The sequence below is a fragment of the Dasypus novemcinctus genome, chromosome 13, assembly GCF_030445035.2.
Source record: "Dasypus novemcinctus isolate mDasNov1 chromosome 13, mDasNov1.1.hap2, whole genome shotgun sequence".
Lineage (NCBI taxonomy): Eukaryota > Metazoa > Chordata > Mammalia > Cingulata > Dasypodidae > Dasypus > Dasypus novemcinctus.
In genome coordinates, this window is record NC_080685.1 from 49993702 (window position 1) to 50114899 (window position 121198).

Sequence of the window (121198 nt, forward strand, 5' to 3'; positions counted from 1 at the left end):
GTAGCTGAGAATCTTCATGCAGCTTCTAGAGCAGATCTGGAAATAGCAGGTGCTCAGGGAAGAGGTAAAATCTGAATCTTTAACTACTTCACAGGTTAGTCCTATTCCCTGGCAGGCAAGGGTTGTCCAGCCTTCAGTAGGATGGGAAAGCACTGGTATATTTCACCAGAAGGGAAGGAGAACTCAGCAGGCAGGGGGTGGGAGCAAGTTGGGCAGATGGGAGATGTTGAGTAGTCCATCTAAGGCTGGACTGGTCCTGAGAAAAGCTGGAATGCAAATGAAACTATGAGACAGAATCTGCTCCAGGGGGCAATCTACAGAGAGCTGATTGGCAGAGGGTGGACAGAGAGCCAATTTATGGGAAGATCTCTTAATCCAATCCTCAAAAGTCCCTGAGGTGGACCCCATCTCATTCTGAGGACAGCAGACTTGCAATTGTAGTGTAAATCTGTGTATGTTTTTGTAAGGAGATGACTCTGTAAGGTACTTAAGTTTTGGAAGGATGTCTTCCAAACTGTCAAATGGTTCTCTTTAGGTGTTTTTTGTTTGTTTGTTAATTCTAATTGAATGTTATTTGAAAAACATTCAGTGTGCCTTTCTTCCTAGAGAAGAGATACTTACCAAGAAATGCAGCAAAGCCAGAGAGATGGTCTCAGATTCTGATTACAATTCAGTCCAAGCCCTTCTTCCCAACACCGACTACCCCATGGCACCCCCAGCCCCACCTCCTTCTCCAGCTGAGGATTCCACAAGCAATTAAACATGAAAAACATCAGTCCTTTTGAAGTGAAGCCTTACATAAAACTCCAGAAAACAGTTTCAGTGAAGTGCTCGGGAGTTTTCTTCGAAGACGGTCATGGAAGATCTTTGTTCTTTCTTTCCTGTTTTTCTTCTATAGAAACCACTGTTGAGCCTTGTTCATCCTTACTAATGTATTTAGAGTAATTTTTGGTTTTTTTCACCATCTGTGTATATATTTGATCTTTAATTTATGCTATGCTGTAGAACGCTTACCAAGGGCAGTTGTTAATAAATTAAAAACATATATATATATATATATATCAGGACTCATTATTAAATCTGAGCAGAGTCAGGGCCTCTGTAAGTCTACAAATCTGATTCCTAGAGAACCCTGAGGTATCTGGATTTTCAAAGCTCAGCCTGGGACACTACAGTTTTATAGCCCTTTAATACTCATTTGAGCTGCATCCCCATGCCCTGTGTTGGTCCAGGGTGGTTGAATTTTACATTTTTGGACAATGTTTTCAAAATTTACTCTTTGGAGATTAAAGTGGTTTTCAAACTCTGACAGAAGAGCCCTAACAGAGAAAGCAGTCTAGTGTGGCATGACCTGGGTGGGAAGAAGTCCATTTCTTGGGTCATCTGCTTAGGCCCCTCACCAGACCCCAAGGGCACTTCTGAGGACCTCTAGGGCTCCTCTGAAGAGATTGAATGCTTTGGAAACATAATAATTAAAATACTTACTTTAATTGCATCCATTTCTTCATAGAGTTCTTGTGGGTGCTTTCTCCAGGCCTGGCCTTAAAAAGGTGTTCCAGCCCCTTCACCAGAGAGTTGATGGGCTGTGCCACTGGTGTGGAAGTTAGGTTCCTTTCATGTAGTTTTTTGTAGCTGCATGGGACAGGGAGGACCATGCACTGGACACCTATTATCACCACCTTGATGCTTAACATATATCACATCACCTAATTCTCAGATGAGGGAACAGACCTGTATTGTCCAATAGGATAGCCACTAGTTAGAGGTGGGTACTTAAATTTAAATGTAGATTCATTAAAACGGAAAACTGTTCCTCAGTTGCTTTAACCACATTTCAAATGCTCAGTAGATACCCGTGGCTAGTGGCTACCATTTGGATAGCACAGATATAGAATAAGACCATCACTGCAGAAAGTGCTGGATGGTGCTGGACTAGAGGTTAAGTCATTGTTCAAGGTCGCGTGGCCAGGGAAGGATAGAATCGAGGAGAAAGTGTAGGAAGGACCCATTCTTGAAGTAGTTGTCTTTTCAGCTTTGTGTCTGAGCAAATTCCAGTGTGGTGTTAGTTCATTTGTTCAGTAAATATTGCTAAGTACCTTGCATGTGTGCAGGGCACAATTTTAGGGATATATCATTGAGCAGAAGAGTCCCTGCCCTCATGTAGTTTACATTCCAGTGGGGCAGGACTGATAAATTTTAAAACTGAATTATATTGTATGTCAGGAGGCAATAAGTATAATTGGAAAAGAAAATTTAAAATAATAAAAACAAGATAAAGGAGATTAGAAGTGCTAGATGAAGCATCCAGGTGGGTTGCAGTTTTAAATAGGGTGGTCTGGGGAGGCCTCATTAAGGAGGAGACATTTAAGCAGAGACTTGAAGATGATGATAGAGTGAGTTATCTAGACATCCGAGCAGAGGAGAGAGCCAGGGAAAAGGCCTTCAGTCAAAAGTCGGCCTGCTGTATTGAGGGAGAGCAGGGAGGCTATGAGGTTTGACTGGGATGGAACAAGTCAAAGAACATTCATAGAAGATGAAGCCACAGTGGTAGGAAGAAAGGGAAGATCATGTGGGGCCTTGTAAGGACTTCGACTTTGAGAAAAGAAGCCATGGAGGGGTTTCAGAAGAGGAGAGGCATGGTCTAGCTTATATTTTTAGGGGATCCCTCTGGCCACTGTGTGGAGAACAGGCTGCATGGGACAGGGGCAGAAGCAGTTCAGAGGTTTTTGTAGTAATCCAGGGAAAAGATGATGGTCATTTAGACCATCATACCAGCAGTGGAGGTGGTGACAAATGTCAGGTTCTGGATATACACATTTGAAGATGGAGCCAACAGGATTTGCAGATAGATTGGATGTGGGATATGAGAGACAGGGGTAAAGGATGACTCCAAAGTTTGATGTGAGCAACTGAAAGGATAGTTTCCATCAGCTTCAAAAAGAGCAGATTTGGTGGGTTCTTGGAGGATGTGGTGGGGAAACTCCATAATCCTTTTTTTGTTGTTGCTAGTTTAATATGCCTAGTAGACACCTAAATGGAGATGTCGAGTAAGCAACCGAATATATGAATCTGGAGCTCAGGAGTATTGTCTGACCTGAAGAAGTACACTCGGGGTCATCAGCATATAAATGGTATTTAAAGCCGTGATACTTGGTGAGATCACCAGAGGAATGAGAAGATAGAGAGGAGGCCTAAACTGAGCCCTCAAGTACTCCAGGCTTAAGCAGTTGGGGCTAAATGGAGAAACCAGCAAAGGTAATTGAGAAGAAACAATCTAATGTCCTGGTAGCTAAATGAAGAGTTTCCTTCCTCCCTCTGTACCCCTTCTTTCAGCCTCTTCCTCCATCCCAAATCAGCACCAGTACCTAATGAAAGGAAAGGAGCCATGGGAAGGGCTGTGTAGCAGGATTCTGCTCACCCGTGTGTGTCCTGTGACACACTCATCTCACCACCCAAACGTGTCCCCTCTCTACTCTTCATTCAAGAAGCTGAAGGTGTTTGAAAGAGTGAAGGAATTCATGCATTCCATCTTCTGGGCTTTCTACTTTAAGAGTCTCCTGTCAGTGGGAGAGAGTGTTGACACTTAGTGGAGAGACATTTTGAGGTCTCCACCAAGGTTTTGCCACTCATCCTCTCCCTATTCACTTAGGGTATGCATTGCTCAATGAGGATTGACTCTCGAGGGAAAAAAGTTAAATTCTTGGCTTTGCTTACCAAAGTATATTCTTTAGAATTCATGGTCGGAAAAAAAGTCTTTAAAGCTGGGACTTTGACTTTCAAGACCTGGGTTCTTGGAAATCAAAAGCCTGAGCCCTGGTCCCATGATCAATAGTCTGACAAGATAATAGATAAAAGGCTAGGCTATGCTATCCCTGCAATCTGAATAAAGTCTATAGAGGCAAGAGAACTTGAGAGAAAAAAAGAAAGCATAGATGACAGAGAGTCACTAACCGGCCTTTGCATCCCAGATAGTTTGAGGAATGTGAAAGCAGAGAAAGTTTGTGCTCCTTTCCAGGTTCAGCCTATATAGGAGGCAAACATCCAAGAGAAGTGGTCCTGCGCTACCGGGGGCAGCAGCAGAAGAGCCACAGGTGCCCAGAGATGGGTCTAGGAAGAGAGAGCCCGAGCACCCTGAGTTTCTTATGGTGCAGGTGGCCTCCTGAAATGGTCCTCATGGGATCCAGAACAGACTAGGAGAAAGCACACTTGGTGGGTCTAGCCCAGAACATGAAGGACACCAGGCTTTGGAACTGGAGATAGAGACATGCATGTCAGCCACAGATGCTGGGACCTGCACTGATAACAAAAACCAGGAGTGACAAAAAATGTACACAGAAAAATGGACCCCTACTGGACTCCTACCCCACTGTGCCAGAATGCCACCCGAGTCCCCTCGCCTGCACTCCTCCAAAACACAGATGCCACCTCAGGGAGAATGGGGAAAAAGGGAAAAAAACCTGAATTGACTGATAACACCCTGCTGGGACAGGGCCCAAGCTGAATTGGCAAAATTAAGTATTATAACATTCAGTACCCTGGCAGCTCATTTACAGAAAAGTAAGTTCAGCTATAGAAAAATAATATAACATTTCCTCTCCTAATGTGAAAGCCATGAAAGTTATACCTGTGAATTTCATACCCATACCCATATCCATGACATGGCTTATGAAATTCAGACCATTAACAGCAGATAAGACCCAAAGTAGAGCTAGGGTGAGGAGAGGGTGAGCTGGGAGAAGATGGAAATGTTCAGAAAGGGTCGAGAGTACCAGGAGATGGGGTGGGAAGGTGTGTGGATTCCACTGTCACCCTGGGTGATACCTCACAACCAGATACACACACACACACACACACACACAAACATATACTCACACATCTTTATCATCCTGCAATCACATTGCCCAAGCCAAAGGATTCTCTGTTGGTTGGAATCTGCACTCTTCTTTTAACCTTCTCTTATAAGTAGCCCACCAAGTTCAAGGAGGAGAATGTGTCATAAGATGATTTTATTTCACAGGGTAAAGGGTTATGTAATACCCAACCAGACTACTTGAAGCAATAGAAGCCAGCTGTAGTAAATACCCCTTAAGTCTGTCCAGTGCTGGTCATAAAAACTGTTTCTCTTCCTTCAGAAGTGCTGCTTTTTATTTTGGCTACAGTAACTGTACAACAAGCAAGTGCAGGGGATAGCCCTGGACTCCACATGGGGCAACCTGTTTTTCCCAAATACTTCTCCAAATGTATCCTCTTCAACCAGTGAGGGCCATTTATTAAAAACCTTGTGGTTTTTATCAAGAAACCACCATGCATTATAGCTTTTGTTCAAAGTCACCCGAAAACTTAAACTATTTCTATAAAACATCCCTTTAAAACCCAGTGGAAGGAAAGCACATCTACTATAATATGAAATTGCCTAAATCCCCAGGTCACTATTCCAGCGCAGTCAGACAAAGTGGCAATGCACATTCTTGTGGACTAATGAAAGCTTGGAAAGCAGAGACAAGTAGCGTGGGCTTTGGATGGCTGGCCCTTCCTTCAGCCTGCTCCCCTGAACATCATCTCCCTCTGCCCTTCTTGGTATATATCGGAGACTGTTCACATCTTGGAGAGCCTAATGTCATAGGTGACCATGTTGAAGTTGTCCCAGCCGAAGAGCTTCTTCTCCAGGGGATTGTAGTCCAGCATACTGCTATACCTGTAGCGGTTCTTGAACGGAATGGTCAGGGCTTTGCTGCTGCCTGTGCCTGTGTCATAAGCAAAGTTGACAGTCGCATCAGCAGATGAGTAGCTGCTGATAGTGTACAAGGTGCCACAGATGATGAAGGCATTGGCCACCGACTGCTTGCGGATGTTAGTCTCCCAGGTTCGCTCAAGCTCTAGATTCTCTGGGTTCAGTCTGGAAAGGACAATGGCACCTTTGGCCTCCTTGGTGCTGTAGATGACCCAGAGGCCCGTCTCATCCACAGCTAAGTCAATGTCTGTGTATCCGCCCCAAGAATACGGGAACTGCCCCCGGTAGCCAGCTCCAGGGATGTCCTTCTCAGCCTTCACTGTCTCGGTATTCAGCTCGTACCTGACCACCGCCCTTGAGTTGGACCGCTGGAAATAGAGGCTCCCCTTGTACACCACCGCGCCCGTGCTTTCCAGCGACGTGGGCAGCACGTGAACCTTGGAAGGGTAGCCGTGCACAAATTGGCTGGGGTGGTCGTACTCGAAAACTTGGCGGACATCTGTGCCAACTGTGTCAACTCTCCATGTTGTCTCCCGAGTGTGGGGGTAGGTGGGCTCCGGGTCTCGCATCCACACGCCGTACTTGCCAGTGATTGCCTCCGCTGTTCTCAGAGTGACAGGCTCTCCTACCCAAACCAGTTCTCCACAGCCTGGATAATGAGGGAAGAAAGAACATTTATCCATAATCTTTCCAACTCCTGAGAGTGACCATGTGGAGGTGGAAGCACCACAGAGCAAGGGCCTTAGAGACCGTCTGGGTTTAACTCTGGGCTGTGACTTTCAATAAGTGACTTCACCCTCTAAGCCTCTTCCTCACTTGTAAAAGGAGGGTAATGGCATCTGGAGAAGTAGAGCTGTTGTTAAGTAGTATATATTGATTATACATGTAAAGTATTTAGTATGGAGCAAATGCCTAGTAAATGTTGCTCAATAACTGATATGACTCAGACTTCACGGGATCAGTTGTAAGAACGAAGTCTGTGCAGGAGACTTAACTATGTTTGTGATATTCTACTTCAGCGGGCAGTGAACTTAATGACTGCTCTTTGTATTACTCTCCATGGCTATTATGCCTGATTTAATTAATGACTTAAAAAATAAGAAAGAGTGCTCGCTTCGGCAGCACATATACTAAAATTGGAACGATACAGAGAAGATTAGCATGGCCCCTGCGCAAGGATGACACGCAAATTCGTGAAGCGTTCTATATTTTTGATAGCCAGATCCTGAGCCTCAACAGACTCCAGCACCTACAATCTGATTTATTGGACTTACCACACTCAGCTAAGATGGAGGTGAAGAAGGACAACCACCACACCATGGAGCCTAGAGTGATTACAACTGAAAATGGGAGGATTGCATCCAGCATCCAGGTGGAATCTGAGCCTCCTCTTGACATAGAGGTGCAATGGACACAACCAATCCAGTGTCCACATAGAAGAGGTGGCATTGGATTGGGAAAAGTGGACATAATGGACAAAGGGTATGGGGAAAGGCAGGAAGAGATGAGAGGTGGAGGCGTCTTCGGGACATGGAGCTGCCCTGGATGGTGCTTCAGAGGTAATCACCGGACATTGTAAATCCTCACAGGGCCTACATGATGGAATAGAGGAGAGTATGGGCCATGATGTGAACCAATGTATATGAGGTGCAGAGGTGCCCAAAGATGTACTTACCAAATCCAATGGATGTGTCATGATGATGGGAACGAGTGTTGTTGGGGGGGGGGGGAGAGGGGGGGTGGGGGGGTGGGGTTGAATGGGACCTCACATATATATTTTTAATGTAATATTATTACAAAGTCAATAAAAAATAAAAAAATTAAAAAAAAAAATAAGAAAGAAAAAAATCAATTCATCATAAGAATAATCTCTATAAAACAAAGTGTCTCCAACCCTGATCAATGAGTGGCATAGTTCAAGCATCATGAGATAAAACATGAATATCATTTTTTAAAATATTTAATGAAGAGATGATTGGAGACTTAGATTTAACTGAATCACAAAAATCGCTGTGCTTTAATGGGTCCCTTCGATTTCCTCACAGAAAGTAGAGACTCCGTTGCACACAGCCCAGAGAATCATATTTTGAATAGTTCATAACCCTACCCCATCCCTACGCATGCCCTTTAGTGCTAGCAATAATTGTCAATTACACGGAGAGTCAGTTTCTGAAAACCACAATCTTAGCCTTAAGGTCAGGCTGTCAGGCAACACTCTGAAAAAGGGTAAATTGTACTTTCTATTAAGAACCCAAAGTTCAGAAAGGATAGCCTTAGTAGCAGACTACACGGAGATTGGCCCTGAGATAAAGCTAGGCACTGCTGAAAAATGTAATTCTCAGGTGTACTTAATCCCATGGAACAGTCAAAGAGATGAAATAAACACATCCCTCATTTCCCTCCCTGCCCAGCCCAGCGCAGCCCAAATGGGAGTGATAAAATACAGGACTTCCTGCCAGCCTGCCCTGGAAGGGCACAGAGAGGAGGGTCTGTCCCATTCCCCCTCCCCTGCCTCTGCTCCCGGGGGAGTTCGTTCTTGCCCGGGGGTGGGCTGACCAACCGTGAACTCAGAACTACACATGATCAGCCCCTGTGGCATGAAAGGGAAGGCATCTCCCGTCCTACCCGCATCTCCCTCTTCACTGCTGGGATGACTGGATGGACTCTCCTTCAAGATTCGGGGAGCAGAAACCTCAGTTAATTCTGACTTCAGTTCCTGGAAGTCCAAATTCTCCAAATTCCACTTAGACGCTGAAAAAAAAAATCAATAAAATGGTACTGTCAAGAGAAATAGTCTGAAGATTGCTTTAGTGATGATGGCATTGAAATAGGTTTCCAAAGATATGATGTCTGAGATTTGTTTTAAGATGCTGGGGAGGGGAGGAAAGAGAGGCATAGATAAAGTAAGATGGGGCTGTGCTGATAACTGTTGGAGCTGGGTGAGCGTCTGCTGGAGTTTGTTTTGCTCTCTCTACTTCTGTGAATGTTTGAAAACTGCCATAATAAAAAGCTGAAAATAATTAATTGCATATTAGCCTGCCTAACATAGAGTAGGGTATTCAAAATAAGCTAAAATAAGCTTTTACACAATTAAAATAATTCTCACTAACAGAGCAGGCATAGCTCAGTGGTTGAGTGCCTGCTTCGCACAAACGAGGTCCCAGGTTCAATCTCCTGTACCGTCTAAAAATAATAATAATAAATTCTCACTAGATGGTATGATTTTAGTGATATGGGAAAGTCTGAAATTCAACAATTAACAATTCTCTACTTAAAGTTGCTTTTTCATTCCCTTTGTCATAATGCAAATATTTCTGTCAGAAGTAACAGATTAAGCTTCTGTTGGTTAGTTGAAATACTCTAAGTCCCTTTTCGAGACCAAGTTTGTATAAGGAAGAGAGGGAGGGTTCAAGATTCCTACAGGAATTTAGAGGAGGTCTTGAGCCATGGGCTAGGAAAAGGGGGGCAGGCTGAGAGCCGTATGTGCAGGGGACATTAGGTCGTTATGGTGTGTCACACCTCATGTACTTCTGCATAGGTTTATGGTCAAAAAACAGCCCCTGAATACAAGGCCAAAGCCACAGCCACGAGGAGCAGGCTTGGCCTTTTCTCTGCTGAGCTTCTCAGTCATTCTCTGCCCTGTCAGTGACTGACGGCTCACACCCCAGGATTCTCAGGTGTCCAGGACAAGCGGGAGATAAGTGCGCGCAACGCATGAGGCTGTGCCCCAACAGAGCCAAGAGGAGGTCAGGAAGATTCTCTGTTTTTAGTGTTTGTTTGCACAACTCCCCTAAATTTACACCCCAGGCACAGAGGATTCTAGTGGACAACTCCTAATCCTTCCAGATATACCACATTTCATCAGTCTTAAGCCACACGTTCTTTTATATTTTCCCATCTCTGGAATCGAGGTGCCCTCTTACAGTTGCCGCAGTTTAGCTCTGATGAATTACAGCATGAGAAAAGTTTTCTCCCTGAAAGGAGTGGAAAACACTCAGCTAAGAAGTTCTCAGGCTGGGGCTGGGCCTTGGGGCTGGGGGCTGGCTTTTGTTCCAGCAGGGCAGCTGATCCCAGCTCAGCCCTCACTCAAGTTCCCTCTCCTGATCCCACCTGCATCCTCTCTGTCCCCTGCCTTTGTGCGGCTACAGCTGTTAACCTAGCCCCGCTAACGTGAATGCTCTGGGGTGGGAGCGCCCTCCCAGCTTCTGAGCTATCCCGCAGTAGGCCAGGTGAGTGCAGGCCGTTAAGACCCTTAGGCCAAAATGGGAGGCCAACTGGAGGACATCTTGGATCTGTGCTTCCTACTCAGGAGGGAATTGGGAAGCGCCCCCACTGTGCAGCAAGTTGCTACAACAGTGCTTTGTGGGAACACAGGCTCCTGGACACAACCAACTTTCAGCAAATGACCTCTTTATTACTTGCACAGCATAAAGGGTCCAGAAGGGCATATAACCTCTGTTATTTACACAGCACAAAGGTCCAAAAGAGCAAGGGAAAGAAGTCTCATCACCGCCCATCTCCCAGTGCAGTCAAAAACTGCTCCAGGTCCAGGTTATGGATGGCAGCTCGGCATGCCCTATTTTGAGTCAGAGAAGGGAGACCAACCTATACTGTTTGATGTGGTATTTCTCCACCCTAAAGTGAGGGGGCCCTGCCACTGAGAATCCTTACCCTGACTGGCTTCTGGGGCTGCTTGTTCTTAATTTCTGGGTTTAAGGTCTGGCTGGGCTTTTTCATTAGACTTAACATTTCCCCCTTGCAGACAGTGGCACACCATAGAAAAGTGGGGGTAGCTGAAGACGGAAGGATGGCCTTTTAGTGAGAAGGCCAGAGGGTGGCTGTTTGGTATGTGTTTGTGACTTTTACAAGAAAAGGAGGTAGGGGAACCTCTCTGGAGCCCTCAGAGGTACAGCGAGCCCAGTATTAGTAGCTGGAGATAAAAGGTGAATAAAATGTGATTGGTCCATGTTGGAAACTGAGGCACAGTGGCTTCTAAAGGAGAGACGTGCTATCTCCATGCTGGTGCTGTCTCCAGGACTTCGCTTGCAACCTAAGGAATGCAGTGATTGGGAGTTCAGGGCAAATGGGCTGAAGCTGTTAGAGGCTGAAAGAAAAGATGAGCTCATACCTTTTGTAAAGAATAGAACACTTAGACTTTGTACCTTGAGATAAGATTTTTTTAAATTCCTTAGACTATAGTTAATGCTGATAGTTAATACGTGTTGCTCCTTAATGTCACCGTATGCTATGTAAATGCTAATGTTTATGTTTAATGGCACGTAGGCTGCTGTGGACCTGCTTGTAGACACATACATTGGGGTATATAAAGAGCCCCTTGTAAACAATAAAGTTGTCTGATGAGCTTGAGGCTTCATTGTTCTCGGAACCCCTGATCCCAATCTCTCTTTTGTCTTTCATTCCCGATACCCTTCGGGGTCGCTCGACTCCGACTGGGACTCCGACTCGGACTGGGACAGGTCCATGCCCTTGAGGAATTGGTAATCTGGCAAAGTCCCCTTGTCCTAGGAGTAACAAGGGTTTGTTTTAGGCTGTGTGTTGGAAACCAGGTTCTTAGATAATTCAAATGGCTCCAAGAAAGTCCAGGAACATTTGTGTTTCCCTGAACCTCCTCTCCCTGCCTGAAGAACTGTGGAGGTGATAAAACTCTGCACTTCATTCTAGGAAGTGTACCTTGGCCTAGGAGGGTACCCAAGGCAGAGGCCCACGCCCTGGCTCAGAGGTATGTTTCTAGACCAACCCTGGGGATGCACCAACAGCTTCCCTCCTCTCCCAGACTAGCAACCCACCCAAAAGAGGAACTGGGCTGCATGCAGAGGGACAGGATGCTTGAGGTTTCCTGTTCTCTTGTGCTACAGGAAAAAGGTAAAAGTGAGTACACTCCCTTCCTGTACAAGGGATGGCAGAGCTGTTGGTAACCATGCCTGCCTTCTAAAACCCTGGCCTTCATCCCCTCTGTCTTTGCTTCTCCCATTGCCGACACTTTTCTCTTAGGCCTAAGAGACCTCTGCCTATCAGGAACAACCTGGCAAGCCTTACCTGCCCAACCTCTCACTCTAAGCAGAGGTTCTGGTAAATTCCAGCCAGTGTAATTGCTCAAAATCATGTCATTAAGCAAGCTCGCTGAGTTTAGCTGTTTTCCTTTCATTTGCATCTCTCCTTGGACTCTTGCAATCTACTCCTCAAGATAATTCAACTTCTTTTTTTTGTTTAAATTTATTCTCACTATCCTGGGGTTGTATTAGGCAATGTGAAGTTGAGAGAAATACTGCAGTGGCAGACAAAAAGTCTGTGGAATTTCCCCACCCACCTCCAGCTCCCAGCCCTTTAGCCTGGGGCCCCACAAGTGTCACACAGAGTCGCTGTGAGCCACCCCTCCCCTTCACCCAGCTTCTTCCTCTCTGCATCTGATACAATTTATTTTATTCTGTGAGAATAGCTAGGATGGTTATATAATGTAGTGATTGAGAAAAGATGTGTATTGAGAAAAGTAGAGGTACACGTTTGCAAGTAAGCGAGAAGAAATTTAAGAAAAGAACTACCCCCTTTTAGCTACAAGGTATGAAAGAGAGAAAACAGGCATTTTCACAGGGGGGATGGCAACTAAGCACTGAGAGACAGCTTCTTCATGGAAGGAGCTGATTAACAGGCATTTACAGCGCTTTCCACATTGCAAAGCATTTTCATATAATTTATTTATGTTATCTGGTGCTGTCAAAGTCAGAATCTAGAATATAGGTCACCAGGGAAGGGGTGGAGGTAGGGAATGGGAAATTTAAGACTTAAAATGTACAGGGTTCCTATTTGGAGTGATGGAAATGTTTTGGTAATGGATGGTGGTGATGGTAGCACAACATTGAGAATATTATTAACAGCACTGAAATATACATGTGAATGTGATTAAAAGGGGAAATGTTAGATTGTATATATTGTAACCAAATAAAAAAATGTTTAAAAATCCATGAAAATGGGAAACGGATAGGGCATCCGCCTACCACATGGGAGGTTCAAGGTTCAAACCCCGGGCCTCCTTGACCCGTGTGCATCTGGCCCATGCGCAGTGCTGATGCGTGCAAGGAGTGCCCTGCCATGCAGGGGTGTCCCCCACGTAGGGGAGCCCCACGCACAAGGAGTGCACCCCGTAAGGAGAGCTGCCCAGCGCGAAAGAAAGTGCAGCCTGCCCAGGAATGGTGCCGCCCACAGGGAGAGCTGACACAAAATGACTCAACAAAAAAGAAACACAGATAACTGGTGTGCTGATAAGGATAGAAGCGGTCACAGAAGAACATACAGCGAATGGACACAGAATGGGAGTGGGGGGGTGGGAGGGGTGGAGAGAGAAACAAAAAATAAATCTAAAAAAAAAAATCCATGAAACTACACTACAGTGAAAACCAAGTTAAACCATGGACTGCAGTCAATATACAATTATAAAAATGTGCTATCATCAGTTGTAACAAATGTTCCACACCAATGCAAAATGTTAAAAATAAGGGGTATATGGGAATCCTGTATTTTATGCATGATTGTTCTGTAAACCCACAGCTTCTTTAATAATGAAAAAAAAAGTTACAGAGGAAAAAAGATTTTAGGAGTGCAGTGGGCACCTAATAAAAATGAATTATTGCTACCACTTGTTAAGTGGATGTGGCTCAAGTGCCTGCCACCCATGTGGGAGGTACTGGTTTGATTCCCCTGCCTCCTAAAAACAAAACAAACGACAAGCAAAGAAGTGAAAAAAAACAACTCAGGGTAGCTGATGTGGCATGGTGGTTGAGCGCTGGCTTCCCACATACAAGGTTTCAGGTTCAATCTCCACTTAGGCATATAAAAAATTTTTTTTTAATTAAAAAAATTGTTTTTTTAAATTAAAAAGAGCCAGGCATGATGCTAACCGCTTGGTATTCATTCTCTTCCTCATAACAGTCTTGAATGTGAACGTTATTGTCCTCATTTTGTAAATGAGGAAACTGAGGCTGAGGTTAAGTAATTTCCAAAGTCCCATAGTTAGTAAGTGGTGGGGCTAGGGCTTGAACCCATTCTGCCAAGACAATAGTAGCTGTGAACCTTCGCTATCAGTTATCAATTTATTGCCTCTCAAACTCCGAATGCACCATTCAATACATGCTGTGATAAACAAGGTGTTTCTCCTTTAAAGTGAGCTCGGTGCTGAGCTGTCTCTCAGTAGGGGGCGCGGTAGAGACACTGCCGTGTCCCCGGGCGGATCCTCCGCGTGCGCGGGTGAGGGCGGGCGACGTGGAGCGCCCCCTCAGCCCCAGTCTAGAACGCGCTTCCTCTGTGTCCCTGCAGCCTGGGCCGGGTGATGGCTTTTCCACAGCTCTCTGAACACGGAAACCAGAGACCCCGCTTGCAACCTTGGTGCTCTGAATACCGCCTGCCTGCTCGTCCTCCTGGACTCTGCGAGACCCTTGCGGCGCTCTGCAGGGCGCCCACCCCGCCCACGCCATCGAATGCGGGTGGTCTGCTTCCCGCCCGCACGAGGGTGACCTTTTGCCACTCCAAAGCAGCAATGCCCGGCCCAACCAGCAAATTTCCCTGCTATATGATGAGCTGCGCCTCTCGTTCCCGGATGAGGGCTTAACCCCTTACACTGTTGCTGTTCTTTGAGTACTCCCCATCAGCCTCTAGGGTACCATATGGAGTTTTATATCTTATAGTTAAGTTTTCATCATAGTGAATAATCCTTTACTTTAAACTTCTCCTGCTTAACCTACTGTGTGGTTTCCATCTCCTCATTGGACCCAGACTGCTGCCGGAGGCTTTGCAAGAGTCTCAGAAGATTATTCAACCCTATGCAGAGTGACCCACTCTCAAAGCCAAGCTCCCTGCTCCCAGGCAGTCCACCCAGTGATCCCCATCTTCCCACCAGCTTCCCACCAGCACTCCCTCCCCCAAAAGGAACCCAGCACAGGGTTCTGGCAGATGCTGAGTTCCAGGCTCCACCAACGCCCTCAGGGCTCTAGCAGGAGGTCGTTCAGCTCTCCCACTTTCTCCCCTCAAGCTCCTGGGACCTGGCCTCCTATGCTTTCTTTGGAGTAAACAAGAACTACATTAAAACACAAGGTCAGGGAATGGCTTCCAGAATGCCTGAAGGGCCAGTTCTCAGTTGGCAGGCAGGATGGTTGGATTAGGAGCCTGACACCTTCACAGCTGGAAGCATCTGGATGGTCAGGCTCTCAGAATAGAGTTGTCTGGCCTGAGGACTGAAGTCTGTGGGAGAGGACACAATACTGGCAGGCAGGGAAGCCTGCAAACTTGCCTGCTTTCTGATGAGCTGGGCCTCACCTTCCCAGGAGAGCTCTAAATGCCTTCCGCCGTTGTGGCGAAGAACTTGGACTGGGCCAGAAGTCGAAGCTTCTTAGTTCAGCCCTGTCATTTATCAGCTGTGACTTTGAGCAAGGTACTGAACTTCTCAGAGCCTCAGAATAATTAGCTGCACAAACTTACAAGGTTGTTTTGAGGATTATGTAAGAAACTAAATGAAAAGGTCCACAATAAAGATATGTCAAAAATTTCTCTTGAATGTTTCAAAATCAATCACATTTCATTCTGAGTGTGGAGAAAACCAAAAAGAGATCATGAAGGGAAACGGACTTTTGCCCAGTGGTTAGGGCGTCCGTCTACCATATGGGAGGTCCGCGGTTCAAACCCCGGGCCTCCTTGACCCGTGTGGAGCTAGCCCATGCGCAGTGCTGATGCACGCAAGGAGTGCCGTGCCACGCAAGGGTGTCCCCCGCGTGGGGGAGCCCCACGCGCAAGGAGTGTGCCCGTGAGGAAAGCCGCCCAGCGTGAAAAGAAAGAGCAGCCTGCCCAGGAATGGTGCCGCCCACACTTCCGGTGCCGCTGACGACAACAGAAGCGGACAAAGAAATAAGACGCAGCAAATAGACACCAAGAACAGACAAACGGGGGGGGGGGGGGGGGGGATTAAATAAATAAATAAATCTTTAAAAAAAAAAGAGATCATGAAAATACTGGTTATTGTATCAAGCAGTTAAAATTTTTAGGACTTTTATTTTCCTTTTTTTTCCTACTAAAATTCAGTCATCTCCTGTGTGGTGAGGGGGCCCACGCTCAGTGCTGCCATGCACAAGGAGTGCCATGCCATGCAGGGGCGCCTCCGCATAGGAGTGCCCCACGTGCAAGGAGTGCACCCTGCAAGGAGAGCCACCCTGCATGGAAAAAAGCACAGCTGGCCCAGGAGTGGCGCCACACACGTGGAGACCTGACACAGCAAGGTGAGGCAACAAAAAAAGAGATGCAGTTTCCCAGTGCTGCCTGATAATGCAAGCAGACTCAGAACACAGCGAAAGGACACAGAGAGCAGACAACGAGGGCGGGGAAGGGGAGAGAAATAAATAAAATAAATCTCAAAAAAAAAATTGGCAGGGGACTTGGCCCAGTGGTTAGAGCATCAGTCTACCGCATGGGAGGTCCACGGTTCAAACCCTGGGCCTCATTGACCCGTGTGCATCTGGCCCATGCGCAGTGCTGATACGCACGCAAGGAGTGCCATGCCACGCAGGGGTATCCCCCATGTAGGGGAGCCCCACATGCAAGGAGTGCGCCCCGTAAGGAGAGCCACCCAGCGCGAAAGAAAGTGCAGCCTGCCTAAGAATGGTGCCGCACACACGGAGAGCTGACACAACAAGATAACACAACGAAAAGAAACACAGATTCCGTGCTGCTGACGACAACAGAAGCGGACAAAGAAGACGCAGCAAAAAGACACAGAAAACAGACAACTGGGGTGGGGAGGAAGTGGAGAGAAAAAATAAATAAATCTTAAAAAAATAATTCAGTCATCATATGGTTTAAAGGTTCATGTGTGTTACAAAAGTCTGGAAATTCTCTGCATGTTCTCCCCTAGCTCCCTTATCTCTACTTTATAGACTCACATTCTAGAGAGCTTAACATAGAAAATGAATTTATTAACTCAGTAACATGCCTTTTTATATATTGGCAATTGACATTGTAATGATTTTTGTAGTCATTTTCTGTCATTGCCTGAAAAGTTAGGTCAATAGTACATAAATAAAGAGAATGAAGGAAAAGAAGAATGCTGACAACATGAGCAAGTTGTCACAAAGACTCTAGGGAAGTGAAGATTAGCTCACAGGCTATTCTGAGTGTGGTCCAATATAAACTGTCCTTAGAAGCAATGTGTATTATAGTAACATTAGCTATGTATTGATATTTTGATTATTGAATGACTTGCTAAAAAAATAGTCCTTTGTGGTTATAATCCATTTACAGGTTGGCCCCATGCCAGGCACTGTGCCAGAATGCTCCCCGTGTTACTTCTAATATGCACAATAACCAGTCCTCTTGGGGAGGTTATCTCCCTGTTCAGTAGATGAGGAAATGAATCTGCAGCACTTGAGGTGGACACCTTGGCTCCCAACCTCACATCCTGGCCACCCACCTTTCTCCAGGTGGCAACCTGCCTCACACAGGTGTTCCTGCTGGCACCTGGCTCAACTGCCCTGCCCGGTGTCTCTGACCTGCAGTGTGGGAAGTCTGCAAGACCAGCTTGGCACCCACATCTGTCTACTGTGGAAGTGTGATATACCCCATGGGGTAACCCTTGGCTGACAGGTATTGGACCCACAGATAAATGCTCCCCTCTTCTGCCCACATTCTCTGTAGCTCCTCAGAGGTTCTTGGTGAGATCAAGTTTCCATTGCCCACTGTGGTGACCAACTTGAAAATGCCCTCTCTCCCCTTACTGGCTTGTACTCTTTCCCTGTCTCACTTCCCCTGTTCCCCACTTCTCTTCCCTGAGTCCCATCCCATATAAACTACCTCCATACAAGTCGTTGTCCCAGGCCCTGCCCTCCGGAGGACCAGACCACTGCAGAGGCTAACTAAAAGGTAAAGCGGGGCTTCTCTTGTGACATTGACAACTAATCCTAATTTATCTTTTGGTAAACTGCATTTTTCTAATCTGGGCTTATTTGAAAGGTTAATGGACAATATTTCACTATACTTACTATATACAAATGATTTATAAAATTTTATGTATAAATAAATTTAATTATTTTAACAAAGTATATTAAATATTCGATATAATTTAATATATATATAATATATATTATGTGTGTGTGTGATTTCCATGATTCTGAGGAGATCTTTTTCTGTCTAATAATTACATGGTAAAGAAAGTGGTAGTGACAATTTGAATTGTAGGGGGATAAGAAAAGGTACACTTTCTCAGGTCTTACCTTTGTTCACTCAGCTTCACTAAGCCCTCACCTGCCTCACCACCAACACCTCAGTATTGGCACCCCTACACAAAAACACCCACACTTTTCCAGTTCCCCAAAATACTACTTTGCCCCTTAATCTAGGATCCTGAAGATGACTTTTGTTCCAAGTATTTCTTTCCCCAACATTTAAGTGTACTTTTCTAAACGTAACATGTCTTTCAACTTTATGTTCATCTTTATGTTCAGTAAACTAGAGGACAGCTTGGAGTTCTGGAACTTCAGGTAGAGATACCTGAATTCTTGTCCTGCTTTGCTGCTAACTGGCTAGGTGGCTGTGGACAAGTTCAGTATTCTCTCTGGGCCTCAGTCTTCACATCTGGAAAAATGAGCCTGTGGCACCAGATGCTTACTAGGTCCCTTTCCAGTTCTACATTCTTGTACTAATATAATTTCCTGCACATGAAAAAATCCACTACTAGAAAATAACTTTCATGTTTGGAGTTCATTATAATAGGATTTTACCCTTATTTAAAAAGTGGAGCAACTGAAAAGGGCAATAAAATAAAATAAAATTAGAGAACATGCCCAATGAATTCCCAACACTTGTTAAATGACCGCAAGACAATAAAAAAAGATAAACACCACTTCTGTTTTCACACATACACATACACACATGCATGGGTTTTTGTTGAGAATGTAACTTCATTCAGTTAACAGTCTGAAATAATGAATGCCGTATAACAGTCCTAATAATAATGCTTTCATTTGTCCTCAGAGACTTAAGTTCAAGTCGTAGTTCTACAACTAACCAGTTGTTCAACCTTGGGCCCCTTAGCATCATCAGACTTCACTTTCCTTAATTGTAAAATTCAGAATTGAATCTCTTCCAAACCTAATACAGGATTTAAAAATACTTTATAATTTTACTTCATTTGAACCCCATAAAAATAATTATGCACAGCAGGAATTTTCAATGCCATTATACAGGTAAGAAACTAAAGTGCAGAGGGCTAAATGGCTTGCCCAAAGTCACACTCAGACATCGACTTTTAGGTTTTCTAGCTTCACATCTATGTAGCTCTTGCTTTCATGTAGAAAGTTTATGTGTGTGTATGTGTGCACATATGCGTGTCAGGTAACACACACATATATATAACATAAAATTTCCCATTTTAACCATTTTTAAGTATACAGTTCATTAGTACTAATAAAATCCATGTTATAAACATAATGTATATTATACAACATTTTTCATCACCCCAAAGATAAACTCTATTAAGTAGTACCAACCCCCACTTTACCCCTACTTCCTCCAACCCCTTGTAACCTGTAATCTACTTTTTATCTCTATAATTCTACTTATCTAGATAATTCAAACAAGTAGAATCATACAATATTTGTCCTTTGTGTCTGGTTTATTTTACTCAACATAATGATTTCAAGGTTTTCCATGCTGTCGCACATATCAGAACTTCCTTCCTTTTAATGACTGAATAATATTCCATTGTATGTATTTAACCACATTTTGTTTATCCATTCAATTGTTGGTGGATACCTGGTTCCTTCTATCTTTCAGCAGTTGTGAATAATGCCTCTGGGAACATTGATGTGCAAATATCTGTTAGAGTCTGTGCTTTCAAATCTTTTGGACATATACATAGGAATGAAATTGCTAGGTAATTAATTCTATGTTTAACTTTTTGAGGAATGAGGAATTTTATTTGTAAAAGTTTCAGTGTTGAAAGAATAGTATAATACTCCCATGTATGGTTCCCCTAGATTGTTAATATTTTGCCACACTCACTTAAGCTTTCTTTCTCTTACTCTTCATGTATTTATAGTCCTTGCTGAACCATTTGAAAGTAAATTGTAGACATCATGGTACCTGACCCTAAGTACTTGTAGCAGTTTGGCATTGTTTATGAATTCAACAATATTTATTGGTTTATGTTTGTAAACTTATCTGTCAAAGGTATCACTTTTAGTTAGTTAAATTATGATTAAGACTTTGTTTGGACCATGTTGGTAGAGTGTTGAGTCCCCTTCCCTTGGTGGGCATGAACTCACAGAGAAAGAACATGGCAAAGGACAGATTTGGGAATTTTGAGCTGGAGCCTGGGAAGTAAACACACAGGAGAAGAACACAGAGGAACAGAGACATGGCAGAAATCCCAGGGAGAGAGACAGAGCCATTCACCTGATAGTCTACAGTTGGCCTTGTGGAGATGTTGCAGCAAAGCCAGGAGTTCAGAACCACAGAAGAAACCCAAGATGGCACTCAGAGAGGGGGAGGAACTGATTTATCATGCGCAGGCCCAGAGGAAAGAAAAAACCTCCAAATTCTGAGCCGCATTTTTCAGGTTTCATAGGTTTAAGTAGGATTTTATATGGGATCAGCATGTTTTCCCTTATTAGCTAACGCATTACTAGGCGAAATTTTGCAGGTAGGGTTACAGAAGCAGAAGGCAGGTGCAAGGTTGCGGGCTGATTTACAGAAGCAGGGGCCAGGGTGGTTTGTTAGATTACAAAAGTGGGGGGGGAGGGTGGGAGGGGGTGGGGGGGCAGGAGTCCTTGGTTTGATATTCTCCTACAAGGCCATGTTCTTACAGGCTGATTTACAGAAGCAGGGGCAGGAGTGGCTTCTTAGATATTTTTTTCTGCCAAGTTTTGCTTTTTATTTCTCAACAATTCCCTCCTTTAATGTCCTTAGTATTTTACAAAACACACGTATGTTATTAAGATTAGTATTTTTTTAAACTACATTCCAGTTTTTGGGAGTTGTAGTTGTTAGTTCATTCCCAAACCATAATCCAAGCAGTTTGAAGAGAAGCAGGAATTACAGGGAATAGGAGTTTATCTAGCCAGTTGATGGCAATTCTCAGTGGCTCCAGGCAATTCCGATTATCAAGGGACAGTCAGGTACAGGGGGAATTGTTCAGTCATCTTGTTTTTTGTTGGAGTGTGCCCTTTTAACTCTAGTGTGATGAATCCAAGGGGCAATACCTGAAACTTTGAGAGCAGTGGGGGTTAACAAGGGTAACAGGATGTGGGCCAGTCCAGGCAGAGGGGCTTTGTTTTTAGTTTTTTGGTTTTTTTTTTACCCAAACTAGGTCTCCGGGTAAGTGTGGGTATACTGGGTGGCCTAATAGGATGGGATCCCAAGACAGGACAGTTTTGTGAATTTGGGTTAGGGTTTTTCCTAACTGCTGGAGGGTAGAATCCTGGCCAGTTTTTCCTAGGAGCCTGAGATTTCCCCTGAAGGTTTGAATAATTAGGGGTGGTTGTTTAAACAGAATTTTAAAAGGTGAATAGCCTGAGGGTACAGGAATGCATCTGACTTTAAGGAGGGCTAATGGGAGCAGATCTACCCAAGGGAGGTCAGTTTTTTGGTCTTTTTTTTTTTTTTTTTTTACAGAACTTGGCTAGGGTGGTTTTGAGGGTTTGATTTAAGTGTCTTACTTTCCCTGAGCTCTGGAGCCTATATGCTGTGTGGAGCTCTCACTTAATTCCTAACATTTTGCTAGCTCTTGGATGATGGCTGCCACGAAAGCTGGGCCATTGTTGCTGCCTATGGATAAAGGAATCCCGTGCCAGGGAATTATTTTTCAGAGCAAAGCTTTAGTTACTTCTCTTGCTTTTTTCAGTGCAGGTGGTAAAGGCTTTTACCCAGCCCAAGAAGGTGTACATTATTACTGATAAGTACCTATATCCTCAACTTGGTTTTATTTTTGTAAAGTCCCTTGTTAAGTTTTCAAAAGGGGCAGTTCCTGTGTGTTGGGTGCCGGCCGGGCCTGGGGACCTGGGGGGTTTGTTTTTAGGGCAGGTCTGGCATCATCTCTCTATTCATGGTGGTGCAGAGTGAGGTCATCCGGGCAACGTCGTAATATTTTCTGAGCAGGGCTCTTAAAGCAGTCTTTTCCCAGTGGGTGAGCTGGTGGTATTGTTGAACAGGGGTGTAGTAGGCCCCTTTGGGATGAAGACTTGGCTATCTGGGAGTAGCCAGTTTTCCTCTGGGTTTGGTGCATTTTTCTTTCTTTGCTCACTTCTGTTTCTCCCAGGTGTAGTTTAGTTTTTTAATGCGTTGCCCTAGAAGGGACAGGTGAGGCGCTGGCAGCAGGGCCTGTAGTTTGAGGGCTTTTTGGCTGCCTGTTGAGCTGCTTCATTGGTTAGTATATTTTTGGTAACTGTATCTATTTTCTTTTGATGTTCCAGATAGTAGATGATGGTGATTCTGCTTGGCTTCCAGACTGCCTCTAGTAGTTGAAAGACTTTTTCTTTTTTTTTAGTTTTTTAAATTTTCCCCCTGCAATTAGAAGTCCCCTCTCCTTATAAATTGTTTCATGGATATGCATAGTAGCGAATGCATATTTAGAGTTAGGGTAAATGTTTACTGTTTGCCGGGTGGCCAGTTTTGGGACTCGAATTAGTGCCCAGAGTTTTGCTTGCTGTGCAGATTACCCTTTAGGTAGGGGAGCTGCTTTTATTACTTGTTTAGCTGTAGTGACTGTGTATTTAGCAAGCCTCTTTTTATTTCTGATAAAACTGCCACCATTTGTGAATAGGGTTTGATCTGGCAAGGAAGTGGCCTGTTCTGGAGGTTGGGGTGGCTGGTATTTACTTTTTTTTGTTATTTCTGCGAAGGTATGTTCGTTCAGAAGGTATGTTCAGGAGTTCCTCTTTTGGTCAGCAGGAAAGTGGCAGGATTTAGGAAAAGAGGTGGGGGAGTTTTTGAAGTTCTGTGGGAGCTGAGTCCAAGTTAACTGAGTCTTTTATTGAGTTTGGGATTCTCCCATTTAAAAGCAGATAGAGGCTGGCTCTGGGGAGCTACCTGCAAGCAGGAAAAAAAGCATCCTTTAAATTCAGACACGTAAACCAGGCAGCCCCAGGCAGTTCTAGCAGCAGTGGGGAGTTTCAGGGTGAAGTATATCCTCCTTTTCTTTTCTTTTTTTAAAGATTTATTTATTTATTTCTCTCTCTCCACCCCCTCCACCCGCCCTGGTTGTCTGTTCTCTGTGTCTATTTGCTGCGTTGTCTTCTTTGTCCTTTTGTTGTTGTCAGCAGCTCGGCAATCTGTGTCTCTTTTTGTTGCATCATCTTGTTGTGTCAGCTCTCCGTGTGTGCAGCGCCATTCTTGGGCAGGCTGCACTTTCTTTCGCACTGGGCGGCTCTCCTTATGGGTGCACTCCTTGTGCGTGGGGCTCCCCTACGCGGGGGATGCCCCTGCGTGGTGGCACGGCACCCCTTGCCCGCATCAGCACTGCGCATGGGCCAGCTGCACACGGGTCAAGGAGGCCTGGGGTTTGAGGCGCGGACCTCCCATGTGGTAGATGGGCGCCCTAACCACTGGGCCAAGTCTGCTTCCCTATCCCCCTTTTCGAGGTGGCCTTTCTCAATTGGTTGGGTCAGGACTTTTAAGGCTGCTGCTAACAGGGAGACCTGCTGTTTCATTCTCTTTTTTGCTTCCCTCTCAGCAGTTTTGTCCTGATTGAGGAATACTTCGTTTGTGGCTTGGAGGAGCTGGGAGATGTTTATCTCAGTGAACCCGTTTTTTGAAGTTTTTGTTTGATGTCTGGTGTCGCCTGGGCGATGAAAGCTGCGTTGACCATTCTCGGGTTCCTGGGGCTTCTGGGTTGAACGGGGTGTAAATCTTGAAGGTTTTGCAGAGTCGTTTAATAAAAATTTTTCGGAGGTTTTTCAGGTTTTTGAGTGACAGAGGCTGTTTTGGACATGTTTGTGAGTCGCCTTGCTCTTTCCTTACTCCTCTGAGGAGGGCTTTTCAATACCGCTGAAGGGCAGCCTGCCCCTGTTCTGTGTTAAAGTCCCAGGCTGCTTGAGCTTCTGGTGCTGCCTCTCGGGCCCATTCCTCTGGCTCTAAGACACCTGCAGGGGCCTGTTTTCGCAACCACTTTCTGGCATCTATGAGGATTCGGCATTTTTTTTCCATATTGAACAGGGTTAGGATGAATTGGCAGCAGTTATTCCAAGTGAGGCGGGTGGGTTTGGAAAATGAACTTTGTGAGGTCAGTAAGAGCCTGAGGTTCTTCTGAATATGAAGGGGTGTGGTGCTTCCAGTTTAAGAGATCTGCAGTTGTGAAAGGCTGATAAAACAGGGTTGGCCTCCCGGGTTGGACTGTTCCATCGGCACTGATCTGAGCTGGACCCTGTGTTTCACAGAGGGGCATCTGAGCACAGGTTGCACTTACCGAGGTGGTTGTTTTTTGTTTTTTTTTGCCAAAGGGATTTCAGGATCTCCCTTGGGGGGGGGGGGGGGCGGGGCTGACGGGCCTAGGGAGACTGAAGGTAGAGGAGTTTCTAGATTTGCCAGTGGAGGCTCCAGGGCAGGGAAATGTCCTAAAATGGATGGAACATACAGTGGAGGTAGTGGGTTTTCTTCCGGAGATTTTTGTAGAATAATAGCTTTTCGAGATCTGGCCACTTGAGTTACTAGGACCCTGCTCTGACCCTTCCTTTCAACACAGAATCGAACCTAAGGGGGCACGGTTTGGGCAATTTCTAACCAGGAATTGATGTAGGGAAACTGATCAGGGTGGCCGGGGGTCCCAGTGACTGCCTGCCAAACTGTACGAACCTTGGCCACCTCTAGGGTTCCCTCTGAGGGCCAGTCAACACCAAACATGGGCCGCTCCACTTTGCATAGGGTTCGGAGAGTTCCGGGGGACATACAGACACCATAGTCCCTGGAAAAGCCCTTCTTGAAGTTTTTTTTAAACACACAATTTAAGACTGTGAGTTTGGATTGTGATGATCCCATCCCTGAACTGGTGTCGCAGGACAAACAAAGGCAGGGAGCCTTCCATGAGGCCACTCAGATGCCCGCCTGTCCATGTCTCTCACAAGAACTTAGGCTCGTCTTAGCTAAGGCATCTGTGTAGAGTCCAGATTAGCCATTATGCCATATGACGTAGCTGCAGAGTGCAGGCTGGGGCCCACTCAGACTCCTTAGCACAGGTGGTGGAGCCACAGACTGTATCAGCAGAGGCAAACCTCCACTGTCCCCATTCATTCACTCAATCATGCAGATGTTTCACAGTCCCACCCAAGGGACTACCCTGTCCTGGAATCTCTTGAGATTTTGGGAAGTGATCAGTCTCCACTTCCATCGGGAGACAGGTCTGACTGAGACTCAAAACCCCAGGGCCTTACCTTGCTGGCGTCCACCGATGTTGTTCAATCTACCTCTCCACTGAGTCAGGCCGGGTGGGAGGATGCGGCCCACAGGGATCCTTCCCTGAAGGAGGCCCTGTCAAGGGGACAGGTGGCGCCACCTCGTTTGTGTGTAGAGATCTCTGTCAGCTGCACCCACCAGTCCCAAACCTGAGGCTCAAGAGGCCACTGCGGTTGGGTTTCCCAGTCCGGGAACCACATGTTGCAGCAAAGCCAGGAGTTCTGAACCACAGAAGAAACCCAAGACGGTACTTAGAAAGGTGGAGGAACAGATTTACTATGTGCAGGCCCAGAGGAGAGTAAATCTCCAAATTCTGAGCCCTGTTTTTCAGTTTTCATAGGTTTATATAGGATTTTATGTGGGATCAGCATGACTTTTGCTTATTGGCTAACGCATTGCTAGGCAAAATTTTGCAAGTGGGGTTATAGAAGCAGAAGGGAGGTGCAAGATCACGGGCTGATTTATGGATGCGGGGGGGCCGGAGTGGTTTGTTGATTACAGAAGTGGGGGGTGAGGGGCAGGATTCCTTCATTTGATATTCTCCTGCAAGGCCATGTTCTCAGGGGCTGATTTACAGAAGCAGGAGCAACAGTCGCTCGTTAGATTTTTTTTTCTGCAAGGTTATGCTTTTTATTTCTCAACAAAGAGAGCACAGCATCTGAGCCCAGAGAGAAACAGAGTCCCAGGAAGAGAGGAACCCAAGAAGCCTGAACTCTTGGCAGATGAAGGCAGCCATTTTGCCACAACACATGGCAATAGACTTTGGTGAGGGAAATAACTTATGGTTTATGACCAGGTAACTGTAAGCTTCTAACCCAAATAAATACCCTTTATAAAAGCCAACAGATTTCTGGTATTTTGCATCAGCATCCCTTTGGCTGCCTAATATAGTACTTGAGCATGTTTCTCCTAAGAACAAGGATATTCTCCTACATAACTTTACTACATTAAGTCCCATTATTGCACTCAAGAAGTTGACCATTAATACAGTAATATAATCTAGTAAGCAGTCCATATTCAAATTTTCTCAGTTATCCCACATATGTCCCTTGTACCTTTTCTCCTCTGATGCAGGAGCCAATCCAGGATCAAGCAGTGCTTACAGTTAGCAGGTTTCTTTAGTCTCCTTTAATATAGAATAGGCTTTTCCTTTTTGCTTTTCTTTCTTGGCGTCAACATTTTTGAAGAGTCTGGGCTAATTGTCACAATCTGGACACCAAACAGTGAATATTTGGGAGCACAGCTTCCACAGAAAATGACACATTGCTGTCTTCCCAACTGCTGGGAGGAGAATACCCCGCCCCCTCTCCCGCACAGGCACAGCCTCATCTTCAAGCAAGCAGGAACCAGGATGAACAGAAGGGCATCTGTTAGAAAAAGCCACCCTAGGACATTGGCGACTTAAAGCAGAGGTTCTCAAATGGAACAAAGAGTTGGCAACTTCCCAAAACAAGATATTGAGGGAAGTGACAAAGAAGCTTCAGGACCTGTGTCCCAAAGAAGCTTTGAGCAGCCAGTAAAAACTGTCAGAAACACCTTTCTTAAAGCTCCAGGAAACAGTTAAGGACTGCAGTAACAGGGCAAGCACGAAATCAAGAACAGGTTACTTTAAAGCAGTAGGATTTCATGGAGCCTTGGCTGGCTACCCTCTCCATCCCTCACTGGCTCTCCCAGAGCCAGCTTGTGCTCCCGGTACAGATCCCCAGTCCAGTTGCGGAGTGAACAGAGTGACTTTCGTGCCCACACTGGTAGCATGGATGCCTGGTCCAGTCTGTCTGGTAGTGGCCCAAGGGAACTGCTGTGCCAGAACTTGGCCTGTGTGTGCCAGAACTTGTCCCACAGAACACTGGGGGAGAGCAGTCAAGGTGCTGCCTGGGGCCAGGGATTCAGTGCAGTGCCCAGGACTGTGAGAAAAAGGGGGAAAGGGGATATTCCTGTCTGCTTAAATGGGGAGATTTCTATGCCCAATACAAGACACATGTGCAGAAAGGATGGAGGAGGCCCCTATACTTTGGCCTGAATCTATTCATTAAATTTATTATATGAATAAGCCCTGAAGGAGAGCACTCTCACAGGTCAATCCTCAAAGACTGCGAAAGGTATTTTCTTTTATCCTTTGTTGTTGTTGTTGTTAGTTCCTGGCATCCAAAGAAAGGGTTGGCACAATATTAGCTGGGTACATGGTAAAGGAACAGATGCCTCAGAGCCTAAATTCCTGTGATAACCCATTAAAATATCAAAATTTCCAGGTTTAAACAAAAGATTTTAAAACATACAAAGAAACAAGAGCAATGGCCTAGGCAATGGAGAAGTTAAAGCATTAGAAATCATCAGTGAGGAGGTTCAGATCTGCAACATTCCAGACAAAGATTATTTTTTAATGGTCCAAAATATACTCACAGAGCTAAAGGAAAACACGGGAAAAGAACTAAAGGAAATCAGGATAATGATAGAAGAACACAGAGACCATCAATAAAGGGAAGGACATTATGAAAAAGGACCAAACAGAGGTGAAGACCACAGTGTGAGAAATTAAAACAGCAGACTGGAACTGGCAAAAGGAAGAACCACAGAACCTGAAGATAAGACGATTGAAATCATCTAAGGAACAGAAAGATAAAGAAAGAAGTGAACAGAGTCTGAGGAACTTGTAAGACACCAACAAATATACCAATATATACACTATGTGAGACCCCAAAGGAGAAGGAAGAGAAAAAAAGGCAAAGAGAATATTCAAAGAAATGATGGCTGAAAACTTAAGGCGATTACATAAGTGAATATCCTTGTTCATAGGAAATGTACTTGGAGGTATTGTATGTTCAAGGAGTATGATGTGTGCAACCTCCTCTCAAGTGTTTAGAAGATTAGATAGATAGATAGATAGATAGATAGATAGATAGATAGATAGATAGATAGATAGATAGATAGATAGGCAAATGTTAAAATTAGTGGATCTTAGTATCTAGGGATTGGGGTAGCAGTATGTTGGAGTTCTCTGTATGGGGTTTGTATTATTTTTTCAACTGTCCTGTAAGTTTGAAATAATTTCAAAATAAAAAATTAAAACAAACCAAACAAAATCCTACCATCTATTATAGTCATTTCCTAAATAGAGCACATTTTAATACCAAAGGGTTAGAATAACAATCTCTGAACAAAGATTCGAAAGAAAAACAGTGGCAACTTTATACTGATGACATACCTATACCTGTCCTATCCCTATACCAGTACCTATACCGATACCTACTTATACCTATACCTATACCATACCTATATCTATTCTCATATACCTCGCCCAGTCATTTTCTCAGTTTGCTATGGACTGTGAAAATATTGTCACAGACAGCCACAAGAACTCAGAACCACGAACCTCAACAAAGCCATTATTAGCTAAATTAGTAATAATATATGGAAGATTACTACTAATAATACGGCCCTGGTCTCCTTAATTCATCTGCCCTGTGCTAGATATTCAGTCTCTGGGGAAAAGGAGAGAGCAGTAAGGGCGGCCTGGGCTACCCATAACTGGTCACCATGAACTGTCACTGCTGACCTCAGGGGCCCTCGTCTCCACATTCCTACCATTCCTGGAGCCTGGTGGCACGTCCTGAGGGGCATCTCGGGCCTGGAGACACTGGCCCCTTCGCAGTCTTGCTGCCTCCTCACTGCTGCTTTCCAACCTCCTGGCCAGGTCCTCGTTCTCTTGCCCCAGTTGCCTCTTCTCTTCCTCCAGAACAGACTTGTCTCGGAGGAGGTTGCCATAGGCTGCCTCCAGCTCCCTGGTTTGTGTTTCCAGCTGGTCCCGTTCCCTCCTCAGGGTGTCCAGCTCCCTCTGCAGCCCCTCCTCGGCCTCCCGAGGCCCAGCAGGCTGAGCCACGTCCAGCCGGTGGAGGAGGCTCTCCAGGGAGCTGAGCCTGGCCTTGGTGGACTCCAGGTCTGCGCGCTGGACGCTGCTGTCTCTCTGCAGGTCCTGGATGGCTGACATGGCCTGGCCCTGCTCGGGGCAGCTGGACTCACTGGGGCTGGCCACACTGAAGGTGTACTGGCATCGGCCACTCCGGTCGTTGGCCTTCTGGAGCTGGGCTGTCCTGGCCCCCGTGCCATACACAAGGCAGGCCAGAAACAGCAGCTGAGTGGCTGGCATCTCGGTCCCGCAGTTGCAGCAACGTGCACAGGAGCTCTCAGCTCTTTGGCTGGCTCTGCTATGCTGCGGGGATTCTGGGTGAGCGGCCCCGGCAGCTCCTGCCTGAGCTCCAGAGAGGTTTATATACACAGGCAATGCGTGGGGGGAGACGAAGTGGCCACGTGAGGCAAGGCAGGGCCAGGCTCAGGGGGGTTGTTTTCACACTGCCAACAAGGTTCTTACAAAAACAGCCTTCAAAAGTCTGTTTTTAATTTCTTCTAAAAAATAATTAATGTTCCACTATACACACCCCACGCCCCCATCATAGTCCCACTATCCCCACCCTGTTTTGCCCGCACACACTCACACATGCCCAGTGTGACTCCTGATATGCCGAATGCAATGAGGATTTATTTCTAATTTTTATTTCCATTCCCTCAGGAAACTTTGTGGAGAACCTGCTCTGTGCCAGGCACTGTGCTAGGAAGCAGGAATACAGCCAGGGCTCGGGCACGGGCCTGTCCCTCTAGCAGTAACAGAGACAAATCAGAGTCCAGTCAGAACATAAGGACAGCAGTCCCACCCTACTCCAGGTGGCAGCTTTCCTGGAGAAACGATTTAAAGCAGAATTCTTCCCTCTCTCTTAGCTTTAAAACCAGTGTGGGTGTACCTTTGGGAGAACTTCCAATTCCAGTCTTGCATTTTGGGCACTAACGTCAGTGTCAGCCTTTAGACCAGTTCTGACCCTCTGTGTGTGTATGTGTGTGTGCACACGCTTGTGCACTATGGACACAACTGATGAAACCTGTGAAACCCTCCTCAGAAAGATGTTTTTAAATGTAGAGGAGAAGTAAGATTATGAAGGAAATAAATGATATTGAAATACAATTATCAAAATATTTTTTTAAAATTCAAAATACACATGTGCTTCTTTACTAGCACATCAAAAACAAAATTTAGCAGGGGGCTCTGATTTCAAAGTAGTATTGAGTGTAAACTATTTTTCAGGATATTGAGAGAAATTGTAGTGAATATGAAAGGTTTTTATTTCTACTGCTAGTGATCAAGTACTGTGACAGGGTTTTAGTTACATCCATTAAGGAAGGAAATGCTAACTTTAAATGTTAGTTAGAAGCTGGTGAAAATAAAGATGTAATTTTTTTCCCATCCAAATTCATGGGTTTTTTGGACCCTAGGTTAAGAATTCCTGCTTTGGATTAACAAACCAGAAAGCAAACACAAAACAACAAACACAAAACAACAATATACTATCAGTTGTACCAGCATTTGAAGGAGATTCATGCAAGTAAGTACATGTGTGGTAACCTCATCCATAAAATGTTTGCATTTGAGCATTTATGTTTTGTCTGATACAAATAACATCTTCAATACTTGTGAAGTAAATAGTTCAGATGGCTCTGGCAGACTCACCTTAAGATTGGGGAAAACACATTTTGCTCGAAAGATTCTCTTTCTTATTTGGTAGGTTTGAAAGCTAGACATTTATGAATTGGCATCTGTTTATATCTGACTAAAGGGTACCATTCTCAGTTCCTGAATCAGGTGGTAGACATCATTGAAATGAGTTCCCCAAAACAAACCTTATACTCAGTAAGAAGTAAGTTCAAATCTGTTTGATTTTACTCTTAGGGATGTTTGCTTTCTCTTAAAAGAACTTAGCTAAATTCAGTGTAGCCAATTCCATGGAATAAGGCATTTCTGATAAATGGAAAAGTAAGTGTTTTTATTGCATTCAATTTACTTTGTGACTTGCTCAAGATTACTCTGCTGGTAATGGAAGAGCATTGGACTACAAGTCAGAACTCCTCATATCCCTCAATCAATTTTCTCTCAATAACACACTGCCTTGTATAAGGAACATGTACTCTGTGATGCCTGTGGCTTTTCCAGTCAGTTCCCATCATTTTTAAATGAACCTTTGTCTTTCCCACCTATCGTCTCTTCCCCTCTTTTTCTTCTTCCTGCCTGAGCTGCAGGCCAGGCAGTGGCCTCAGCAGTCAATGTTGAGCTGGGTGGGTGCCCATCAAGGGTGACCGGTTTAACAGTCCCTGTTAAATTTCTTCTCCCCGGAGTCCAACCTAAGCTATTGCATTCCCCCTTCCTTTGCTGACCTGCTGTCACTAGCCTCACTACACCTCGGCTGCTTGAGCTCTGCCCACTGCCCTCTCATCCTCTCCCTCTGAAATGGGTTCTCAGAGAAGTGTTCATAGAACCCTAGAGCCAGAAGAGCAACAACAGATGAGAGGCCCAGGGAGGGAGAGGGACTTGCCCAGGGTCACACAACCTGTCAGTGGCAGAGACAGAAGGAAAACTGAGGTCTCCCCATACCAGAGGTTTTCTACCCTCTTGCATGAGTCAAGTCCACCAAAGTGCCCAGGAGTTGGCCAGAATATATTAGAGACTCCAGTCACTTCTTCCACTAATTGAAGCTCTAGGAAATGAGCTAGTTTCCTATACCGCCATTAAATAAAGACCTGCAGTGAAGGAAAACTCATGCACACCCATGAGCTTTAACACCTGATTATACGAAAATGCGTCGTTTCATGAAATAGATTTATTCTCAACACAGACAAAAAGGCTCACTGGAAGAAACAGGAAACTCCCAGACCCATGCATAGCAATAAATATCTGGCCTGCATCAGCCTGCCCTTTTCACCTTCCTGCTTTCACCATCCCCTCAGCGCCAGCGTCCCTGCTGCCTGCCGTCCCCACCTCCTGGCGCGGGGTTCCCTTTCCCTCTGAGGAAACACTGTCCACTCCAGATTCTCAGACTTTGTTCCATCTCCATTTCCTTTCTGGGGACTGGAGCCAGGGTGTCTTCAGCCCAGATGCACCAAGCAGCCTGGAAGAGGCTCACGGGGTGTGCTTCAGGCCAACTGCTGCGCGCTCCGTGTTGTTCCAGCAGGTGTGGAAGGTGAGAGGTGCTGGCCTGGGGGCCTCCAGCGCAGAAGGGAGGCAGCAGGGGCACTAGGACCGGGCCGTGTTAGGGAGCATCGTGCACAATTGTTCCAGGTGTGTTTATTTTCATCCTCTTAGCTCTGGATTTAAGGTGCTTGACTACTGGTTTTTCTTCTGTGGTTCTTCATGAGAACCTGTGATCTCCATGAAGCGGGGCTGTGACAGCTTTGCTCGCCATTTTGTCCCCAGGGTCTGGCACATATAAGTGCTTGTATTAGTCAGCTAAAGGGGTGCTGATGCAAAGTACCAGAACTCCGTTGGCTTTTATAAAGGGTATTTATTTGGGGGTAGAAGCTTACAGCCATAGGCCCTAAAGAGTCCAGCGCAAAGTACCATAAGAGGTACTTGCTCACTGAAAGTCTGTTGCCACAGGTTGACCCAAGATGGCGGGCGATGTCTGCGAGGGTTCAGCCTTCCTCTTACTTCCTAAGACTCCATGGGTCCAGCTCCTTCTGGTCTCAGCTTTACACTGGCATAGGGTTTGTCTCTCTTCCTCTGTGTTCTTCATCTTTGTGTGTCTAATTCCATGTGAAACTATGTTTTATCAGCCCACCAAGGGGGCTTGAACTCAGTGCTGAGTCACACTCTAATGGCGTGGTTGAATCAAAGCCCCAATCTTATAATTTAATTAGACATTTCCACGGAATCTAATACAATCAAAGGGTTATCAAGCCCAGAGGAACAGACTGGTTTACAAACATAGCCTCTCTTTCTGGAATTCGTAATCTCAAACTGCCACAGTGCTCACCTACCCCTCTCACCTTTCCCCTCTTGCTTGATTGTGAGCAGTCCAGTGGGGAAGGGGAGGGGATGGAGGTGGGGAGATGTTAGATCTAATGAAAAGGCCTGACTACACCTTGAACCAGAAACCAGGAACAAGCAATTTCAGCTGTGTATCAAGGTAGGAACTGTCACAGGATGGGTGCCCCACCCTCCCGGGAAGGCTTAAATACATGTGACTCTCATCTTCGATGCGAAGCAGATGTGCAGAGCTACCATTCGCCAATGCTGCCCTGAGCAGTTGTCCTCCCCGGGGGACTGACCACAATGGGAGCTCTTCCCCAGCTCTTTTGGGTTTTCTGTGCTATATAATTAATAAAGCCATCATTTGCTGAAAGTTTCTGTTGTGTCTGAGGCTGCGTGTGTACCTTAACACACTGAGGTCTCCCTGCATGTATGTGGGAGCTGCCAAACTCAGAGCTCAGCAGGAGAGCAAAGTTCATCCACGTGACCCAACAGCACAACACCTTGGTCTGCTAACCCTGAGGATGTATTCCCATCCAGTCCGAGTGGAAGGGTCAACACACCTGCTTCCCACCCCACCCCCACCCTCATTCCCCCTCCCCAGGCTCCTACCTGAGAGCGTCTTGCTGCTTCTGTAAGGAAAGAGTTAAGTTTAGTTTTCAGGGAAAGGTGAAGCCAAGGCCAACTTTGCAGTTGGAGGAAGGAGAGAAAAGGGTTCTATGGGCTTTGGTGCCAAAAATGTGAAAAGTGGCATCAAAGCCAGGGCGGGGCCAAAGAGAGGGTGGGGCCAATGATGAGAAGAGGCACCAAGTTTGAAAAGCAGTTCCAGGAGTGAAAATGGAGCCTATGGCGGGAATGTAGGAAATGGGACCGGCAACTCAGAGTGGGAACCCATGTAAGTTAACTAGACTTCTCTGATAGGCTGTAACCCCTATCAGTGGGGAAGAGAGGAAGGACGTGGGTGTTAGGCTTAGGGTGTAAATGTTGTTGTTTCTTGTTTGGCATGCCTGCCATTTTATCCAGGTTGCACACCAGTTCTTCCAAGATTGTTAATAAAGTTCTTTTCTCCTCTATAATCGGGTGAGCCTTTGTTCTCTTACAGGTGCAGCTTTCTTTCTAACACTCCTGAATGGTGGAACGTTGCCTACTATCTCCTCCCTTGTGTCACCTGGAAGCCTTGGGAATCTCGCTAGGGCAGGGGATCTTAACCTTTTTTGTTCCATGGACCCCTTTGCCAGTCAGGTAGAAATCACGGGCCCCTTAATAAGTCCACACTATACCATGTATTATTTAATAAATATATCACATCTGCACCAAAATGTCCCCACGAGAATGTTTTTTTGAATTTCAATTCAAGCTCTCAGACCCCTTGTTAAGAACCCCTGCCCTAGTGCCTTCTTGGAGAATGCAAGCCAGGCATTGACTGCGTCAGTGATCTGAACCCAGCTGCCCAGAACTCTATCCCCTCATCGTTCAAACTAACACTTGCACCTTTTTCTTTTCTTTTTTTTTAAAGATTTATTTATTTATTTATTTATTTATTTATTTATTTCTCTCCCCTCACCCCCACCCCAGTTGTCTGCTCTCTGTGTCCATTCGCTGCGTCTTCTTTGTCCACTTCTGTTGTCAGTGGCTCGGGAATCTGTGTTTCTTTTTCTTGCATCATCTTGTTGCGTCAGCTCTCCGTGTGTGCAGCGCCATTCCTGGGCAGGCTGCACTCTCCTCGCGCTGGGCGGCTCTCCCCACGGGGCGCACTCCCTGCGCATGGGGCTCCCCTATGCGGGGGACACCCCTGCGTGGCAGGGCACTCCTTGCGCACATCAGCACTGCGCATGGGCCAGCTCCATACCGGCCAAGGAGGCCCAGGGTTTGAACTGCAGACCTCCCATGTGGTAGACGGTCGCCCTAACCCCTGGGCCAAGTCTGCCACCATCTTTTCCTTTTTTTAAAAGACAATGTTTTCACTTTAATGTAATGCTACTATCTTAATTGATTGCATGCTAGAGTTTGCAGTTGTAGGAATCAAGTTGTGTGGGGTAGTTGGGGACTTCCTATCTCATTCACAGCCAGGATTATACTAAAACATTCTTGGCCATTTGCAGTTAAGCCCTCTTGGGAGGGAAGAGAGGGTTTGGGTATAACAAGCAGTGTCAGAGTCAATGGATTTTCCTCCCTCCAATTTTTGGTTGCTGGAAAAGAACAAAAGGAAGTGACTGGCAGAAGAATGCAAAGAATCAGTTTCCCAGGTGCTTACAAGGTGTGCTGACATTTTTCACCGCCTTCATTATGTGTACCTTTGGGGAACATGTCCTCTCATAAAAATTAAAAAAAGGATTTCAAGAGAAGATATGAATGGGAGATATGTATTTCTATTTTCATACTATAACATTATAAATATTAAAATTAATATGACCAGAAAACAAATTCTCATTTACATTTTCCTGCATACTCTGGGTGAGGCTTGCATTTGTGGTCATTACCACGGAAGCACTGGAACAACTTTTGGAGACCAGTCCTCCTGGGTGGCATGATGGAAGATGCAGCATCAGGAATAGTGATGTAATCAGCATTATGTAAACAGTATCAAGGACAACCGAGGCAAGAAGGTCTATATTGTTCCAAGAGCCATGGCATTGTGAGTGATGATCATGTTGCTGCTTTTTTTTCTCATAGTGGGATATGAAGGTCATGAGGAACAGTGTATTGGGTGATAAGGAACATGGAGGAATGGTTCCTGGACCTGAACAGGAAGAGAAGTTGCCTGGGCACTATAAAGAATCTTCATTTGCACTGATTGGACAATAAACAAATATATGAGTACCTCTTCTCTACCCAGTATTCTAAATCTTCATTAATAAATCATTAAGCCTTACATTGGCCCATGAGTTGTTTTTTTTTTAAGATTTATTTATTTATTTATTTATTTATTTATTTCTCTCCCCTTCCCCCCCCCACCCTGGTTGTCTGTTCTCTGTGTCTATTTGCTGCGTCTTCTTTGTCCGCTTCTGTTGTCGTCAGCAGCATGGGAATCTGTGTTTCTTTTTGTTGCGTCATCTTGTTGTGTCAGCTCTCCGTGTGTGCAGCACCATTCGTGGGCAGGCTGCACTTTCTTTGGCGCTGGCAGCTCTCCTTACAGGGCGCACTCCTTGCGCATGGGGCTCCCCTATGCGGGGGACACCCCTGCGGCACTCCTTGTGTGCATCAGCACTGCGCATGGGCCAGCTCCACACGGGTCAAGGAGGCCCGGGGTTTGAACCACGGACCTCCCATGTGGTAGACGGACGCCCTAACCGCTGAGGCCCATGAGTTTTGTAACAGGTTGTTAAAAATCCAATTGTTTATATAGGTAGGAGTACTGTTGTATATATATATATAAAACAAATATATATATTTGTCCGAGGCACTGCACACTCTAGGGATAGCTCTGCTCTTGGTTCTGCCTGAGATATCTAGGGATCATGGGAAAGGGCATGGAGACAATAATCTGTTGATAGAATGAATGTTTCCTCCTTAGACAGTCACTGCTATACAGAGAATCCAGACAATGGCACCAGATAATTCTTTGCCTTTCATTCTAGTGCCCTTCAGTTCACAAGTCTAGAATCTGGAGTCAGAGTTAAAGAGGAAATATTACCTCACACACACACCTTCTTAACACTATCTGAGAAAACTTCTTTCACCTGATTCCCTTGGATGGGAGGGACTCTCCCTACTGCCTCCATCACTTTTCCTCTGTTCCCATGCAGCATTTATCTTGGTTTCATTGTCATTCATTTCTGCCCCCATTTCCAGAATGCTATATGACCAGAACCCATTGTTTAGAATTCATTCAATAATTCTAAACAATACTGGGTTGTACAAGGTCAAGAATAATTTCTTTATAAAACAACTACCATTTATTGAGCCCCAATTATACACTTTACATATGTTTTCTATAATCCTTTCAACCACTCTACTAGATTGTTAATATCTCCTCCAAGTTACTGCTAAGGAAATTCAGTTTCTAGTCTCAGATAAGGACACGGTCGATAAGAATGAGGGCTGAGATGTAAACAGAACCATTTCCCAGGATCTCGGCTCTCTGAGTGATTGGTGAGTTCTTCCTTATTGTACGACAGAAGTTAAGTAAGCTTACCAGTAGACAATACCTCAGCGTGACATGTAGTATTATAGAGAGGGATTTCATTACTGGAATATTTTCACCTATTCATTTCCTTTCTGAGTTCTTTTTTCCACAGAGAACAGAAAATCTCTACCCTACAGAGCAGTTAAATCCATGTAACAGATTTCAGTAAGACTGACTCAACGGGTTTTAATGAAGACAGCATTACAATATATTTTATTTTTAAAGATGGAACTGTGATTTCCCACCAGCAAAATTAAGTGATGTGAGGACGCCAAGACGGTGGATGCACATGCTCAAAGTCGGTGATTTGGCTGTAAGTGAGAACAGTTTGTCCTTTGAAAAATCCAACTCTGGTAAGTTCTGCCCAATGCATTCTCAGGGAAAAACATAGTCCCTAAAGGAAGAGTTATCTTCTCTGAGACTTTTGGCCTGTGTATAAGTCATTATCTGCCTCTTGGATCATTTCTCTTCTTCCCCCAAAACTGTTCCAGCTCGTTCTAAACCTATTCCTCATCCCAAGTTCCCTACAACCATTAAAGGTACTATCTTCCTCTTTCTCAGAGAACCAGTTCCTGCTGACTTTTCTCTCTTTTGCCCTCGTGTGGAATCAGTTGCCAAGTTCTGATATGTCTACCTTCGAAATGTCTCCCAGCATTCATTACCTCAAGCATACCTCTCTCCTCAGCTCTGATCTCTACCTCTTTCCAGCCATCCATGCACTGCTGCTAGGCTGATCTGCCCTACTCCTTACTGTCATCTTGTCAGTTGCCTGCTCAAACACCTACCGTGTGGATCTCAATTGTTTAAAAAAATAGACCCTTACCCTGGGTTTGAAGTCGGAAGACCTAGGTTTGAGTCAGAGCTTTGCCACTTTGGTAAGCTGGAGGACCATAGGCATTTTACTTAACTTCTCTGAATCTCATTTTTCCTATACACAAGTGGGGTCAATAATTACCTTACTGTCTACCCCATAGGATTGTTATCAGGCCCAAATGAGAAGATGCATGCAAAATCACTATTAAAATGAGAAGTGTCTTGAGATACTCATCACCACGGCCACCAATAAATAACTAAAGGCTTGGGAAGGGATAGTAAGATGCTCTGCATACTTCCTTGACTCCAGACAAACCCATCTTCCTCAGGCTGCTCTCTAGTTTCTCACTCTTCCCTAGCCAGTCCCTTCCCATTCTTCAGAGTTAAGTTCAGTCTTTTTTCAATGAACCCTGTTCAGAGGATTCCACTTATGCACACCCCTCTTTTTTCTTACACATGATGGCAAATAGATTCCAAATTGTTTTGTTTTTTTAAAGATTTATTTATTTATTTAATTCCCCCCCCCCCCCCCCAGTTGTCTGTTCTCTGTGTCTATTTGCTGCGTCTTGTTTCTTTGTCTGCTTCTGTTGTCCTCAGCGGCTGGGGAAGTGTGGGCGGCTCCATTCCTGGGCAGGCTGCACTTTCTTTCGCGCTGGGCTGCTCTCCTTACGGGGCGCACTCCTTGCACGTGGGGTTCCCCTACGTGGGGACACCCCTGCGTGGCAGGGCACTCCTTGCGCGCATCAGCACTGCGCATGGGCCAGCTCCACACGGGTCAAGGAAGGCCCGGGGTTTGAACCGCAGACCTCTCATGTGGTAGATGGATGCCCTAACCACTGGGCCAAGTCCGTTTCCCCCAAATTGTTTTGAATCATTTGCTATGCATTAGTCTTATCACCTCACCATATTGCAAGTTATTTATTTACTTTATATCTTAGATAATTAGTACTTAACCATGTACAGAGTGTCTGCCATGCACCAGGCAAGTATTTTGTTGTGTACTTTATATTCTCTTTTTATAACCTCACTGCAGTTCTGCAAGGCAGATATTTTCATCCCCCACTTATGGCTGAGGAAGCTGAGGTTCAGAGAGCACAAATAATTTCTCCAGGGTCACACACCTAGAAAGTTGTGGAGCCAGGATTGGGAGAGATGAATCTCTGGTTGCTAACCTCGTGCTCTCCTGCAATGCTCTGTGCTTGCCTTGCCCCTGTGCGTGACCCTAGGCTGTGGTCAGGGGTATTACTGAAACCTTAGGCATTGACTTATGGTATGTGTATGCTGCCAAAGTGCACAATATGAACAGAGAAAAATAAAGGGGAAAAGGAATAAAAGGTAATATCTAAGGATTATTACTTTTTTAAAGATGGAAAAATAACTTGTGTTTATATGCTAAAGGGAAGGCGCCAACAGAGAGGAGGAGGTGCCCAATATAATGATAATAAGAGCTGACATTTATAGAGCACACCCCTGTGCCAGGAACCATGCTAAGCACTTTACCAGGATTGCCTCACTAACCTTCCATAACAGGCTTATAAAGTAGGCACTATTATTATTACTATAATAGTTTACAGATGAGAAAAGTGAAGCTCTGTCTAAAATCACACAATGAGTGGGGCTTTAAATGCTGAACTGCGGTGCCTGGGAAGACATAGATAGACTGGTTTCCCGGGATGGAAGCCAAACTTCTGTTTAATTGTATTGCTTATGGTACCCTCAGGATAGGTAAATACATATCCCCATTTTAAAAAGTGAGAAAACTGAGACTCATTGGTTAGTGACTAGCTCAAAGTTGTCATCTTTTCACTTTCCACTCAGTCATGAATTATGATAAATGTGGGGCTCTGCATCCTGAAGTGATTATGAACCTTTGTTCCCAACACTTCTCATCCAACGAATTAGAATGAGAATGCCTATCTAAGGAATGCGATGCCCCTGGGAGCATTAGCTTCGGATTGTTTGAGCCACCATTCTAAAGTGGCTTGACTCAACTGCTGTGGACTGGCAAGAGTATCTTCACTTTTGACAGTAGAACTCTTAGTTCCACTTCTAATGATACAAACATGGTACTGTTTATAATACCCTCGAATAAGGAAACCCTAAATAAGGAAACTGAATTTTTGCATTTAAAAAAATATATATATAATGTTCAGTATATTTTGATGTAGGCATATATAGTTCTGAAAATAACCAATCAGTAGTACATAATTCAAAAACATTGAAAGAGTACAAAGGAAATAAGATATACATTCTTAATGAATGAGAACCTTGGAGAAAAAAAGAAATCCCAAGTAGAAACATAGTCAGCATGTTAGTACTTTTTGTATTTAATTGACCAGAAAATAGTGTCTGAAATCTATATGTTGGTTCCCATTTTCACAAAGCACTATCACATACACTTAACAACTGGTATATCAATTAGTACTGCTTTCATCTACAAGTAACAGAAAACCTGACTTAAACAGATAGAGGTTGTTTTTCTCATTTAACAAGTAGTCTGGAGGTAGCATTCTGGGACTGGTGTGGTTGTCCAACACTGTCATCAAGGACCCAGGCTTCTTCAGTCTTCCACTTCTCCATCCTTACTATGTTGGCCTCTCATCCTCAGGTAAACCACCCCATGGTTGCAGGACAGTGGCGCCAGTCATCACATCTGTGTCAAGGCTCTAAGAAGGAAGAAGGGAAGAGGCAGGCACCAGGGACCTCCTTGTTTTTATTAGAAAATTAAAGGCTTTCCCAACAGATCTTTCATTGGCCCAAACTGTGTCACTTTGCCACCCTAGCTGCAAATGAGAGTGGGAAAGCAATTATTTAGCCTTTCCTGTTTATAGTAGAGGTGAGCAAGAGAGAAGGGGATTAGGCACTGAGGTCCAGTTAACCAACCAATATTGTGGGTACCAAAGTATTTTTTTCATCTCCATTTGATGGATGATAAAAACAGTACACATAATGATCACTTAGTCACAAAGTGACAAAACTAGGGTGCAAATCCAGGTCCCCCAATTCTAGCACCCATGGTATATCCACTATACTACTCTTCTCTCTAAATCCTGCCACAGAAGCATATATGTGAAGGAAAGGACAACTCTCATTCCTAGCAATGGTGGAATATACTCAACTGTTCACTTTTTAAAAAACTTTTTCTTGTAGTAACATATATATAACTCAAAATTTCCCATTTTAACCACTTCCAGGTATATAATTCACTAGTATTAATTACATTCACAATATTGTGCTACCATCACCAATATTCATTACCCCAACTTTTTTTTTTATCACTTCAAACAGAAACTTTGCACCCATTGAGCAATAACTCCCTTTTCCCTGCACTTCCCCCACTCCAATCCTGGTAACCTGTAATAATCTACTATACAACTCCATGAGATTTGCAAATCATTTTTTTAAGCCAGTAATTCTATATGAATGCCATATCTTTGTCATTATTGTTTAACGAAAAAAATTATTATTCCTTTTTTATAAATAGTGTGTAAAGACTAAGCTCTATAGATATGATTGAAATTTCACAGGAAATAGAATAGTCAGAAATAAAGCTACAGAACAATAATATTTACAATGTTTTTCTAAATGAAATAAGTAAATCGTAAGTCTATATACATAAAATGACCATAAATCTATAAATACATATTTATATATAAAAACTAAATATAAATATAACAAAATGTTCATAGTGATTATATTTAAGCAAAGAGAATACATGTCATTTTTATTTTCATCTTTGTATTTTCTGTAATACAATTTTTAAAGGTCAAGTTTATTGATGTATAATTTACATACAGGGAAGCGGACTTGGCCCCATGGATAGGGCGTCCGCCTGCCACATAGGATGTCTGCAGTTCAAACCCCGGGCCTCCTTGACCCGTGTGGAGCTGGCCCATGCGCAGTGCTGATGTGCGCAAGGAGTGCCCTGCCACGCAGGGGTGTCGCCCGCATAGGGGAGCCCCACATGCAAGGAGTGCATCCAGTAAGGAGAGCTGCCCAGCACGAAAGAAAGTGCAGCCTGCCCAAGAATGGCACCACATACATGGAGAGCTGACACAACAAGATGATGCAACAAAAAGAAGCACAGATAACTGGTGCCACTGATAAGGATAGAAGAGGTCCCAGAAAAACTCACAGCAAATGGACACAGACAGCAGACAACTGGTGGGGGGGGAGGAGGGAAAGAAATAAATAATAAATCTTTTAAAGAAATTTATATACAGTAAAATTTATCCTTTTTAGGTGTGTGAGTTGGCAAATATATATACATATATCTATTTCTTTAAATCTTACTCTAAATATTTATTTGTATTAAGCAAATTAATTCATTAGGGGGAAGTTGGAAAGATTTTGAAACATACTTATGATTATTTCAATCACATCTGGAGCAAACTTACAATTAGGAGCGATTGCCAATACAAGGATCCAATAGTTGCTTGGTAATATCAACTACAATTGCAAGCAGAATGCCTAAAGGAAATCATAAGTCTCTTTAAAGATGACATACTTTCAATTAACACAGTACAAGTATCTCATGAAAACTTTCTTTTAGGAAAACTATAAACTACTGGTGAATGGGCAAAGTCAAGAGCTACTAATGACTAGACAGGATGAGGGCAAGAGATTATCTGTTTACAAAAATAAAACTTGGCTGCTTTTGAAAGTCATCAAGCAACAATCGCCCTCAATGAGTCTTATAATGTAAGGAAGGAAGAAATCATTCCAAATTTTAAAAGTAGATTGGTAAGAGTTTTTAGCTGCATGCTTCTGGGAAAGCTATTTTCTTTCCTCTCTTCCCCTTCCTTAAATAGGGCATATTGTTCAGAATTCAAAATCTGCTGGCCAAGTTTCTAGGGTAAACAAGACTTCGTGGTTCTAGAATGAGCCCTGTTTTGAAAGCTGATTTTGTTTGGAAATAAGGTGAAGGGAAAGGAAGAGAAGTTCTTAAATGAATGGAATGTGAACATTAAAAAATGAGATCCAAAATGCCTGGCTTTTGTTCCTGGCACTTTAGGCACATATAATACTAAGCCAGTTTGGCTAAATCCACAGTTGGCTGTGGACCTGAAGAAAGCTCAAGTGGGAAAGCCATTAACAAGTAAGAATCAGGCTATGCTACAGAGATGACTTTTAGAAGACAACCTAAGTTTTGGTTTTTTATGTGAAAAGGATAACATAAATATTGTGGGAAACATACTTTTTAGGAAAGCCAGAAAATAAAACCTGACACTACTTGAAGGAAAGGTACAGAATAAGGAAAATGTCCCATTGAATAAATTAGGTAAAAGAATATGAAGTTAAGTATCAGAAATGAAAAAAACAAAAACCTAAGGAAATGGTTGGCTTTTGTGGGGAGGGGGCTGGTGTTTTTTGGTGTGAAATAGAGGCTTTCAAAACTGTTCTTTTAAATCTGCCTTTGCAGTGCCGAAGAAGCGCCTCAACTCCAGGAAAGTAAGATGAGCAATACAGAGTTTCTCTTTAAAGCACAGTGAACAGATTGAGTTCGGTGATTGCTAGCAAGGTTGAAGGTTAAAGGGGGAAAGTTTCAAAACAAATGTGTTCCCAGTTGTTTTTCTTTTAATAAAAGAATCCGTTGTTCACCGAGCCAGTAACATTTTTTTCCATTGAGAAAATTTTATTTTTTATAATACCAAAGAACTATTTTTGTACTCTCTACTTTGTAGGCATAAAAAAGTACTATGACTTGTAGTTGTTTTTAAATGCTTTGAAACATAGTTCTGATGATTATAGGAAGGTGTGAAAATTAATGCTGTATTAAAATTGTATAATTTGATGTAAAAGAGTTAACCCTAACCTGTTTTTCCTAATGGAGCTTTGATTCCAAACACTGTAAAAGATGAGTTTATCTCAGGGTTTATGAACCATCAACATTTTGGGCCAGTTAATTCTTTGCTGTGGGGACTGTGCATTGTAGGATGTTTAGCAGCATCTCTGACCTGCACCGACTAGTTCCCAGTAGCCCTTCCCCTCCTTCCTCCTATATGTCAACCCACAACGTCTCCAGATATTGACAAATGTCCCAGGTCAAAACTGGTTTTTATTAATAGTGTTGATTTAAATTATTTAAGATTCACTTTCTTACTATAGTGGAAAGAAAATAAGCTTGTTTATGGGATTAATATCCTCAACAATAGAGTTTGACAAAATTACCAGTGTTGTGATATTGCATATATACTACATAGCACTGTGCCTGTCAGTGCTTAAATATTTAGAAACACCAGAGAGGATAACGATGACTATGAAGGCGAGTAAAAGAAGGGCGGGAAGGGAGAGAAAGAAAAAGGAGGGAAAAAAGGAAAGGGAGAAGATGATGAGGACAGGGCATTCCGTTATACTTTCTTTGCTGGAAATTTGTCAAATCGGTTGCACTCTAATTCCAACTTTACACCAAGTCAGAACTTGTGAACAGGAAAGAGACTAGGAAAGTGGAACAGTCAGGTGGGGGTAAAAGATGTGATGGGGTGTTTTAGGCACTTATTGATTTTGTTACAATTATCTGTAAGACTTAATTCCTTTACACACAGGGCACTTCCTGGTGCCAATTGATATTTACTTGGCTTTTAAACAACAATAACAATAACACAACCACCTGACCAGTAGGATTTCTTTCTGGAACAGATTTAGAGAAAGTAGACGTTACACTATTTACAGATTCAGTAAAGCTTTGCACTTCCTCACATTACATTCAGATTCACTGAGACTCGCACCTATTTTGAAGTAGAGTCAACAAAGTAGAGTCAACATTTAATGCCGAGCCCTCAAAAAAATCTGAATTGTGTGCACTTTTGTTAATAATCATGCAGTGAATCCTAACAAGGATCTTGTGAGGTAAATGTTGTCCTACGCATTTTATAGAGAGGATATGAGCCTCAGAAAAGGCAACATTAGGATGCCTCACATTATCCTAGCATCTGAACACAGTTCTCTTCCACAGGCTCATGGCTCTTTCTGCAAAACCGTAGCTGCCTTCGATGAACTCGTGCTTAAAACTGAACACAGGCAAATCACGCAGCTCCTGAGTGACTGCAGGTGGCATATTTTCTCCTCACACCTCTCTCATCTTTCTTTTCGCTTTTCCTCTATTCTCTTCAATTCCTTAGGCCTGTCAGTAAGCCTACTGTGTGCTTATCTGGCTAAAGGGAACCAGAGTTACAGTGGTTGTTGTAGAGTTCCATTTTGGATCAGACTGCTGCAATAAGAGGTACAGCCACTCAGAAAGTTCTAATATAGACAATTTGTCTGGGTTTGTACCAGTCCACAGACAGAAAGAGGGATCATCAGGGGTGGCAACAGAACATTGCCCTGTGGCCAGGCTGATATTTAGCCGGTGGGTATGAGCTGCACTGATTTTAAATTTTGTAAATACTGCCTTCCCTTTGGTAAATAGGGGCTGCCCTGAGCCAACTGAGTGTCCCCTGCCCTGGCCCTCTTTCATTCCTCCCCACTGTACTGACTGTTAAATATTTTGAATATCTCCCTGCTTAGGGCTAGTGCTGTTTTACTGCTTTTAGTTAATGTTTTAGTCTGTTGGGCTGCCAAAAGCAGATACTATAACATGGATTGTCTTTTGATAGTGGGAATTTATTAGTGCACAAGCTTATACTTTTGAGGCTCAGAAAAAATTGTCCAAATCAAGGCATTATCAGGCAATAGTTTCTCCCCAAAGACCAGCTGCCTATGGTCCTGGACTCCTGTCACATGGCAAGGCTCATGGTCTCTCCCTTCTCTTTCTGGTTGTGTTGTTTTCAGCTTCTTGCTTCCAGTGGCTCTTTCTCTTTCTCTCCATATTCATCCTAGTTATAGAGGACAGGTCAATGCTTTAATTGAAGTAACTTAATCAAAAGGGCCTACTTACTATCATGGATTCACACCCACAAGAATGGATTGCATTAAGAACGTGATTTTTCTGGGGGTACATACAGTTCCAAACCATCATGGCTAATGACTGAGTTCTATAAAGAAATATATTTCATTGATATTGCAAGTCACACCAAAGTGGGTGGAATATTAAGAGACAAATCTGCCAATCATGTGGGGTAAATGGCTAGTAACAAATGGGATGAGATTTAAGAAGGGGTGAGTTAGAAATATGATAGTGATTTCTCTGCATCTTGACATTGATGATAACCATCCCTGCTTCTCATTCTTGTTCCAAAGATGAGAAAAGAGAGAGGAGAAATGAAAAAGAGGAAGCCTGAAAGAGGAGAGGAGAGTGCCTAGAGTAGGTATTTAATAAATTACTTGTTGATCCAATAAATAAGTGAATAAATGACTGAGTGACAAGTAGAAGTACCACATCAGGACAACTGTTTTTGTGAGAATTAAATAAAACAAAATTAATCAATGCAACAAATGTGAAATACTTGCTTGTCGGGTTTGGACCAGGATACAAAGCTGAATCAAATGTGGTCCTACCAACCCAAAACTATCAACTAATTTAGAAGTGAAACATAACGCTGAGATATTAGAAATGCACACAGCAAGAAACTGAGCCAGAGAAAAGTCTTGTATTTAAAAAGATGATATAAAAGGTAATGAGCAGGGAAGCAGATGTGGTTCGAGCAATTGGGCTCCCACCTACCATGTGGGAGGTACCTGATTCTGTGCCTGGTGCCACCTGGAGAAGACAGTGGAGTGGTGCAATGGGCAAGCATGGCAAGCTGATATCACAAGATGAAAAAAGAGACATAGGAAGAAAATCATGGTGAGAGACACAGCAGAGCAGAGGGCAGAAGTTCCCAGCACCTCCTGGAGAGGACAGCGAGCTGGCATGACGGGCAGGCACAGTGAGCTGACATGGCAAGATGATGCAACAGAAGACACAGTGGGGAAACGGACTTGGCCCAGTGGTTAGGGCATCCGTCTACCACATGGGAGGTCTGCAGTTCAAACCCCGGACCTCCTTGACCCGTGTGGAGCTGGCCCATGCGCAGTGCTGATGTGCGCAAGGAGTGCCCTACCACTCCGGGGTGTCCCCCTCGTGGGGGAGCCCCACGCGCAGGGAGTGTGCCCCCTAGGGAGAGCCGCCCAGCGTGAAAGAAAGTGCAGCCTGCCCAGGAATGGCGCCGCCCACACTTCCCGTGCGGCTGACGACAACAGACAACAGAAGCGGACAAAGAAACAAGACCCAGGGAATGGGCACAGAGAACAGACAACCAGGGGAGCGGAGCGGGGCGGGGGATTAAATAAATAAATAAATCTTTAAAAAAAAAAAGAAGACACAGGGAAGAGATACATAATGAGCGACACAACAAAAAAGCAGGGAGCAGAGGTGGCTCAAGTGATTAGATGCCTCCCTCCCACATCAGCGGTCCAGGGTTCAGCTCCTGATGCCTCCGAGGGAGACGGGGATGAACAGACACAGCAAGTGCAAAGCAGTGAAGGAGTGGAGAGAAATAAATAAAATAAATCTTTAAAAAAATGACAACAAGCAGAGAATAAATCAGCCACAGAGAACAAGTAGTAAAAAAAAAAAAAGTTAACATGATACCGATATTAACAGAAACAGAACCACCAAGCTTTGTGATAATTCTCCCAGTATAGTCTATGTTACTAAAAATGTACTACTGAACCCCATGGGGGACCCCATGCTTTAAGGCAGATGTGGAGAACTTGTAAATGCTCCAAGAAAATTGCTGATGAACAGGGCCTGCTTCAAGGACTTGCAACAAGAGAAGTCACACCAGGCCATACTCTAAGAATTTGATGAAAGTTCTGCTGTCCCTGTCTTGAATTTCTTGATAATTTTATATTGTAACTCAGGTTTTGTAAGGCCAGTGAGACAGAGGAGCTGTGTGGTGCCTTGCTGTACGTTTGCACATATAGCATTCATGGCTGCTTCCTGGCTTCCCTATCACACTTCACTCTTGTACTCACCAAACATCCCATGCATCATGGGTGTACAGAATTCCGGGCTCATGTTCCGTATCAAAGCATCTTCAATCATGAAAACCAGGTGTTGACAGCTCCAAGAAGGCCAAGCTTTGTATTAGAACCAGAACTTACTTCAAACACAGAAAGAACACAGAGAGAAGGTTTCTAAGAAAGAATGATGATTTAGGAACCCGATCATATCCTTCTTACTCTGTTATTTCCCTGTGTTAGCCAATTGCTTATGCTGAAAATGACAACATAGAAGGAAAGGGAAAAATAGGGCAACCCCTAGTTCCTTATCTTTTAAGTCCTTATTTACTCAGCAGTAAGGCAAAGGTAGAGAGTGTTGGTAAGAATATGCACAAATCAAGAAGTGAAATGAGTGCTCGCTTTTCAGCACATATACTAAAAATTGGAATGATACAGAGAAGATTAGCATGGCCCCTACGCAAGGATGACATGCAAATTCGTGAAGCATTCCATATTTTTCAGGACCCCAGAAACAGCCCAAGTAGATACAACCCCAGGTACTGGTTCTTCTGAGGGCTATGGAGACCCACAGACATATGGTCATGGCAGATAGCTCTGGAGCTCAGTACCATGTCAGTGGGCCCTACTTTGGAATTTGTGTTCCTGAGTGTGATGAAGTTGGACTCAGATGTGAACTTTCTACACATGCCTCTTCTGTCACTTTTAATGAATCTCTGGTTGGTGCTAGCATTGGTCAATACTCAGGAGACTTGAATCTCTGGACTGTCCATGTGCCAGCTGGGCCCTCTGCCTCAGCAGAGTTGTGACTCCTACTCTCTGGTTCATTGGACTTAACCCAGGTCAGCTAACAGGGAGGTGATGATGGTCAACCACCATACCAGGGAACTGACAATGCCTACAACTGCAAGCAGGAGAATTGCATCCATCATCCATGTGGAATCTAAGCCCCCTCTCGATACAGAAGTGGAGTGGACATCATCATCCCAGGTCCCACAGAATGGAGGAATAAAATATGGATTAGAGTGGACTTACCAATATTCTACTATAAAACTTTTGTGACTACTAATAGAAGAAATTGTACCATTGACAGGGAGAAAGTGGCCACAGTAGTTGCTGAGGGCAGGGAGTGGGAAGAAGAGATGTGATGAGCGGACATTTTGGGGGCTTTGGAGTTGTCCCAAATGATATTGCAGGGTCAGATGCTGGACATTATATATCCTGCCATAACCCACTGAATGTACTGGGGGAGAGTGTGAACTACAGAGTAAACTATTATCCACGTGGTGCAGCAGTACTCCAAAATGTGTTCGCTGAGTACGATGAGTGTGCCACAATGATGGAGGAGGTTGTTGGTGTGGGAGGAGTGGGGTGGGGGGATGGGAGGTATACAGAAACTCTTATGTTTTTTATAATGTAAACTTTTTTGTGATGTATATATCTTCAAAAATATACAATTTGCAAAAATGGTTGGGGTGGGGGAGTGAGGTGTGGGTTATATGGGAACCTTATGTTTTTTTTAATGTAACCTTCTAATTTAAAAAATAAAATAAAAAAAAGGAGTGAAATGAAAACAGTTTTGTGCAGCATTTTCACTGTTCTAGTAAAGATGAAATACAAATGCATCTATAAATCACAGAGTATGAATTGTGTAACCTTGGTGGTTCTACACACAAATGTTCTTATATTTACATTTAAATTGGCATTGTACAATGTAAAGATGAATGGTAAAATTCATTTGAACAGTTTAAAATTTCAATTTCTCTCATTATGATAATTATCCCTATTAGGCTTTATAACTAAAAAATATTTTTAATGGAAAAAAGCTTTATATATTAGTCCTCTAACAGCACTTTTCCAGTTTTTTGAGAAAGGTATTTTGCTTTGTGCCTGCAAATTATGTAGCCAGCCCTGCTGATGAGAAAGTAGAAACAATGACTGATGGTTAATTTCACGCTCAACTTGGCTAAGTTATGGTGTCCAGTTATTTGGTTAAACACTGGCCTACTTGTTACTTTGAAGGTATTTCATAGATAGGATTTGCATCTACAATCAGTTAATTGCATCTACAACCAACAAGAGATTGCCCTCAACAATGTGGGTAATCTCATTTAATCAGCTGAAGGTCCTACAAGTAAGAACTGAGGTTTCAGAGGTTGTGGCAATTTGAGATTATTCATGAATCCCCAAAACACAAAGATTATGTTTATAAACTAATCAATTCCTCTGGATGTGATACCTTTTGATTGTATTAAATTCAAAGGTATCATGTTTGCTTAATAAAATCAGTTTAGGACTTTTGATTCAACCACATTAGTGGGGCATGACTCAGATTGAGTCCTTGCCCCATTGGTATGGACACTCACTCAAAAAGACACATGGGAAGTGAGAGAGTTCTGTCATGTTTGATCCTGGGGCCCCAGGGAGAGATGAGCCATTCGCCTGATAGTAGAAGAGAACAGAGCAGCTGGGCAGCTGAGAAAGCCCAGAAAGAAACTAGCCCTATGCCAGAGAGTGATATAGGAAGCACTGAGAGACCAGGCAGAGATCACCCACCATCTTGCTTCAACGTGTGGCAGCTAACTTTGGTGAAAAAGTACCTCTTACGATAATTTGAGCTGGACTTTCCACAGCCTTGGGACTGTCATTTTTTACCCCAAATAAATACCCTTTATAAAAGCCAACAGATTTCTGGTACTTTGCATCAGCACCACTTTGGCTGATGAATAGAGAGGTCAAAAGAATTTCTGTCTCAATTTCAACACTGGCTCATGCCAGAATTTCCAACTAGCCAGCTTCCCCTGGGGAATTTGAACTAAGAACTTCAATAACACTTTTATTGACGTTTCCAGCCTATGGGTCTGTCCTACGTAGTTCAGACTTTCCAGCCTCCATGGTCATATAAACTAATTCCTTAGATTTCTTTATATATATATATATATATATATATAATATTATATTATTAATGTGAATTAAATAGTGAAATATTAATATAGTAAATATACACATGGATATATACATATTATGTTGCTTCTGTTTTCTCTGGACAACCCTAATACAACAAGAAAGCCAACTACATAGTAATTTAATAGTCTGAGTTTATAATGTTTCTTTATAAGAAGATATTGACCACTTGTTTTCCATCTCTACTGACTATGGAATCAATGTGATTCAATGAAAGTTTTAGAGATTTATTTATAAAGGAAAAGCACCTTAGTGCAAGGTGATGCCATGATGTAAAAGACCCAGTAATTAGTTTCATATTGAAGCCTTGGATTCCAGCTTCAGCTCTGTCACATATCACCTATGTTGTGGTGGGGAAAAAGTGAAACCTCTCTCTGAGTCTTGACTCCAGAGGGATTATGGGTCTGGCGGACAGGCAGATCCAGAGATGGGCAAACATTGTCTCATAAGGCACTTGACTCATGTAAGGCTTTCAAGCAAGTGGGGGTGAAGAAGAAAATGAGTTTTATCTTTCAAAGAAGGTAATCTGGTCACTTCTGCAGGCCCAGATCCAGGAAATCTGGGGATGCAAGATTCTCGAGTTCATCTATGAAGATATTCCCATCTCAAGTCTCAAAGTTCCTTCCTTTCCTACCAGACCCCAGCTTTGACATAAAAGACTTGCCTAGGCTAAGAATTCAGCCTTCTCTGAAGTTCTACCACTCTTACAGTTAAGTCTTCAGCTCTCTATGCCCTTCGGCTTCATAAAATGAGAGTCTCTTTAAATATGTCCAAGGAGATTCTCTAATTCTCACAGTCATGATTGATTACCCTGCACCTGTCATTTTCTTTTTTCAAAGTTATATGGTGTTCAGCAGTAGCAACCCCATTCCAAAGTTTTTATAATGACTATATTCACTGTTCCTATAAAATGCCAGAAATATTACATTCATTTATGCATCCTTTTCTACCTATATTCTGTCCCATCTGTAGTGGCATGAAAGAAATTATGGGGAAACTGATGTGGCTCAAGCGATGGGGCTCTCAGCTACCATATGGAGGGTCCCGGGTTTGATTCCCAGGGCCTCCTGGTGAAAAGCAAGCTGGCCCGCATGGTGTGGAGAGCTGGTGCAACAATATGACACAACAAAAAGAGACACAGGAGAGACAGTGAGAGACACAACAAACCAGGGAGCTGGGGACACTGGGCAATGAGTGCCTCTCTCCCACGTCAGAAGATCTTGGGACCGGTTCCCAGCGCCTTCTAAAGAGAAGACAAGAAGAGAAGACAAGCAGACACAGAAGAAAGTACAGCGAATGGACTTGGAGTGCAAGCGGTGAGGTGGGGGGCGGGAATAAATAAATAAATCCTTTTTTAAAAGATGTTTGGAGCCTCATCTTGCCCAGCTTTAGTCATAAATGCCCCTGCTGAGCGATCACCCTGGCTAGTCCTGCCCTGGTATAAGTAGCAGGGCTAGGCCTGTCCTGGGTGTCACCATAAGTACCAGGGCCTATACCTCCATATGGCTTGGATAATAGGTGCTGCCCTCAGCTTCTCCAAATGGACCTTGCTGCTTCTGCTTTTGTATTGTGTAGTTGAAAGCTGCCAATCCCCAGCATCCATGGGAAAGCCCTACCCTCTCTGGGTCACAATAAAAGGCAAAAGCCCAGAAACCACACCTTTTTCTTCTCCTTCCCTCCTCTATGGACCCTTGCAGGAGCCTAGGTAAGGTAATCCTTGGACCCCTCTGCCACCCTCATTTTCCCATCTCCCCCTCTAGGCCCTTTAATCTAACAAAGCTGCCATACCTGCATTCTTGGCTGGCTGGCAGGCTGGCTATTTGTGTTTGTACCTCATAACCCAAAGAACTTCCACATCATATCTGAAATACGACCTAACCAGAGATTGTCTTAGCAACTACACTGCTATTGCATGCCAGGGACTATCAATATCAATTCTTTACTACCACCAACGATGAGATCTTTACTGCTCCAATTCCAGAATCCCATCCTTAGAGTGCTTCCTAAGACCACCCCTCGTACCACCTATCTTAGGTTGGATTCCTTAGAAGCAGATTCTGCTACAGGGATTCAGGCACATGTGATTTGCTGGGGGAATGCTCTTCAGGAGGAAACCTCTGAGGGATCAAGGGAAGCAGGATAAGGAAGGGGATGTGGCTTAGCGAGGATGTGGTCTCAGGTAAGGTCTAGCCTTGGCCAGATCCAAAGGGGTGTGTGCATCCTTTGAAGCCTAAATCACAACATAGACTTGTCCCATCTGAGGCAAAGGGCCAGCCTTTTAGATCCCAATTTCAGTTGATCATTGGCTCCCAGGTACCTATAAGGGTGGGGTATAATCTCCAAGGGGAAGGGGCTTCCTTTAGCTGAGGGCAATTCTCGGAAGAAACTGAGAATGAGCCATTAGCAGCCAAAATTCACAATAGCTAGGGGATAGGATCCGGACATCAAACGCACTTTCTACCCTGCTTTTAGGAGGGTGACCCATATGGACTGTGTTACTGGACTTCCTTGCCCTGCAGCTTCTAGTTGGGTTCTAACAAAGGAAAACAACACCCAGTCATGTGGATAAAGAATGAGGTCAGGGTGTTTATTCTCTTGGCTCTCTCTCCCTGTAAATTCACCTGCTCTACAGTGATCTTACAGCTGGCTGCATCCTTTGATCAAAAGCCAAGATAGGCCTCTCCACCAGACCTTATCCTTCTAAGCTTAGGTAACCTCTCCATTTTTCCATCCCTTCAGGTGTCAGTGTTGCATTATCCCTGGTAGTTTCTTTGTTTATCTTTTTATTAAACTCTCCTTGAATTCTGTTGAGTGTGCTGTGTTTTGTAGGGATTCTGACTTATCTAAGTTTTGATTCATGTGACTCTTGCCACCCTGGCAACAACTGATTGGACCAAGGAAGGTAAAAAGTTTAATTTTTACTATAAGTACAATGAGAATCTACCCAAGGCTTTTAAATAGAAGAGTGAAACGATCTGATTTTCTTGATTTCTCTCTTAGCTTTCTGCACTATGTAAATTTTCCAGTCTTTTTAAAAAAGAGGCAAGGATATTGTATCTTCCAAACTCTCATATTTCTAAGAATATTGTGTGTGTGTTGGGGTAGAGTGAGGGGAGGGAACTCTTAAGTACATAATTGGCTTGGTATAAAATTCTTGAGTCAAAACTTCTTCCAAAACTCTGAAGATGCTGTTCTAGTGTTCTAGAACTTAATGTTACAGAGAAGGCTAAGGCAAGCCTAATTTTTGCTTCCTTATAGCAAAAATTGTTTCCTGACAATCCTTACTTATTTAACCTACTTCCCATTTAGCTGATTTGTCTTTACAGTTCATTTGTTTCTTTATCTCACCCTTTTTTCTACTTATATATTTTTTTGAATTTTGGAGCTGATATCTTGTATCCTGTTGCAGATGCAGAGGTACTCTAAAATCTCATTTAATTCCTGCAGTACACTGTCTTCACAACTATGGTCTTCCTTTCCATCTTCAAGATTACTGACTCACTCATTCAACCATTATTTGAGCAAAGATATGAGCATGAGCTGATGGGAACTGGGGAAGAGAGGATTGTGTTATTTATATTTATTTGTTCATTCATTCATTCGGAGGCACCATAGATTGAACCCATGACCTTGAACATGGGAAGCAGGCGCTTAACCCCTGAGCTACACATCCTCTCCCCAGTGAGAGTTGGCTTTTTCATTTTGTTTCAGGAACTATATCTGCTCCCATTTTTGTTTGTAAGTGAAAAATACAAAACAAAACAGTATTTTGTATGCTGCTGGGAATGATCCTGGAGGATGTTCTTTCCCTTGTTGCTATAGTGTTATTCAGAGGGCCCATGTAATGATTTTTCACACCCTGAGATCTAGCCTGGTTACTCAATAAGTAGGGTGGGTGCACAGCTGTACAATTAGCTATTAGTCAAAACCCATTTTTTATGCCAACAGCTGAAAAGCAGGGTGATGTTCACTGATCCAGGGCAGTTTTTAGTGTTTAATAGGCATTTACTAAGAGTGACTCTACTGGACTTGGATGGGATCTGACCTTTCCACCTGGTTCTCACACACACCGAATGGTCGGATTATATTATTCTCAGAATGTACTTACCCACGTGCTTTCCCATCTCCATTCCTTGCTATTGCATGCTATTTGTGGAGATTATGTATCTCAGGGTACGATGTGCCCCCAAAACCATCTCTCTCCTACACTTTTTCTGGGTATTGAAAAGATAGTTTAGCACGTGGGAGGAAAAGGGTTGGAGAGAATGAACACTATTCTGGTTGCCTCTAAAAGCAGCACTCATGCAGTGGAGGGATAGTGCTAGGTTTTCTGACTTGGACATATGAATTTGATCCATAAGCCAAGGTATAAATACCGAGAAAAGAGAAATTCACCTTCCTCTCTTCCAAGCACTGAGTTAAAGCATGAGTATTCCACCAATTGTTTTTTCCACAACTGAGACTCCATGATTATACAGTTAGAAATTCCTCCCAGATTCTGTCAATAGGTTGTATATCAGGTATAGTTCAAGGCATAGTCTTAAAAAGAATACCTTTCTTCCTCCTACCCTACCCCCTCCCCTGGTGTCTCTGTACTTTGAGAAATTGGAATGGATTAAGTCAGGGACTATTAGCCAGATGTTATTTTAAATAAACTATGCTTTGAAGTTAAGGCAACAGGTAACACATATTGAATAAGCCAAAGTGCTCAATTTTTGTTTTCTATGAAATAGTTTATTTTACTGTTTACTATAGAGGGGCTACAAATACATATCTGATATGAACACAAATGACTAAACTTTGAAACACTGGTAAAATGGTTATGAAGAATAGTGAAGCTAGATAACAGGGCACATATCATTTATAACATTTGTTAATCTCCTACCATACATCTTAAAACATTAAAGGCACTTATCAAAATGGTTAAATAAAGTAATGTGGCATTTCAAATAATAACATGTACCCAAGGCATAAAACAAAGTGCTTTAATTTTCTTATGGTTTGACTTTTGACATTTTACTGACCAAAATCTCTGCTGATTTACATAATTTACTTTGTAGCCTTAAAATATTATATAGATCATTTGATTTCAAGAGCTCTTCAAATACAAAGAACCTAATGGAAAATATTTTTATCATCAATTAGTATAAAAGAGCACTCCTATGTCCAGCTAAAGGCTAAAGGCTCTACTATTTGTTAGGTTAATCATGTCACCTCTTAGGTGACCTCTACAGAAGTCAATGCCCACTTATATGCTAGCACACTGCTGTCTTTGTGATTTCCTAGGCACATTCATTCTTTAAACATTCATTCAACACACATTTATCTAGCATCTCCCCATGGATAGCACTGTGCTGGGTGCTGGGAAGACACAAAAACATGTGTGGCCCTTGCTTTCATAAGCTTACATTTATCCTGTTCTGTGTTCCTTTCCAATCCTATGGACTTGTTCAAAGCAGCTTAGAATAAAACAATCAGAATAAAAGAGTCTGAAGTCTGTCATCACTTATTCTACTTGATTTCCAGAAAAAGTCAGAGCGAAACTAACATCATCAAGAATGCTAAATCCTGCTTCAGGCTAAGGAATGGTGCCATGAGAGTGGACTGAGAAGTTAGGCACCTTTCACCTCTTTAGGAACCACAGTGTCTTTTTATTACTTTGTAGTAATTTCCTGTGCAAATATGAGCACTGCACTGCATTCTAAAATGTATGGGTGCTTTTTGACTGAGTCATGTTCTCACTCCCATCCACTGGAAAAGAAAATAGAATCCAGTCTCGTTTCCACGTGAAAGCACAGAATCAGACTAATAGGACAGAACAGTGCATTATCCTTAGTTAGTAATTCTCTGAGTTAGGGACATCTAACAGCATTAGTTCTCAACATGAAAGAATACTGTCCCGCATATTTTCTAATCACAGTGTTCATACAGATGTAGATGCAGACTCAGTGTGGGCAAGAAATATGAAAGATTATTTAACAAATTGAAGAATATATGGGCAATGAGAGATTTCAATTTCTTTTTATTCTTGCCTCTTTGGTCTGTACATGTATAATCATTTTCATTATACCCACATGCTACAGAGAATTGAATGATGCCTAGTTTTGCTATCAAAAATGCTGAAAGTTATAATTTTCTATAGGCATGTACTAGCACAGAAAGACTATAATAATTGGCAAGTTACAGGAGAGCTAACACAAAGTTTCTATATCTGATGTGTACTAATTATCTTTCTTCCATTTCAGATAATGTTCCATTTTCAAAATGGAACTTTCCTTTAATCAAGAAATCCCTCTGTTTATAAAATCTGAGGACAATTTCCAGTGCGTTTTGTCAGGACAGAGGAGCCAAAAGACCCTAGGTATTACTGAGTTATAATCAGAAGGAGGGGTTCATTAATCAGTATTATAATCATAAAATCACTACAGGGTAAAAGGCTTCTGTAATTAAACATAAGACACAAGAACTAGTTTCAGGCATTATGATAATAAAATGACCTGATTTCACTGGATATCAACTAGTATTTGCAAAGCTACTTCAATTTTTCTGTTGCTCTTCATTGTTGTTAAATAATGATAGGTTTGACGGAGGTAAAACTTCATTTTTCAAGTGCAGGATGATCTGAACTGAATGAAAAAAAGAATGATTAAGGGAGGGAAAGAAGGTAGGCCTGGCTTCAATTTTAACAACAAATATTTTTTCTTCTAAGAAGGCTCATGCCTGCAAGGTTACCACAGTAAAGTCGTAAACATGCCAGCCATTTTAAGGGTTTCGGGATTCATCAAGACCAGGAAAGATAAAATGATAAACTGTCTCACCACTACTACAAAGTTCTAGCAAAGTGACATGCCTGCCACCAGTATTCTCAGCAGCAGTATATTTAAATACAAAGAGAACTACATATATACAATAGTGTTATATTAATACTTCCTTTATTTTTATGGCTAAAATTTGTAAGGTAAATTTGAAATTTCCTTTACTTCTTAAATAATTATTTCTTTAAAAGTGACATACTTTTTTTAATGCAAAGAAACACTGGAAATGTGGATTCTGGCTGAAACGGTTTTTGAGAAATATTCTTTATCTTCACTAATATATCACGGAGAGACCTGATTTCCACATCAACTAATAGAAATTAACCACATTTAAGTTTAGTTCTAATCCTAAATAAAGGACATACATACATACATACATTAGGATTGCTTCTAACCTCTCAGTTACACATTTCTGATGTTCAATTTTAGCTAATGAAATTCTAAAAATGCTCATTTTCCTGGGCTTTAATCCTATATTGTTGAAGGATTTATTAGCTGCCAGAATGTTGTTTGTATTAATTGACACTACCAAGTGAAGAGGTCAGTCATTTTTTAATGCTCTTAGAAAACTATAAAATTTAGTGATATTTAGATTTTCATGATCTGCAAGTGTCTTAAGTATCTCTTAATTTGCTTTCTCCCTTAACATTTCTTCCCATTCTAAACAAAACATTCTTGACTCTACTAATCTGGTAGAATTAAAAATAAAAAACAGATATTTATATTTCATATATTTTGAATTAAAAATGACCAAAGAAATAAAACCTAGACAGGAACATTTCTTTTCCTATTTAAATACTGCTATTTTCTACTAACCTCATTTCAAATTTAGAGAGTTATACATATTCTCAAGATGTCCATGTACACAAGTTTCTGCAGAATTTCCAATTTCATTATAAAGTTTCCTCCCCACATACTGTAGTGGTCTATGTATTTATCACGCTGACTTGCTTAAACAACATAAGGAGGTTGACGCATTTTAAAGTTAAGCTCATAACACATCTTAACAGATAAAGAGAGAGGCTAAGATTAATGGGACACCTAGCATTTGGTTACTTACCCACTGATTGCCCTGTACATAGATTACCTAGGCTCCTAACTTAAAAAAAAAATTCCCTATATATTCACTTTTTATTGATTTTGTTAATGTTTCAGAGTTCCTACACTGCCAAAACCATGCCTGGGAATTCAAAGAAAGAAATGGTACAATGGGCAGCCTCATCTACCTACCACACAGTATATTAAAACTTGATTCATGTGGTGGACTTGGCCCAGTGGTTAGGGCGTCTGTCTACCGCATGGGAGGTCCGTGGTTCAGACCCCAGGCCTCCTTGACCTGTGTGGAGCTGGCCCATGCGCAGTGCTGATGTGTGCAAGGAGTGCCGTGCCACGCAGGGGTGTCCCCCGCATAGGGGAGCCCCATGCGCAAGGAGTGCACCCTGTAAGGAGAGCCACCCAGCGCAAAAGAAAGTGCAGCCTGCTTAAGAATGGCACCGCTCACACGGAGAGCTGACACAACAAGATGACACAACAAAAAGAAACACAGATTCCTGTGCCACTGACACAACAGAAGTGGACAAAGAAGACGCAGCAAATAGACACAAAGAACAGACAACTGGGGTGAAGGGGAGGAGAGAGAAATAAATAAATAAATCTTTAAAAAAAAACAAAAAACTTGATTCATGTGCATTTTGAATATTTCACAGTCTTTTAAAAAGTTGTAACAAGAGTTGGAATTTTAAATCTGCAGCAGGTCTTCAGATTTTCAGTACAATATGTCATCAAATAACATTTTCACACATGCATATAAGTTCATTCCTCAAAAACATAATAGACTCCTGACTTTTTATCCCTCATTAGTGTTGACTGAGTTGATACTTTATAGTACAATATGCATCTTCCAGAGGATGATCAAGAGAGGACAAAGGTATCACATTCTAACCAGGTGAGTCTGCTACTTTTAGCAATTCTGGTAAAAGGGCTAGTTGAAGTTAAAGAGGAAAGCTATTAATTAAAATAAAGTTAGGGAATAAGTTACCTTGGATTTCATTTACTCACATTATGACCGGTCCCTCCTTATTGGAGGCTAATAGAAAACAGTCTGGATCATTATTTGTAGCTATATATGGGTCATTTTCAAACACTTCAGTGACATTCCTCATTAATTTCATCATCTCCAGTTTATAGTATGATGTCATACTATACTTTTCACACTGTTCATATTTCCCACTTCAATAGTCCAAATGCTAAAAAAATTACTATATATTTCCTTATACAGTCAAAATAGATTTACTGGAGTGTTTTTAATTATAGTGGAAGGCAACAATACATTTACAACATTTAGCTTTCGTTACACATATAAACACGTGGAAATTGCTTGCAGAGTAATTGTAAAGTAAGAAGAATGATACCCTTGCAAATACTGACTGAATAGTTGTATATCTCTTTTAGCATAAGGATTTGGTGTTTTATATAGGTCCCTAAGCCCAAACCCAATCCCCCACCCTGAAGCAATAATTCAAATCCTTAAGCCATTAAAATAATAGTGTGACTATTATTTAACTATATACAGTGTTTAACTATATACACAAATAATGAATTGGCAAGTATCTAGTTTCAAATTAGATCCTTGGAATATGGTAAAATAGAGGCTGGTTATTTTTGCCTTAAACATAAATTATTAAAATCACATTTTGTTCAAAGGGAAGAAGATAATTAGACATTCTCAAGTTCCAATTTGAAGTATTACTTGCCTCTTAATTTCTTGAAAAAGAAGTTTTGAAAGTTATATACATAGGTTTCATTTAAATTATGCAGCAATTTATTATTATTATTGTCTCAGATCTTGTTTAATGAAGATCTCCATCATCAAATTAAGTACGGTATTTCACAACTATAAGAACTGCAAGAGAAAAAAATAAAAAAGGAATATATATTAAAGTCAGATTCACATACTATGTTAGAAGTAACATTCCTAAACATATCTGTGTCACTATTGGAAATGGATAGTAAGGAATGAACTTTTATCTGAGATATTAAATAACTTAAATGGGAAAGGAGAAGCAAAAATATCACAAAACAACCTAAATATCCAGCAGTAATATTTTGATCAAATAAATTATGGCATAACCATAACATATAGCTGATAAAAATAATATTGTAAAAATATTTTTAAAATGGGAAAATATCCACAATATGCTTATTAGAAAGTATATATATGAGCTGATTTTTCTGTTTGAAAAAAATGTTTATATATTCATAGGAAAAGACTAGGAATATATACAATGGTAATATTAATAGTAGCTATCTCTGTATAGTAAGATTATAGTTTATTTTTTCTACTTTCTACTATTCCATGTTTTCCAAATTGCCCACCATAAATATATAATCTTTGTACAAAATTTTTTTTCCTGTTTAGAAAGAGAATAGTATCACTGAATTCTTCAAATTCTATTTTGAAACATTTTCTTATCTTCATAAAATCACTGAAAACACAGATAAAGAGTGCTTGGAGGAAAGGAGATATTTAAAATTATCTGACCTTAAAAAAAAGATATTAAGGAAAAAAGGAGGGGCAGGGGTTATGCTGTATTGACTGAAATTAAACTAAAAAAAAAAAAAAAAGGAACAAAAACAAAAAAATAACTTCAGCACATGGAGAAAATTTATGGACTTTTTATTTATTTAAGCATATATTTTGAGATGCAAGTTGCCATACCTGAAAGTTAGTAAAAAATAAAAAAATAGATTGTGGTCCTGAGGAAAACAGTAGCCAGATTTGACCTTGGGCAAATCATTTAACCCAGATTTTTGTTTTTGGTAGGGAGAGAGTAGAGGGGAGATTCGGGTAGGAAAGTCCCTTTAAGAGTCTGATGAAAGATACAGACTCTCCCCATAAAAATGTATATGTGCACTTTACATAAAATTTTACATACAACTTAGGAGCATTTTCAGAAATCCATGATTCCAGGGTAAAATTTCCTGACTCAGGTTAGAAGCCATTATTTTATCCTGACAGTTATACTAGGTCAACTGAAAATAAATTTAAAAGGGAATTAAAATGAACTCCAAAACAAATGATATCACCCAAAAGAAGTAATCCAGTTAATACTTACTGATAATCACTAGCAAAAGGATAACAGCAACCAAAGCCATGATGGCTTTTATCTACAACACACAAAAAAGGCATAAGAAAGACAAAAGTGTTTGACTTGTTAATAAAGTTAAGACTATCTATTGTGATATTTATCACATTATATTAAGTCAACTCTAAACAGGCATATTCTTTGGAAAGTTTTCAATTTTCTCATATGACCCTCTTGACTATTTTACATCTTTTAAAGAATAATCAGAGTTTTCCAAATTTGAGGTTTTTTGTTAGCTGGATTTTACTGTTCAGGGCTATATTGTAAACAGTAACAACTTAAGCCTTCATGGGCCTGGACTTTTAGTCTGATTTTTCAGGTTTATTTCTAATATGAGACCATGAAAGGTATGTGATATAAGGCAGCATTTTTGTAACACTTATTTTCAAAGTAGATGAGAATTCTGCAGGCTTTTTCCCCCCTTCCATTCTTCTTGGCATTTTCAGATCCAGTTTGAAGAAAATAATTTAGATTCTTCACAGATAACCTCATTTAATAAGTAGTAACTTGCCTAAGAACATTCTATGTGTAACTTTCAGAGCTGAGAGGAAAAACTTTAAGATTAGTCCTTGGTCAGCCACGTAGTTTTTAAGCTCATGTTATCTCTTTCTATATATAAAATTATCCTACTCATCATTTAAATGTAGAAATTATAAACTGATTTGATTTTTTTGGTGTGAATTCAAGTTAAAGCCTGTGTTCAATCATTTTCACAGCTAACTGATTAAAGATGGTATAATAATTTAGTTATTATCAACATTTTAAACATTCTGATGAGTATCACAAACAGCAACCAGAAATAGCTAATAAATGTTTCTAATACAGAACTACTAGTGACATTTAAGTAGAATTTACAAAAGCTTTGCAATCTAGACCCCAGTGTATATTAAAATTATTAATTATGATAACCAAAAAAATGTAGAAATAGACTAAGACCAGATGAAGACAGGGGCTATATTTTCAGTAGGTGTCTGTGACCATATTATACCTACTAAAGTAACTTAATTTTTTTTTAACTTGAAACATTTTTAATTTGGAATTTTACAGTTTTTCAACATTACCTAAAACCCATTACTTTGCCCTGTTAATGTGTACTAAGCTTAAGATTTAAAGATTTATATAGAAATATCAATATCAATTTAAAAATACCTCAAAGATTAGAGTTTTCTTCTCTGGGTTTCTAATATTTCCAGTAAAGCTCTCTTCTTCCAAATGGCATAGGAAAACATTTAAGAGCCTCAGAACTTACTAAATACTTGAAAGGTGTTAAGGATTCTCCCTTCCCAGTCTACCCCAATCACTGGGTAATTTTATGTATTTATTTTTAAAGTCAGGTTTATTTAGGTCTACTTCATATAAAATAAAATTCACTCTTTTAAAAAATAGTTCAATGAGTTTTGACAAATAAATACAATTGTCACCATCATCATCCACAATTAAGATGTTAGAGAACATTTCTATCATTCCAAAAAGTTCCCTCATGCTCCTTGGTAGTCAATCTCTATTCTCCCTCTCCCACCCTTAGCCACTGCCAACCCCTGATCTATTTTCTGTCCCTGTATCCCTTATCTTAAAACACTTCCTAAATCATGATTATGGAAGTCAATCCAGAAAATGGGGTAGCAACCCCAGATGAGTGGTTACGTAAGGTACTAATGAGGTGCAATGAGATTGAAAAAAGATAAATAGTAGGAAAAACAATAGCAAACGGAAAATACTTGCTACTCTACATGATCTTTGTTAAGTTAGAGAATAACATTTTTTTATATACAGTCTGCTATTAATAGTTCCCAAAGGTCCTTAGGGTGGATACTGAAACTTTAAAAATGTAATTCAATGTTTTGGGGTTTTTTTTTCTCCTTAAAGCATATTATTGTGCTGATCTGAGCTCCATAAAATACAAAATGAAAATATTTAGATATGGTTAAAAAAAGTCTAGGTAAAATTGTATATTATATGATGATCTATTTTGTGGCTATGTGAATGAGGTGGTGGGGGGGTTAGGGATATGAATGGCTCATGGATTTATCTTCCAAAACAGTCTATAGAATAGAAAGTTTGAATATTAAATATTCTAGACTAGGCAGCAATGAAACTTGTTTTTACCCCCTTAGTGTTACTTCTAAAATAAGATAAAAATGGTACACAGTCAGAAATAAGTGAATGAAAGAATTTCCTGAAAGAAATGTTTAGTATATAGAAAAGACAGGTTTAGAAAGTTACTGCTAAACTTGAAAATGAGATTAATAACATTGATTCCATGTCTAAGATTTTTAACAAAGTCAAAAATGATGGACAGAATTAGGAGGAAAAACAAAGGATTTGCTTCACATGACACGAAACTTGCCATAAAAGCTTGAAATAAACATTTTTCATTTAATGATTGGTAGTCATATTTGATTCAACAGGTAAATTTGTTTCTATAAAATGTTTTTGCAGGAGTATATACATACAGAATCTCTAATATACATAGAGATTCTCATTTTTTTCCTTGTTAAAAATTTCTTTAAGTCGAATAGACCATTGTCTAGAATGACGAAGAATAGTAGGATTTTATTTTTTCTTAATTCCAGTCATCAGAACAGATTCTGACACAAAATCTGCTTTTCTTTTTTCCCCTTGAAACAGAAAATTATATTTTCCCTAGCTTCCATTTTATTTTTTAAAATATTGCTATGTTTAATGCTATGAATTTCTCCAAAAAATACTACTAATAAATAAATTTTAAGACTATTTATACTTGTTACAGGATATTAAATCTAGAGGTAAAGTTATGAATAAAATGGGAGTTACTTTCTATGAAATCATTTATGGAAACACACCTTTTTAGGCAATGCTTGATTCCTCTCATTATTGCTGTCCCAACAGTAATTAATAATATAATTCAACAAGTATTTACTCAGTTCCTACCATGCCCCAAGTTCAGTAGGTATAACAATAAGCAAGACAGTTGAGTCTTGTTCTCACAGAGTTTACAATCTAGAGGCCTTTGTAATCCCTTTGAGATGCTAATCAATGTATCCAATATATTTTGATTTACTTACTTTGCATCCACGCCACCACATTTGCCTTCGAAGCTGTTTGGATCTGTTGCTAAAAGCTGTTGCATTATCCGATAAGCTTTCTATATCACATAGAGGATGGAGAGAAGGATTAAACGACATAACAGGATTCTTTTATCTAGTCACACAAAGACAAGAAAACATTAAATTCTACTTCTGTAAACTCATTCTCTTTTAAGCATGAAAACAATATCCTTCCTTTCCTCTACCCACAAAACTCACGCACTCTATTGTAAAAGAACTTTGTTGGAGGTCAGTTTTCCTAATCCATTTTGATTATAAAAATAAGAGAAATCTTTTCAGGGTCTCACTGCTTTTCAATAAACTTATAACTTCTGTTAAGGAAATACTCTTTAAAAATTCAAATACTTGGCACATCCATTGAAAAAAATTTACATGTGGAAAAGTTTACATTCTTAGAAGATGCCAAAAATAAACTGATTTTGAAGCAAAACAATACGAATTTTTAAAATGGTTAAACAAGTTTTTGGTTAACAAGTCTGGCACATTTTTTTTCTCAAGGAGGTACTGGGGATTGAACCTGGGACCTCATATATGTGAAGCAGGACTCAACCACTGAGCTACACCTGCTTCTGGCAAATATTAATTACTCATGTATTTAACCATTCACCATTCAAACAATTTGAGTACCTAATATGTGCCAGGAACTTTCACTGGTACAAAAACTGACATTTGTCAGGTGTCAGTCTTTGTACCTGTAACAGTTACTAAGTTCCCAGAGAAAGCATAAAATATAATTAGCAGATAAGTTTGAAATAAATATTGGAAAAATAGTAATGAGACCTCTGCTCCTTGAGATCACAAGAACCACAAAGCATATCAACATAATAGGAAATAAGGAAAAAAAATAACCAAAGATTATTTTCTACTCTAACTATTCAACTGCGAATTTTTAAATTCTCCATTCTCAACTGTACAATTAAAGAAATAATATAATAATAATGATTCAAAGTAAAGGAAGTTAAAACTAAAACAATGAAATCATAAATTTAAGAACCAAATATCAATTTCCTAAGCCAAGATTTCTAAACTTTGGTTAGACAAGTCAGAGGAGAAATAAAATACCAAAAACACAGATTAATACTATCACAAAATACATAGAGTATGTGTACCTGATTTGTCCTGTAGTTCATCTAGTCTCTCCCCTCTTTCAATTACCTTTGTAATATTTTCTTGCATGACATCAATAACTTCATCCACCTGATTCTGAACACTAATTTGAAAAAAAGTTTAAAATTATTTATTCCTCTTTTGAAAATATTTACAATTTTTGAAACTTTCATTAGACACAATAGAGAACAGCAAATATTTGGAGAATTATTCAAATATAAAATCTTTAAGCTTAAGGTTTTGTGGCAGTGTTCCTCCATTTGTAGGCACATGTACTCTGGCAATTAAAGAAAATATGATATAAATAAAGGTAATATTTAACTTATTTTTAGCTCTGCTTCTGACTACAAATGTAACCAACCCATAAGCAAATTAAATGTGCTATTAATGCTCAGTAACTGTAGAAGTTAGTCAAACACTTTGACTCTAAATAATGAGTTTCATTTTCTTTTCAATATGCTGTTGAGACATCACAAAGACAAAGATATAATCTACTTTTGCTATGTATAACATACACTAAGGCTAACAAAGGCATTTGCCTAGGTATGTTAGGAACTTTTTTTTTAAAATAATATTTTTCATTTTATTAAAAGGAACTTATGAAAAATATTCTGTTTCCAAAATGGAAATGTAAGGCCTGCTCTAGGAGACACTGATAAACAATGGGTATAACTCCTCACTGATCATCAGCTTTCCTTTACATAAAAACAGGGTTTAAGACAACTGGGAACATATGAGACTATCTTGAAACAAATACCAAAAAGGAAATTTTTTGCTATTTTTCAAGATGGAAATATGATTTCCTCCTTTACTTTAGCTATAGGGCCTATTCTGACCCAATTGCAGACTGTTCAGTGAAGATTTAATCTAAACTAAAACATTCAGTAATTTGTTTTCAGTTACCTCCTCTCACTTGGGAGTCACCTCTAGAGTATACAAATAGAAATATTTGTTTTAAGTGTCTACTTGTCCTCTGCTGCTTTAACTATGAGACAAATAATTACTTCATAAAATAAATTATGGAAATGAAATATTTAAAAGGAAAATAAAGTGAACTCATGGTTCCCATAAACTAAAAAATGCTTAACATATATTGGATTACTACTAATTATATAATTTATATAAGTAGTTGCCTTCTACCCAACCTCCATCTCCCAAACTCACTCAGTGAATCTGGGGCTGAGGAATGGACATAGGTAATTTTGAAAACGAGTTCTGATTCTAGTATATCATCCTTTTCCTATCACATCTTCAAAAAGTTTGCTTTAAAGAAATGAAGGCCCATTTTAGACATGGGTGGTGGGTTCAGAAAAAGTACTCTCAGATTCAAGTAGCAATTACTATATCTAATGAAAGTCACCTCCCTTCCATGTTAAAAAGCCTTATGTATAGCCTTATACAGACCATAGCTTCCCAGAGTTCTGAGCCTTCCATACATTATATCACTGAAAGATAGAAGACTGAAGCACAACCTAACTAGGACATACAGAATTAATTCTCTTTTGCCTAAACAGATCTGACATGGCCCCCAAATTCAGATGATGTCTTTCTGAAACTCCTAATCACCTAAACAAAAAGGCAAAGATTTTCATCCTAGATGAGAAGAAATGGCAGAAATACTTAAATAACTAATCACTTCACTTAACAAAAACAAAAAAATTATGAGCACCTACTTTGCCCTGTTCTGGGTACTGGAAAACAAAAGAGACAATAATTCCAGTTGTTGGGAGTGGATGTGGCTCAGGCAGTTGGGCACCCACCTCCCATATGGGAGGTGGTGGGTTCAGTTCCCAGTGCCTCCTGAAGAAGACAAACAAGTGGCCATTGAGCAAAAAAAACAACAATCAGACAATGAGCAAAAACAATGAGCAGACAATGAAGAAAAATGAGCAGACAACAAGCAAGACAATGAGCAAACAATGAGCAGACAGCAAGCAAAATCAAAATGAGCAGGAAGTGGATGTGGCTCAAGCAGTTGGGCACCAGCCTTCCACGTGGGAGGTCCTGGGTTCAGTTCCTGGTGCCTCCTAAAGAAGAATCAAGTAGACAAGGAGCAAAACAACAAGCAGACAATGAGCAAAAACAAGCAAACAGATGAGAAGCCATGGGGGGTGGGGGCGCAGAGAAATAAATCCTTACATTTTTAGCCAAATGATTTAAAAAAAAATTCAATTGTTAGGGAGCTTATGTTCAAACAAACCATGAATGCACTGCATTAAGCATTAAAGCTGTGAAACAGCCTGTCTCTATCCCATTATTCTATTCTCTTTATAGCATACAACACTAAGTGAAAGTATGTATTATTTACTGATATGCTTGTTTTCTGCCTTCCCCACTAGAATTTAAGGTTCAAGAATGCAAGGATCCTGTCTGTGGGCAGAGCAGGCATTCAATACATATTTGTTGAATTTAGCAAATAATTTGTGTAAGTCCTGCCTACCACACCCAGTTATCCCGGAAGGAGGTATAAGGCAGTGGGTACAAAGGCCTTCGTTGTAAAACAGAAGTAGAGCTATTATTTATCAAGGATTAATCTTGAAATTCCCTGGTCATTATTTTTCACCATATGTAAGAGATGATAAAAGCCTAAATTAAGGCAGCAGAGTTAGGACAGAAAGGATGAAATGTACTATAGCTCCTCACATACAATCAGATTACAGCTAATCTGGATATTAATACACCTATACTATACAAGTTAAAAAATAAAAATGAAAAAAAATTGAGAAAATAGTTATGGTCCCAGAATCCCTATAACAAAAGACTCCATGGATATAGGCAGATTAATTGGAAAAGAGCCCTTAAAATTCTTACTAGAGTATCATAAACTTTTCTTCTTGCATGAATATGGAAAGATTAGGCAGTGCTCTAGAGGTATTACCTCACTAACATGGCACACATGTACTGTTAACTGCATGTAGTAAAATATAGAATACTATGGCAGATGGAAACCTCCCAACGTTGTTTTCAATGCTAACTGATTAACGAATTCTTGTTACTTTCTCCTTCATATCCACTGGTTAACACCCTTAAAGCAACTATTGTACAACCTTTATTTGATGACAGGTTATCTCATGATTGTGGTTTTGTAGTACAAACCATGCACGAAACACAAAGTTTTTTTAAAGATTTATTTTCCCCTCCCCCACCCCCGCCCTACTGTTTCTGCTGTCTGCGTCCATTTGCTGTGTGATCTTCTGTATCTATTTCTCTTTTTGTCTTCTCATCTTTCTCTTCCAGGATTCAGAGGGATTCAATCCTGGGGACCTCTGATGTGGAGGTTCCCTGTCAATTGCACCACTTCAGTTCCTGGTCTCTGCTGCGCTTCACTTTGACTCTCCCCTTCACCTCTCTTCTTTGTTGTGTCATCATCCTGCTGCATGATTCACTTGCACAGGTACTGGCTCACCATGTGGGCACTTGGTTTGCTGCGTGGGCATTCAGCTCACCGCACAGGCACTGGCTCGCCACATAGACACTCACATGGGCTTGCCATGCGGGCATTTGGCTCCTGCACAGGCACTCATGTGGGCACTTGGCTCCCCATGTGGGCAGTTGGCTCACCATGTAGGAACTCAGCTCGCCACGTGGGCTCTCGGCTCGCCATGCATACATGCTCTCTTCTTTTTTTTTCACCAGGAGGCCCCAGGGATTGAACCCGGGTCCTCCCATATTGTAGGCGGAAGCCCTATCATCTGAGCCACATCCGCTTTCTGAAATTAATTTTTTAAAAGATTTTATTATTTTTTATTAATTTTTCTCCCCTCCCCTGCCCCTCCCCCCCCATTGTCTGCTCTCTGTGTCCATTCGCTGTGTACTCTTCTGTGTCCGCTTGGATTCTTGTCAGTGGCACCAGGAATCTGTGTCTCTTTTTGTTGCGTCATCTTGCTGCGTTAGCTCTCCATGTGCAATTTTTTCATGCTTGGTGGCTCTCCTTGCGGGGGCGCACTCCTTGCATGTGGGGCTCCCTGATGCAGGGGATACCCCTGCGTGGCATGGCACTCTTCTTGTGCGCATCAGCACTGCATGTGGGTCAGCTCCACACGGGTCAGGTGGCCTGGGGTTTGAACCCTGGACCTCCCATGTAATAGGCGGATGCTCTATCTGTTGAGCCAAATCCGCTTCCCCCTGAAATTAATTTTTTATAACAAGTGATAGTATACTTCCCCATGATCCTTAACATTTTCACAGCTATTTATTCTCTGCTTATTTATATTTTACATTGGCCTTATCCCCATTATTACACTGAAAATGCCTTAAAAGTAGAAACTGTCCTACTCATATTTCTATTTCCCAAGTAATGTAAAACGTATCTGGTCCAACAAATATTTTCAAAATTTTCAAAAAACATTTATTGAGGACTTCCTTGTGTTGGGTATTATGCTATTCATCTAGGACACTGATACAGAGGTTACGAGCTCTACCTTTAGAAAGATTAGAAAGCTGTTACCCAGGATGACACTACCACTTGTTACCTGGAACAATGGAAGGAAGCCCCCAGTCATGTAGTCAAGATGAATTCAGCCTGCATCAGGAATGGCACTGAGACACCAGAGCTGAATTTTGAGGAATCAGGAGTGAACTGGGCAGAGAAAAGGCACTAGTGGATAACGGGAAAGTTCTGGGCTAAGGGAGTACATGTAAGAGGAGGGCATATCAAGAACTAAGTGATCAAGATGGTTTACTTGAGTAGAGAAAAGGGTAGAGGACTCCTAGGTTTATAATTTGAACTGAAGAGTTGAGGATGATATCTATTTACATAAACAGAAAATTAAGGACTCAAAGGAAGAGCAGGTTTGGGAAGGAAGAGTAGAGATATACATCATAGACACGTGAAAGAAAATGACAAAGGAAAAGGTAAAAATATGCAGAGAGAAAAAGATATTGTCAACATTGTTTTAAATCCTTCCTAGAGTCTGAAAGCACTTGTGTTCCTGAAATCTCTCTTTTCTAATTGTCAAGAAGGGATCTGCATGGTGTAGTGTTGAGAGTCAGAGTAATCAAACAGACTTGGGTTTGTAATCCAGCTTTATCATACACTATGGAGCCTCATATTTTCTCACTTTAAAAATGAAGGTAATTATCTCACTTGTGAGAATTAAATGTGATAGCATTTTTCAAGTCTAAGTCTAACACTTAACACATGGTTAATCAATGTCAGTGCTCTTTCATTAGGTGAAAAAAAAGGCATGCTCTGCAACACTCACTCCTGCCTCATTTTATAAAGAAAATATTTATTTGAATAGCTAACATCACCATCTTGTGGCCTTTTAATGTACTACTGCCAAAAGAAGTTTTAAAGTCATGTGCAACTTTTGAAACTATGTTACATCAGAGAACGTTCCATGGGGGTCTAATTAAGATGACTGGACCTAGGCTATGGTTAGGGGATTCCCTACTCTTGGCAGATAATGTATGCAATTAACCAGAGAGGTACTTACAATGCTATTCAATTAATTTAAAAGCAAAGGAAACATTACAAAGAGAATCATACATTGCATGAACAGCCATAAGAGATTTTTGAGTTACGATTCAGGTTGTTTCCCATTTGCTAGTCAGTCATGTGAATATTTAAAATCTTTCCAAGTTAAGGGTGCTAGGCAACAGACTTAATTTAGCACATCTATAAAATGCTACAGACCACATCAGAGTACTCATTTTTATAATATTCTAAAGCTGCACTGTCCAATACAGTAGCCACTAGCCACATTTCAAGTGCTCAAGAGCCACATGTGGCTAGCGACTATGGTACTGGACAGCACAGTTTATACAATATTTTCCATCATCACAGAAAGTTCTATTGATCAGCACTGTTTTAATGTATACTTAAACAGGGTGGTAAACACATGAGATAGCAAAAAAAGATCAGATTGTCAAGTCAGACTCCCACAATTCAGGGATCTTATCCAGTGCCAAACTTTAGAAATAATTTCAAAGATACAACTACTCAGACACACAAGTCTGAGACCTCCGACACAGCTTCTTGGATCCCTTCTTGCCACACAGAATGTACTCTGATCCAGGTTACCATATAAGGAAGGCCTCTAAGAAACGTGCAATTATAAGTGCTTCATTTCCTTTTTATATTCAGATAGTTACATAGCTTATGGACCATTTTCCAGGAAGCTATCCTCCATAAATCCATAAATTACAGGTTTGTTTTAACATAAACAGTCCTAGATAAGCAGCTACAGCCTGCTAAAAGCATTCCACAGATAAAGATTTTCCCACTAGAAACTCATATAAAAGAGTAATTGAATCAACTGGGATATATCTACAAAATGGAGTACTGAGTAGCTATAAAAAAAGAGGTGAGGGAGTGGATGTGGCTCAAGTGGTTGAGTGCCTGCTTCCCACACGGGAGTTCCTAGGTTTGGTGCCTGGTGCCTTCTAAAAACAAAACAGACCAAACAATAAGCAAACAAACAAACAAAAACAACTAGGAGAGGCTGTGCGGTTCAGTGGTTAGGTGCCGGCTTCCTACATACCAGGTCCTGGGTTCAATCCCCAGCCCCATTATGTCAAAAAAAAAAAAAAAAAAAGAGAGATGAGATTTTTGCACTGTCCGTTAAGTCTGAAATTATTTAAAGAGAGAGAGGAGAAAATAACAATTGTTGGCAAGGATATGGAGAAATTGGAACTCTCATGCTTTGTTGTCAGAATATTAACTGGTACAGCTTCTGTGGAAAGTAATATAGCAGTTCCTCAAAAAGTTAAACACGGAATTACCATATGACCTAGCAATTCCACTTCTAAGTATCTACACAAAAGAACTGAAAACAGAGACTCAAATAGATACTTGTACACCAGTGTTCACAGCAATTTTATTCACAATAGACAAAAGGTAGAAACAACTCTAGAGTCTAACAACAGATGAATGGATACACAAAATGTGGTATAAACAATGGAATATCATTCAGCCATAAAAAGGAATCAAGTTATTTATTTATTGTTATTATTGTCTTTTTTAAAAAGATAAATAGATCGCACAAAACATTACATTAAAAAAATAAGAGGTTAGGAATTAAGTCTTGATACATGCTACAACATGAACAAATCTTAAAAACATTATCCTAAGTGAAATGAGCCAGACACGAAAGGATAAGCATTGTATGATTCCACTTACATGAAATTTCTAGAATAGGCAAACTCACAGATAAAGAATAGATTAGAGGTTACCAGGAACTGGGGGGAGTGGGAAGTTATTGATTCGTGGGCACAGAGTTTCTGTTTGGGATAACGGAAAAGTTTTGATAATGGATAATGGTAATGATAGCTGTACAACATTATGGATGTAATTAATGCCACTGTACACCTAAAAATTGTTAAAATGTAAAGTTTTATGTTATATATATGTTACTACAATTTTTTTAAAAAAGCAGGGGCAGGGGGAGGATGAAGAAGATCTCTATGAACTGATGTGAAATGACTTCCAGGATATATTGTTAAATAAAAAGAGAAGAGTGGGGAAGAAGAAAAAAAACTGCAGTAATTCTACTTTTTATATAAGAAAGAAGAGAAAATAAGAAAAAATACAGTCTCCATTCATGTGAAAAGAAAGGATTAGTCAACTAGTGAGATGGGTTACCTTCAAGCGGTGGATGGAAATGGTATAAAAGACAGATGAGCAGGCGGATGGCACTTCTTTGAATGTACCTTGGGGACTATATTAATATTTCACATATTCATAACAAGAAAATAAATAAAATCAATAATTATTGGGGAATAAATTAACCAAACCATATTTCAAATGAATAACATAAGTACATTGATGGGGGTGGGGGGAGATGAACTCAAATTTTGATCACACTATTTAGCCCTCAGACTAAAGCCAAAATAGACTCAAACAAATATTGAATTCCCATTAGTATTCTTTTTGGCAAAGGCATGGGTTAGCAATTCTGAAATTTTCTATATATTTCTGAGCAAACAAATATAGTGTGGAGGTGGAAGACGGATTTGGTTAGCAGGACAAATATGAGAACGTTCTCTCATGAACTATAACAAATACATAATATAGGGTGTTAATAATCAGTTAAGCTGAGGGAAAATACACCAAATAAGATATGAGCTATAGTTAGTAGTAATATTTTGAGGATGCTGTTTCATAATTTGTATCAGAAGTTTCGCAACGATGCAAGGTGTTGGCAGTGGGGTGATGTATGGATGATATGCATATTTGCTCTGTAAGTTTACAACGTTTCATATACACTTATTATTTATGCATGTTCATGCATGAATGACATACTTCAAAAAAATTTTAAGAAAAACAGTGTAGATAATGTGGACCAGGTTTCTCACTGTTAAAGAAGGGAATTACAAATATGGAAAAAGGGAAGGAAAGAATGAATCTTGAGATTTTTAATTTATTCAGAGAAATAAGGAAATGGATGTATGTGAATATATGTATATACGCCTATACATACATCTATTTCCTAGTTCTGACTACTGACGGGGCCTAGAAACAATGACACTCCAGTAGAAATGAGCACATCTAGTGTCCAGATACTGATTTCTAACTACCATTCTCCACTAAAAGGAACAATGCCCCCTTGAAGAACTGAGCAGGAAATACACTTGGATAAGCCTGAAAAATCTTTTATTAGAAGGAAGTGCCCAAAGAATGATGGGGACATGTCAACAAGACACATAAACCAATGTGAATGCCTCTCCCTGGATAAATTTGGGACAAAATGACATAAAAATAAATAAAAATGAAGAATTACAATCCTTCAGCGCCCCTTTACAATAAGAAATTGAGGGGCAAAAAAAGTGGCAGAACTGAGGGCTCTGACCCAAAAGCCCATTTAACTAGTAATGTTAAACGTTTTTGGTTTTGTTTTTCCAAAATGACTTACAATGTATAGGATGAGAGGGAAGCGGATGTGGTTCAACTGATAGAGCATCCGCCTACCATATAGGAGGTCCAGGGTTCAAAACCCAGGGCCTCCTGGCCCATGTGATGAGCTGGCCCACGCACAGTGCTGCCACGCGCAAGAAGTGCCGTGCCACGTAGGGATGCCCCACACGCACGCGAGAGATGCCCCTCGTGGAAAAATGCAGCCCGCCCAGGAGTGGCACTGCACACACGGAGAACTGATACAGCAAGATGATACAACAAAAAGAGACACAGATTCCTGGTGCAGCCTGAAGAATACAAGTGGACACAGAAGAAGACACAGTGAATGGACACAGAGAGCAGACAAAGCGGGGGGGAGTGGAGGGGAGAGAAATAAATAATTTTTAAAAATTGTGTAGGATGAGAATAAATATACTTCTTGGAGTACTCTAAATGACAAATACATAGTTATGATATATTGCTAAGGGTTAACAAAACTCTTCCTCCTTTTTGGAGAAGGTAACTTGGAGAACTGCTACAGGTGCAATGTCATTTTCTAGACAATACTACTTCAAGTAAAGGACCCCTCATTGATAAACTGCATCTGGACTGCAAGTGAACTATAAAAAGTCAAAACTTTGACCCCTAGAAGCTCCTCATTGGTTTCTCTAGAGAATGAGGGGTCTAACAAGTGTGAAGCACACAAGGCAAGGTCAAGGCTGCCTTGACCTTGATTTGGCTGGTAAAGATACAAGCCATTTTTAGATTCAGTCAGTTTATGACTTATGCGTACAGTGAAAAGGAGAGTAGTCAAAGGTACCAGTTCCTCAGGTCCTTGTCCCACACACCAAAATGGCCATCAAAACAAACACAGCCAAATGACTGCAACATGAGTTATGGGATACACCATTGCTAAGGAGCCAATTCTATACTGCAAACAAGCAGTTTTGTAGTCTATAACTATAGCGTTTAGAAAACCTCATACCCCAGTAGAAGCTGGATATAAGAAACTGTCTAATGATAGCTTCTCAGGAAGATGGGACCTGAGGGGAGATGAACTCAAGACAGATCCTCACAAGCCACCCATTCCCTTGTGTTCTATGGAGGATCACAAGACATTTGGCCAAGACACAGATTACCTGTGGTTCACCCTTTGTCTGTGTGACCTAGGTGGATATATGCAAAGTTACCAGGGCATTATGGTGGAGCCATTCCTCTACACTGAGCCCAGGTAACTCCTATTCTCACCCACATTCTCTTGTTCTCTTACACATAAGCTGCCACTGGAGATCAGGTCTCCATGATGATACCTGTTTCATCCTGCTGACATGCTTTATTTCCTGCCTTGCATTCTTCTGTAAAGCTAAGTGAGCCTAGTGCTGGGTATGGCTTATTGGGTCTTCTGACTATGATTTTCCAGGGGAACCCCAGAACCACTACTAGTTGTATAGAGGTCATTGCAAAACATCTATGTTATTAAGTGCTAGGCACACACATGCACAAATGAAATACGTATTTGTATACATTAAATTACCACAATAACTTTTAGGACAGTAAGGGATTACTAAATAAGTATTGTGGTTCTCATTCTTGAGTGAAGGCCTGCCAGATATGTTTAGAAGGTCAGTCATCAAAACACACAAATAAAATCGTGTTGACACAACCTCATGAATGCTCATCTAACCAGGGCATAACTTGCCAGTGTGCCCCAGATGATAGAGAACAATTTGCCAAATAATTTGCCCAAGCACAAATTGTGGCTATTAATTTAGTACCTTAAATTGCTAACAATGGTGAGTTTCTTTTATTCAAGTGTGTCATCACTATTTTATAACATTTCCATACTTCTTATTTCTTAATTGTTGTGTACGATGATACACAGCACTATTGCTTTGTTTGAGTTGATTGGCCACGAATTATTGTTGATCACAGATTAATCACATAAAAATGCCAAACATCATTTTTTGGGTAATAGTGCAAATGTCTCAGAAATATTGATGGAATAACAATTAAAATCCTTATTGGTTCATCTGTACTTCTGAATTTCAACACTGCAAAATATAGTATGAACTTGTTATTTTTTATTTGGTGAGTGTGGCAGTTTGACATGGTTATGAATTCCAAAAATAGATACTGGATTATGTTTGTAATCTGTTCTGTACCTGGGTGTGATTAAGTTATGATCAGGGCTTTGATTGGGCCACGTCATTAGGGCACTGAGTACCTACCAGTTGGTGGGTGGGGACTCACAGATAAAAGGCATGGCAAAGGACAGAGTTGAAGGTTCTTAATATTGGAGTTTTGAAGTTGGAGTTTGATGCTCAAGTCTTAAGCTGGAGTCCCCGGGAAAGAGACAGAGCTGTTCCCCTGATAGTCTACAGCTGTCCTTATGGAAAGAGGCAAAGCCTAGAGAGCCTACAGTCTACAGCTGACCTTGTGGAGAAAACAGAGGAGCTGAGCCCAGAGGAACCCAGGAAGCCTGAACCCTCCCAGACATTAGCAGCCATCTTGCTACAACACATGAAAACAGACTTTGGTGAGGAAAGAAATGTAGGCTTTATGGCCTGGTATCTGTAAGCTCCTACCCCAAATAAATACCCTCTATGAAAACCAACCAATTTCTGGTATTTTGCATCAGCACCCCTTTTGGCTGACTAATACAGTGAGCAGTGAGTAAACCTCAAGTCCAAGAATCCTCCAATTTGCAACATTCTACCACCCACTTTTTTCTCATGCAATCATTTAACATGTAATACTAAAGGCCTACTATATGCCAGGCACTGTGCTAAGCACTGAGCACACAATAATTGAAAATACAGACAGGTTCATTCCCCCATGGATCCTGCAACCCAGAAGATTCTCATCCTGCTGTCTATCTGGTTACTCTGTGTGGTAGGAGGAATTCTAAGATGGACCCTGTATTTATGCCTTTGTGTCATCCTCTCCTGTATAGGCAGGACCTGTATCTTGCTTCTAAGCAACAAAATAAAGCAAAGGTTTGGGATATGACTCCTGTAATTATGTCATGTTATTCGGCAAAGAAGAAGGGGTTCTGCAGATGCAATTATGATCCTTAATCAGTTGTACTTTGAGTAATCAAAAGGGAGATTTTCCTAGGTGGGCCTACTCTAATCAAGTAAGCCCTTTAAAAGAGGGCTTAGGTCTTTCCCCAGACCAGAGACAGGAAGCAGCAGAGACTCTATTTCCTACTTGCCATGAGTTTTCAAGTTGCAAGGAGATGAAGCTTGTCAATAACCATGTTAACTCTGTCATGCGCCTCAGATGACACCTCAGCTGATATTCTGAGTGCAGCCTTGTGAAACCCTGTGCAGAGGACCTACCTAAGCCATTCCCAAACTCATGACCCATGGAAATTGTAAAATAAGAAATGTGTTGTTTTAAGCCACTAAATTTGTGGTAAGTTATTATGCAGCAACAGAAAACTAATACACTGTCTAGAACTCCAATTAATTTGTTGGCACCTTGTTTCTGGATCTTGGAATCCATTAGCTAGGATTAGGCTAAGTATGGACATATTTTCTCACACTAACTGCTATCTGACTCAAGCGACTACTAAAGTCCAAATACTTGACCAATAACTAGATACATTATTATAATATTCTTCTCATTCATGTGTTGACTATTTCCAGAATCAGGATAGCAACTATTATCCCTCTTTAGATCCTGAACCTGGGTTATTCTGTTTGCCTTTTAAAGTTGTTCTTTAAGCTTGGTCAGTTGGCTCGGTGTCCTTCCTTCAACCTTTGCTCAACCTAATGCATGATTCACTGCTCTGTCCATTCTTTCTTCCTTCCTGCCAGGACTCATAAGCTTACCAAAATTAGAAGCATTCAATACAGTCTATAACCCATCATCTACCACGAATAATATATAGTCAAAATTTTAAACTAAAAATTAATTAGCCATAAAAGTTAGACCAACATATGGATTAGAATAAGTAAAATATATGAAAAAATTCTGGAAGCTCATAAAAAATATATTATAATTCAAAGAACTAAATCTAGTATATTACTTTTATTCTAGCTCAGAAAATGGGAATCAAAACTGTAGATTTAAAACCAAAATAGATCTTCAGATTATATTGGATCAATGGATTTGACATAAGGTAATCAAGTTGAAAAAAATTAAAAAACAAAACCGGAATTGCATTTCCTTAGCTATAATTCAGAATTGGCTTTGCAAAAATTTTAAAAATTGAGCTTTTATAACCCAGTCATAATAGTCAACATCAGGGCTCAGCAAATTTTTCTGGAAAGGGCCAGTTAATATTTTAGGTTTTGTGGACCATAATGTCTCTGCTGCAACTACTCAACTATGCCATTGTAGCTCACAGCAGCCATAGACACTACGCAGTCAAGTGGGGATTGCTGTGTTCCAATAAAACTTTATTTACAAAAACAGGCAATTGCCAGATTTGGTGAACTAGCCATAGGTTGCCAAAACTGGTCAACACAGAAATATAATAATCATTTAAGCAAATGAGTATCTCAAGAACTTACTGCTTAATTTTATCATTTCTAGGTCCAAATCTTGGTCCAGATGGTCCCCTCCTGAAAAAAGAACACCAATGATGGCATTAAACAACCAAACAAAAACAAAAACAGAAAACACTCATACAATCAAGTTGGATTCTAAACATGGATCAGTCATTTCTCAGAAGAAAACACAATTTTACTGGTATTGCTAGAATGAAATGACATGAAATCACATCTAGACTTAATTAACACTATTAACTTAATTCTTATGAATGCTATAACTTTCAGAGAAATAAGCATTTATATAATTATTAATTATGCACAGGATGTTCTAATCAATCAACTTTGCCATACCATAACCACTAAACTACCAGGGAACATAAATAGTTTTATGATCAACTAAAAGTGCAATTCACCTTAAACTTAGGCTATGATGAAATGCTGATTGGCAGGGGATGTATAAAGAGAAAAAAATAATTCAAATCATTAGTAAATGTACATGTTTTTCGATTTCTTATCTTAAACTGAATAATATAGCACAGGGGAAATACAAGCATCAACAAAAATAACAATATTTCTCAAGTTATTATCTCCTTATTACAGTCAGAGTTACATCACCTTAACCAGTAATATTTTAATATTCTGGGCATGATAACTTTTGGATATTTAAGTAATTACAATTTGCCTGAAGATAAAGAATAAGGTGTGAACCACAAAACAGAAAATAGGTCCTTAAAAATTCAGACATATAGAAATTTCTAAATGAGGTAAAGAGAACAGGAAACTATTGAGATAAACACATTAATGAGAAAAAAGTCAAATTGTCTACTGTTACTTATTTAATGTATTTTTTCTCTGTTTCATTTAAAAATCCTTTTAATATTCTGATAGCTTTAGCTGTGAAAAAGGCATGACAAGAATATCGGTTTCTTGAGATATTATTCTTTATGTCTTGTTGGATGCCCTCAGGCTCTTTACCTGAGTATTATGCTATAGTATTTAGTACTACCCTATCCCCAAATACACAAACCAAAAATTTACTTACTACATGACAACAAATCCCAAACTCTAGTCTTACTGCATGTTAATTCCTGCGAGTTGAACAAGGATCTTTGGCACAGCATACCAATTAATATCTTTTAATACTTGTCATTTTTAAAAGTATACTTTCCTGTAGTAAAACTTCCTAAAAACATCCATTTCTGTAAAAAAAATATGTTTCTGTATGTGAAGCTCTGAAAAATATACATGTCTTTCTGGAGAATAAAGAATCCCAGCTTGAGGGCTGGCATAAGAGACTCTGACTACAAAAGGACTTATTTTTGCCTTAATACCTTTGAGTGTTATTCCTTTAAATTTGTGCTATTTAAGTCTTTAAAGTGCTAATTAAGTCTTCTCTGGACAAGTATGCCATTCCAAAACAAGTTATACATTGAAACTGATAGAAAATTAATACTTTGAACCCAAGGTCAACCTAAGAACTAGGTAAGAACTTTAAAGAACATCAAATTTAACAGGGAAAAACTCAATGCTTTCCCCTAACATCAAGAATCAGACAAGGATGTCCTCTCTTACTACTTCTATTCAGCACTGTAGTGGATGTTCTAGTCAGTGCAATAGACATGCAGTTTGGATAGGAGGAAGTAAAACAGTCTTTATTTGTAAAACATAACTGTGCAGAAATCCAATGTAATCTATAAAAATTCGATTTCTATATAAAAGTAATGAATTATAGTTAAATGCTGTTTTAGTGGCATCATAAAATATGAAATACTTAAGCATAAATTTAACAAAAATAATGTACAAGATCTAGACATGGAAAACTATAAAATATTGTTGAGAATGAAGATGGTAGAGTAGGAAATTTCAGGGCTCTGTTCACTTAACCAAAAGAAGCTTTGAACAACCAGTAAGAACAGGCAGACATATCTTTCTCAAAGCTCCAGAAAACAGTTAAAGGACTGCAGAAGGAAGGCAAGCACTGAAGCAACAAAAAGGCTACCTAAGAGTAGGATCTCATGGTGCCCTGGCTGGCCTCTTCTCCAACTCTCAATTGGTTGGCATGAAGCTGGTCCATGCTTTTATGTGGATCCCTGGTCCCAGTTCTGGAGGGAGCAGAGTAATCCTCATGTACATACTGGGAGCGTGTATGTCTGGTTCAATCTGTCTGGTGGTGGCCTGAGAGATTCACTGTCTCAGAACATGTCCTGTGTGAAGAAGGCAGTTCAAAAAGGTCTTCTACAGAATGCTATGGGAGAGAAGTCAAGTGGCTGCCTGGGGCAAGGGACTGCTGGCTGTAGATCATACAGTGCAGTACCTGGGACCACAAGAAAAATGTTTCCTAGGGAAGAGGGGACATTCCTATCTGCTTAAAAGGGGGAATTCCTATGGCCACATGTGCAAGACAAGATACATGCACAAAAAGGACTAAGGAGGGCCCTGCAATTTGGCCTGGAACTATTCTCTGATCTCATTATATGGATAAAATCTACAGAAAGCACTCACAGGTCTATCTGCAAATGTGTTTCCTTTTTTTCCCTTGTAAAAAAAAAAATTTGTGGTTATTGTTAGCACTAGGATTCAAAGAAAGCTCTGTTAAACTAGCTGGATAAAAGCTAAGGAACAGATGCTCCAGAGTCTAAATTCCAGAGATAATATATTAAAATATCAATGTGTCCAGGTTTCAACAAAAAAATTACAAAACATACAAAGAATCAGGAAGGATTGGCACAGGCAAAGGAGAAAATTAAAGAATTAGAAATCATCAATAAGGAGGACCAGACATGAGACATACTAGACAAAGACTTTTTTAAAAAGTTCCTAAATATGCTCAAAGAGAAGAAAACATGGACAAAGAACTAAAGGAAATCAGGAAAATGATAGAGGGGCACAAAAAGAATATAAATAGGGATGGGAATTATGAAAAAGAACCACACGGAGCTGAAGACCACAGTAACAGAAATTAAAAATTCCCTGGATGGGTTCAACAGCAGTTTGGAGCTGGCAGAAGAAAAAAAATTCAGTGAAATGGATGGCAAGATAATTGAAATTATCCAGCCTGAAGACCAGAAAGAGAAGACAATGAAGAACAGTGAACTGAGACTGAGGAACTTGTGGGATCCCATCAAGCATACCAATATATGCACTGTGGGAGTCCCCAAAGGAGAAGAAACAGAGAAAGGAGCAGAGAGAATAGTCAAAGACATAATGGCTGAATACTTCACAAATTTAAGAAAAGCCATGAATATACATATCCAAGATGCTCAAAGAACTTCAATCAGGATAAACCCAAACAGATCCACATCAAACCATGTTATAATCAAACTGCTGAATGCCAAAGATAATGAGAGAATTTTGAAAGATTAAGAGAGAAGCAATATGTATGTCAAGGGATCCTCAATAAGATTAAGTGGCTGATTTCTCATTAGAAATCATGGAGGCAAGAAGACATTGGGACAACATATTTATAGTCCTGAAAGCAAAAAGATGCCAACCAAGAATTCTGTATCTTTCACAAATGAGGGAGGGATTAAGATATTTCCAGATAAACAAAAATTGAGGGATTATGTCACCACTAGAATGACCCTATAAGAAATGCTAAGCAGAATTTTGCAGGTCGAAAGGAAAGGATACTGGACAATTGACTGAAGGCATGTGAAGAAATAAAGATCTCTGGTAAAGATAACTGCATGGGTAAATATAAATGATAGTACTATTGTATTCTTGTAGTTCTACTTTTTACTTCCTATAAGAGCTAAAAGGCAAATGCATAAAATGTAATGATAAATCACTGATTTAAGACACATAATGTATAAACGTGTAACTTGTGACAAAAAGTATATAAAGGTGTGGGGACAAAAGGGTATAGGAGCATAGTATATGTATATTAAAGTTGGGATCAAAATAAATGAGACTGTTATAGATTTAGGATGTTAAATTTAAGCCCCATGGTAACCACAAAGAAAATATGAGAATATGCAAATTCATAGAGACAAAAAATAGAGCACAGGTTACCTCTTGGTGGGGGCAGGGGCAATGTGGAGTTAATGCAAAATGGGTGTAACAGTTATGTCTAGAGTCAAGGGAAAGTTCTATTAATGGATGGTGGGGAGGATAGTGCAACATTGTGAATGCGATTAATCTTACTGCTTGGGAGGTGATGGAATGGAAGATTCATGTTGCATATATGTTTCCACAATTAAAAAAGAGATAATGGCAATTAAATGCAATATATAATACTAGATGGAATCTAAGAATGGAGGAGAAAAGGCTCAAAAGAACATTACTGGAACATAAAAAATTGGAATATAGAATGCAAGTTTTATATCAATGTTAAATTTCTTGAACTTTATAATGGCACTTGATTTAAGTTGATTACATAAATGAATATCTTTGTTCATAGGAAATATACATGGAATTATTATGTGTTCAAGGAGTATATTATGCTCTGAAATGTTCAGAAAATATATAAATAAAATGGTGTGGCAAAGGTAGCAAAATGTTAAAATTGGTGGATCTAGGTATCTGTGGATTGGGGCAGTGTATGTTGGAGTTCTCTGTATGAGGTTTACATTACTTTTCTAACTATCTTGTAAGGTTGACATTATTTTAAGATAAAAATTTTTAAAAAGCATTGTTGAAAGTGGCACAAGAAAACTTTTAGAGTGATGATTATGCTCATTACCTTGATTATGGTGATGATTTCTTGGGTACCTACATAAATAAAAATTCACACTGTACAGTTTAAATATATGCAATTTATTACATGTCAATTACATCTCAATAAAGGTGAAAAGAAATACACTTACAGAAAAAAGTCCTCCTCTTCATCTGAATCATCTTCCAAAAGATTTCTCTGTCAAAAACAGAAACAGATTTGGGATTTCAGATACAGAGGAATCACAAACTGTTAGGTAGGAGTAAAAAACAACTCTTATTCTATTGAGATTGCTTAACTTCAAGCTTCTAGACAAAGGAAACATAATCATACTGCCTTGGAGCTTTTCATATGCTACACGGGAAGTCCAAGATGGAACTACATTTACAAATTTTCCAAAGAGGCTTATAATTCTAAAATCCTGTAACTGACCAGGGAGCTTGTTGGCAAAGGAAAATTGTAGTTTGCAGAGTCCAACCCCAGTATCAGAGAGAAGAGTACAGAATGGTAGCTATATGAGTCAGCTTATATAAAGAGTATTTATTTGGGGTAGGAGCTTACAGTCACCAGGGAGTCCCTCTCTTCCCAGGACTTGCTTCTTTCCAGGCTCAGGGTTCTTCTCTTCCTGGGGCTTGCTTCTCTTTCCTCACAACCAAGTTCCTCTGCGTGCTTCCTTTCTGGGGCTCCAGCTCAAGACTCCAGCATCAAAACCTTCAACTCTGTCCTTTGCCATGTCTTTTATCTGTGAGTCCCCACTTAACACCCTACTGATGTGGTCCCATGAAAACCCTAATCATAATTTTAATCACACCCAGGTACAGACCTGCTTAGAAACATAATCCAATATCTTTTTTTGGAATTCATAACTATATCATACCGCTATACTCCACCCTCTAAATTCCAAAAAGACATCACAATATTAAAAAGAAAACAAACCTCAATTCAGTAACAATGCAAGTACTAAATCATATCACAATCAATTTAAATAAATACAGTTTGTCTTGGGGCAAAGTTCTGTCTGCTATAGACCTCTGAAATTTACAAAACAATTCATCTACTTCCAGTATACAAATGGACAAAGGATAAACATTTTCATTACAATAAGGAGAAATTGGGAGGGAAACAGGATTCAGGGGTCCTCTGTATTTCAGTAAACCTGTAGGGCATGCTTCATTAGATGTCAAAGTCTGAGAGTCATTTCTTTTCCTTGGTGCCTAATGGGAACCCACCCTTTCCACAGGCTGCCCAAAGGCCATTTTCTTGGTTCCACCCTTATCAAGCACCTGGGTGTCGACCAAGCTCCAGACCACCAAGTTCCAGACCACCGAGAGCACTGGGGTGATTGCCACACTTTACCCAGTCTTCGGGTTAGAGACTTAAACCCTCTAGTACAGTGAGGTAAAGGCAACATCCTTCCTAACCTTTGGCATACAGGCTCCATCCTCTCAGAGCAACAAGTTGCCTACCTGGCCTTCCCTAATCCATGGGGGACAGGTGTACCCCTCTCACGCCTATGTGGTGCTGACCTTAACCACTCTAATCCTTGAGGAATGTGCTCCACCCTCTCTGTACCCTGGAGTAGCAAAACTCTCCCCAAACATTGGGTGGGAACATCCACTCTCTTCAACTGCTGGGGCAAACTCACCCTCTCTGTACACATGGATGGGGTTCCTCTCAGCCCAAGGTGATGTCTTAATTCCAGACCCCAGCTTCCATGGTTTTCCTCTTGAAGTTATTTCCCATTCAATTTCTCCTTTCCATGTCCCTTTTATTCCAGGCTGACAGTGCTTTTGTTCATGCAGCTCTCTCAAAATGTCTGTTGGTATAGCATGCAGGAAGCAGGGGCCCAAGCCACCAGACGGTAAGACTTTCCACAAGTCTTTCCTAGATAACTGCACCTTCAACCCTGATTTACAAATACCAAGTTTAGTTAAGTCATCAAATGGGGCATCATCTTCTGGGGGCTTGATTTCCAGGGGTTTGGAATTTCCTGTATCAGTTTCTGGTTTCTTTGTGCCCAATAATTCCGTTCTCAGCTTATGTTGCTCATCTAGCATTTTACTATTAACTGAAAGAAGAAGTTAGCTGCATTCTCTGAGTCTACTTTGGAAAGTTCTTCAGCTAAATGCCCAAGCTCATCATTTTGAATTTCTTCCTCCCATAAAACTCTAGGAGTTAATCTTGCTAAAAACTCTCTGTGACTTTAAAACAAGGATCGCATTTCCTCCAGTTTCCAACAACAGTTTCATCATTTACTTCTAAGGCACCATAAAAAATCTCTTTAGCATCCATATTGCTATCAACCATCTCTTCAAAGCCATCTAGTCCTCTTCCATCAAGCATTTCACAAGTCTTCCAAAAAAATTACCCCTTACCAATTTATAAAACCATTCCAGCATTTTGGTAATTGCAAAAGCACTACCCCACTCCCAGTACCAAATTCTGTATTAGTCAGCCAAAAGGGTGCTGATGCAAAATACCCGAAGTCTGTTGGCTTTTATAAAGGGTATTTATTTTGGGTAGGAGCTTACAGATACCAAGGGGTTCCTCTCTTCCCGGGGTTTGCTTCTGTCTGGGTTTAGGGTTCCTCTCTCCCCAGGGCTTGCTTCTCTTTCCTCACAACCAAGCTCCTCTGTGTACTTACTTCCCAGGGCTCCAGCTCAAGACTCCAGCATCAAAACCTTCAATTCTGTCCTTTGCCATGTCTTTTCTCTGTGAGTGCCCACCCACCAGTAGGTGGAGACTCTACACCCTACTAATGTGGCCCAATCAAAGTCCTAATCATAATCTAATCACGCCCAGGTACAAACCTGCTTACAAACATAATCCAATATCTATTTTTGGAATTCATAACTATACCAAACTGCTACAGTAGCTTTGAAGCTGAGAAGCAAGGACTTAATAATTGGCACAGTTCAACTCAGTCACTCAGCATCCACAAACAGTTTTCTATGCAAAAACAAAAGCAACTATACTTTTGCCTTATATGCTGTTAACTCTCTACCTTAAAATGAAGGCACAATCTTCCTCTCCCAAAAACGAGATTATACAAAATCCCAAAAGGAGGTTAAAGAAGAACAAAACACAGGCTTTTTCAAACACACAAGAAAAAACAGCACCTGCCACAGGCATAATAATGGCATCCATGAACATACAACCTTGCATGGCAAAACGGACTTTGTAGATACGATTAAGTTAAAGGATCTTAAAATAGTGTTTACACAGGTAGACACAATGCAATTACAAAGGTACTTTGGAAGAGGGAGGCAGGAGTGTGAAAGAGAGATTTGAAGATGTTAAGCCATTGGCTTTGAAGCTAGAGGAAGGGGCATGCACCAAGGAATGCAGAGAGTCTCCACAAGCTGGGAAAGGCAAGCGACAGGTTCTCCCGTAGAGTCTCCAGAAGGACACAGCCTCCCAACACCTTAATTTTAGTCCTGTAAAAACCATTTTGTACTTCTGACCACCAGAACTGTAAAATAATAAAGTCATGTTGCATAAAGGCACAAAGTTTGTGGTACTTTGTTGTAGCAGAAATAGGAGATGAATATACTCATGAACCTCTTCTGAGAAAATTACTCAAGGAATTACACAAGCCAAAAATAAAATAAAGTTAGAACAAAGATATTAAGACAGAGAATCCTACTATCAATAAATCTAGTAAAATGTATGGTAAAATCTCAGTGGATGGTGATAATGTGATGGTGAGCTATAATTATGACTATTGAAAAATAAAAAGGCATAACATAAGGAAAAGTTTAGAAAGAGCCTAAACTTTCCAATAAAATCAGGAGCTGGAAGTGGGTGAAGTAAGAAATAAAAGCACAGTAACACACATATGTCAGTAGAAAATGGTGGGGACTAGGGCTAGAACAAAGAATTAAAACACTGGAAGGGGCATAATTTTTGGTATGTTGGCAGATAATATAAATTTAAACATATAATTTAAATGTTACTGTTAAAATATAAAGTTTTCCATAATAATAAAAAAAGAAAGTAGAATTTATAAATTGCCTAGTGGTAAGGGGAATGGAGACAGATAAGAAAAAATAATCAATCTAGCAAAGGAAGGATAAGAAAAAAAGAGGAACAATGCAAGAAATATAATAAACATCATTATATCCATGTATAATAATTAACATATAACACATAATAAAGAAAAAAGGATGAATTCAGTATACATTTATTTAATAAATTTTTGAGCACCATATATGTGCTAGGCACAGTTCTATGTACCTTTGAACAAGACAGACAGGGTTTCAGTTCTCAGAGAAAAATATCTGACAGTGACAAACATTATACAGAGAATTAAAACAGCGATGGGATAGAAAGTGATGCGGTGGCTACATGAGATTAGTATGCATGGAAAATCACTCTGAAGATGTGAAGTTTAAACTGAGATCCACATGATTACAAGTAACAGGACTAGCTAATGTAGAAAACGCCCCAATATATTAATTATCCCAATAAATGCGAATGTTTTGAATGCCTCTATTTAAAAACAAAAACTCAATGATTAAGGTTTTTAAAAATTCAGCCATATCTGTTTAAAAGAAATTCACCTAACACAAACATCAAGTTAAGAATGAAAAAATAGGATAGAGAAGCTACATTGGGCAAATTCTAACAAAAACAACATTAGAGTTATGAACATTAATATAAAGAGAAATTTCGAAACAAAATTTTTAGGAAAAAGTACTAACAATCAAATAAAATCCACAATCCACCAAAGAGACTTAATAGCAACAAACATTTATATACCAACTAACATAGCTTCGGAAATGCATAAAGCTAAGGCTGCTTAAAATACAAGGAGAAATGGATATATCCAAAGTCATAAGGAAGATTTTAACATACCTGTCAGAGATGGACAAACAAAGAAGACAAAAAAGAAGTATACAGAAATTTGTACCTAAACAGCAAATTTTATTTCTAAGCAACCAAGAAATGGATAAGGTGCTAAGAAATTTTAATAAATTCTCAAACACAGAAATTAAAAGGCCACATTCTCTGTCCATCAGGCAATGAAAAGTAAAACAAATAATAAAAGAAAATCTAAAACACTCTTCTAATTAATTCTTGTGTTAAAATGGTAATGAAAATTGAACAGTCTTTTTAGAAATGAATGATACTGGAAACATTACAGAAAAAAGTCTGTAGGATATGGCCACAGCAGTCCTTAAGGAAAGTGCAACTTTAAATGTATATATTTATAAAAACACAAAGAACCAAAATACATGAAATAAGCATTTCACTTTTAAGATGGGGAAGCTCTTCCTAAGCAAAACACAAACCCAGAAGCCTTTAAGAAAGATTCAATTATTTGATTAGATAAAAATTTAAAACTGGAAGAACCTAAGATACCATAAATATTAAAAGGCAAGAAACAGATTAGGAAAAAACCTTCAACATTTAGTTAGAAAAAAGGACTAATATCTATATTATATAAAGTGCTTGGAGAAATTAGTAAAAAAGGAGACAGTATAGAAAAACAGTCAAAGGATAATAGGACTAGACAATTCTCAATAGGAAAAGAAATGCCCAATGACCATGAGAAAAGATGTTCCAAATCAATAATAATCAGGGAAATGCATTAATTGATCACTTGAACAAATATTTCTTGAATGAAATTCTAGCAGAAAATAATCATGACAACTATCGTTCAGTTTATTTGACTTGCTAGAGGATGATCATACTAAAGATAAGGTGTGCTTATTATTTTACACTGAGGAATATACCATGAAAACCAATGCCTTTCCACCTATTCAAACAACAAACATGGGAGCTAGGGATACAATGTCAAAGGAGATGGAAAACAATGAGTTGCCACTTCACACCCACTGAGAGGGCTGTAATTTTAAAAATGAATAATTACAAGTATTGGTGAGGATGTGGAGAAACTGAAACCCTCATACATCACTGGTGGGAATATAAAATGGTACAGCCACTCTGGAAAACAGCCTAGCAGTTCCTCCAAAGGTTAAACATAGAGTTACCATATGATCCAGCAATTCCACTCCTAGGTATATACCCAAGAGAAATGGAAATATGTCTACATAAAAACTTATATATAGTGTTCATAGCAGCAATGTCTTAATAGCCAAAAAGTAGAAATAACCCAAATGTTCATCAACAGATAAATGGATTAATAAAATATTGGATATCCATACAATGGTATATTTATTATTTGTCAATAGAAAAGAAGGAAGTGCTGAGTCGTACAACATGGATAAACCTTGAAAACATTATGCTAAGTGAAAGAAACTAGTCATAAAAGACCACATGTTATATGATTTTATTTATACAAAATATCAGAATAGACAAATTATATATCTGTGGTTGCCTAGGGCTGAGGGGATGAGAGAATGGAGGATAACCACTGTAGCAGTTTGATATAGTTATGAATTCCAAAATAGGTATTGGATTATGTTTGTAATAGGGTCTGTACCTGAGTGTGATTAAGTTATGATTAGGAAATGTGGCCAGTCTCGAAGCCAAACTCAGCATGTAAATGCAATGCCTTCCCCCCAGCGTGGGACATGACACCCGGGGATGAGCCTCCCTGGCAACGAGGGACCACTATCAACTACCAACTGATGATGCAACTGGAAAATGACCTTATACGGAAGGTTCAATGCGGATCAGCAGAATATCCATGTCTACATAAAATAACATGACTTTAAAATGCTGTTTGACCTAAAGTAAGGGGGAAATGGAAAGGAGAAATGAGTTTATATGGCTACGAGTTTCTAAAAAAGAGTCTGGAGGCTGGCAGAAGGTTTGCCCTCATGCACAACTGAGCAGAGTCAGAGAGACGGATAAAGCAGATACAACCCCCAGATATTGGTTCCTTTGAGGGCTAAAGAGACCCATGGGAGTTATGGTCATGGCTGATGGGGTTAACTACCAGGGCAGATGGCCCCTCTTTGGAAATGGTGTTTATGTGTGATGAATCTGGACTCAGATGGGATCTCCCTTCATAAGACTTTCATGCTAATGTGCTGGAGGTGCAGTTAATGTTGGGGTTTAAGATATATTTAGGGGATTTGAATCTCTGGACTGACAATGTGATAGCCAGATCCTGAGCCTCAACAGACTCCAGCACCTACAATCTGATTTATTGGACTTACCACACTCAGCTAAGATGGAGGTGAAGAAGGACAACCACCACACCATGGAGCCTAGAGTGATTACAACTGAAAATGGGAGGATTGCATCCAGCATCCAGGTGGAATCTGAGCCTCCTCTTGACATAAAGGTGCAATGGACACAACCAATCCAGTGTCCACATAGAAGAGGTGGCATTGGATTGGGAAAAGTGGACATAATGGACAAAGGGTATGGGGAAAGGCAGGAAGAGATGAGAGGTGGAGGCGTCTTTGGGACATGGAGCTGCCCTGGATGGTGCTTCAGAGGTAATCACTGGACATTGTAAATCCTCACAGGGCTACATGATGGAATAGAGGAGAGTATAGGCCATGATGTGAACCAATGTATATGAGGTGCAGAGGTGCCCAAAGATGTACTTACCAAATCCAATGGATGTGTCATGATGATGGGAACGAGTGTTGTTGGGGGGGGGGGAGAGGGGGGGTGGGGGGGTGGGGTTGAATGGGACCTCACATATATATTTTTAATGTAATATTATTACAAAGTCAATAAAAAATAAAAAAATTAAAAAAAAAAAAAAAAGTTATGATTAGGGCTTTGACAGGGCCACATCATTAGGGTATTGAGTCCCCACCCCTTGGTGGGTACAGACTCACAGATAAAAGACATGGCAAAGGACAGAGCTGAGGGTTTTTGATGTTGGAGTTTTGATGTTGGAGGTTGAGCTGAAGTCTTAAGCTGGAGCCCCAGGAAGTCAGCACACAGAGGAAAGAGAAGCAAGCCCTGAGCAGAGAGGATCTGAGCTAGGAGAACAACACAGAGGAATAGAGATGGCTCCTTAGACAAGGCAGAAACCCCAGGGATAGAGACAGAGCCATTCACCTGGTAATCTACAGCTGACCTTGTGGAGGAAACAGAGAAGCTGAGTCCAGAGGAACCCAGGAAACCTGAACCCTCACAGATGTTGGCAGCCATCTTGTTCCAACACATGGAAATAGACCTTGGTGAGGAAAGTAACTTATGCTTTATGGTCTGGTAACTGTAAGCTCCTACCCCAAATAAATACCCTTTATAAAAGCCAACAGAGTTCTGGTATTTTGCAATAGCACCCCTTTGGCTGACTAATACACCCACTAAAGGGTATAGGGTTTCCTTCTGAGGTGATAAATTGTCCTGAAATGTATTGTGGTAATGGTTGCACAACTCTGTCAACATACTATAAAACAATGAATTGTATACTTTAAATGGGTGAACTGTAGGATATGAGAATTATATCTCAATAAAGGTGTTACAAAAAATATACATAATAAGAAAAAGGAACAATATTTTAAATTTTTAAAGTAATTTACAGATTTTTAGAGCCAAACAGTTACCAAGCTTCATAATCTGGTAATACCCAAAAGGAAATTTCTATTTAAATAGCCAATTTTGAACAGTTCTGGTGTTTAACATTCTATTTTTCAATAACTTATAGTTATAACCAGCCCGTCATGTAAATAGAAAGTGTCACAGTTGCAGACTACATAGAACTAAGACTGTAAATATTATATTTTTAAGTACAAAAAAGCTTATTTTTTTGGTTCCATACCTACATTTTGTGTTGAAGGATTTGACTTAGGGATGGGCTATCTCAGCATCTCATTCATAGTCAAGTTTCATGAATGGACCCATGACCCAACAAAGTCAGTGATATATAATTAGACTTTCTGGGATCTTTGACTATTTTTGGTGGACTTGAAATGGTGAGGATATAAATGTACAGCCTCCAAGGGCTACCAGAGATAACTTGAAAATAAAGCTGACCTGGTAAAAGACTGAAATGGTAGATGGCTGCTTTAAGACCCTGAAAGAAATGCCACCTGAAGTTGATATCCTTTAGATCTTTTTAGTTAAGTGAGCCATTAAAATCCTATTTTTTTAAAAAGCCAATTTAAGCAGGCTTGGCCCAGTGGATAGGGCGTCCGCCTACCATATGGGAGGTCTGTGGTTCAAACCCCGGGTCTCCTTGACCTGTGTGGAGCTGGCCCACGCACAGTGCTGATGTGCACAAGGAGTACCGTGCCATGCAGGGGTGTCCCCACATAGGGGAGCCCCACGCACAAGGAGTGTGCCCCGTAAGGAGAGCCGCCCAGCGCGAAAGAAAGTGCAGCCTGCCCAAGAATGGCACCACACACACGGAGAGCTGACACAACAAGATAACGCAACAAAATGAAACACAGACAGCCATGCCACTGACAACAACAGAAGTGGACAAGAACACGCAGCAAATGAACACAGAGAACAGACAACTGGGCGGGGGGGGGGGGGAAGGGAGAGAAATAAATAAAATAAATCTTAAAAAAAAAAAAGATTTCCCATTAAAAAAAATAATACTAGCTAATTTTACTAATGGTAAAATTCCACTAATTGGGTTTATTAAAGTTAAAGTCCTGAATTCCACTGTTTAAAAATGAACATTTTCAAATGTCTCTCCGTTTGAAAAGAACCAGATGGATTTTAAATCTGGAAATCAAAGAACATGGAAGTATCATATGGATGAATTCCTTCCATAATATTGGTCATAATCTATGCTACGAGATATTGGGAATAGGGCTTTTTACTTCTGCTAATTGTTGCAAAGGTAATATGCCTTTTGATGAGGACAACCATTAAAACTGGAAAAAATAAAAAAAGAAAATGAAGACACTGAAATGTTAACAAAACAGGGAAGAATTACTGGGCCAAGACCTCGGAGAAAGTACTCAAGAGAGGTAGTGTCTAGAATTTACCATTCTGGAAGAGGCAACTAAGAAGCTGAGCAATGCTTCTGAAAGCACTTATAGGGAGGGATAAATGTTCAGGCATTGCCAAAGAGAGGGGTCATGGTAAACTCCTTACAATTTGTTTTGGGGCCTTGTACCCTATGAGGAAGAGTGAACTGGAAATAAAACATCTCTCACATGAATTCATCTCAGCTGGGAGGTATCTCAATAGCTCTGGAAAAAAATCCATCATCTCTGGAGGAAAATAACATGCTAGGCCAGAAATTATTTGTACAATATTTAAAAGCAATGACTCGGGGGCGGACTTGGCCCAGTGGTTAGGGTGTCCGTCTACCACATGGGAGGTCCGCGGTTCAAACCCTGGGCCTCCTTGACCCATGTGGAGCTGGCCCATGCGCAGTGCTGATGCGCGCAAGGAGTGCCGTGCCACGCAGGGTGTCCCCGCGTAGGGGAGCCCCACCGCAAGGAGTGCGCCCAGTAAGGAGGGCCGCCCAGCGCCAAAGAAAGTGCAGCCTGCCTAAGAATGGGGCTGCCCACATGGAGAAATGATACAACAAGATGATGCAGCAAAAAGAAACACAGATTCCCTGCCGCTGACAACAGAAGCGGACAAAGACTGACGCAGCAAATAGACACAGAGAACAGACAACCGGGGTGGGGGCGGGAAGGGGAGAGAAATAAATAAATCTTACAAATAAAATAAAATAAAATAAAAGCAATGACTGGCATATAATCAAAGATCAGAAGACAAAAGAAAACATGGATGAGAACCATTGGGCAGTTGAGGATGGGTGGGATAAAGAAAACAAAAAGCAACCAATAGTCTCCAGATTTTAGAAGTCCATAGACTTTAAAAGAATTATGCTTACTATTTCAAGGACCTAAAAGATGGAATATCTTAACAGACAATAGATATTATGTAAATAACAGAGATATCTGAAAAAAATCAAACATTCTAGAATGGAAAAATTCAGCTATTGAAATGAAGAGCTCTGTGGAAAGATTTATAGCAGATTACACCAGCTAAAGTGGGAATTAGTGAAATAAAAGATAGGTTATAAGAAATAAAATGACGTGTGGAGAGAAAAAACAATGTAAAATACAAACAAAAAGGATGAGAAACAGAAGGCATAGTAAAAAATTCTAACATACATTTAATTGGAATTCCAAAGAGATATATGGAAAAGGGAGCAGAAGCAACATTTGTTAAAACTGAGGCTATCCCCAAGCTTACAAATAGCATAAATTCACAGGTGCAAGAAATCCTAAGAAGAATAAATTATGAGAAATCTACTGAGAAACATAAGGAAAACTGAAAAGAAAAAAAAAAAGAAATTAAGTGACAAGTAGCCAGAAATACTGTATAGATTATGTTCAAAAAAGCAATGATTACATTAATATCTAACTTCTTGACAGAAATAAAGGAAGCTAAACGACAACTGGAAAAAAAAAAGCTTTTTTTAAAAAAATTAGTAGCATTTAGTCCATTAAAAAAAAAATAAACCCTAGAAAGAATTAGAACAAGAAGACGACAGATGTTTATCATACTGTACTCACTCATACATACTTCTAAATCATAAGATTTAGATAGAGTGGATAATATGAGATTCTGAGATTTTGCAAAATGGAGCACAAAGAACAATGTCAAGTAGACCACAATCTCTGTAAGGGCAGAGACCACATCTTTCAGTTCTTCGCAAAGTGCCTATCACAGAGTAGGCAGTCAATAAAAATTTGTTGAATGTGTGAGTAAATGAATAGTAAGAAGATAGGGAGTGAGGAAAAAAAAATAAAAAGAAATAAGAAACTCTAATTCTTCCTTTAATAAATATTTACTGAGTATTTAATACTAAAAAAAACCAACTATATACCAACATCCATATCAAATGTCTAATTCTAAAATGCTGCATAATTTTTATATCTATACATACTTGTATAGAGTACTTCTGGAATAAAACAGAAATTGAAGCATTATATAAAAAATAATCTAGACTCTGAGGCAATTATAGGTCCAGAATCCCTTATGTGTAATTCCAAAATTTAAGAAGTTTTAAAAACCGGGAGTTTTTGTAAGTCTGGTGCTAAAACTCAGTTGAAAGAACAACTAACCTGAATTGATATTAGCTAACTTATTTATATACTATATTCATGTACTTAGTTAGAATAACCATACTTTTCACTAGAAATATTAATGTGTTTGAGGAAAGGTACTACCTCAGGCCCCAAAAGGGCTGTTACATAATATGTACTTAACTACTCTTCTAAAATCTGCAAAATTCTGAATTCTTACATTGATATACATTGATTCCAACGATCTGAATAAGAGATTGTATATTTGTATAAAATTCCCTCTGAAAGATCAGAATCTATAATGTTTTAGTAGATGATGGGAGAAGAATTCAGTTGAGTCACCTAATCTAAGTAACATACTTTTAAATATGTTTATCAAAAAAAAAACCAAAAAGGATTAATATATAGCTGTAAACTTTAGATTTTTTCTTAAATAAATTATTTGCAAAAGGCTGAAAACATATTTTGACTCTTTGTTTTTTAAAACTTAAAGTTCTAAACTTACCCTTTCACTTTTCACAGAACCAGTAACATCATCATCATTGAGGTGGCGCTTGAATTTCGGAGGCATATTTTTTACTCACAAATTATTCTTTTACTTTCCAGAGGCGTAAGTATTCACCACCTTAAAGAGAAAATGAATTTTATTTAGATTTGAGACTTTCAGGTATAAGCCAAAATACTTAAAACGGCTGACAAGGTCCTGTATGATGGGGTCTTCATCTACTTTTCTGACTTTAACTGCTCTCCTCTCACTTGCTCCACTCTGATGACTCTGGCCTCCTTGCTATGCCTCAGAATACAAGAAATAGTTAAAATCATGAGAAAATGGATGTAACTGACCTAAGAGAACAAATGGAGGAAATGAGTAACATAAGGTTCTTATAAAAAGAGCAGACAGTACAGGAGAAAGGTAAAACAGGAGATAGTCTCTGAAAATGAAACATTATAATGACTTAAGATTCTAATCTGGAGTAAGAAAACACCATAACACTACTTAGTTCTCTCACTTTAGGGTAGTTTTTTAAACAATGATTTGGTTTCCTCAACTGTAAAATGGCGCACAGAGTTGGGATGGTCAAATCAGATAATACATACGAAAACAATTTGTAGAAAACTCTAACATTCCATTTAAGGTATAGTACTAGGTTAAGTCTGGAAGGCACTGGGCTAAACAAAGTTTAACTATAGAACTTTTCACAACCTTTTACATGCTAATATGCATTGTGACTTTCCAGGAAATTTACTGAAAAAAAATTTACTGGAAATTGTGACTTTCCAGGAAATTTACTGGAGAAAAAGCAGTTCTTAGGCAAATATGAAATTTTAGTATCTCGGACTAGAAGTTGGATGAAAAATGAGTATAGCTAACATTTACTACTTCCCTATAAAACTACCAAGTAGCCTTTTTTCCCATTCTACAAGAAGAAATGCCTCTAAGCTCTTTAAATTAGGTGCAGTTACACATCAGTTTGTTATTTAATGTTATACACTAAAAAGGAATAAAAAAGAACCGGGTCCAATTTTATAAACCAATTTAAAGTAATATTTTAAATCAGCTTCCTGTCAAAATAAATTGACACAGGCACTTCTCTTTGATAAAACACTAAGAAATGCTTCTGAACTTAACCACTTGAAACAACAACCAAAATCTTGCTACCTCAGTAACAACTCTACAGTTCTTCATTCCACAATATATTATATACATCTGGCACATTTTGTCATAGTTTGATTTCAGAATTCATTCGCAGAGCAATGTTAACAGAATACATGGAAGAGATACCAAAGAACTTGAGCTTTCCTTTTATGTACATCTATATTTTACGTATATTTTAAATCCGACAATGGATCTGACTCAATAGCCACAAATAGGTAGACTGACATAACATCTTTATGAAATACAGAGTAAAGTTACAAACTGAATGAACAAACCCCATTTCAGCTTCAAAATTGAAGGATCAACCTCATAAACGCAAGAAAGCACTGTATGATTAACAGAAAAGCCATTAGCACAGCAACAGGGCAGATTAATTAGCTACACTTGAACCACCTGGTAATTGATGATCTCTGTACCAAATAGCTAGTAGAAATGAGCCATGTTCAAAATTCAGACTTGCACATATCCTGCCTAAGATTTCTCCTGCCAAAAAATTCATGTGAATTCAGGTTTTTGTGTCTAGGTATAGAGGTAAACAAGACAGCGTTCATTATATATTTCAACACCGGAGGTGGAACAACACTACACAATTTACTCAAAGTGTTACATCACTGTATGCTTCTTATGCTATTATCATACGTTTAAAATTTCACGTATGTATTTCCTGAAGAGTACGTTCTCTATTCAATAGCTTTACAAGTAATAAACTTCTAACCTGTTGTTTAATAAATGTTGGCTTCTTTTTTGCTTTATGCAAAACCCCTATGTATCTCATGAATCGGGGCAGAGGCTTTCCTTTTTCCAGCCACTATTCCCTTTCTGCATCCTCTTCCTCTTTCATCAGCAATCTTGCCTGGTGCAATTTCGCGGAAATAAAGTGACATGGATGGACACAGCCTGGAGATGTTATTCACAAAACCTGTCAAAGTGTAATCATTCGCCCCACCTCCGGGTCATTATAGAGGCAGCAGAGTTGGCGCTCTTACTCCGGAGCCCTTAAACAATAAACAAATCCATCCTCTACAGCAAGCAGCTCCGTTCACCCTCATTTCCCATCTGTCGCACCAGACCATGCCCCTGACATCTGCTCCTAACTCTGGCCCTTCCTGCCCCACGATATCCACCCACATTCCTGCCTGCCTCCCACTTCTCCCAGACCTTCCCTATCCCCGGCACTGCTCTCTTCCCATTCCCCAAATCTTCCTTCCACTCAACCGCCCCCTCATCGCACACACCAGTCTTTGCCATCCTTTCTCACGACACCCTCGGTCACAGTCCCTAAGCACCTCCTCCGCTGCCCCGGCCCCAATCTATTCCCACCCGGGACTCCATCCTCAGCGCTCCGCGGCCCAACGCCCTGACAGACCCGGACGTTGAGGGGCGACCAGGCAGGGCGTCGCCTCCATTTCCTCCCTGCTGACTTCGGCCCCTCTCATCGGGGCCCGGCAGGCGCCAGTACCTGCGGCTCCCAGGGAGCTCCGGGCTGCTTTTCAGTGCGGACAACGCTGGGCGAACAGGACGAGGTGCTTGAAACCCTGAATGAAGGCGGGGAAAGGGAGCCTGCAGGCGCAAAACCCGCGTCGGTAGCTCTGCCACAGCTGCGCCCCCGGTTCATCGAGCCGATTGGCGCTCCGCGGCCTGGCGCCCGGCGGAGGGGCGGGGCCCGGGCCGTGGGGATCGTCGAGGGAGTCGATACCGCCCTCCTCTTCCCTAGGTAAGAGCTTGTGACCAAAGCGAATTTAGAATCGGATTCCCAGGGATGTGTGTGGTGCTTTAAGAGAAGAACAGGTTCTGGAGGCTTAGCCGGGATTGGTCGTGTGTGGAGGGCGGTTTGGAGAGGTGTGGAAGCTCTCGGCCTGAGGAGTCACGCGGGGCGCCGAGGGGCGTGGTCGTGACTGGGGTTGATGAGGTGTTCTGGGGTGATGAGGCAGTGCGCGGTCCGGCCCTGGGCAAAGGAAGCCGAGGAGAAAGAGAAAGGCTAGCAGTCCAAGGACCCGTTGTGGATAGTTTAGCCTTTTCTGAAAGTAAATCCGTTTGACCCCCTATTCGTAGAATCAGATTTACACCTGGAGAAAGATGTTAAGGTTCATTAATCCAGTTTCTTCATTTTAGACATAAGGCATCTCCCGTCCAGAGGGGAGACTTACTTGAGGTCACACAACTAATATGGACAGATTTGGGAGTAGGACCCAGTTTCCTTCCCCTGTATCCCTACGTTTAACCTTAAATAACTAGTTCCAGACAGACACTGGACCCCTTCGCGTTTCAGGTTTCAGGTGGGAAACCATCTCTGCTTGGCCATTTCACTGTTCTACTCACTTCCTAACTAATTTTTTTTGTTATACATAAGCTTCCAAGCCTATAATCGCTGGGCATAGTAATCCAAACAACTCAGTCTTTTATACTTTCTTTTGTTTTACTTATCCATTCCTCCTACACACACTCCAGCAAGATTGTTTCACTTATTTTTCCTATCATTTGTTTACTACAAATACATACTTCTACTTACTGTCTGTGGGTCTTTTGTTAATGCAGTGGTTTAAATGTCCAAAATGCTGTGTCAGGCACTTTTTGTTATAAAGACTTTATAAAAGAGGGGGTGTCCAAGAAGAGGAGACAAGAGAACAGGAGAAGGAAAGCTCTGGGATTAATAAAGGAAATAAGAGAATAGACATTTTCTTACCAGCTGCTCTTCTTTTGGTTGGTGTTTCTTTTGACTTAAAAAAAAAATTCACCGACTAATTGAAAGATGGATTGGCTAGGGCAATGACATTCAGCCCTAGGTGAATTACCTGGGGTTGAATTACCTGGAGAGCTTTTAGAAATACTGATAACTGTTGGTCTGGGATGTCATCAGTGGTCCATAAGGCTGTCAATGGAAGCTTTTGAAAGCCTAGTGTTAGCCTCACTCAATACCTGAGTCTACTGTTGGAGATTTGGACCTGAAAGGGTATCCGGAATGAAAGAAAGAGGAAAGGGAGAAGGATACAAAGAGAAAGAGCAAGCAAGCTGGGATCAGGGGGTCTGCAAGTAGAGACTCCTCAGACAACTTTATTTTCTACTTGTGGCATTATATATATATACTCAAGCTATCGAGATAATAGGCAGTGTAACTACACATTAACAATACTCATAAATTAAAGAACTTAGAGGGAAACGGACTTGGCCCAGTGGTTAGGGCGTCCGTCTACCACATGGGAGGTCCGTGGTTCAAACCCTCAGGCCTCCTTGACCTGTGTGGAGCTGGCCCATGCGCAGTGCTGATGCATGCAAGGAGTGCCGTGCCACGCAGGGGTGTCCCCCATGTAGGGGAGCCCCACGCGCAAGGAGTGCGCCCGTAAGGAGAGCCGCCCAGCACGAAAGAAAGTGCAGCCTGCCCAGGAATGGCACCGCCCACACTTACCGTGCCGCTGAGGACAACAGAAGCAGATAAAGAAACAAGACGCAGCAAATAGACACAGAGAACAGACAACCGGGGGAGGGGGGGAATTAAATAAATAAATCTTTAAAAAAAAAAAAAAGAACTTAGAGTACAAAGATTTAGTATTCCTTTCAAACTGCAAGGTGTGTTTGCTCATATTTCTCTCCCTGCCCCAGACAGCTTTGTCCTGTTGACTGGAAAGGCTTAATTGCTGCATTCCTATGTTAAAAGCATAGCCATGGAAACAGCATGTCTCTCTTTGCGAGACCACTATGCCTCAGTTTCCAACATTTCCCCCTTTTTGTTTTAGTCGAGGTGACCGTGCCTGTCTTAGGTTGCCCTCCTTTTGAGAGTCTTACCCATCATTGACTACTGGCCAAGCTCTTCAACTAGGGGAAGTTATTGAAGCGCTTTTGCTAGCACCAGATTGATTATTCGCATGTCCTACAGATACTATGCTTTGCAATTTTCTTCAAAAGCACTGTCCAGCACAGATGAAAATCATGAGCAACGGAACAAATATGATTAGCCCTATTCCTAAAGCTGACAGGAAATGCTGTGATTTCCACCAATTAACTGGATTAAACTTTGTAATATGAGAAATCATGTCTGAAAAAATATCCTTATTGGCTACATGAATTTGATTGAGACATTTCTAATATTTTCCTTTGTAATTCAATTATTTCCAGAGAGAGATTACTTTTATGGCCTGGCAAATGATTCTTAATTTTTTTCCATTCTATATCGGATGAATTATAGGCAAGAGGAGTAATACAAAAGTCACTTTCATTCCAATCACATTTCAATCCCCTTAACAAGTTTAAATTATACAATTGATCTCCAATATGCAAAATAGCCAATTCTAAATCATTAACCCGATTATTTAACTGTTCATCAATGTGTTCTTGGCTCTGCCACAAATCACTAGCATTTTTATGTCAATCATGCATGTATTATTGAGTCTGAACAGTCTCATGCAAAGCTACAGCAGCGATTGCAGCAGCTATGATGATTCCAATCAGTCCCATTATACTAATTGTTAGGAGTCCAACAAATCTTTTTGTCCATTTCAGGATTTTTTGCACCATGTGAAGCAACAGCTGACTTTCAAGTGATGACTGCCCTATTCAGTTCATTTGAACGGGAATCCATATACCTTGTTGTCTTCCACCCATTGCGATGGTGTCTCCGTCCTGCAACACACTTTCTGACAGACATGTATACAAGGCACCATTTTTATAAAACAAGGCATTATCTTTTATAGTTATTTTTCCAGTAATGAATACGAAGGATCCCTGACACATGCTTTGAATTGATAGGTTTGATTTAATTGTAGATATTGACCTGTTTGACTGTAATTACCAATCCATTCATAAGTAGGGGCAATTCCAAGAAATACTTTCCATAAGTTTTTATGTATATTAAGATTATAGGGAAACGGACTTGGCCCAGTGGTTAGGGCATCCATCTACCACATGGGAGGTCTGCGGTTCAAACCCCGGGCCTCCTTGACCCGTGTGGAGCTGGCCCATGTGCAGTGCTGATGCGCGCAAGGAGTGCTGTGCCACGCAGTGGTGTCCCCGGCGCAGGGGAGCCCCACGCACAAGGAGTGCACCCCATAAGGAGAGCTGCCCAGCGCAAAAGAAGGTGCAGCCTGCCTAAGAATGGCACTGCCCAAACGGAGAGCTGACACAAGATGACACAACAAAAATAGACACATAGATTCCTGTGCCGCTGACAACAACAGAAGCAGACAAAGAAACAAGATGCAGCAAACAGACACAGAGAACAGACAACCGGGGTGGGAAGGAAGGGGAGAGAAATAAATAAATAAATCTTTTTTTAAAAAAAAGAAAAAAGATTATAGGTGTCATTAATCTAAGGGGTTGGTAACCATTTTCCTTTACATTTCCAAATAGTAAAATTGTTAGTATGTACCACTTGTTCACCCAAGAATAGAGATTGTGAAAAAGGATATTGTGTATTACTAACTCATTGACCCTTTGTTGCTAAGTCCATACCATATAAATCTGCCGGTATATTCTTTGGGGATCTCCATAGGAGCACTTTCCCACACTATTCTATAGGAATCATTAAAAATGGCAGGTCCTCTTCCTATATGACATTCCTGCCATCCCTCTTTCTCTTCAGGTTCTCAGGGTGGACAATTAAAATTTTGCTTTTTAGTGACAAAAGAATTATACGAGGGAAACAAAGTTATTAATAATTTGGTACCATTACTTTTCATGATAACCATAGTCTGATTTTTTGTTTGCAAACAAGGGGGACTTTTTCCAATACATAATGGTCTATGATCAAAAGGAAGGGTAAGATTATATATTTTCTTCCCTTCGTCATCAGGTTTTAAGGGTTAACTTTATCATCTATAGGCCCAGGAAACACATATGTTTTATTCAAAAATATAGGAAATGATGGGTCTCTACGTGTTAGAGCATGTACTAGAGGTGGGTTAGGAATATATGCCCAATAAGTATGATTTTCACCTGCATGACCCAGAGTTACCATTAATATGATCAGGAGAGGAGAAATCATTGTCAAAATTCTCTTTCTTCTCCTCTATCCGTGGTTTAATCCGTTGAGCTGGCAGTCAAATTTGTTCCCCATCTTCTGTAATGACAAGAGCATATCCTCGCCCCCATACTTTAACCTTTCCCTTTTGCCAAGTGTTAGTTAGTACATCTTTCCAATATATTGGCTCATATTCAGTTGAGTCACACAATACCTTTCCTTTATTCTTATTCAGTGCATAATGCCATTCAGCAGGCGTTATTGAATCATATACATTAAGGAAATTTAAAGTAAATAAAGCTTTTGCCAATTGGTCCTTTGGTACTATAATGCCATCATCTCCCCCTTTTTGTTTTAATAACATTTGCTTAAGGGTATGTATGATGTGACCGTTCAACTATGGCTTGACCTGTAGGATTATAAGGAATTCCTGTGACATGAGCAATGGAATATTTAGAGCAAAATGTTGCAAACTGTTTGCCAGAATAAGCTGGACCATTATCAGTTTTGATTTCTGCAGGGCATCCCATAACTGCAAAGGCAGATCACAAATGTGAACAAACATGACAAGATCTTTCCCCACTGTGCACTGTAGCCCAGAGAAAATGAGAATAAGTATCAGTACAAACATGAACATATTTTAGTTTACCAAAAGTTGGAACATGTGTGACATCCATTTGCCAGATTTGATTTGGAGTGAGCCCTCAGGGATTAGTGCCTTTATCAAACAGTGCTGACACGAGGGGGGTCACAGGTAGAACAATGTTTTATAATATCTTATGCTTGCAATTTTGTTAAAGATGGAAATTTATGTCACAATCCCTTAGTATTGATATGAGTTAGAGCATGATATTTGGCAGCATCCTGTATAGACCCAACTAGAATATCAGCTTGCACATTATGTGCGGACAAGGGGCCAGGTAAAGCAGAATGTGATTGAATATGGGTAATGTACAGAGAATTTACTTGTTGATGAATGAGTGCCTGCAATTGTAGGAACATTTGAGAAAGCTCATCAGTTACAGAGATATTAGCAGTTTCAATTTGAGCAACGGTTAAGCAAACATTCAGAATCAGAAATAATATTGAGAGGCTCTTTAAAGTTTGTAGGATCATGAGAACAGCTGATAATTCTGTATGTTGTGCAGAAGTATGCGGTGTTTGCCAAACCTTTTCTGTAAAAGTGACATAAGCCACTTTACCTTTGTTACTACCATCTGTGAAAATGGTTAGGTGCATTTTCAATTGGAAATGACTTACATATTTTTGGTAAAATCCAAGATGTTCTCCGTAAGAATGTTAACAGCTTTGAAGTGGGGTAATGGTTATCAATAATTCCCTGAAAATTGCTAATAGCAACTTGCTATTATGTACTTGTATCATAAAGATGTTTAATTTCATCATTAGACATACTGCATATTATTCGATCAGGATCAGTCCCTTTAAGTTGCATGAGCCATAATCGACCTTTAGCAAGAATAGAAATAAGTTTTTGTAAATATGTTTGCAATCTTTTTTGTTTATTATTGGGGATAAATACCCATTTTAATATGCCATCTTGCCAGAACAGGGCCGTAGGAGATTGTGGGGTGGAAAAAAATCACCAACTCTATGGTTTTGTCGGGATCTATTTGAGTCAATTGTCCCTGTGAAATTCGTTCTTCAATGAGATTTAATTATTTTTCTGCTTCTGAGAATAATTTCCTCGGACTCGAGGGCAGGATTTCCCTCTAAAGTTTGAAATAGGTGCTGCAACAGGTAGTTAGGAACACCTAGAGTAGGATGAATTCAATTAATATCCCCCAGAAGTTTTTGAAAGTCATTTAAGGTTTTTAATTTATCACATCACAATTGTATTTTCTGTGGGCGTATGCTGTCCATTTGCCACTTGCATACCTAGATAACAATAGGGGGCATTCTGCTAAACTTTCTCAGGGGCAATTTGTAACCCATACTCACTAAACACCTTTTCAGCATACTGAAACAACTGCTGTAACTTGTTGTCCGAAGAATGTGCAAATAATATATGACCCATATAATGAATAATCATGGCCTTTGGAAACCTTTTTCTTAGCACCTGTAGAGGTTGATGAAGGAATAATTCACACATGGTAGGACTGTTCATTATGCCCTGAGGCAACACACACCACTGATATCTCTGCATAGGGGATTGATTATTTATAGCAGGAACAGAAAAGGTGAATTTCTCTTTATCAGAAGGATGCAAAGTAATAGTAGAGAAACAATCTTTCAAATCTATAATAATCAAAGACCAATTCTTAGGAATCATAGAGGGCTGTGGAACCCCTGGTTGCAGTGCCCCCATAGGGCTCATAACCTTATTAACACCTCTTAAGGAAGTTAGCATTTGCCATTTTCCAGATTTCTTTTTTATTACAAACACTGGAGAATTCCAAGGACTATCTGAGGGCTCAATATGTTTCTGAGATAATTGTTCTTTTACTAAACTATTAAGGACATTGAGTTTTTTTCACAGGCAGGGGCCACTGGTCAACCCACACTGGTGCTTCTGTAAGCCAGGTTTGGGAATAGTAATGCCCTTCATTGCAATGGCCCCTATGTTAAATTTTGTGTCTCTGAATCCTGTCTCAGTGTAACAGAACCAAGTCCTCTATGATCCCCTTTTTGACATATGTTAGGGTTATACTGCATATCCATAAATAAAGCTTTTGCCTGCTCAGATAATGTAGGAATGCGAACAAAGGCTTCCCACTGACTAAGTAAATCACAGCCCCATAAATTAAGTCCAACATCAGCCCCATAAGGTTGTAGCATAGATTTTTGCCCATCAGGTCCTAATACATCAAAAATAGAGGTACTCTGATAAATATCTGTCATAGTGCCAATGCCAGTAAAGACTGTTGGGACTTTTTGTAATGTCCATGATTGAGGCCAATATTGTTTAGCAATGATGGACACATCAGCTCCTGTGTCTATTAATCCCAAAAACACTTTTCCATTAATAGTAATAGTAACTTCAGGCCGATCATTACCTACAAAAGCTTGCCAATAAATTTCATTCCCCGTAGACCCAAATCCCCCATTTCTATCAAAAGGAAGAGTGCAAGGTTTGTGCTAGGGCAGGAGTAATAATTGAGCTATACATTGTCCCAAAGTAACTTGTACTGGACTAACAGCTTGCACCAAAACCTTAATTTCTTCCTTATAATCACTATCTATAATGCCAATTTGTACTAGCAGTCCTTTCATAGTTAAACTACTCCTACCAACAATTAAGCCAACAGTTTCAGGAGGTAATGGGCCTTTTATGCTTGTAAGTATAGTTTGCATACCCATAGCAGGAGTAGTAAGTTTAGTTTCTGAACAAGGTAAATCAACAGCAGCACTCCCTCAAGTAGCTGCCCTTAATTCAGAAACTGGGATGCATGCTGCTGGCCATTGCTGACTGGGTATCTTTCTTGTAGGCTCATATTGTTTGTCTGAGGGCCTTGAGCTAGGCCTGCAAAGCAGTTTCCCAACGGAGAAATGGGAGAGCCATTCTTATGAAATCTAGACTTACATTTATTAGCCCAATGAAAGCCCTTTTGACATATAGGGCACAGATTAGAAGGGGTTTTTCCTCCCCCATTATTTTGTGGCTGAGCAAAATTTGCTCTGCAATCCTTTTGAAAATGACCAGATTTCCCACATTTAAAACAATTTCCTCTTTTAGCCTGGGGTCTCTGATTACCCCTTATTGCCGCAAGTAATACTGCCATCTGGTGGGTGGTGGAACCTATGTCCTGGCAAGCCTTAATACAGTCTTGTATTGACCCTTCCGCTGCCTTAACGGGTTTAATACCCTTTTTGCATTCACTATTTGCTTCATCAAATGCAAGAGTTAAGAAAATCAAGTCTCTAGCTTCCGGAATTTCTATAGTTTTTTGAATAATATCCGATAGCCTAGCTACAAACTCTACATATGGCTCATTTACTTTTTGTGTAACTTTAGCAAAGGATTGTATAGGTTTCCTAGGGGCTGAAATTTTTCTCCAAGCTGCTAATCAGGACATTCTGACTTGAACTATTGCTACATCATCATACTGCATTTGTCTGCCAACTCCTGCCCAAGCTCCTATTCCCAATAGTTGCTCTGCCGATATAAGCACTAGAGGGTCTTGGTTAGCATTTTGCCGGGCAGCCATATTAGCCTCATCGGTCCACCACGTTTTAAATTGCAGAAATTCAGCAGGGCTAAGAACAGTACGAGCTAACGTTTTCCAATCCCAAGGAATCAATCTATCTATCTGAGCCATGCCCTAAACTAAGCCGAACGTATATGGAGAGTTAACCCCATATTGCACGCAAGCCTGTTTTAAATCTTTAATATTTTAAAAGGTATTGGTTCGTGATGGAACTCAGCACCTCCCTGAGGATTATTAGCATCTGATGAAGTTGGTCGTGATATAACCGGAAAAGCTGATGAGAATTGCACGGCCTCCAGATCCCCTTGTCGAGATCCTTGCAATAAACAGCGCATCAACGGTGTTTGAGGAATGGGGTTGGAAACAACTATCTTTTTAACATAGGGTAAAGCATCTGCCCATATCTGAAAAAAATTCAGGTGCTGAGGTCGGGGCAGCCACAAGTGGTGGCTTAACAGGTGCAGTAGGTTGAACTGGATATAAGCTAGGATAAGTGCCTGGATGAGATATATGGAGATTGGATATTTCATTAGAGCAGACAGTTGTCTTCTTATCTATAAAAGGATTAGTACTAGGATTAGGCTTAAAGCTAGGAGACTCTCCGCCTTTTGACTTAGAATTTAGTTCTTTCAAAAGGCCCTCCATTTTCTGTTTGTCTATGGGTTTTGAAAATATGGTAATTTCTTCTTCGTCATCTTCCTCTGATTGTAAAGGATCTAAGGCAGCAGCAATTTGCTGGCACAAAGCCCACGCAGATAAAGGAATGGATTCCCCTCTCTGATATGCTCTTCCTAAAGCTTTCTTTACATGTTTCCACTGTTTTGAATTTAAGACATTACGCCCCTGAGGCTGAAACCAACCACAATGCTTTTGTATTAAAGCAAACAATTCTTTTAACTCACAACTTTTTACAGGCACCCCACTAGCTTTCAACAAAGTTTTTAACACTTGTGAATGTTCTTCCATACATCCAGTTCGATTACCCATTACCCTGATGACTTTGTAAAAATGTTACTTACCTAAAAGAAGACTCGAGTCACACTGCTTTGGACGTCACACACGACCCTCGTAGGAGTCCTTTCTGCAGTTCCTGATACTGTTTTGGAATACTCACTTCTTTGGGCCCCACGTTGGGCACCAGATGTTGGAGATTTGGACCCAAAAGGGTATCCGGAATGAAAGAAAGAGGAAAGGGAGAAGGAAACAAAGAGAAAGAAAGAGCGAGTGAGCTGGGATCAGGGGGTCTGCGAGTAAAGCTCCTCAGACAACTTTATTTTCTACCTGTGGCATTATATATACTCAAACTATCAAGATAACAAGCAGTGTAACTACACATTAACAATACTCATAAATTACTTATCTCAGAGTACAAAGATTTAGTATTCCTTTCAAACTGCAAGGTATGTTTGCTCCTATTTCTCTCCCTGCCCCAGACAGCTTTGTCCTGTTGACCGGAAAGGCTTAATTGCTGCATTCCTATGTTAAAAGCGTAGCCATGGAAACAGCACATCTCTCTTTGGAGACCACTAAGCCTCAGTTTCCAGCCGTCTACTATTTGGGAGTCAGGTTGACTTGGACTGAAACAGCCCATCTGGAATGAAGCTTCTTATAGTTTTCCAGATTCCACAGGATACCCAAAAACTTTTTCCTTCTACACTTGATTTTATATCCTTGCCTTTGTTTCTCTATGGGGTTGGGGGAGGGGGCTTCTCTGCTTTGGTTCCTCAGCCAGTTATGGCTTTAGCCAATTATAGCCTCAGCCCATGCACACTGGCAACTTAAAGCAATATAATATGATCATTGAGCTGCATGAGTATTTCATTGCATAGTTTCTATGAATAATTCATTCCCTTTGTTTTTTAGTTTTAGTTTTTGTTTGTTTTTACCATAATTCTTTAGTTCTGCCTATTATTTTGTTATGATTGCTTGGGGGAAAGGAATGCAAGTCCCTTTGATTATTCCCAACATTTGGGACAGCTTAGGAAATGCCCAGAAATTTTAATATTGATCAAATAAATATCAGTTAATAGACTGGGCTTGGAGTCAGAGCTGGGTTCCAGTCTCATCAACTTGAATTCTTCTTTATTTCCTTCCCTATTTCTCTTTGTTGAACTCCAGTTATCCTAAGAACCTCATCCTTAATTGAGCCTGGTGTCTCTTAGCCAGAGATCCTATGTTTTACTGAAAATAAGACTAAATATCTGGGCTTCTGCTGAGATTGCAAAAGGAAGTTGAACATCTGACTGGTTCTTAAACAGACTTTCCATCATTCCTCCTGTTTTTAGCCCACTTTATCCCCTCTCCAGAGTTAGCTGGTGCTGCCAATTTCTGAGCCTTTTGCAGGTTTGCTATGTAAATCAGGTTGCTTTATGAACTGTTTAGGAATCTTGATTCTCAAGTCTGCTAAAGTGATCACCACTGATTCATCTACTTCCAGCTTTCAATATTTTGTTGCTCTTGTCTCATCCTGTGAGGCAGAAAAAGAAATACAAATCAGTTACAAGCATCTGAACAAATGTTTACCTTCACGTAAATGTAAATTAGAATAACAATGAAATTACATGAACAACAAAATTGATAGACAACACTTTTCATGTATGAATGACTGGGAAGTAAGGAGGTAAACAACAGATCTGCAAACCATTAACTCCCTTTATAGGAGAATACTCCTGGGAAAGAAAGCAAGCAGATGATGTAGTCTAATCTTCTTATAAATATGCTAATAACAGACCTCCTGGCAAACAAACTAATGATATTTGCTAGCAGGAGAGTACATATTTAGGAATTACTTTAGCAGGATGTTCCTTGTCTAGAGTTCTTTATAGTAAACACATTAGGAATCTATGTGGATTGATGGGGAAGTGACATGAAAGCTATGTAACTAATTATAAAATAGAGATGTTTCATAATTACATTGGCTCATTCTGTGTGAGGTGACTGCACACCTTACTTAGAAACCTCATCTGTTGGGCCAGGGTACATCTGATGTAGAAAGAAAGGAGCCAAGGAAATGCACAAAGAGTCAAGAGACCTCTCTCTGTTGTCTGTGCCTTCCAATTACTTGTATGTTTGAAATTATTACCAATATTATACTGAGTAAGATAACTGACTTGTGTGAGCCTGACTTAACAATTTGATCCTTTGTGTTAATGTTGCCAAATAAGTGGGCTTGCTGCCCGATGTGCACAAAGAACAACTGTGACACTTCAAAGAGAGAAGGAGCTTTATTACAAGGTGACCAAGTAAGGAGATAGGAGGCAGGCTCAAATCTGTCTTGGAGTTAGTAGCTTAGGGTTTTTATGGAATTAAAGGGAGATGGGGTTAATGATACATTCTACATTGTCACATTGTGATTGGTTGTATATACATTCAAATTAAGGATTTAAGTTGACTTATTATGATTGACTGTCTTTCTAGTTATGGTCAGTAGGGAATAAGCAAGGGCCTGAGAAGTCCTTGAGATAACTGGTAAGCACAGGTATGGTAGTTTGAAGCTGTTATGTACCCCAGAAAAGCATGTTCTTAAAGTTAATTAATTCCTGTGGGTGTGGATTCATGGTAAGTAAGATCTTTTGATGAGTAGGACCTTAACTTAAGATGTAACCTACTTCATTCAGGGTAGGTCATAATCCTCTTACTGGAATCCATTATAAGAGAATGAAATTCAGACAAAGAGAGAGAAAGCCACGAAAGCAAGGAGCAGAAAGCAACAAAATCTGGAAGAGAAGGGAGAGACCAGCAGACACTGCCACATGCCCTGCCATGTGACAGAGGAGTCCAGGATTACCAGCAGCTGGTCTTCAGGAAGAAACCATTATCTTGATTTGGACATTTTCATGGATTCAAAACTGTAAGCTTGTAAGCTAATAAATTCCCATAGTTAAAACCAAAGCATTTTATGGTATCTGCTTTCAGCAGCTTAGCAGACTAAAACAGTGGGCCTGAGAAGTCCTTGAGTTAACTGACTGTTATGCAGGGCCATGGGAGCATGGTAATAAATCATTCAGCTGATATAAAATAATGACTACAAATGAAGGAAATACATAAAGTGAAAGATATTGGTAAATGGGCTAGTGTCAGCAGTAACAGTGCAGCAGTAACAGCATAATTTAATCTTAAATCATTGTAGTCAGCAGTTATATAGTCATGCTCTTACAGCCTTATTAGGTTATTTTGGTCACAGTGCAGGCATGGACTTGGGTGCCTGCAGAAACTGTTTGAGGGAAGCATCTGATTGCAGTAATGTTATAAATCACTCAGTTAACGTAAGATAACTATAATAACAAGTAAAGGAATAAGTTAAAAATAATAACTACAATTACAGATAAAACCACTGTCACCAGTGGCTATATTACCTCAATGACAAAAGATCAAAAAGTTTGTTAACATGGTATTGGGTGTGTGTAGAGAATGGGAGTGGGGAGAACGAAAAAGCATTTTTACACATTGTTGGTGGGATTATAAATTGGTACAATTTTTTTAAGTTGAGCATGACAATGTATGTCAAAATTTTAAGTGAAGTTCCTTTTGACCTAACAATTCCACATCTAAAATATATCCAAAAGACTTACTTACAAAAGTTGTATAAGGTATTCTATAAGATATTCTTTACAGTATTTGGTAATAGCAAGATTGAAAAAAAGAAAAAGGCAAAGAAAAGGAACCTAACTGTCCAGCAATGGGGAACTACTGAAATAAGTTATGGTATATCCATTCAGTGGTATAGTGTACAGACATTAAAATTAACAACATACATCTACATGTGCTAACTTGGAAGATACCTGTGATATGTTGTAAGGTAAAATAAGCAAGGTACAAAAATGTGTCTACTCTGCTTCCCTCTGAGCATCACACATGCAAATACACATGTAGAACAAGAGGACAGGGAGTCTGGCATGGAAAAGAAGCCTTTTCTTATATGCCATTTTGTAACATTTGGATATTTCTAATATTTGTACCACTTTTTCAATTAAAAAAAAAAACTATGGTAGAGACCCTCTTTTCCATGAATCTTGGGATCTGTAAGCTTATTTTAGAAGTCAGGAAGTATACATCATAAAAATGGCAACTATATACTTTAAACTTTTATTTTGACTTAAATGTATAATTATACATTCACACACTAATATTCTGATGTAGGGCGAACACCTTTTATATGAGCATGAATCTGCTGGTCATTGTTTGTAATATAAATTGTTTGTAATATAAATTGCATTGTTAATGATTCCAGTTTCCTTTTCTTCAAAGTAAAGCAAGAACTGTAAGACACCTTTCAAGCAATCTGAGTAAAAATTCTGTCTAAATTTTGTACCATTTTCCCCCAGAGCTTTACAAACTTTTCTTATCTATACTCATACTTAATTCTGCAGTGATTTTTGTTTGTCGCTCACCTATATTAATTTAGCTTTTGTAGAAACAATAAGTTTCTATATGTACTCATATTTCAGTAAATATTTAATTAAATTCCTTAAGTATAATAAGAGGCATAAATACTATGGAGTATAAACACAATTGACTCTTCATAAACACTTCAACTGGTTGGATAAGAAATGCACAGAGTATCATATTAACCCATTAGCCTCACATGTTCAGGGGGCCTTGGGTATATGAGGTGTTAGTTATATTTTTTATTTTGAAACAACAATCTCAAACTTACAAAAAGTAAATGCAAAGAACTCTGGTAAGCCATTTATTGAGATTCCTTGACATTAACATTTTTTTAAAATGCTGGCTGTAGCCCCTAAGTGAATTTCATCCCTTACTTGGAAAGAGAAAAACCTGTGTAGTTCAGCCCTATCTCTTTCTCCAAGCAAATGCAGAAACAGATGGCTAGAGAGTTTATGTGACTTAACCCAAGGAAATTGTTAATATTTTGCCTCATTTGCTTTATTAGCTCTCTCCAAATTCTTTCTTTCTAAATATATCATCTCCTTCCCTCACATTATTTGAGACTTAGTTACGAATATCATGCCCTTTTACCCCTGAATACCTCAGCTGGTATTGCTTAAGAACAAAGGCATTATTTTCAAACTCAAGGTACAATTGTCAGGGAAGCAGATTTGGCTCAACTGTTAGAGCATCCACCTACCACATGGGAGGTCCAGGGTTCAAACCCAGGGCCTCCTGACCCGTGTGATGAGCTGGTCCATGCACAGTGCTGATGCGCACAAGGAGTGCCATGTCACGCAGGGGTGTCCCTTGTGTAGCGGAGCCCCACATGCAAAAAAGTGCAGCCTGCCTAGGAGTGGCACTGCATACATGGAGAGCTGAAGCAGCAAGGTGACACAACAAAAAAGAGATGCAGTTTCCTAGTACTGCTGACAAGAATACAAGCAGACACAGAAGAGCACACAGCAAATGGACACAGAGAGCAAACAATGGGGGCAGGGGCGGGGAGAGAAATTAAAAAATAAATAAATCTTAAAAAAAACCCACAATTGTCAAATGGGCAAGCTTTTACATTTACACAATATTATTTTCTAATATAGCATCCCATATTCAATGGTCCCAGTTATGTCCTTTGTTGCATCAGTGAGTATGGTTTAGAAAGAGAATGGAGACTAATGAGTAACACAGCAAGTGGGTTAAATAGTGTCTGGTTGGTTAACAACTTCTGTAGTTTAATTTCACTTATATATACATATGTATTTAATGGGAATGTCCTTATGCTTTGTTCATGAAACTTTAGGTGTGATATTGTAGGATACAGAGATGCCTTTTTTCTAATTTTTCTCATGTAATATATTACAAGGATTTTATCTTGGAGAAATTGGCTCCCACAAAGATGGCAGCATGGAAGAAAAATGTAGTAATATACCCTAATGATATAGTGAATTGATTTATTTTACTACCTCTTCTCTGAAAGCTAAAAATGGCTACCATTTATTAAATTCCTACTTTTTCCCAAGCATTATGCCTAATGATCAGTATATGTTATTTCAAACCCAGGGCCTCCTTGACCGGTGTGGAGCTGGCCCATGTGCAGTGCTGATGTGCACAAGGAGTGCTGTGCCACGCAGGGGTGTCCCCCCCATAGGGGAGCCCCACGCGCAAGGAGTGCGCCCCATTAGGAGAGCCGCCCAGCGCGAAAGAAAGTGCAGCCTGTCCAGGAATGGTGCCACACACACGGAGAGCTGACACAACAAGATGATGCAACAAAAAGAAACACAGATTCCCATGCCGCTGACAACAACAGAGGTGGACGAAGAAGAAGACGCAGAAAATAGACACAGAGAACAGACAACCAGGGTGGGGGGGGGGGGAAGGGGAGAGAAATAAATAAATAAATAAATCTTAAAAAAAAATATGTATATATATGGAGCACAAATTTAATTTCTCTTGAAGATGGATATTAACCTTGTGTGCTAAATAAAAGTAAATAAATTCACCCATCAGATATGTGTGACAGGTACTCTGTTAAAGTCTGGGGGTATGAAAAGGGTAAACAGTGTTTACTATCCTCCATGAGCTCACAATTTTACACCAAAACACAAAATTAAGCAACTATTGAAAACTGAACCAATTAAATCATAGTCAAGTGAAATATGTATATATGTATATAAGTATATGTATGTATGTATGTATGTATGTATATAATTTAGCAAATAGAATTTCTTAAGATGATCTACAATATCAAATTGAATTACTGGTTAAAGTTTGGCAATAAATTAAAAGCACAAACAGAATCATCTCAGGATGCTGATATACCTTGGGACTAGCAATCGGAGGAACATGACAAGGCAAGAGCCATAGCTGAAGGAGGGGCTGCTGTCTGGTAGGAGCTATGGCCTCAGATGAGGAATGCAGCCATTGCTAAGACAGCACTGACCTATTTCTTCCACCTCTCTTGTTGACTAAGTGAAACCCATGAGAATACAGCCAAGTGTGTGAAGTCTGTCCTTTTCTTTATATGCACTTTTCTCTGGAGGCCTCACCCTTCCCCTCAGCTTTAATATTATCCCTATGAAGAAGACTCCAAGGAAGAGCATACATAAAGAAAAGTACAGGAATTAGGGGGATGTCTGCATTAAGGTGTAAGAGAATGGAGAGCAGTCAATGAAAAGTGGTTAGAATGATGAGAGAACAGAGAAAACAAGGCAGTGTAACAAGATGAGGGAGGAGTGGTCATTAGTATCAAAAACAGTGAAAGTATGGTGAGGGCAGGAGGGGATAAAGGCTAGAAAGAGTCACTAGATTTGTTGATTCATAGGTCATTAATAACGGACCATTTATCCTTGAGAAGTGTTTCTGTAACATTATGGAAGTGGAAGTCATATAGTAAGAGTTTAATTTTTAGTGGAAAGCAAAGTATAGATTCTTTTTCCAAGAACTTTAATTATTAAAGGGGAAAAGGAAGACCAAGTTGCAGCTTGACACACTAGTGAGGTTAAGGTACCAAGCCAGAAATAGCCAAATTGTGTTTACATATGGGAAGAAAGTGGCCAGTGATGAGGGAGAGATTGAAAATCCATGTCAAAAAAGAAACAATGATGGGGCAATGTCCCTGAAGAGGAGGGATGACCAAGGTTTGAGAGCAAGAGGACAGCTCTAACAAAATGAAGAGATGATCTTTTCTTGGAAGCCAGAAAGAAGGAAGTGGTTGATGATTATGATACAGATTTTGAAATGGAAAAATGAAGTTAAATACTTTCATCAAGTAGCCTTAAAATGTTTAGTAAAAAGTCGAGCAAGAAGAACTCTTGTCCAAACAATATTAGTCTGTAACATGATGATCTCTTTATTTAATGTGACAATAAAATAGCTCTTTCCAAGCTTTTGTTGTTAGGAGGTGGGGGGGGGGGGGGGATGACTATGGAATAAAATTTATGAGTAAAAGAAAAAGTTAAGCAAGATCTTTTGCCAAGTGTCAAGGAATCAGTATTGAAGTTGAGAGCTTAAAGAAAATGGGGGAGGTTTCGAGCACTCCCTTGTTCAATAAGTCTTAGCAGAATAAATAAAAGGATAGTTCAGCAGCTGTAAAGATCCAGGCTCATAGGAAATGAATGTGGCTCAACCAATTGGGCTCCCATCTACCATATAGGAGGTCCAGGGTTTGATGCCCAGGGCTTCCTGATGAGGGCAAGTTGGCCCACATGGCAAGCTGGCCCACATGGAGTGCTGGCCCACACGGGAATGCCACCCCACACAGGAGTACTGCCCTGCATGGGAATGCTGCCCAGCATGGGAAAGTCGTCCAACGCAGGAGTGCTGGCTGATGTGGAGAACTGGTGCAGCCAGATGATGCAACAAGAGACACACAGGAGAGAAAAGAAGATGTAGCAGAACAGAGAGTTGAGGTGGCACAAGAGAGTAATTGCCTCTCTCCTACTCTGGAAGGTCCCAGGATCAGTTCCCAGAGCTGATGAGAATACAAGGAGACACAGAAGAACACATAGCAAGTGGACACAGAGAGCAGACAATGGGCATAAGGGGGTGAGGGGAGAAATAAATAAAATCTTTGAAAAAAAAAAAAAAGATCCAGTCTTACTTCATGATTTTGACTGTTCCTTTAAATTAAGGACTATGTTTTTGACTCCTGGACAGAGCAGACAGGCAATAAATATTTGTTGAATTGATTCTAATTTTCAAAAGTTTGCTCTTGAATGGGAGGAAAAGACAAGAGAAAAAAGAATATAAGAGAGGTGAAGCAAGAGAAAGTATTTTAGCATTCCAAGGACATGGGAATCCTAGAAGCAATTTGCTTGCTTAATGACCCTCACGAAGTCACTCACTTCGTCAAAATTGGTTTCACTTCCCAGGCTGCAAAAGGGAAGGAATAATCTCTTGCCTCCTTGTCATTTTCTAAGAATATCACAAGCTCTTAGGAAATAATATTTGCAAAGTTTTTGATGGCCTTACAGATAAGAAATTTCCTATTTCATTTTTATAGATTTGCTTTTCCCTTTTCTCTGTGCTGTTTAGTATTATTTACTACTAGCAAAAGTTTGGCCTATTGGCATTGATTTTATTTCAACATATCTGGTCAACAGAAGGGAAAAAGAATACAAACAATGAAAATGTGTGACATAAAAATAAATGAAAAAAAAATGAAAGGAAACAGGGAGGCAGTTTGATTACTTTAAACCTCATCAGTCAATATCATTATCTTTACAAAATATTTATGTTGGGATTCCATACAGTCATTCCACCTCATCATTACATCTGAAATTGCATTTTAATTTCACAGTCTATATTTCCTAGAAATACTGTCTGTCTTATACTCATAAAGGGTGAGAAAGTAAAATTATTTAATAATAATAAGGATAATAATGGTGTTAACTGGAAAACAACTTTCTGAATCATCCATGGCTTTCCATGTTTTATGTCCAGTTTTTCCCTATATTGTTGTGGGTCTCACATTTGTATATTTTTTCATGTCTATTCCACCCTACCCCCACATCACACACTCCCTCCTCTGTTTTTGCTGGTTGTTTTTTCTCATTGTTTGTGCTCATTTTTTTTGCTTGTTGTCTGCTTGTTTTCTGTTTAGGAGGTACTGGGAATCAAATGTGGGGCCTCCTATATGGGAGGGGGCTGCCCAACCACTTGAGCCACTTCTGTTCCCTGCTCTTTTTTTTCTCATTGTTTGCTCATTGTCTGCTCATTGTTGATGTTTTGCTCAATATCTGCTTGTTGTGTTTTCTCAATGTCTGCTCATGGTTTGTCTTCTTTAGGAGACACTGGGAACAAAACCCTGGACATCCCATGTGGGAAGCAGGCACCCAACTGCTTGAACCACATCTGCTCCCCTGTGTCTATTTTTAATCATTAATAATAAAGTAGTTTCCCTTCTGGCTCTGGTTTTGAGTTTAACAAAGCATCCATTCTCCCCCTTTTAAAAAAGTAATTATTTTACCACTTAATTCCATAGCATCTCTTCTGAGACTCTGGATTCATCATCATATTTGCTTATAATACATGTTTTACTGTTAGGCAGATTCAGGTGTGAAACATGCAATATATAACTAACCCTAGTGTTAGGGAATGAATCATGTCCCCCACAAAAGATATGTTCAGGTCCCAACACATGGTCTTGTAAGTAGGACCTTTGAAGATGTTATTAAGATGTGCCCAAACTGATGATGGTGGGCCTTAATCCAATATGGCTAAAGTCCTTATAAACAAAGGAAATTGGTCTCAGAGAAGACACCACAGGGAGCAGCCAGAGGCTGGAATAAGTGGAACCTGGGGAGAAAGAAGATGACAGTACGTGCATTGCTGTGTGACGGAAAAGCCAAGGAACCCCAAAGATTGCCAGAAGATACCAACACTGGGAGGAAGTAGACTGTAGTAGTTTGGCATTGTTTATGCATTCCAAAAATAGATATTGGATTATGTTTGTAAACTGGTCTGTTCCTCTGGGCATATTAGATTGTATTAACTTGAGAGATGTTACTTTTATTTGATTAAATTATTATTAGGGCTTTGATTGGGCCAAGTCAGTAGGATGTGGTGGGCAGGGATTCACAGAGAAAATAATATGGCAGAAGAGGTATTTGGAGGGAAACGGACTTGGCCCAGTGGTTAGGGCGTCCTCTACCACATGGGAGGTCTGCAGTTCAAACCCCGGGCCTCCTTGACTCGTGTGGAGCTGGCCCATGTGCAGCGCTTATGCGCACAAGGACTGCCGCGCCACGCAGGGGTGTCCCCCGTGTAGGGGAGCCCCACGCGCAAGGAGTGCACCCGTAAGGAGAGCCGCCCAGCGAGAAAGAAAAGTGCAGCCTGCCCAGGAATGGCGCCCCGCTCACACTTCCCATGCCGCTGACGACAACAGAAGCAGATAAAGAAACAAGACGCAGCAAATAGACACAGAGAACAGACAACCGGGGGGGGGGGGGGGGGGGGAATTAAATAAATAAATAAACCTTTAAAAAAAAAAAAAAGAGGTATTTGGAGTTTTTGATGCTGGAGCCCTGGGAAATAAACACACAGAGAAACAGATACATGGGGAAAGAGAAGACTCTAACAGACATGGCAGAGGCCCCAGAAGAGAGACTAGTTTTCCTGATAGTCTACAGCTGACTTTGTGGAAAGAACAAAGCAGCTGAGCCCAGAGAGAAATGAGTCCTGGGAGAGAGATGAGACTTATCCCAGCCTATAGCTGATATTGGAAGAAGCTGGGTCCATGGAGCCTTAAGAAGAAGAGGAAGGTTGAACGCTCGCAGACATTGCCCCCCATCTTGCTCAACAAAAGCTGAGTTGGACTTGAGTTGAACTCTTTAGGGCCTGGTAGCTGTAAGCTTCTACCCCAAATAAATACCCTTTAGAAAACCCAACAGATTTCTGGCACTTTGCATCAGCACCCCTTTGGCTGACTGATACATGGGCTTGTTAATCTCTGAAACCATGAGCCAGTAAACTCCTGTTGTTCAGCCAACCCACTGTATGGTATTTGTTTTAGCAGCTGGGAAACTGAAACAGTTTTTGGTACTGGAGACAGGTGCTGCTTTGACAAATATCTAAAATGTGGAAACAGCTTTGAAATTGGGTAATGGATAGAGACTAGAAGAACTGTGAAGCCTTTGTTAGAAAATGCCTGGGTTGTTTTGATGAGTCCATTAGGAGAAACACGGACTTTAAAAGTACCTCTGCTGAGGCTTTAGAAGGAAATGTATTATTGGAAACTGGAGGAAAAGCAATCCTTGTTATAAAGTGGCAGAGAATTTGACAGAATTATGTTCTGAAGTTGGATGGAAGGCAGAACTTGGAAACAATGAACTTGGATATTTAGTTGAGGAAATTTCCAAGCTAAGTATGAAAGGTGCGACCTGGTTTCTCCCTGAAGCTTATAGTAAAATGCAAGAGGAAAGCTGCAAATTAAACTCAAAGGAAAGCTGAGAAACTTTAAGCACAAAGGAATCAAAAGTTGATGATTTTGAAAATTCTCAGCCTATCCAGATAGTGTGCTCTGAGCCTAGGGCCAGAAGTGGCTCTGTCAGGGTCCTCCCGGGACTCTTGGGAAGTGAGTTCCTAGAGTTCTGGGATCCATGTGAGGGTTGAACGCAACAACTTTTTGCTAAGGAGGGTGTGCCTGTATCTGTATCAAGTCAGTCATTTCAGTGGAAATCAGGATTAGAAATGCAGTTATCTAGAAAGGATCTGTGGAAAGTTCTAATGTCTGCTGGTTTGGACCCACTTAAACTTCACACAAACCATGACAAGTTTTTGCCTAATTGTATGAGCAGAATTACTGCCAACCTGGACTGAAAGGGACAGAGAAGGGACAAATTGAAGGAAGAATGACTTGAAGGGCAGGGGCCCTTCACCCAGACAATGTCCAGATCCTTAGTTTCTTGCTCTGTATCCAAAATCTGCAGTCAACCTCAGGAAAAAAGCAGCTGGAAAATGTCGGCTCTCTTTTTGTAGTTCTGCCTTCTCTGGAATCCTGTCCCCTCCAGTCTTGCTGCTTCTGCAGTTCCTCAATTGCTTGAAAGAGATCTTTTTGGTATTTATCTGGATTTTCTATTTGTTATTAAGGGAGCAATGGTCTACTTCAATCTGCCACATTAGGTTTTTTTTTTTTTAATATATAATGTATGAATTTTG

General features: G+C 40.5%; 2 protein-coding genes and 2 non-coding genes across 16 annotated transcripts; 2 read left to right on the forward strand and 2 right to left on the reverse strand.

Annotated features, from left to right (window-relative positions):
• Nucleotides 1-4986: 4986 nt before the first annotated feature.
• MYOC (myocilin) lies at nt 4987-29410 on the reverse strand. The gene is made up of 3 exons (XM_004454734.4): nt 28748-29410; nt 8357-8482; nt 4987-6380 (listed from the first exon to the last, which is right to left on the reverse strand). Exons 1-3 carry the CDS (start codon nt 29307-29309, stop codon nt 5596-5598), a joined length of 1473 nt encoding a protein of 490 aa, XP_004454791.3. The 5' UTR covers nt 29310-29410; the 3' UTR covers nt 4987-5595.
• LOC111763250 (U6 spliceosomal RNA) lies at nt 6838-6944 on the forward strand. The gene has a single exon (XR_002796150.2). It is a non-coding gene; the product is annotated as a U6 spliceosomal RNA (small nuclear RNA).
• An 18816-nt stretch (nt 29411-48226) lies between the features above and the next one.
• Nucleotides 48227-48333, forward strand: LOC111763251 (U6 spliceosomal RNA). Its single transcript, XR_002796151.2, has one exon. It is a non-coding gene; the product is annotated as a U6 spliceosomal RNA (small nuclear RNA).
• A 7175-nt stretch (nt 48334-55508) lies between these two features.
• On the reverse strand, nt 55509-109941 carry VAMP4 (vesicle associated membrane protein 4). 13 transcript variants are annotated; one of them, XR_011645497.1, is made up of 12 exons: nt 108673-109941; nt 98904-99482; nt 98253-98434; nt 96386-96505; nt 85584-85844; nt 84090-84136; nt 79306-79356; nt 65952-66052; nt 64801-64880; nt 61727-61778; nt 60365-60513; nt 55509-57422 (listed from the first exon to the last, which is right to left on the reverse strand). XR_011645497.1 is itself a non-coding variant. In XM_012523803.4 (9 exons), exons 3-9 carry the CDS (start codon nt 96449-96451, stop codon nt 60485-60487), a joined length of 426 nt encoding a protein of 141 aa, XP_012379257.1. In that variant the 5' UTR covers nt 96452-96505; nt 98253-98434; nt 98997-99603; the 3' UTR covers nt 55509-60484. The 13 variants fall into 13 exon arrangements, 6 of the variants coding, with proteins under 6 accessions (XP_012379257.1, XP_071063676.1, XP_058166112.1 ...); XR_011645492.1 differs by lacking the exons at nt 85584-85844; nt 108673-109941 and having other exon boundaries at nt 98997-99603; XR_011645491.1 differs by lacking the exons at nt 85584-85844; nt 108673-109941 and having other exon boundaries at nt 58428-60513; nt 98997-99603.
• Nucleotides 109942-121198: the final 11257 nt, after the last annotated feature.

Bases quoted from the DNA above. Each gene is read 5' to 3' on its own strand.
- VAMP4 (XM_012523803.4), bottom strand. From the start codon at position 96,451: ATGCCTCCGAAATTCAAGCGCCACCTCAATGATGATGATGTTACTGGT. The intron at 66,053-79,305 runs GTAAGTTCTTGA...TTTTCAAATTAG, and splicing joins AGAAATGATAAAATTAAGCA to TGTTCAGAATCAGGTGGATG. The intron at 61,779-64,800 runs GTAAGTAAATCA...TGTGTGTTGTAG, and splicing joins TGTGGTGGCGTGGATGCAAA to ATAAAAGCCATCATGGCTTT.
- MYOC (XM_004454734.4), bottom strand. From the start codon at position 29,309: ATGCCAGCCACTCAGCTGCTGTTTCTGGCCTGCCTTGTGTATGGCACG. The intron at 8,483-28,747 runs GTAGGAATGTGG...TTTTTTTTTCAG, and splicing joins GCCACCAGGCTCCAGGAATG to CGTCTAAGTGGAATTTGGAG. The intron at 6,381-8,356 runs GTAGGACGGGAG...CTCATTATCCAG, and splicing joins CAGTGAAGAGGGAGATGCGG to GCTGTGGAGAACTGGTTTGG.